The sequence below is a fragment of the Anopheles stephensi genome, chromosome X (assembly GCF_013141755.1).
Source record: "Anopheles stephensi strain Indian chromosome X, UCI_ANSTEP_V1.0, whole genome shotgun sequence".
NCBI lineage: Eukaryota > Metazoa > Arthropoda > Insecta > Diptera > Culicidae > Anopheles > Anopheles stephensi.
The window spans coordinates 2177905-2312088 of NC_050201.1; the positions used below are offsets into that span (position 1 = coordinate 2177905).

At 47.0% G+C, this 134184-nt stretch overlaps 11 protein-coding genes across 22 annotated transcripts; 7 read left to right on the top strand and 4 right to left on the bottom strand.

Annotated features, from left to right (window-relative positions):
* The first annotated feature begins 5369 nt into the window (after positions 1-5369).
* On the top strand, positions 5370-33511 carry LOC118504199. Its single transcript, XM_036038812.1, has 8 exons — positions 5370-5523; positions 7322-7425; positions 22139-23549; positions 23617-25189; positions 25260-25871; positions 29597-30837; positions 30931-32389; positions 32474-33511. The coding sequence occupies exons 3-8, from the start codon at positions 22285-22287 to the stop codon at positions 33005-33007; spliced, it is 6684 nt and encodes a 2227-aa protein (XP_035894705.1). The 5' UTR covers positions 5370-5523; positions 7322-7425; positions 22139-22284; the 3' UTR covers positions 33008-33511.
* Positions 33512-33641: 130 nt separating this feature from the next.
* On the bottom strand, positions 33642-36761 carry LOC118504771 (cation-independent mannose-6-phosphate receptor). The gene is made up of 2 exons (XM_036040115.1): positions 36675-36761; positions 33642-35612 (listed from the first exon to the last, which is right to left on the bottom strand). Exons 1-2 carry the CDS (start codon positions 36759-36761, stop codon positions 33642-33644), a joined length of 2058 nt encoding a protein of 685 aa, XP_035896008.1.
* Positions 36324-38779, top strand: LOC118503405 (ragulator complex protein LAMTOR3 homolog). The gene is made up of 3 exons (XM_036036614.1): positions 36324-36439; positions 36647-38196; positions 38277-38779. The coding sequence occupies exons 2-3, from the start codon at positions 38153-38155 to the stop codon at positions 38605-38607; spliced, it is 375 nt and encodes a 124-aa protein (XP_035892507.1). The 5' UTR covers positions 36324-36439; positions 36647-38152; the 3' UTR covers positions 38608-38779.
* LOC118503353 lies at positions 38640-41064 on the bottom strand. The gene is made up of 3 exons (XM_036036545.1): positions 40672-41064; positions 39261-40598; positions 38640-39192 (listed from the first exon to the last, which is right to left on the bottom strand). The coding sequence occupies exons 1-3, from the start codon at positions 40859-40861 to the stop codon at positions 38819-38821; spliced, it is 1902 nt and encodes a 633-aa protein (XP_035892438.1). The 5' UTR covers positions 40862-41064; the 3' UTR covers positions 38640-38818.
* A 264-nt stretch (positions 41065-41328) lies between these two features.
* Positions 41329-42386, top strand: LOC118503411 (probable 26S proteasome regulatory subunit p27). The gene is made up of 3 exons (XM_036036644.1): positions 41329-41585; positions 41751-42002; positions 42077-42386. Exons 1-3 carry the CDS (start codon positions 41514-41516, stop codon positions 42299-42301), a joined length of 549 nt encoding a protein of 182 aa, XP_035892537.1. The 5' UTR covers positions 41329-41513; the 3' UTR covers positions 42302-42386.
* Positions 42387-43321: 935 nt separating this feature from the next.
* LOC118503476 (26S proteasome non-ATPase regulatory subunit 9-like) lies at positions 43322-44352 on the top strand. The gene is made up of 3 exons (XM_036036779.1): positions 43322-43531; positions 43600-43905; positions 43998-44352. Exons 1-3 carry the CDS (start codon positions 43445-43447, stop codon positions 44214-44216), a joined length of 612 nt encoding a protein of 203 aa, XP_035892672.1. The 5' UTR covers positions 43322-43444; the 3' UTR covers positions 44217-44352.
* A 24-nt stretch (positions 44353-44376) lies between these two features.
* On the top strand, positions 44377-51933 carry LOC118503425 (DDB1- and CUL4-associated factor 10 homolog). 10 transcript variants are annotated; one of them, XM_036036745.1, is made up of 9 exons: positions 44412-44465; positions 44551-44594; positions 46876-47189; positions 49837-49950; positions 50012-50381; positions 50482-50637; positions 50845-50904; positions 51022-51269; positions 51334-51933. In XM_036036745.1, the coding sequence occupies exons 3-9, from the start codon at positions 47002-47004 to the stop codon at positions 51854-51856; spliced, it is 1659 nt and encodes a 552-aa protein (XP_035892638.1). In that variant the 5' UTR covers positions 44412-44465; positions 44551-44594; positions 46876-47001; the 3' UTR covers positions 51857-51933. The 10 variants fall into 10 exon arrangements, with proteins under 10 accessions (XP_035892562.1, XP_035892638.1, XP_035892611.1 ...); XM_036036727.1 differs by lacking the exons at positions 44412-44465; positions 44551-44594 and adding exons at positions 45723-45975; positions 46068-46156; XM_036036669.1 differs by lacking the exon at positions 44551-44594 and having other exon boundaries at positions 44377-44465.
* Positions 51934-52944: 1011 nt separating this feature from the next.
* On the top strand, positions 52945-55908 carry LOC118503466 (5'-3' exonuclease PLD3-like). 2 transcript variants are annotated; one of them, XM_036036758.1, is made up of 4 exons: positions 52945-53052; positions 53259-54311; positions 54782-54921; positions 54987-55897. In XM_036036758.1, the coding sequence occupies exons 2-4, from the start codon at positions 53334-53336 to the stop codon at positions 55402-55404; spliced, it is 1536 nt and encodes a 511-aa protein (XP_035892651.1). In that variant the 5' UTR covers positions 52945-53052; positions 53259-53333; the 3' UTR covers positions 55405-55897. The 2 variants fall into 2 exon arrangements, with proteins under 2 accessions (XP_035892651.1, XP_035892660.1); XM_036036767.1 differs by having other exon boundaries at positions 52947-54311; positions 54987-55908.
* Positions 55909-56478: 570 nt separating this feature from the next.
* Positions 56479-89353, bottom strand: LOC118505348 (mucin-5AC-like). The gene is made up of 13 exons (XM_036041459.1): positions 89153-89353; positions 83824-83934; positions 83536-83730; positions 77280-77535; positions 76664-77178; positions 76125-76576; positions 75728-75999; positions 74511-75621; positions 67910-74441; positions 60805-61330; positions 57986-58585; positions 57617-57915; positions 56479-57526 (listed from the first exon to the last, which is right to left on the bottom strand). Exons 3-13 carry the CDS (start codon positions 83542-83544, stop codon positions 57317-57319), a joined length of 10782 nt encoding a protein of 3593 aa, XP_035897352.1. The 5' UTR covers positions 83545-83730; positions 83824-83934; positions 89153-89353; the 3' UTR covers positions 56479-57316.
* Positions 89354-91934: 2581 nt separating this feature from the next.
* LOC118503417 (zinc finger protein 595-like) lies at positions 91935-95028 on the bottom strand. Its single transcript, XM_036036657.1, has 4 exons — positions 94637-95028; positions 93719-94563; positions 92894-93652; positions 91935-92830 (listed from the first exon to the last, which is right to left on the bottom strand). The coding sequence occupies exons 1-4, from the start codon at positions 94784-94786 to the stop codon at positions 92479-92481; spliced, it is 2106 nt and encodes a 701-aa protein (XP_035892550.1). The 5' UTR covers positions 94787-95028; the 3' UTR covers positions 91935-92478.
* A 491-nt stretch (positions 95029-95519) lies between these two features.
* On the top strand, positions 95520-99216 carry LOC118503485 (platelet-activating factor acetylhydrolase IB subunit beta homolog). 2 transcript variants are annotated; one of them, XM_036036803.1, is made up of 3 exons: positions 95520-96032; positions 96261-96590; positions 97452-99216. In XM_036036803.1, the coding sequence occupies exons 1-3, from the start codon at positions 95967-95969 to the stop codon at positions 97731-97733; spliced, it is 678 nt and encodes a 225-aa protein (XP_035892696.1). In that variant the 5' UTR covers positions 95520-95966; the 3' UTR covers positions 97734-99216. The 2 variants fall into 2 exon arrangements, with proteins under 2 accessions (XP_035892696.1, XP_035892684.1); XM_036036791.1 differs by having other exon boundaries at positions 96007-96159.
* The last annotated feature ends 34968 nt before the right edge of the window (positions 99217-134184 follow it).

Below are 134184 nucleotides of genomic sequence, written 5' to 3' on the forward strand. Positions count from 1 at the left end.
ACTCCACCTCCCTGCTCTACTCCACCTCAACCTACTAAGCTGCCCTTCTGCCTCTCCAGAGAAGTCGTATAGAGCATTAGAACACTCATTCAAACGCAGTAAAACAATGCGAACCAGCTCCCTCCTGGTGCCCAGGGAAAACAATATCTTCATGCCATACTCTCAACTCCCTTCTCTCTCTCTCTCTCTTTCTCTCTCCATTTCATAACTCCCCCTCTTGAGCTGTGAGTTGCTTCCATTTTTAATAGTTTTATTTGTACCCAACGGCAGCGGCAAAAATCGGGGGAAAAACTGAAGAAGCGCAACCCTATCGGCAGAAACAGAGGCAAGCGCATTTTTGCACGCTCTAGCTTCTGCCGTGCGTTTCGGGAATTTGCTAGACGGGCGGCGTGCCGTTCGACGAACGTTACCCTGTTCCCTGGAGCATAATTTCGCATCACAAAGTCATGATGTTCTGTGTGGCGGTTATGTGTACAGAGGGAGAAGTTTTTCTATTTACCGGAGGCAGGAGTCCTTTTTTTTTGTGCTAAGAATTTAAAAAAAATAGGTACTACATATCCCAGGGTTCTCAGGTCTCAGGTCGACAGTAAATCTCGCCTAAAGGCCCAATCGATGATACGTACGCCTGCTCATATGCAAGCAATCGCAAAATCTACCGAGGAAACGGGAATGAAAGGTGTGTGCTAATCAGGACCATTTTCTTCGTTAATCCCACGAGGGCCTTGGGCAACTTGGGATGGGTTGATGGGTAGAACGCACCATCATCGTATCTCCTCGATGTCGGCGCTCTTGCATCATACCGAACCACCTGACGGATGTGTTCCCTGGTACGAGAGTCCATTAAACAATGCCCGGCATCCCAGGTAGAACAGATGAAGACATCTTGAGAGCGAGACCAATGGAAGGTATAGAACTCGCCGACAAAGCCACGCCGGGTTACATTACCGGCCGTAACACGTACGTTTATTACACGAGTGCGTCGAAGGAGTTATGCAGCAACAACCAACTCCTAATTCCTTTTTAATGAGTTAATGGAGACTGAACCACTCCAGAGTAGTGATTTACTCATTTACTGAGTTGTTTATATTTATTTTGGTGTAATAATAGGTGGGTTCCTACCTAAAACAATCACAAATCACACAGATAGCAGAACGTGACGATGCACCTAAAGTTATGTAAACTGCATGGCAACGAGTACTTTTTTCCGTTTACACTTGGGCAAAAGAAAAGTGAATCTTAATTTAAAGAAGAAGAAAAAAAAACAATACCCCAGCAAGTACAAAAGAATCGTTAGAATTGTATCTTAATAAGCAGGCACCATTATGCACTCGACCTACCCACAGGACTGGCTGCCGCAACTACAGCATCACCGAGTATGACAGCGCTGATCATCATTATGGTGATGTTGTGTTTTGTTCTTTTTAAGCAGCAAAGCAACAAATAACCTCCTCCAGCCCCTGACGAAGCACTCGATGGAGAGTCGCAGGGAACGTGAGGTTCGGGACATCCTTTCCACCAAAAAAAAAACGAATCCCGAACACAGCGGAGCAACACGCATGCTGTTGCGCTGCGTTGACATTTTGGTGACGTTCGTCGAGTGGTCCTTATGTAAGGGAGCTCCCGCTTTTGTTGCACATTTGCCATAATTACTCACCGGAGCTGGTAAAAGACGGAAGAAAGTGGAATTCTTGATTGTTTGACGGATCGTTGTACTGTTCGTTTTTCTTGAGACCATCGTTCTACCTTGTGTAGCTATTTTGAGTCCTCAAAGTTTGCTTCACAGCAATCGCAAACTCTGAAGAGTATTGGTGTGTGTGTGTGTGCGCTTTTTTAACAAACACAACAACCAGGCAGCTGCAGTATACCTGTTCCATCCAAGACGGTTAGACGGATGCCTAGACTTGGAGGAAAACCGAAAAAAAGGTCGCCGCGCATCATTCCACATGACTGAAGGAGCAACAACTGCAGCGTCTAAAACCCTCCTATACCTTTTGTTTTCCTATTATTTGTACCTTTTCTTCGGTTAGAGGCCCTCATCATAATTTTCCCTTTTTGCTATCAACACCTAGAAATGCACCATTCTACCGCTGCAGGGTTACTGCACTATAGGGAGTTGGTTGACATAAGGAAGTTGAAATTCTAAACATAACCTCAAATGTATATGGTGCATAAACCGATTTAAGAATAACTTCTTATTTTGTTGTAGACTTTAAGTAAAATTCTTACAGTCAGAAACAGTAATCTTAAAACCCCTGTAAAAAATCGCTCTCATACATTAAGATCTTTCCAATCCCTTTTTTCCAGTTGGCGTCCATGGGAATCCTAGCCTATGATGCAAACGCGATGCCACAGGATACACAACGCTTCTTCCTGCTCTTTACACTTCCAACCCACGGAAAAAAGGTTCTCAGCCACACACACACACACACACACACAAAACACCGAGACGAATGATTTTATTATCGTTATTATTTTTCTGTTTATTTTCATCCTCACCTTTTCCCAATTTCCCTGTCTCTTATTCTTCCCTCCCCCCATATGTACTTCCTCCGTTCGCACCGAATATCGCTTCTTCGGGAAGGACCTCAAGGAACAGACCATGCCGACGCAAACGAGCAGGCCTGCTGCCGCTGCGGCTCGGCTTATGATGAAGTTGTAAAAGCGAAACGACAGAGCAAAGCCTTGCTTACCAGCAGGACACGCTTGTTAGAGCGCCGCCAAGTACCACTCCTCTAAGGGCCGCAAGGGCCACACGGGTTTTTCGAAGGTGCGGTAAGCTTTTGTGTCCCTGGCCGGTAATTACGGCGAATGTGTCTTAATCGTCATTATTGCGCTACGACGCCGGTATACGTTCCTGCCTGGAGAGTTTTCTATTCTCTGGAGCTTGCTGTACGGCTCTGGGCGATTATGACCGTCTTGGGTGGCATTCGTGCGGTGTTCACACCTACCAGAGCGCGTCGCGCAGTAACTCGAAACCACATCCGGTCGCAGCCAGCACCACTTCCGATCGCTGACATATTGTCTAGAATGTGTAGCGTGTCTAGCCGCTGCAGGACTTCATCAATGAGGCTACTTTCTAGAATTCTTGAAGCAAGCGAAAGACAGCTCACAAGTAATATTAGGACAGCTCAGCTAGGTTTCAGGTAAGAAAACCAACAAGCATTTTGTGGCAAGTCAAGACCCAAACAGAACTTCAAACACAAACAATCACTTCCTCCTAGAAAGCTATCTCTGCAAGCGAAAGGTTATCGATGCTGGAAGCACTTCAGATGCACTTCAGACTTTTTTTTACATAATAATGGAGAAGGAAGTATAGACAGGAACAACATGTGTTCTCAACATCTTGCAAATCATGCCAGATGCAGCGCATAATCTCTGTCTCCCTCGCTAGAAGCATCTTCAGCCTACACGCTGAAACAAATGAACAAAACACACTGCCGAGAAAAGACTCGCCGGGCATGGATTTAAAAATAATTTCTCGATTCCCCATCCCCGGGCCAACGAAACCCTTGTGCACGTACAACCCTCGTTGGGATTACAAATTCTTGTTCATTGCACATTGAAGATGCTTGAGTTGCATCTCGGTTGCATTTGTACGAAACACACACGGATGGTGCTATTCGATTCGGTACAGTTCTTCGCCTTCGCATGCTTTCCAGTCTGCCAAGATGAGTGCCTCTCTCATATATATATATGTAAAATCGTGGGTTCGGTATGGAGAGGTACCGCAACGAGAGCCAGGCAGCAACACATCGTGAAGTGCATTCATGTTCGGCTTGGCATGGTTGGAAGTGCTGTTGTTTACGTTTGCCACTTCCAACGCGTTTGGGTCACTCACCGTTTGACGCTGAAGACTCGCGTGAGCCGATCGTTCCAAAAAACCGCTTCGTGGGTACTCACATAGCGTACGGTACGATACATATTCCGCATTGCCAGGCGATTTTTGATGCGTTTACTATTTTTAGTTGCGAAGAGATTTGCACGTGTGTCAACATTATCATCCTGGTACGTGATTCTGGACTGGCATTACGAGGCAGCGTTTTGTTTGGCAATGTCTAGACGTGTCGACGGGCAACTCCAAATTTTATGAGGTCGTTGATTCTGCAGAAACCCTTTCAACTATATAAATCCAGATGGAATTCATTCGCGTGCTACACATGCTGGGCAGGGGGTTATGGAGCATGAACTGAATAGAAGTCATTCATCACATCTCGCGTAGGACGACTTGGCTTGCAATTGTAAAAAACATTACAAGACCATAACGGGGTTCTATTGCCCATCCCACATCATAGTGCGAGGCGTGTTTGGTTAACATCAAACTTATACGCATATAAAAGTTTGTATGTTCGCGTTTGAAGTAATCACAACATTACTTCAATAATACGATCTTTCTATCCGGCCACTGAATTCCTACAGGCCTGCTACTCCCGATGTCTCAAGTAAAAATTTATATGCAGTTCATATTTGTGTTGCACATACTAGGAGTCAGAGGTGCGAGAATTTAGTAGCTAATTTTAACTCACTAAGCAAATCGCACGCAGGACGTATGTCTCACTGATTCTACATTCCAATGATTCTACATTCCGCGTCTCTATTGCTCATGCCCACATGATAGTGGGAAGCGTGGTCGGTCAGGAACGCTATTAAAGTTGGTATGTTCGCGTTCGATATAATCCCAACATTACTCCCATTATACGATCTTCCCTTTCCGGCAAAGTAATACACAAATAATATTTAGTAGATTTGGTATTCATTATTATTTATCTTTTCCAGTACGCCGGCTTGGCACTGTATAGTCAAGAATAGATTCAATAGTAGGTTAGTAGATTTAGTGATACAATTTCTGGCACTGGGACGAGGCGTTAGCCGCGCCTGTCTTCACACGGCGGGACCGGGGTTCTAATTCCATCCAGACCACCTCCGGACGCAGGACTGACTATCCAGCTACAGGTAAAATCAATTCATCGAAGGTTAGAAATGGTAGGCCAAGATTTTTGAAATAGTATAACCAAAGAAGAATTGAAGCATTGTGTTTTTGTTTATCAGTAGTTGGATACTTGAATACCTGAGAATCCGAACCTACATTGTGCTATATTTTTAACCAATCAGATTATAATTTTTGTGACTTGCCAAAAATTATTTGTTTTTCAGAACTAAAACGCTTACTTCATCTCCATTTACTTCCATTTAATTTTTGAATTATTTTTTCAAACATTTATAAAAAATACCACCATCGAAAACATTTGTCACGCACTGTATAAAACTCGTGTCGGCATGATCACGAGCCACGGACACTCACGCAGCAGCAAAATGAGTGACGACCCTGCACCGTTCCACCGAAGAATTGGTCGGTCGGCCTTCCAGTGCCGGTTTCTGGCCGGTGTTGCGTTACTCTGCAGACGTCCGCTTGCCGTGCGGAGGATTTGAGGTGCATCATTCGTTCGGTAGACGCTCACCGTGAAGGATTGTGCGCGTGCAGACAGACAGACAGATAGGGTTGTACACCGAGACCGTACACTGCAGGTTCGTCGTGTTGTGTATCTATCTGTTGCTCTCTTGTTGCGTGGTAACGTTACCCAAGGCAAGTGTCGCCTGCCCCCCCCCAAAACTCTTGCTTAAGTAGTGCAGAAAAATACCAGGAAACTTTTTCCATTTGGGAAATGGTCGGGTGAAAATTGGTGATCCTGTTTCCTTTCGGCGGTGTGCTGTGCCTCGGGATAGTTTTGCTCAGTGTGATCTGTGGATGGTGGATTTAGTGTTGTATGTGTGTGCGATGCTAATTGTTTACACTGGTCACCCGATTGTGCGTTAAATACTGTGTGCGTATGTGTGTGTGTGTCTAAAAGAGTGTCCTTTGAAGGGGTTGGTTGATTGGGTGCAAAAGGGGTTGAAGCACACACCCCCGTAAGAAAAACAAACCGCGTGTGCGTGTCGACGAATACAAACAAATATCCTTTCGCCTTCGCAACGTGTACCGGGCGGTCGGTGCACCTGTACGTTGGAGGTTACAGTTTCAGGTTTGTGTTTGTGTTGCGTGCTCGTTGCCGATAGATAGAGCGTTACCGATTGCATGGGCACAGTGGATGGGAGAGCGGCCAGCAAGTGGCGACGGGCCGCCCAGGACCATCCATCCAATCGAACACCAATCAAACTTCCAAACCTTGGCTATACACCTCGAGTCAACGCACTGACGCCCCTGCTCAACACAACCACATACACACACACACACCAGCTGGGTTGGGGAAGTTTTTCGTGCAGCAAACTCTACATCAGCAAACGCTCGTCAGCACCGGTTTTGTGAGTGTGCAATGAAAAAAGGGCTCCAACGAAACCCAAACAAACACAGCACACGCAGAAAACGATTAAACGAAAACCAAATAATAACAGCAACGAAACAGAAGAACAAAAAACGCACACACACACCACTAGCTGCTTTACCGAACGGTCGAATATTTCCACCCGTTTGTGGAAATCGGAAAGGAAGCAAAAAACCCCCGTCTCAAAACATCAGCAAGTTAAATTAAAATTGACACGCATAAAAGCAACCACAAAACGTCAACAAAAACGACATCATTTTGTTGTTGAAAAGTATAGAAGAAATAAAAAAGGAAATCAAACACTACTCAGAAAAGGTGTGCAGAAAATTGGAAATACAGACCCACGGAGTACTGTAAACGTCTCCAAAAAAAAAAGTCGGTCTCCTTCCTTTAGCCAAGTTGGATTGGATTTGACAGCTCAATTTCCATCACCTTCGATCGCCACATACAGTGGCGGACAATAGACTAGGTCCACTGTTCAAAACTACTGCTTTAGTTTAGTTTCAACCATCTCGGGAGGTCTTGGTCTTGGTCATGGACTGACTATAGGAACGTTTCTCTTCAAATCTTCAACTAACCTTTACGAAATTACAGCCTGACTTACTCTTACGTCCGTCACTGTACGTCCTTTTTGCAAACGGCCATCAACAACACTAATCAAACTAGTGAACCACGCACACCTATAGCCGCAATACGCACGCGATCGGACATCAAAAAATTGACAGCGTTTGCCAAACGTTAGGAAGTAAAAAACCCGAAGCCTAACAATCCGCTGGATAAATACACCGCACATATAAAAAAAAATCGGCGTACGATCGGGTGTAGATTGACCAAAAGAAAAAAAACAAAGTGCATACAGATCAATCACCGGTATGTGCGCGAGTGCGTGTGAGACCAGAAGCATCCACACAGCATCCGCGGCCATCGCCAATATACACAGTGTTGTGTGCGCGCAATCAACCACCATCTTTTTTATCCTCTCTCTCTCTCTCGCTTGTGTTTAGCTGTGTTTTTTTGTTAATGTTTGGTTCGTTTAGCAAAGCTGCCGTATCATCAAACAAACAAAAAGAGTTCTTTCGCACGGGCGAAAATCGATACTAAAACTAAGGTAAGTTTCGATTTGTTTTTTGCTTCTTGTTTCCTTTTTTTGGGTTTTGTTTAACATTCTCTCGCTTTACTATGGTTGTGCGTGTGATGTTGTATCTCCCGGACATACCCGGTGTGGTAGCGCAGCTGGTCATCGAAACCCCCCACCATGGAAGGTATAATTTCGAAAGCAGGACACAAGAATTACTGTGTTTTTTCGAACACTTACCACTTTAGAATGACGGCTTGTGTGGTTGTGTACGCGTGTAGCTCAATCGGTAGAATTACAACACAACCCCCATCAGATGAAGGCATCCATCTGCTCCAAGACCAACAAAACAGGAATGGGCGACAGATGCGCGTCGGATGCTGTGTTAAGGGCTGTTGTTTCAGGTTTTTACCTTCGAGCGCGATTCGCAGCAAAAAAACATCCCTAACCCTGTAAAAGCTTTTTTCCTGTCCCGTGGTGGTAATGACGGTTTGGAATGACGGCTCCGTCCAGAACAACTGCGAGCGTTTTATCTCTTTCGCTCCAGAACTTGGATCGAAAGACCTTTCTTATATGCGCACAAAGCTGTGCGTGTCCGTTCGCGCTTCGTACTCGACCTGCTACGCAATGGTGATACGGGAAGCTTCTAAAGATAGTATGTCTGTATAGGAAAACACGAGCTAACGAGTCACACCGGTACAAATTCTAACATGCCGGGCGGCACCAACACGCTCATCTTAGACATCTGGGTTAGAGGTCAGTCTCTATTCTCTATTCTCCCTCGGTCTCTTGATCTCCTGCACGAGGTGATCGGTTCAACCAGATCTTGATTAAAACGCTACCAGCAGCTAGTCGTTAGTTACGTTCCGTGCGGTGCAGTAACTATACGAAGTGTAGTTATTGGGCTAAAAAAAAATCTATCTTACTGTGTCTTGTAAAACCTTTTGCCCTTCTGCGCCACAAAAAAACTTTGTGGCCACACAGTCTTCTTCCGCCATCTTGTGGGCCCGCGCGCCACGATAATTCGCCAGAAACATCCGGACACACACACACACAGCTGGAATTCTTCGTTGGAAGTTTTCTTAAAGCGCACCGAAGCGCTAATGGGAGAGTGAGAATAACATTAAAAAAATGTAACCACACTCCCTGCCTTAACCACCTTCAAAGGGCAGAGAGAGTCTTTGGAGCCGCCGCTTGGAATGTGTCCGCACAGTGTCCGCCTGCTGCTTCTGCACGCGCTCTTTAGAGGTACTTAACCTTAAAGCCTTCCTTCTCGTGTGCTTTTTACGTTTTGTTTTTACGCTTCCCACTCGCCACACACCCTTCTTCTTCCTGGTATCTTAATCTGATCTCGCTCGACCAGCGCATCTGTCCCGGAGAAGCAACATTCCGGGAGTACAACGAAGAGACTTCAAGAAATTACACCAACACATCACAGTAGGGGCGAGCGAGCGCGCCAGCAGCCACTGCCCAACACGGCATGGGTGAGTCATGGCCGCAAACTCCCATCATTCAGACAGGAATGTTGACCCAAGCAGTATGCAGCGTAAAAGTGCAACCTTGCAGCGGGAGTCTGATGGTGGTCAGGGTGGTCGTGGCGAAACACAAACGGATTACGAACAAGGCGAAAAGTATGAAGCGTTTCTTGCACCAGCTTCTTTCCACTCCTTTGCGGTGCTACATCAAGGACGTCGTTGCACATCGAAGTTTGCGATGTACCGTGGTCACAAAACTTCCTACACCAACGACGGCTTACGGGACGGCTTTTGCTGTGGTGTCCCCGTGTGTGCATCGAAACAAAACTTGCCCGGTAAAACAATGCCCGCGCTCGGGCTTACCCGCCGAGATGCATTCCGAACATGACAGATGTGGAGCACACGGCACAACTGACGCCCTCGGAGGCAACTATTTGCATCGCCCAAATATTGGCGAGGCGAGAAACTTTCGCCAGGGCGCAATGAATGTCAACAGGTGCAAACACTGCCGGTGGACGAAATCCTCTTTATCAAAATCGTTTGGTCCTGTGCTCGGTACACGGTCTAGAACTCCAACTTTCTCGCTCCCTCCCCTCCCCTCCCCCCCTCCCCCTGTCCCCTTTGGAAGCAATTGTATGGAAATGTTCAATGAAATTGTGCCCAGAACATGCCCGGGACAGGCGTCAAGGCACGTCGGGTGTAACCGCATCAGACAACCGCAGCCTTTCCGGGCAATGATTTACTTTCCACCGACATTAGGAGGGTTCGTCCGGTACGTTCGGTTTGCCCGGAACCTAATCGAAAGGAGAGCGATTTCCTCCCACCGGTAAACTATTGTTCGAGCGAGTCGTTTCGAAACCCGGTGGGTACACCAGCCGGGTACACCTTTCCTGTTTTTGGTACGGACGTACCCAATTCGCCCAATGTCCGGATGTTTGTAAATTGATTCCGGCACCGGAGCAGCAACAGCAGTAGGTTACTGCTCGCCCTCACCTGGTTGTTGTGTTAGCCGAAGGTACTCGCCCCCCTCCACGAGTAGGGTTCCGGATGGCTAGAGCCCGGCAAACGTCGAATCGAAGCGAAAGCAGACTGTTGAAATGCTCGTCCGGGCGGAACGTACTAGCGAGAGCACGGACATACTGCTGCTGCTGCTGCAGCCCACACACTCACCGCTCTGCTCTGGTTTGAAGTTGTTCCGGAAGTTGCTGGTCGTACGCTAAGTTTGCTGTATTTTAAGCATCGCCACCGCTAACTTCAACCCACCTTTCTGTGGGCGCCCATATCTAGAGGTGTAGAATTATTTTAAGAGCATCATTTGCTTCGATCAGTGTAAAGCGATTTGCTCTAGAATCAAGCCGTGGTGTACAACATTCCCGACCGGTGATTAACGCACATTTATTGTGGTGTGTCCACACCACACAACGAATGCGACGTGAATGGGAATAATTTTTCTTTCCTGTCCAGCAAAATCCGGCCGCCAGCCTCGGGTTGACACTGCCGCAGCATCGACAACAAACGACGGAAAAAGCGTGTCAGATGGGAGGATTAGCAGTCGCGGCTAACTTAGTGTCTCGCGAAGCGTAAGGGCGAGGGAGGTCGGGAAACCGAACCGTGCGGAAATAGTCGCTTTATCTGTCCCCCGTCTCTGTGCACGTGCTTTTCTACGTGTGAAGGGGTATCACACACACACACACGGGAAAGAAGGAAAAAAACACAACAACAACAACATTTCACAGACAATATGCCTCCCTCGTCGGGAGACAGTCGAGATTTTAAGCTCACTTAATTCGCTCACCATTAGCGTTCTCTGCTGTGGACTTCCTGTTGCATGCGCGCACACGCTACGGAACGCCCAAGAAGCGTGCCTGGAAGAAGGAACAGGCGAAAAAATAAGAAGACTCCGAACCGGGACGCCTTCCGGAATGTCTGCGCGACCTGGCAGCTAATGCTAATGATGCAATCCGAAACCGTCGCACATGGTTAGCAAAGTAATACATTGTTTCCGACACCCGGTCCGGTTCGGGGGGAGGTAGTGGCCTTTTTTTGTCGCTTTTTACTTTGTACTGCATCCACGCAGCATGCAGCTGTGCAGGGTTGTCAAAGTTAGTATTCTCTGGGCGGCTACAACAAAGATGTGAGGATTCTGTTACGGAGGTGATACCGGTCTTTCCAACAGCAGGATAGGTTATCGAATACTATCTAATAAGGGGACTATACAGCTAGATACGTAAAATCTAGTCAAGAGTCTCAGTAATGACAGGTCAGATCATATGGCCACTAGTTCAAGGTCCTATAATAGGTATAGAGGTAATATAGCAGTTGATACTCCTACACGCGAAGGAACCTACTTCGGAAGGTCCAGGAAGCTGGCTTAACTAGTCATGGCTAGGGAATATCTCTCTTATAATTAAAAGAAGCAGTAGTCGCAGGCAAAGACCTCTCGAGGTTGTAGAGCCCAAGGATAAGAACGAGATATACATGGAAACCAGTCGCTCACACTGAAGAGTCCGGACCACTTATACTCAGGAGTGACTATCTAGCTGCAGAGTTTGAACGAAGGAACTCTCGAGTTGCTGCAAAGAACCAGCAGGCAGGTTAAAGTTTCTGCCTCATCAACCAGTGTTCTACACCCCTAAGAAATCACAGCTTCACAATTCGGTATTAATCGTTCGCACGGGAAGAAACCCGTTGCAAAGCGCACACACACACAGCACGCCGTCAAGCAACAGTGCCGAAAAGAGTTAAAATCATCCTGCCACCCACACGTCCACCCCCAACCAAAAACCCTGGGAAAAAAAACTCTGAAATCATGAACATAATGGTAACAACACCAGGCAGGCAAAGGCAGACAGAAAAGGAAAACAAAATAAAGTAAGACAAGTGTGCTTGCGCGAGTCTAGTAAAATTTTAATGGGCTCTCACAACACAACATCACACAAAACCGCTTCATTTTCCATCTCTCCCCGGTGGCTCTCCCCTCATGCAGCTTCTATTCACTCCCAAACAACCACGGAGGTCCACCGGGTGACGACTGTTCCGTTTTTCCGGCACAGTTTTCCTGTAACAAGTCGCGCCGGAGCCCAAAATTTAATTTTAACAACTAAATGGAATCGAGTGCTTTGGTTGGACCCTTCCATTGTATTCTCCGCACTCCTCCTCCCGGTGCTGTTCGCCTTCTCGGTCCATGAGGAACGTTTGACAAGCTGAACGCTCAAGCGCCATCTGCGCCAGTCACTGCCCACTAAAGCTCAACACCTTTGCGAGCTATTGCGAGGTAACCATTTTTCCACCCCCTTTCCCCCGGTTTCCCCCCAGACACTTTCCAGATGTCAGCCACTAATAATGGTGGCTAACCGATTAAGTGTAGTGTCTATGATTGCCACCTAGCGCGCTCAGTAATGTAACCGGGCGGACCAAACGCGCTGACAACGCGACAAACTCCGCTGGAAGGTGGTGTGGTCTGAGTATCGTTAATTAAATTTGGATCAAACACACACACACACAGACCGGTGCTATGATGTAAGGGAGGTGATGGACCCGGCTTACAAATACCACAAACAAAAACCACGCACTGGGAAACAAACTGTCATAATGCACAAAAGGTGAAGCGAACTGGCGGTGTAGATCGGTGATCCAATCTTCGGTACCAGCGCTTTGTTGTTTATGAGAAATTTAAGCTAGTTTGAGACTCATTTTTGTGTTGTGTGTGCGCCTTTTTTGCTATGATTTGGATTAAGATTAATTCGCTCGTTCATCATCATTGCTGCTCGTTCGGGCTAGCCAGCCTTACGGTTAGACCGAGGAGAGTGCGCAGTGATTGTTTGCAACGATCGCATGATCCCTCTCGGGCGCTCAAGAAGAGTGTTTCCCATGTGTTTACCGGTTTCCATGTGCACGCAGCTTCTCATGAAAAAGAAGCCAGCTAGCCAACAATTTTCTCATGGCCTCAGCAAAAGCCTCGCTCTGAAGTACAGTAAACATTGGCAAGTTCGTGATGATGATGGTGAGAAAGGGAGTTGGAGGGGGGTGGAAAGCACATCGAGAGCAGCAGGGGTTGAAACAGAAAACTCAAGAAATGTAGGAGAAGAAAACAGCGGCAAGAGAATTTACACACGAAGCGACCTGTTTTACAGATTGTCTGTTCCATCCTCCTTCTGCGCGAATCGCTTTTCATTGTTGGCGCAATAGCGCAACCACCTGCCGTACCACCACTTCGTTCGCAACAAGCTCCCTCCAAACTCACAATTATGTTTTGCCTTCATCGCTTTGCTGCGTCTCGTTCTTGGCAGCAACTCTCGTGAGGAAGCATCCTCTCAGTTGGACCATTTTGCTTGCACGCGAAAGAAGCGAGCGACCATCGGGAGCGGGTGAGAGGGGGATCACTCCACAGCAGGGGGGGGACAGAGAGTGTATTCACGCCCGGAATGTTCACCGTTAGGGACGAAAAACGCGGCTCGGTAAACCACGTTCAATTTCGCACGTTCGTCGCTTCGGCCGAATGCTTCGCTCAGGTCTCTTGCGGTCTTCGCATGAGGACGGACAGGTATGGCGGAGTGTACCGATGTTCCACCTGACTTTAAATCTTCTGCTCTGCATGATTTTGTGCCTTCGCTTTTCACTTTGCTTCTTCCTCTTTGCTTCCTCCATAAGAATAATGGAATAGAAGAAGAAGAAAAAAATGAGGGTAAATATATCCCACCAAAACCTTTTCCTCTGGCCACATACATTCAGCCAACCCCCCCTTTGAGACGATAGGGTTATTTTAATTATTTTGCTCTACCCTTTGAACGCGTGGCTGAAGGAGTGGTGCGTGTCGAACTGGTGCATTTATTGGCGCCAAATGAATTCTAGACCACAACGCACAGCTTGAGGAGTGGAGGGAGTGGATGTAAGAAGAGATGTAACTTAACCCGAAACAAAACAAGATTAGTTTTTGCTTGGGCCACAATACCGTAGGTGATGTGTGCAGCGAATCCCTACAAGTACTGGTCGTTATGATTGACAACCTGATTTTTGAACAGATTTGAAAAAAAAAAGTCCAAAAGTCCTCAAAGTAAGGAGACAACAACAAAACTATTAGCTGGAGACATCTGAAGGTACTTAAGGCTCTTGGCTATCACCAAGGACCTAGGTCAGGGTGGTGAGTCCATCCGAGACTCCGAAACATCTTCTAGAAGTCAAATATAGAGTCCTAGCACTGGACACCGATAACCTAGACAAAATTCCTCTCAGGACTCTCCTATGCAGAAGGTGAATAGGACCTGATTCACACAGATAGTTGATCATGTCTCTGGAGTAGTGCAAAACATCACCAATCTAGAGTCAAAAGTCAGCATCGACAACAACAAAGATGTTGAGATACGCGCAAGGGTACTTCCAGCCAAAATGTTTGGAAGGGTAATAGAGGAGTCGCCACTATCAGGCTCTTGTCGGCATGTCATGAGATTGGATCCGGAAGACCCAGCACTCTGAAAGTCTTTTTAGGCCATCCACATGGACAGAAGAGCAGTATGACTCTATGAACAGCTACTAATGAAACAAAAACCGACAGGCAAACCACAGCCATTTTGTTTGCGTAATGCCTAAAGCTCAAGCCACCACTCTTGCATAAAACAGCACACTCTGTGACAGTGGACAGTTTACACTTGCAGATAGAGTGCTTAAAAATATGAAAACAAACGCCACTATTTACACCCGAATTTTTCCATCGTTCCATCACTGCGGTTTTCTGCTTTTCACCACCTCCAATGGGGCTCTGCAGAGTGTCGAGACATCGTCAACAAGCAACAATTTTCGCCCGGGCCGCAAAGTGTCCGAATGTGCGAATGGGATTCGTTACCGCAAAAAAAAAACTTAAGAGTGATGCCCAACCTGATACCTTCCTACCTTCGCATTCGTACCATGGTAGCGTAGTTGCTGTATGATTGTGTCTATCATATGAAAGGTAAAGTGTGTGTGAGGGGGGTTGGGATAGAGAAGCGATTTTGGTAAAGGAACCTGCATTTTTTTATTTTACGATCACTTTTCACGATACGATTCGCAGATTTTGGAAGGTGAAGTGGGCAGTGGGAGTGGGGTGAGAGTAAAGAAGGGGGGGGTTGGGAAGAGAAAAAAGAAACCAACCAGACCGTAGCGAATTTTCCACCAGCACCAAACCAAACCAAGCTCGCCAATGGTCTTCTGGTGTGTGCCTCGGTCCGGCGCCTGCTGCGAATCGCCGCTACCGCCCGGTTGTACAGCGATGAAGGTAGCTTACAGCCCCGAAAAAACAAAAGCGTGCACAGCACGGCGTGGTCTTGCATTAGAAATAAGTAAATTATGTCATCATCGTTCGTGGCGCGAGAGCGAACCGCACGGTGATAATTGTTACGCTTTGTAGCCTTCCCGAGTTGCAGTTATAAAACAGAACATAAAAATGGACGCAGCAGCCTTCCACAAAAGCCCCAACCGACGTACATTTGGACGTTTTTAATTCTCCAACAATCACGATCGAACGATATCAGTCCCCACTGCTTTTAGCGTAGCGTTTCCACCCGAGGGAAAATGCACAACAAAGCGAACGACCAGCGGATCGAAATGCTTTTCTTTACCAGCGCGTCTGTATTTCCTTTCCGAAACCGGGGCTTTGATGTGGAAGTTGCATCGCAAATGCTTCACCAATGTTTGCTACGAGAGAGCATAAAAAAGCAGCCGTGAAGATGTGCAACCGGAAAACGCATCCACACACACACACAGACACGTGGTGGATTTTCCACCCAAGCGAAATTACGCACAATTTATTCACGTGCAACAACATTGGTTGCGGCTCACGATGAGATGCATATGAGATGCAATGCATTGGCGGAGGGAGAAATGCTCCAGAGAGCAACATACATTTAGATATTCTGCTTCTGCTTCTGCTTTCCACACGTGCCACACGGGTGCTATTTTAATGAACATTGTTTTAACCTCAATTCTGCGCCGTCCGTTTTCTGTTTTGTTGTAACGGGAGTTTTTGTTTTGTTTAGTGAGATGAAATGAACGTGGAAGTACAGTCGGAAGAAAGGGAAATACGTTTAAAAAGTATTTTTTATCTTCTTTGGAAAAAGTCTATATGTTTCGAAATCTTCCAAAAAATCCAATCTACTGTTGTGTCTCCAAGAAATTCCACTGTCCAAACGAGAATTAAATGTCCTGAACCTGAGACCTGGGAAAGAGTTGAATATTGGGGATCAAGCTATTGCTTCATTGAGGTTATGTTATATTGCATAGCTAAAGAAGTGGTTTTGAGATTACTGCTCACCTAGAACCTAGAACACATCAGAGAAGTTCGCCAGACTTTAAGGATGTCCCTAAGTCTTCATCCTTAGAAACTATAGACGTGAAGGAGAGATCCTTCAAAGAAGAATTCTAGAGTCAGAGTGCAGAGCCTGTAAAAGAAGTACCTCGTACGAAGAAATTGAGTTCATTGAAGCGGAAGGAACTAATTTTATTCTTCGATGGAAAACTCTTTTCAGTTTTGATGCCATCCCGGGGATGTTCTCGAGAAGATAAAGTTGAAGTTTGAAACCTCGAGTGTCGGTTACGTTATGATTGACATTGATGTTACCATGAACAAAGTGCTGGTAGGGAATTTCAGGGACATCGTTACTCCCTGAGTGAAGTTCAACTTTGCTGAAGTTTAAAATGAGGTTCTGAAATGCATTGAATACGTGATGTTTTGATCCAAAGATTTTCTAGGCCTCCTCAAATTCCATATTGAAACACAAGCCTGCGATTCATCCTCAATCTAGTTGGAAGACCCTGAGTTCTACTATAATTCGTAGTCTGGCAGTCGATGTTGGAGGACTACGCTCAAGAGACGTCAGAAGGACCTCAGAAGCACATAATTCCATCCAGATCATATTCGGGATGTGATTCTCATAAAAGAGCCATTAAATGAGCAATTTTACCCCATTACTCCCGCTTCGCTTGCTACTAATAGGGCAATCATGTATCGATCACTACTCGAAATCAATTGACAACTTATTGCTCGATAAATTGTAAGCGTATTAAGTGAGGTTTTGTTTGAATGTTTATCCACCACACACAAAGGAATGGCTCCAATCAAACGAGACACACTCGGGCGGTGAAACATTCCGTTCTCGGGAAGCGCATACATTCGATAAGGTTTCCCAAGGCGTACAAAAAACGGACGAGCGAGCGCGATACAACGTTCTGCTGCTGTCTGCTAAAACTTTTCACTAATTGCTCACCTTCTAGGAATGTTGTGAAAAGTATTTGCTAACGAAGTGTATTTTCAGCCAACGCGTCAGTAGTTCGAGTGAAGAGCAGTATCCGGAGAACGGGCTAGAATCACACTCCGACCGAGCGGAAATATTAATCTGCTGGGTAAGATGGTTTCATGCAAAAATGTGGTCCCATTTTGTTGCGGGAAATAATTTGATACCCAAGTGAACATAAATAATAGCACAATTTCCCATTTGAATGCGTTTTAGTTTTCAAAAAACTAAATTCTCCGAGCGTTGAGCCTTTTTTTGTTAAACCATAATAATTCAAATCGCCATTTGTTTCTGTCCACTGCTTACCCACCGTGATTCGGCGTACTCCACAAAACTGCACACATTTGCGCTTTTGTACCCTCCAGGTCGGTGTTGCAGCAAAAGAGCACTGCAGAAGAAACTAAACCCTTGAAGGTAGAAATTGTACACCGGAACCGGAGCCAGCAGATTAGCGCTGGACGGCTGTCGCTCCACACAAAAGAGTTCCCCACCCTGGCTGCTCTCTCGCTCGCTCTTCCTACCCAGACTAACCTCTACATATGTCCTGAGTCTTGGGACATTGAAGAGATTTGATTTTGCGTGTGTGTTTGTGTGTGTGTTTGTCGACGTCCACTAGCAGGGTATCATATTTTGCGTACCGTGCGTACACCACGTGTCCCCATTCGGATGACATATTGCGCCAGACTTTTATTCAATTCGCTGCCCACCGAACCGAACCTTCCCCGGGGGATCGTCGTGGCTGGCATGTGGAGACAGCGACTCGGCAACTTTATCAAATTTAACGCTCTACCACGGGACATGCCACCGCAGACGGACGGGTAGTTTATCCCAAAACGTCGCGCGACATGATAAACAAGCGCTATCAACAAAAACGGACCTAATCTAAAGAGGGCCTGGGTGTCTCTCAGGACTTCAGGACGCACACTGAGGAACAGCCGGAATCGCTGACTGTACTTGTGAACCTCACACATTGGAACAGGAAGGGAGACCCAATAAAAATAGAGCTAACGAAAATATATTTTGCTCGTTTGCACGTACGTGAGATCAGCCGACATGGTTGGTGCTCACCAACCCAAAGCGGATGATGTTTTGGGGCGAGTCTCATTAGGCAAATTTGTACAATGCTATATAGATAAAAATTGTGCTTTGTTTTTATTGGTGAATTTTTAAATACTTCCCATTGTTTTTTAATTTTCCAAGAAATGATTGTCCAGGACTCTTCCCATCATTGCCTCCGTAGAGAAATCGAACAAAAGATTAACTCAATGAGGTACATCGAGTCACTCGACAGGATCCTGTCTACGACATAGAGATCTAGCCACTTATTTGAGGGTTATTTAGGCCACAATCTATCAGCAATCTGATTTACAATTCAAAAAGACTCTCTAAGAATAGCGTTCCTAAAAGAACTCCTCTTTCCATACAACCTGAAATTTACGTTAGAACTCCAGAGTTATGTAGACGTATACCACGTAACCAGACCAGATGTACTAGTAACGCTTTTTTTTTAAATCACAAAGCCCGCCGCCTTATTCTTCGATATCTGGAACACCTGCTCGGAACCGCGTGCCAATAGCTTGTAGGAAGAAACTGGGATAACTAATCGCGTTCCATTTCCGTTCGGATAAGATGGGGCACAAAGCGCGACCATTTTCACTATTTTACACCTTCCCCACTGATTACTGCTTGCCTTCCCGAAACTCCGCCAAAGAATAAGGACAGCCGGGCTTGGAATTGGTTGAAGCGTACCGATGAAGCAGCACCGGCGATTGGAAAGTTAGTCCCGTGCTCCGGAGGCCTCCCGGAACAGATATCCGGAACAGAACAACCGTGAACACCGTGGAATTATACACATTCGCGCCGGTACAATAATACCAACACGCCAGACGAGAGAGAAACTCTTCATTTTTCCGCCCAAAATATAACCACAACACATGCCAAACAAAAAAAAAATGGCTGGTGTAAAGAAGGTAATGGAAAATGGCAAGAGTGAACAGAGTGGGACGAACATTTCCGTGCTGGAAAATCAATTAGACCACCATCGGTTGGGAAATCGATTGACGGGAGGAAATTGAACCTTATCGGTGCTTTTCTTTTCGATTTTGGGCGTAGCGGGGCGAGCGGCGCGAGTGTTAAGGTTTTGCATGAACAGTTAATTTCGCGCACAGCCAAACACCTGGGCACTGGGCGCGAATATTCGATGAAGTCCGATTTAGCGGATGGAACAACTTCAACAAAAAAAAAAGGCTAGAAAGCTTAAAAATTTAAACTACCTACTAATAGCAACCAACCAACTTAAAAGGTGGAAAACGATTTGGAAATGCATCCATTTTCCGACTCTACCTCATGGGAAAACCTAAAACCCCCGGGAAAATCTCCACACGTTCAATGGGAATGTTGATTTATTTTCTCTCAGTGCTCAGTGCTTCCGATTTCTTTTCCGGCCTTCCGCAGGTTTAATGTTATGCGCCCATGCGAAATTGATAATTGGAGTTTTTGTGTTTTTGTTTTCTTAAAAAGAAGAAGAATTTGCTTCACATAACAAGAAGAAGAAGAGGAAGAGACACAAACAAACTAACTGGAGCCATTTTTCCCAAGCACTCGCTTTCATGGTTGGCGATCAACGTCGAAAGTGATATTTGTACGGGTCACGAACTGATGACGGTTTTGTTGATTATCAATGTCACGTCGTCGAGACACTGGAAGGTTGTCGGAAAGCGAAACTAAGCTCGTAATGGCACCTTTGCCGGAGTGTGAGCGTGTTGGAAGGGTGGCTAGATTTTTTATTCCATTTGGCTTTGGGTTGGCAACTATTAGCCTGCAAGTATGCAATCATGGACATTGTATCTGTTTCGCTGAGATTCTCCGAGATAACTCCAATCCAGAGTTGCTGAAACAGATCTCAGATCCTCAGCAATAAGGTCCTTCTTCTTCTTCTTCCTTGGCACTACAACCTCGAGAGGTCTCGGGGCTGCCATTTCTGGCTTTCTGTGACTTGATTTTTACCCATAGTAAAGTAGTCAGCTCTACGTAAGGGAGGGACGGTCTAGATGGGATTTGAACCCCGGTCCTGACGAGTGAAGACCGGCGCCGTTGTCGCCTCGGCCACTGGCCCGGTCCCCAATAACCGCAATTAGGTTCAACAGTGTCCAAAATTATCTTATTGCATACCTTCAGGCGCATTTTACTCACAAGTGAGAATTAAAATCTAATTAAAAACAAACGTTATAAAGGTATCCTCCCCACACACACACACACACCCGAAAAGATCACGTAGTTGAAAAAAATAATACCCAGCGGAGCATCGTTTCCCACCGTTTGTTGGAACTCTGCAACAAGAGTCAGTGGTTAGCATTGAAAAAAAAAACGAAGTGAGCAAATGGAGAAAAAAGCCCCCGTGTTTTAATAATGGCATTGAATTGAAAGACGGCCCAACCTAACACGAGCTACCCCTCCCCTTCACCCTTTGTTTTGGGTGGCCGTGGAAAACAAATGGAACAAAACTATCGACCCCTTCAGGGTGGTGCACCATTTTTTCGCGCTCGCACAACCTTCCCGCTTTCCCTTTTGTTGCCGTGAAGAGGTCAAGAGAATTGTCGCGGGAAGGGAGGTGGGCGGAGAAGGGGCGAGGGTATAGGTGAATGAAAAGCCGTTCCACTTGCCGTGAGCTGCCGCCCATCTTGCTCTAGCATCTAGTCTGGCTGTCGCTTTCGCTCGGCCCCCAATGCAACCGAAATTCGAGCAGTTTCGGATGCTTCGCCGATCTTGCGGGCGGTGATTATATCACCTCGAAAAGAAAAAGGTTGTAATCAGTCGCAAAGTAATGAGCTAACGAGATAAAACGAGCGGGGAAAGAGAACGACCACAGATCGACCTCGACCAAAGGGTCGATAATAAATTCCCAAATTAAACATGAACCCATCATTCGCCGTTGCTGCGCGGCCACGGTTCGTTGGAGAACGTCTGCAGACACTCCCCGGAACAGGGCCTTATCGGGGTATCACATCATCAGACGCCCAGCTGAGGGTGTGGGATTCGTTTCGGATACTCAATCTTCGGGCCCGGTCGAGTTGAGGTTGCTTCGAAGCCCACCGGAAGTGGACAATGAAAATGGAGAGGCTTTTCCCACCGAACAGCAACCCTCTGCGGAGGTCGTTTGATGCTCGCTTTCTGAAGTATTAGGGTGGGGGGGGAAATTATTGAAACGATTTTCGCTCCACATTTTCACTGCCCTCGAGTGAAAGCCACACGGTGAGAAAATGTATATCGGCATTCGGAAAAGTGATCGCCCATCATAAGCCAGTAGCTGGTGTTTCTATTTACAGATACCGACCATCAGAGGTATCTGGGTAGAATACTTCAGATGTGAGGTCTGTAAAGTATTACGAGACCGGAAACCCTACAACCACGCCACAAACCGGCGGGCAGTTCTTCTGTCCGGGAAGCGACACATCCCACTAAAACCAGTCGTCCGATATTATCCTCACCCTTAAGAATTTTACACCACGCGCATCCAGCTACATGATCGGCGAAACGGAACCGAACATAACATACATGGGGAGGGCGCGATGAAAAACCAGAGGAAAAAAAACCTCGCACACAAAACTCGCTTGACCGTGCACTTACACCACTGTCCACTGTGTAGCGCGCGTCTTCCATCGGTGATGCAAGGGCAAGAACCTGAACGTTGTAAAAGCAACGAGAAATCTCCGTTAGGTGAAGCGCTGCGAATCGAAATCGTACCCAAATAGGAACCACCGGTCCAGTACGCGCGAAGTAAACGGACCAGAACCGCTCGTAACGCAACAAGTGAATGGCGGCCATCGGCGAATGGCTGGTTCTTTGGAGCTAAATAGGTGTAGAATCAAATTTTGACAGCGGACAGTTAGCTGCGGTCAAGTTTTTGCATCCTGGTACATCCAGATATCCATCCCATCTCCAATTACTGTCCGTGGCTCTCGTAATGTACTCTGTTTCATGGATTCTCTATCTTCTCTCTTTCTGTTGCAGATAGCTGAACTAGACACAAGACATCGAGGAAATGTGTCATCGGATGCTGTCACCTACCTAGAGTTATTTATCCTTCAATTACCGGACTATCAAACAACGCTACAAGAAACCAGATATTGAACTACGTTCCAATTCGAACGATCAAAATGAATGCTCCCAAAGGGATGAGGCCTCGCCTTCGGACATGGCCTATGCTGATGTCGGTACTTCTGCTGCAGATACTGCTTCACCCCAGTCAAGCATTTCTCACCAGCTACCGAAGTGGGCTCGGACTCGATGGTTTCGGCATATGTCCGGCGGACGTGCGGAACTGCTCCTGCCGCTCGTATACCGGTGCCGAAACCGAGATCGACTGTCCGGAAGCGGACTCAACCGTGCATCTACGCATCGAACCGCACCAGTATGCAGAGATGCGCTGTCAGCGCAACCGGCGCATTGACTTCGACCAGATACCGCAGCTCTCGATCGGTGACACGAACCGTCTAACGATCGACGATTGCCCATTTCCGCGCCACCAATCCATCCTGCAGCTCGTATCGTTCCTGGGCACCACCCAAGTAAAGGTACTCTGGCTAAAGAACAACGCAAACCACGAACACAGTGTCTCACTAGTGCGGCACCACTTTGCCGGACTGGAGAATCTCGACCGACTAGCCATCAGCAACGCGAAGCTCAGCGATATCGGACCGGACCTGTTCGAGCATCTGCCGAACCTGACCTGGCTCGATATGCGGGACAACATCTTCCGTCTTCCGCCGACCATTTTCGATGCACTGCCGAAACTTCGCATACTCGAGCTGAGCTTCAACAGTCTGGAGGAGCTCGATCCACGATTGCTGCGCCATCTGCCCAACCTACGACTGCTCACACTGTGGCACAACAAGCTGCAAACTATTAGCCGCCAGGTGTTTACCGGTGTACCGGAACTGGAGCGTTTGGATCTGTCCGCGAACCAGCTCGAAACGATACCGGCCGATCTGTTTGCCGATCTGCCTCGGCTGACCGAGCTGGCGATGGGCTTCAATAACTTCCACACCCTGCCAGAGGGATTGTTTCGTGCCAATCGCGAGCTGCGAAAGCTGAAGCTAGCTTCCCAGCGTGTCGAACTCGAAACGTTACCGCGCGATCTGTTGCAAAACCTGCCGGCACTGGAACAGGTTAACCTGGAGCGGGTGGGACTTGCCAGTCTGCCCGGTACGCTGCTGCACGGATCGCCGAACGTCACCCAGGTGAACCTTGCCTTCAACCAACTTCGCCAGTTGCCTGAGGATCTCCTGCGAGATCAGAAAGCATTGTACATACTGCAGCTACAACACAATCAGCTAACCAGTCTCCCAGATGGGTTGCTAAGGAATACCGGTGAATTGCATACTCTCCGGTTGTCACACAATCAGATCGGCGAACTATCCACGTAAGTACACTCGATCACACATCCGTTCTATCAGGTTGAATAAAACCCGTTCTCTTCTTCATCGTAGCGACGTACTGAAGGCATTGGGCAAGCTAGAGGAACTTTATCTGGACCACAATCAGCTACACACGATCGAACTGCACGCGTTCCGATACACTACCGCCTTACACACGCTCCATCTGCAATCAAATCAGCTAGCGTTCGAAACACTCAACACCCTCCCTGGAGCTGTCTGGAATGCGAACGACGAGGAACCGAGCGAGATCCCGGCACCGGACGAGTTCGGTATGTTCGTACAGGACGGTACACCCTTCCAGCATTTACATCAGTTGCGGGATCTCGACCTCTCCTCCAACTGGCTGACAACGGTACCAAGAGATCTACTCCTCAACACACACGAACTTCAGCGACTCAATCTAACGCGCAACAACATTACCAGCCTTACGTACGCGAACCTCCAGTTTCTGGCACCCTCCATCACGGTCGATTTGCGCCACAACAGCATCATCGAGATCAATCTCGCCGATATGGAGCGTTTGGTTCTGCTAGAACGCCGCAGCTTCGAAGAGCAAACTGGACGGGCACGCATACTGCTAAACGATAACCCGCTCAACTGCAACTGTATCGTGTACGCATTTGCACAGTACATACAGAACAAGCTGGCCACCGCTGTGTACGATCGGCTGGACCTGGTGGCGGATGCTCTGTACTGCCAGGGTCCCGAACATCTGCAGGGAATGTTGATCAAGGACGTACCGACGCGTGAGCTGCTGTGCGATCTAGACACACCGTCAACCCAGATACGCCACTGTCCGGCTGCATGCCGGTGTTACATACGCCCCGAAGATATGGGTGTAATCGTGGACTGTAGCGGGCAGGGTTTGTCCGAGGTGCCACAGCTTCCCCGTCCAACCACCTTTGGCTATCGCTTCATCGAGTTGCACCTCGAGAACAACAACATTAGCTTGCTGCCCGATATGGCACGAATGGTACCCGGTGGATGGAGTGAGGTGCGTGAGCTGTACGCATCCAACAACACGATCGGCACACTGGAAGCGGACCAGCTGCCGAGCGGTTTACGTCTTCTGGATCTCACCCGCAACAAACTCAGCGAACTGAACCCGCTCGTTGCGGAAGAGCTGACAGCTAGTACGGCACTGACCACGATGCGGCTGGCCCACAATGATTGGACCTGCGAGTGTGAGGCAGCACAGTTCATGACGTTCGCTCACAAGAACCAACGACGCATAGAGGACTTTGCACGACTGCGATGCTCGGACGGCCGGCAACTGGAGCAGACCACGCTCAACGATCTATGCCAGGACCGTACGCACACGATCGTGCTAGTGTGTGTCATCGTATCGATAATCGCTTGCCTCGCCGCCCTACTCTCCTTCGTTTACTACACTTATAAGCTCGAGCTGAAGGTATGGCTGTTCAAGCACAGCATCTGTCTCTGGCTCGTGGCGGAGGAAGAACTGGACAAGGATAAGCTGTACGATGCGTTCGTGTCCTACTCGCACAAAGACGAAGCGTTCATTACCGAGCATCTGGTGCCAACGCTCGAGCGTGAACCGATGAACTTCAAGCTCTGCTGGCACGTGCGTGACTGGACGCCGGGTGAAATGATCTCCTCTCAGGTGAGTTTCTGTCTGTAACACCCTTCTCAGTAGACTTTCCTCGATATTTACACTCCACTTCCGCTTTCAGATATCAAGCTCCGTGGAGCAATCGCGACGCACCATCATCGTACTTTCCAGCAGCTTCCTGGAGTCTCTCTGGGGTCAGCTAGAGTTCCGTACGGCACATCTTCAGTCCATGGCCGAACGACGCAACCGTCTAATTATCGTGATTTACGGCGACATTGGTAACATTGATGATCTCGAGCCAGAACTCCGAGCCTACCTGCACACCAACACGTACGTGCGTTGGGGCGATCCATGGTTCTGGGATAAGGTGCGCTTTGCCATGCCCCATCCACCGAAGGTGCGCGGTGGCAGTGGTGCTGGAACCGCTGTCAAGGCCGGCGTCAGTACTGCCGGCGGTCTTTTCATGAAGCAGATACAAGGTACCCCGGTGGATGACAAAATGGAGCTTATCAAACCGCAGACAGCGCCTGCCACACCGCCCATCCTCACTACACCCCCGACCGAACCTACCCTGGCACCCGCTTCAGGCCCATTCATCATTAGTGGCAACGGTACGGCAAATGGTGGCGTTACTCCGCCCGTATACTATCACCAACCGATCAATCCGTACCGCGCCAATGGACACATTAACGGTGCGTTCGTCATCAACAGCAATGCAAAGCAGAGTGACGTATAGGCCGGAGCCGGTAGATGGTACTTGAACCAAAACCAAAAAAAAAGGAACAGCGAACGAAATTAGACAAAAAAAAAACAAAGCGTGACTGACACGAGAATAGGCATCAACCAAATAGACTGAGCAATGTAGTAAATTGATTGAGCACTAGACAAACACCGTTGTGCACGAGGCACTCCTATCAGAGGAGTGCACCTTTCATAGCTCCGTTGGCCTTCAACCCCAAGAAACGAATCAACCCAAGCGGCATTAGTATTTCTATTCGCGTATTTAACGATTGTGAAGATGTTTTCTGCGCGTACAAACTTAATTTGTGTTTTAGGACCTGTTTGGCTCTATTTTCCCGGTAGGACTTTTACTTTGACTAACCGATCCTGCCAAACTCAATTTCTACCGAACATCCAAAGGCTCTGTTAGCGTTAGGAAATACCGATCAAAGAAACCGACCGACGGTTTAGCAAGTAGTAGTACTTTATTTTTAAATGGCATTTTTCTCCTAAACAAACCCCGATCCTATCGCTTCCCCCCACGGTGGGTCTTCTTACCAATAGATCTGATGTAGGTGTGTTTTACATACGTTTTATTGCCAAAAACAACAACAAAAAAACAAACATGTAAAAGATCGCAAGGGGAAATCCCCGGAAGCGTGACCGTGTGTGAGTGTGTGTTTAATAACTTAAGTTAAGTCTTTGATCGAAGACATCATTGTTACCCTGTCAAAGGCACGTCTGTCGATGTCTGTTTCCGTGCGACCGGTCATTATCTTGCACCATCATTTTTTTATACGTTCTGTGCAACATCTCCGCGCTATCCCTGGAGCCTACCGGCTTTTATAAATCTCTATTCGGCATCTGGCATCGTTTCGCTAGATTTATGCATGTGAATAACAACTAGAGTTAATGTGTATGTGTAAGACTATAAGCAAACCGTGTTGTGCACTTCGGTGGCATAAATAAACGACAATGAAATGAAATCCTCTGGCGAATTCTACAAATTTCTACCTAGTTTGATGCGGGGCAGTTTTCGGATAGGATGCAGAGTTTGATGACGGAAAACCCCATGGTGTTAGTACACAGAACTACCTCAAGAGGGATAACCCTTTACCCCGTACAAATATCAGAGGTAGGCTCATCCAGAGTTAGTCGTAATTTTCGGACTGGGTTATTCCGGAACGCAGGGTACCGAGTTCCTGTACCACATTACAGAAATAGAGCTAGATTGCAATAGCGTTCCTGAAACAAAAGCATTGATTTAGCGGACAGATCACTGTTGCGAATAGCGGTTTCATCTCGCATCAGCTTCAAAGTACAGTGCTGTCGATTCATTACTTCGTTTAATATTCAACAAGACATAAAAAAAACATTCTGATCAAGCGATGTACCAGGAAATGGTTAAACTCGTGCTGTTTTCTCATGGGTTAAACCCATCGTTTGAAGAGGTTCCCGGTTTGTTAACGTTACTCTCTAACAGGAGTCTGATACTTTTGAGCCTGAAAGATTAAAGTCGTTAATCAACACATTTCACCATGAATATCGCTTCTTTCTCTACCTGTTAGGCACTATAACTTTCGGGAGGAGTTTTACTGACTTAATGGAATAAAACTACCCCAATTCAAACAAGTAAGTCAGTGGTATGGACCAGCGTATCGGGAAACGGTTCAGATAAAGTTTAAAAATGGCCCCGCTCGTGCTGGAATCTGAGCGCCATAACAACTAAATCGCAAGCTGATATTAATTTGCACAGCCATCAAACGTGCCTGCAAGGGAGCGCACAAGAACCGGCACAAAAAAGAGAAAAAAAATCAATAAACAACACACAACCCGGTTTAGAGCCATCGGAGTGCACTCGGTTGTCCAGTAAATGAGTCATCGGTAATGAATGCCCTTGCATAGGTACGACAGGGGACTCGCAATTGCAATTGCGCTGCATTTAAGCAGTAGGGGCAAGGGTTTTATGCTCTGGATTCTTCAAGGGCGGTAGGTTTAATTTATTTTCGAGGATTGCTGCTAATGCTGAAGATATTCCGAAGATATTCTTTGACAGCTGTTAGGTTCCAGATGTTGGGGTTAAAAACGCTTAACCAACTTTACAACATGTCTGGCCCTCTCTTGACTATCTTATACCCGTAGTTGGATAGTCTTGGTTCTTGAGAATAGTGATCTGGAGTCCCGTCTCGGCTACTTCGGCTTTCATCTACGTTACTCTGACTACTTCTCGATATCTGAAGTGTAGATATAGAAAAAAAAATCAAACTGCTTGGTCAGATTCGGCAATGGAACGGCAGCTTGCAGCTTTATCTCCCAACATACGATCCTATGTACGCAAAGTGGACAGCGAGATTTGTACATACATAACCATTATGTTCTACGAATCCCACGTAGCCCAGGCGATGCGGAACATTGGCTTTAGTCGCGGGTAAAACCCTGCTGTTTTGTTTTAAAAGATTGACCGTGAGAGTCGCGAGTTCGGTCGACTCTCTACACTCCGTACAGCTCCAGTACGCTCTCGACAGCTCGCAGTGTCAGACGTGTCACGTTGACTCAGAGCATCAAAACAACCGCATTAGCAACCTACCCGAAGCTTTCATGCTACAGTCCAACAGTGAACAGTGAATGGTGCAAGTGTATGGGTGCGTGTGTCCGCGTTCATCCACCATGCTATACGATGCCAGTAGCGCCAGTGTACGTCCGAAACAGCTAAACTACCCATGCGCTGCGTTACGGTGCGTGTGCAACGAGTGACGGGAAAAACCCCGCCAAAGTGAAAATCCGAAACGGAAGCCGCATTTCAAACGTGGTTGTCGCGTAGTGCGTAATTGACACTCGGAACCGCGTAAAAGGTAAGTTTAAGACGTATAACGACACAGTGCGAACAGTGTTGACTCTGGTCGGACAAGGGAATTCGTCTAGCGATCAGCAACAACAACAGCTAGAGGAGTTGATTTCAGCTTCGTGCGCCATCAACATAACCGGTTTCGGACAGCATCAACATCAACGCAGCACACCACTGAGTGATAAGCGTGCCAGTGTGTGCGAAAATCGTGCACGATCATCTCGTATGTAAACATGGAGTAAATACGCACCCTGCCTTCATCTGATCAATCGAACCAGTCTCACCAACCAAACCCTCGTCGCCACAACTACAAACACACACACACACAAGATGCTCGCATGTATACACGGCTCTTGGCGGAACTTCCAGAGACTGTGTAGATTTGCGTCTTGTACTTTAGAAAGGTCGGCAGGAATCATCCATTTTATAGGCATCGTCAGCCATTGCTGAAGCACCATGTCAGCAGATCAGTTTCCGACAATGCTGGCTCTTTCGTCTATTGGAAAGATTTGAAGAGCTCTCGTCTCCATTGAAACTCTTCTGTATGTTGAGTAAACAAATAAAACAAAGGCTTAGAGCGCTGACGGTGAGGATGTAACGTTAAACCTCGCAACAAGTGCAAATTAGAGAAAGCTTGCTATTCGCGTAAGATCGCCACCGTCACGTACACGGTTCCGACTCGCGATCGATTACAAACAGTTCGCTAGAAAATTCTAAATATTTATAGGCACATTATCGGCTATCTATGAGTCACGGTACTGTTAGGCACGGTTTGCTGTGCTAATGAAATGAGCAAGCTAATAATGTCTTCCCGAATCAGCTTAGGGGAATTACCAAACCTTTGTCTACAACACACATCTCTCAATATTTTTGTTTCTATCACTCTTCCACAGGTACTCTTCTCCCCATCTCGAGGCAAGCACCGTGACACGGTCTCTTCGATGGTCCCTGTTTGGGTGAGCGGGTTTCTGGTCGTGTTGGTCCTGCTACTACCACTCACAAATGGCCAGGAATGCTTCACGAAAAATCTCACTGCCACCGAATGGCGTCTACAGTGTCCAGGATTCCACGTCATCCTGTCGATGCGCAAATCCTCAAAGCAGCTGCGAGTCCTGTGCCCAATGAAGCCCGACTTCGAGCTGCTTCGAACAGTACGCAATGTGCCGAAGCTTGCGTTCGAACAGCTAGACTACTCCTACTGCCCGTTACCGACCGGGAACCGGTCGCTTGTCGACACGCTGGCAGGATTTCTCGACCGCGACCAGTTAAGCTCGATCACATACCTATTCTTCGTGGAGAATGCTAATAACAGTGAGAATGTAACGCTGGAACCGCAACTATTTGCCGGTCTGAACGCACTGCAAGTGCTCTCGATGAAGGCATCCGCCGCGATGCCACTGGACAATCCGGCACTGTTTTCGCACCTGACCACACTGAAGTGGCTCGATTTGCGCGAAGGTGACGGTGGGTCTCTGGTAGCCAGCACCATACTACGCCCACTAACCAACCTCAGCACACTGGAGCTGATGGAGAACGGATTATCGCAGCTGCCGGACGGGTTAGTGTCCAACATACCGACGCTCGTTACGCTCAATCTGCACCGCAACCAACTCGAGCGGCTAGATAAGTTCGTCGGACTGCCAACGCTGAGCGATATCGATCTCTCGTACAATCGGCTTACCGAGCTACCGGAGGATGTGTTTGCTGAGCTGCCGGAACTATCGAACCTGTCGCTGAGAAGTAATAGCATTACCCGGCTGCCGGCCAATTTGCTGAAGAACAATACCAAGCTGACCAAGTTCCTGGCGCAAGATCAGCAAACTACGGAACTCGTGCTGGAGGACGGACTGTTTGCCGGTTTGCAGCAGCTAGAGCACGTTTCGCTGACCAGTTGTCACATTGCAGAGCTTCCGGAAGGTTTGTTTGCCGGTGCTATCGGACTGAGGAAGCTCGAGCTAGGCCAAAACAGGCTTGAAGCCCTGCCGGAAAAGCTGCTGCGCGATTTGTTCAACCTGGAGGAGTTGAAATTGCAACATAATGCGCTGATGAATATGTTGCCCAACACACTGTTCCAGGATACCCGTCCACTGCGTATACTGGATCTTTCCCACAACAACTTAAAGAGCTTGAACGAGTAAGTGAACACGAGCGAATTTAGCTATTCTGACATCCTAGCAAGAGTTGTTAATGTTTGTTTTTTCTTCTGGTTTCTCCTTCCTCCTTGCAGACAATTGTTCAAACCGATAGCAATGCTGAGAGAGCTAAATCTTGATAACAATCAACTGCGTATAATCGATGTGGACGCGTTCCAGAAGCAGTCACATTTCTTGACCAAGCTTACGCTCAGCCACAACCAGATGTCGTTTTACGAGAACGGCAGACCTGTGTTTTACAAGAACGGTGAACCCTGGGTGTTGGATCGATCTCCGTTCAAACCTCTGAACAGCCTGCAAACACTGGACCTGTCCCACAACGAGATCGTCACCCTGTTTAAAGACTTCAAGCATTACTTGCCAAAGCTGACGAATCTCGATCTATCGCACAACTTGATTGCGTACATAAGCGACACCGACTTCCCGTTCAATGCAAGAGACATCGCAACCGTCGATCTGCGTTTCAACAAAATTACAGCGCTCGATTTTCGAACGGTGAAAGACGTACCATTGCCGCAGGTGGTGCTGCTCGATGGTAATCCACTAAACTGCGACTGTCTGGTGTATCCGATCGTACATTATATCGCTACAAACGCAACACCCTTCCCGCTGAAGGGTGCGGAGTGTGCCAGTCCACCCGAGTTGTCTAGGTACACGCTGTTCGATGTACCAAGCACGGAGCTGATCTGCGAACTGGACCAACCGAATGCTTTCTGTCCCAGCGAGTGCACATGCTACAGACGTCCGGCCAATCGTGTTGCGGTTGTGAACTGCACTGGTCAGAAACTGGTGGACGTACCGGCCATTCCGGACCCTGCCCTCGTCGACTGTGGTTCCATCGAGCTGCACCTCACGAACAATCTGCTGCGCGAGCTGCCGATATCGTTCGGCGCAGGTTGGAATGCTGTGCAGTGGCTGTATGTGGCCAACAATAATATACGCGAGGTACGATACGACAGTTTGCCGCAACGAATCGAAGTACTCGACGTCCGCCAGAACCAGATAGCTTCACTCGACGAGCGGCTCGTCCAGCAACTGGCGAATCGAAGCGCACTGTACCAGATCAACCTGTCGGCGAATCCTTGGCGGTGTGATTGTACCGAACCATTGCTAGAGTTCGTAAGCGAAAACGTGAAGCACATTCCTGACTTCCACCTGCTCCGGTGCGTCGATGGTCAACCGATAAGCACCAGCACCCAGTCGACACTCTGCCGCCGGCGGACAATGCTGTACGTGCAGTGGAGCGTCGCCTTCGTCATCATGGCGCTGATTGCGCTGCTGGGCGGATACATCTACATGCGGTACGAGCATGAGATAAAGGTGTGGCTGTTCAAGCAGGATATGCTACGGTGGTTAGTCGCCGAAGAGCAGATCGATCAAAACAAGCAGTACGACGCGTTCATTTCGTACTCGCACAAGGATGAAGCGTTTATCGTCGATACGCTGATGCCCACGCTTGAGCGCGAACCGATGAGCTTTAAGATTTGCTGGCACGTGCGCGATTTTATGCCGGGAGAGCTGATTTCCACCCAGGTAAGACTAGCGCAACCTCGGCAAACGTAGCCGGAGACCACATTCTAAACGACGTCTGTTTTCTTCTACAAACCTCATCCACAGATCACGAAAGCGGTGGAAGATTCACGACGCACCATCATCGTCCTGTCACCCAACTATCTCGAGTCGGTTTGGGGCCAGATGGAGTTTAACACCGCGTACCTGCAGTCGGTAGCGGACAAGCGCAACCGTGTCATACCGATCATCTACGAGGACATCGGCGATGTCGAGACGCTCGATCCGGAGCTGCGTGCGTACCTGAAAACCAACACGTACGTCCGGTGGGGCGATCCATGGTTCTGGGACAAGTTACGGTACGCCATGCCCCACACCCGTCGGCCAAAGGGCGTACAGGCGTCCAACAACATACGGATGGCGTCGGTTGACAAGCTCAATCTATTGCCCACGAACGCCAACCAAACGTCAACGCCATCGCTTGAAAGCACACCACCTATCGAACATCTACCGTCCGGGAAAGGCATCCCAAACGGTGAACCGTTAGCGAACTTTTGCGATCCAGCCAAACTCCCGTCGCTACCACCACCCTATACCATCAGTGACGGCAAGCTAGACCCAATAACGACTGCGGCCAAATAGTACCGAATAGATCTGTCGCTCCTGCACGCATTCGTCATTTCAATCTCTCTTACCATCAATCTCTCTTTTTTGCGACAAAACACGACGGCCTGGCCGCGTCTTGCTAATACGAATCTCTTGACACTCTATTCCTACACCTGACATTAGGATCACTAGGATCAAACAAACTATTACGCTAGGAATGTGTATGTGTGCTTGCGTCAAAAGACAGGGCAATTACGTATGTATATAAAAAATGATATTTCAATTGGAATTAAAAAAAAACAATCTTCTTCTTCTTTCTTGGCACTACAACCTCGAGAGGTCTCGGTCTGCCATTTCTGACCCGTAGCAAAGTAGTCAGCCCTGCGTACGGGGAGGCGGTCTGGATGGGATTTGAACCCCGGCTCTGCCGTGTGAAAACCGCCTCCCCGAAAAAAACAATACCTCAACGCAAATGTTGGCGTCGGCAAATGTAAATCACATACCATTTGTCAAATAAAATAATACAATTGTGTTAAAACACTTACCGCTGTTCGATCGAGTGGACTTTCCGGGGCACATACAACGGTGACGTTATAGCTTTTCACGCCTGAAATTGTTTAAAAAGGGAGAGAAAAAAGACGTTAGACAGATGCAGTATGTCCTGTGCGCTCTACATTCCCCGCTTCAGGATGGGGACCTGCACCCGCTTACCATTCGTGCTGCTGCAGTTGATCGAATCCTTTTCATTGTAGTGGATGACGAGAGATCCGGTGCGATAGTCAACGGAGGCGACGGGTTGTTTGTCACACAGCGACAGCTCTCCCAGTACGCCATTCACCGCCATCCAGCTCGCTGTCGCCGGATTGTGGAAGCTACAGTTGCTCGCCTCGAACGGTACGGTCAGTTCGGGTGGGCAGATAACGGCGGTAGCCCAGTCGAACCGATAGTGACAACCGTGCTCGATCTCGACCAGCACCGGCGTACCCCGACCGGCCGTTGCCAGACAGTGGAACGTCACGGTGGTAGATAGGTTTGTGACCGGATCCTGAGGACACGGATCGCCACGCAGATACTTCATCAGTACGGTATCGCCCGCCACGACGAGCGATACATCCGGGAAGCCGAGAGTGGTTTCGTTGCGTGCCGTTACACCGTCAAAGATAGCTTCACAGGCTGCTGCGCCGCCTCGACAGCTAAGCCCGTACTGGGGTACCAGCGGTCGGCAGACGTTAAGAAAATAGCGCAGGTCTTTGTTTGCTCCGCTGGCGCGTGCCTCGTAATTTCGCGTCGAGTCCATAAGCGGCGACAGGTCCACGTACTGATCGATGGTCGATTCGTTGTAAGCACCGCATGCCATCAGCGCCGGTTCGCAGACGAGCACCGTCTCGAAGTGTACCACCAGCTGACACTCCCCATTTTCAACAACGATCGGCGGCACAATCGTACCGGTACGGCCACCCCCGACTGGGTCAGTCTCGCAGATAAATTCTAGCCGAGTTTCCCACCGGCGGCCACTAGCCGCATCACAGACAGCTCCCGAACGGTACAGCAGGTACGGTGCGCCGGTCGTTTCATACTGCAGCTCGTCGGATATCACCCCGAGTCCGACGGACTGCTTCGGGGAGACTTCACATGCACCCGCATCTAGCGGACAGTGGCTGGACGCGGGAATGTGGCACACACCCACCTCATACGTACGATTGTCTCGCGAGGTTAGCGTGTAGGTGCGGTTTGCGAGTAGGCTCAGATCGTACTGCGTGCCCGTAATCGGATTGCTCACCGAGCAGGGTCGCGTGTCCCGGCAGGCGAGTGACGTACGCCAGACAAACTCGTGCGTACAATTATCCTTCCGGCCACGGTAGACCGGTCCCGTCTCTACGCCTTCCTCCTTGCCACACTCGAACACAATCAAGGAGTTCGGACACGGTCCCGACTTTGATCGCATCTCCATCACCAGCCGACCGGACGCATCAATCTTCGGATCCGATACAGCCTGACCGTAGTCCAGGTAATTGGTACCGTTTACCAAACAAACGCCAACCCCTGGCGGGCACATCGTCAGATGTCCGTAGCGTACCGGCTTGCACACGGACACCACAAACCGGGCACCATCCGGCAGCGGTACCTCATGGTTGGCGCTACCCAACGGCAGCAGATTGTACAGGTGGCGATTGGTACCGTCCCGTACCGTGCATCGGTTTGTCTCGAGCGCGGTCGGCAACGGCTGACAGGCGAGTGGCGTATCCCAGAAAATGAAGTACCGACATTGGTCCGGTGTGTGCGGAATAACCCGCAAAGCATCCGGCGTCCGTTCGTAGCTGCAAAGCAGTATGATGTCCAGCGTGTAGTGGCTACCGTTGCCGCACGGTTCACCCACGAACGAAAACTGCATCCGTCCGTTATCCAGTTGAAGGTGTGGCTCGTACCCGAGCGTAATCTTTGTGCCGTGGCGCATCAGGTATGCCCGCGGGTCCGTCCGGTTATCCTTCGCCGGCTGATCCTTGTCGCACACGTTGAAGAAGAAACGTTCGCCATTCTCCTCGGACGTTACGTGGTGGTTAAGGTCCGAGCTGAGGGCATTAAAATCGAACGTCACGTTGTAGAGTGGCTCACGGATGGTACAGTCGGTGCCATTCAGCAACTACAAGTAGAGGGACAGTTGATGCCGATTAGAACAAGAAGTTACAAATATATGTGAAAGCTGTAAAAATTAAGAATAAAATATTTAAATAAACTTAAATAAACATTCCATTCCAGGGCCGTCGACTCGACCTGAGTCAATAGTGGTTTCAGGGCGATACTTCTCGAGGGTACCAAGGAGCACGAGACTACTGATAAAATAAAACCAGTACCCTATTAAATTAATTCTCCTGTCGCTTAGAGATGATATTTGAAACCGATATTAGCGATCGTCAGGACAATCCAAGGCTGCTATTACAAATGCTGCAATATTATGACTATAAATATAAGAGCCATAATCCAATTGATGGTTTCAGAGTGGATTTCAAGAAGTCAGAGCTCAGGGTTTCGACTCACGACGCAGACTAGCTGTGCGATACTCTTCTTCGTCTTCTTTGGCAGCATACAATCTCGATAGGTCTCGGCCTACCATTTCTGTCTTCCTATGACTTGGAGCACGTCCTTTGCGGGATTTGATCTCCGCTAATGCATCTACCATTGGATCTTCCAAAACGGTGCGTTACTGCATCCAACATATAGTATGGGATCACAAGCCTTCAACAGTGGAGAAGTGCATCGGACGACCATGCATCCAACAAGTGTTTTCTTTGTTTGTCTAGCTATATTGCGCACCGTTTGGTTGGCTTATATATAAACGGCGTGGTACAGTGTAGCGAACGCTTATCGGAGATATGATACCACACAGCCAATCTACACCGTGGGGGCTGCTGTGCTGTCGTCAAAGCAAACCAGCAACCCCCGGATGACGAAGCGATACGGTATCGCAAGGTAAGCCAAACCAGAGAAGATCCTCGCTTCATCCTCAAGCAACCAACCAATCGAATCAAATCGCTTCATTCTAAAATATACGAAAAGATAAAAACTCGTTTTACGTTCAAAATCCTAACGTTCGTTCTCGGCTGCCAATTTCCAAATATAGTTACAGCTAAACTGGACCATGCAGTTGATTGTGGATTTTTGTTTTTTTGAATGAAGGGTTCCCCTCGATTGAGTCACCACCTACCAGCTTTGATTGTGCAGCCGTTGCCAGCAGCGTGAGCACCACCATACAAATCGATAGCCGCCGGCCGATGGGGCAGCGGGACGCCATGCCGTGTGTGTTTTTCCGCCTACTCGCCAGCCGAAGAAAAGTCGTTAACAGTACTACGGATTCCTTCGGTTGTGGTTTTCCTGTTTGGCCGGGAGCGCGCGCGCTATGATGACTCACAACAGGCAAACAGCACACACTTGCCGTTTGTAGTACCTTTGTTGAAACGTTGGCGGATTTGTAACTATTTTAGGTCAGAGTGTGCAGAGTGCAGCAATGCATTTCTTCACAATGTATTTCCTTTTTTTTTCTCTGCTTCAGTGCTGTGCCCACACGATAATGAGCAATTGCGAGACCGCTGGTTGGTAAGCACACGCGCAAACACTCGCACACACACCCAGGTGAATGTTCTATCAGTTGGCCGATAATAATATTTTCTTATCACCCCAACCACAACCACACGCACATAGGGCACACGGGCGTTTAGCACCTGTTCGAACACGCAATATGTGGGACACACAACCCGTGTCCGATTTCCGACCTGCCAACGACGCGCAGTTAGAGCAAAATAATGCTGGTTCCGTCCACCCAAGGTGACAACCAAAACAAAATTCGTCGCAGAAATTGCTTTGCTGGTCCTTGTTTTGCTCCTTGTTTTCTTTTGCCTGCTGCCTTTACTCACGCACACGCACACGCTCCTTTGTCCTTGTCCGGCTGTGTAAAACGCAACCACTAAAGGGGGTGGGGGGGGGGTGTCCTTTTTAGTACCACCAACAACAATAACGACAACGCTTGTCCTTTCTCTCGGTCCGCAGCACGCAACGGTCGAGTTAAGAGTTCAGCAACAACACAAACGATCCAGCATTGTTGTGCGCCGGTGTTGAAGATAAAAACACGCACACATGCACGCGCTCGTTCGCTTTTCCACGTCAAGTCAGCTGGACGCGCGGTACGCGAAGTAAACAGTTCCGTCCGTCCCGCATCCGTCCACCGGCTCACCGGGAACACAGTGGCGCAAATGACGCAGCAAGCTTTGAACCGTCCGCAACAATTAACGTCACGCGAGGAAAATGGGTTGAAAATTCGCTCCAAGTGGTGCCCGATTTTCCCGACCACCAAAAACACACCAATGTTTACGTTTTTATTCCCTGTTCTTCTCTCAGCGAGTGTGTGTGTGAGAGAGAGAGAGACAGCGCGCTTGACGAACTGTCAAAACGGGGTCAAAAGCAATATGGTGGAATGGTTGCGATGAACTGACCTTCTCTCTCATTCTGTCACTGGTGGTGCACCTTATCAAAACAATCGGTGACGGTTGAAGCTAGGGAAACAAAAAGAAAAACAATTTGTGCATTAAACACAATATCACACATTCCCGATAGCGCGTTTTCAACTGTTTCGATCGGCTAAAGCACCAGAGCACTGCAGAGCCCACGGAGCAAGGCGCTTCCAGCACGATGACGGACGATGTGAAACGGTTCTTCCACAACATCCAGACACGGTACGGGTAGCAATACACGGTAGGGTTATCCTACCAAGGATCTATCGACACCGTACGCCTTTGTTTTCTCTCTCCCGCAGTGTGGCCGGGCTGAACTGTATCATCATCACGGATCGGGACGGTGTGCCGCTGATGAAGGTCGGCGACGACAAATCGCTCGGCATGATCATGAAACCATCGTTCCACACCACCTTCACGATGGCGACGGAACAGTCGAACAAGCTCGGGCTCGGCCGGAACCGGAACATCATCTCCATCTACACCGGCTACCAGGTGGTGCAGATGAACAAGCTCCCGCTGCTCGTTACCTTCATCGGGACGGAAAGCTGCAACATTGGCCACATACTGGCACTCGACCAGCAAATCGAGCTGGTGCTGGATGAGGTAAAGGTTGCCGTTACCGAAACGTGAGCGTAAGGAGGTTTGAAATTTGCAACCTATGGTTTGCTTGGCAGAGGAGCGTGTGGTTTACAGTTTTATTAAAGTGCTTTTAATGTAAAATTGAATCGAAACCCGATCGTGCCGCGTTAATACGATGATGGAAAAAGGAAGGGGAATATAAAGTATGTGTATATGAACAGTAGCAATAATCTTGTGGTCGATTTTTTTTTCTTCTTTTAGCTTAGACTACGTGCAGAAGAGGAGGCTGTTGCTGGGTGCGCTTTAGCTCCTCTTCGGCGATAATACGATCGAGCGCTTTCTCGATCTGTTGCGTGGAGCGCGCGAGCTCCGTATTGTCACTGTACGAATCGTCCACGATTTCTCGCACCTTGAGCAGAAGATCCCGGAAGTTGGCCATCTGTGTGTCCATCTTTAGCCGATCAATACGGCACGACAGGTCGTCGCTTTTTGCGTTCGTTTTCTCTTCCGTCGTTTCGGCCGGAACGTTTGTCTCGCCTGTTTGCTGCACGCGTTCCAAATCCATATGGAACCAGGTGCTTATGTCCCGCACGGACAGTTCCGTCTTCTCCATGAGTCGCGACCGTCCCACAGATTCTGCAAACGAAAGCGAAAAAGTCGTTAGAAAATAGCGTCCATAATCGTAGAACGAATCCAAATCTTACTTTCTTTTGTAGCCTCACTCGAACAGTCGGATGTAAGAGCGGCTGCCTGACGGTAAGGTGTGCTGGAGCATTGTGGCAACCCTTGGCCCAACTGTGTCCCGAGATCCTTTAGCTGTGCCAATCCTTCACCAATCTGCGTTACGAAATTTTCGCACAGCGCGCGCATTTCGTCCGTTTGCGGTGTGGAACATTCGGCCAGCCGCTTCCGTGTTGCTTCGTGCTGTTCCTCGAGCGTTTCCACCAGTGCGGCCAGCTTGGCGAGCAGATTCTTTTGCTGCGTGTTGTTAAACACACCGTACTCGACGCTGCTGAACAGGCTGATGTTGCGCTTGAGCGTACCGTTAACCATCGATTCCCGGCGCTGTGTGCTTTTGCGATCAGCCTCTCCACTCTCGACCACCGCGACTTCCTCGCTCTGCATCAAATCGACCGCCTTCGTATCGAGCAGCTTAGCTTCCAGATTATCGTAGGTGGATGGGGAGGTAGTTAAACCGTCGGTTTGGCACGCATCGTTGCTTGTCGCCTTTAGCCATCGCCACACCTTCCCCAGCCAGGCGTTACAGCGTGAACCCGCCTCCGTATCGCTGCTGCTAATTTCGTACATCTTGTGGGCCATGTTGTGCCGCTTGTTGCTGTACCCGGTCGTGAAGCAATCGATGCAAAGGGACACATTTCGGCAGCGCTGACACTTGAAGCGCAGCCCACGGATCGTGATCCGGCACCCGTAGCACACCATACCGTGGGTAACGTGCTCGGTATCGCGAAGCCGTTTGCACAGCGACACCACGTTGGCGTAGTAGGAAAACAGCGACGAAAGCTTCCACAGGCAGGAAAATTGATACTCGGTCAACCCTACCAGTCCCGGATAGTTGGCGAAACATTCACCCGTGATCTGCTGTACCATGGACGGTTTCAGGTGGTCCGGTTCGCCGAGAAAGGTAAGCACTTTCGACAGTACCGTAAGCATCGATTCAAAACGATGCCTCGACACGCACAGATTGTGGTCGCTGGTAAGCCGGAAATGTTCCCACACCAGCTGCCCGTGGCTGGTGTGATCGCACAGCAATAGAAACGTTTGGCGCAGCTCCAGCACCGAAACCGGGGTGGTGCGCTTCGGATCAAACACGGCCCAAAAGAACCCGGCCAGTATCGCGCAGATTGCATCGAGATTGGGGCGTGCCGGTAGCTCGTCGAAATAGCCCATCCGAGTGGCGGCGAAGTAAATGTCGTGCACGACGCTGGTCAGCTGGGACGGTTTTATCGACGGTGCGCTGTCGATCAGGTTCAGCTGGTGACGGTTCAGGATCGAGTGAACCATATCGAACGGAATGTACGATGCTTTGGATAGAATGGAGTTCATATTAACACATCATCTCTGTTGGGAGGAAACTCAAAACGAGCGGATACTTACTGTAGAGCGCTTTCTGCAGCGCGTGCAGCTTTCCGGCACACCGATAGGTGCTGTAGCGGGAACCGGCATACTTTTCGTTGATTGTCAGCAGGATAAACAGCAAGTTTGGGTTGTCCTGTTCGGTTTTGCCGTTGTAACGATTGCGGTACAACAAATAGCCCCTCTCATCGCACTGTTGATCGTACATCATCGAGCGTTTCTTTCTTGGTGGTGATTTAATGTTCGCAGCTGATACTTTTCAAGCAAGCAACACATTCACTCAGAAGATCTTATTTACTCTCGAAGGCGAAAGGAAAATATGGAAAAACGAAAAACCTAATCAAGTGGACGGAAGAACGCTTTGAAACGCAGTTGCTTCCCTAGCCAAGGCAACGCTGTCAAAACAAATCACTTTTCAGTTGAGTTTCGGATTTAAAACAAATCTTATGCGTCGCGCCATCTGGTGGACGCTCCGGGAACCTCTTACTCGTGTGCGCTGGTTACATGTAAACAACTGTTTTTACATTTCGTTTTGTGGCGCTTGTTTTCTCTTTACGATCCTGCTTCGGAAAAAAGGACTTATTAAAAGAAAATGAATAATTATTTTCACGATGAGCATTCCCTGTTTAAACAATCATTTTCTTTTATAATATTGAACTCGAGTAATGTGAGCTCGAATCATGTAAGTCCGTTTCGAGCAGCGTTGTAACACGAATAATCGGGATAGCTCGAAAACCCTTTATTTTCAAATTCAAATTCATGCTCAGTGCAATAGTGCAGTGCGCTGTGAGGAATTGAGTTAATTCGTTCTGTATTACTAACTCTACACGCTAGCATTATTCTTAATCCGTTTGTAAAAGAAAATGTCAGTGTACGAGCTCCTGAGCAACCAACTGGAGAGTCTCATTAATCATTTTAATGGGATTCTCGAGAAGGTATGGACGAAAACTGGGCGACTAGCAGAAAACCTTTTTTTCAATTAGAACAAATCTCTGTTTTCTGGCATCTGGAAACCTTATCCTGTTCGTCCCATCTCATTCCGCTTGCTCGGAAACCCGGCAAGGACCTTACGACAACTTCCTTTGTATGTTCGTTCGCAGAATAACGTCGGCATGTATGAGCCGTTGGAAAATGATGATGGCACCCCGCTCGCTGAGGTAGATGTTCCTATGGTACAATTGGCGCGTAAGCTAATCGCATCCTTCAGGCAGGATCACAAGTTGACAAAAAAACAGATCGAGCTCGAAGAAAATCATTCGATGCAGGAAGGTGATCCGCATCTCGTGCTGTCGTCCGTGAAACCGCCCGTAGACGAAACGGTGGAGTTGCAGTTTGAATCTTTGGAAGAACCGGTAAGATAACGAAAAACACCTTCTTTGCCATCTGAAGCTGTCTGGTTAATGTGAGTATACCCCTTATATTTTAGATTTCCAAGTACAGCTTTTTAAAAGGCGATGAAATCATTCAAATTGTCCCATTATACCCCAATAACCTCGAGTTGCCGGAAGAAATAGGCAACGTTTTATACGATGTCGTAACAAATGAAGTCATTTGTGTGTTTCACAAACAAAGCACCGATGAGCACATGGTGTTTGAAATTTTACCTGATACCGATGGGTACCGCTTATTCCACCATGTTCCGAATTACTAGACAATTGAGATAAATAGTGGTTTTCTTAACGAGCTCTGAGATATAAAGTACAAGTTTTAAAGATGTCATGTGATGTGACCAGTGATCAACACTGGTAAACTAAAGAAATATTTTAACAATATTTATTTATTTTCAATTGAATAAACTTTGAGTAGGCACAACGATGCAACGTCGGAATACTCTTTCTATAGACTAGAGGGGGAAGGGGAGGGGGTGCGATGAGGAGGAAGGGTCATAGGTGATTATGATGTTAAAGGTGCAATAAAAATAAAAATTTATTACCCATCAACAAATGTGTAAAACCATTCGATTGCAATTATTTTTGTAATGGTTACATGATAAACGTGAGCTTAAATGCAACAAGTAGTAAAATGCCGTTAAATTTGAAATCAAATGTGAAGTCTAAAAAAAGCTTCAATAAGCATCGCATGGAAAATTCCAACGCCTCCACAAAGCGAAATAATTGGTGCGGGGTGATACAACATACAGCAAAGCACGAGCTCGTAGACTTATTTTGCAATTACAAATTTTATTTTTATTTTCAATGCCTGATGGCCTATCAGTGTTTAACGATTGGAGAGGTAAAGTGAGCGTATGCCGATTGTTTATTGTTGCTTTAGGTCAAGACAAAACAAGATTTTGGCTAATTGGGACGTCATAATGATAGCTAGCCCGATAGCTGCACGTGGTGGTACATTTTGCGGAGGATTGAAGCGTACAGGTAGAGATGAGAGAAAAAAGAACAAAAAAGTCATCACTTTCTGGAACCATTAATGGTAAACTATGTGCTGAAATGATTATCTAACAATGAATCATACGTGCCATCCCGGAAAACACATTCTGGGCACATAAATCTGACGATTTAACTTCGGACCAGCGCAAATAGAGAATATTGGCGCAAACATGTGCTCGCTGCTTGTTATAACGGGCTCATACAATTTTAAATTCGCCACGGATAATCGATTAGCACGGTTTGACAGCAGTGTAGCAAACGTCAAACTAGCCGGCTGTGTTCATTGTCAACAAATCAAAACAATGGAAAGTTGTTGATTCACGGAATACGTTGCGCGCTTGTTCTGTTTGCCCTAGGAATAGTTTATTTTACGAAATTAAATCAAGTATCCAGCCTCTAGTTGACACAAAATGTCTCATGAAACGTTACTTTCCCTGTTGAATCGTAAGGAAGAGCTGGAGAAGCAGATCGAACAGCACGGAATGGTGTTGAAAGCGGTTAGTATGGGTTATCGGAAGCGTGGTGCCACAGCATCCTAACTTTCATACCATTTGTGCGTTTGCAGAACAAAATCGGAATGAACGAACCGCTGATTGATGGGGAAGAATTCCCACTTCCGAACATTGACATCGTATCCGTCCGTAAAGCACGCCGTGCAATCAATTATCTGCAAAACGATCGAGCTGTGCTTTTGAAGGAGATTGAAAAGGAAATGGCTCTCCTTTTCGAGAAGGGACGGAGTACGGTGTCATCCGAGGTGCCAGCTTGCCAGCCGATGGAGGTGGACAATAGTAATGATGCCGTGTCGCCTTCCTTGGAACCGTTCGCAGTGGTAGAAAGGGTAGAGCCAGGCCAGCTCGCAGATCGAATGGTAATCCATATATCCTTGTTATTTTCATAAAATTGATTATCTATTGCACCGGTTGTATCCTTTTTAACGTTCGTTTCTTCACCTCTTTCTAGGGCGTACAAATCCGGGACAAGATTTTACAGATCGGAACCCTCACATCACAGAACTTCAAAGCCCTGAATCAAATACAAACCGTAATTAGCAATTCGCAGGGTCGAATGCTTCGGTTTGTGATACGCAAAGCGAGCACGGGTAAAGATGTCACGTTGGACATGGATTTCAGTGCAGAAGGGACCCGATTGGGCATATTCGCAAAACCACTCAATACCTGAAGCCCGCCACAAATCCACAAATGAATAGTTTTTAAGGGCAGCCTTGTTTGGGGCACAAGAAGACGTTGATGTTAACGTGAGTGCGTTAAAATCTAAGTGTTTATTAAAAAAACGAATAAATGTCGAGATACAACTAGGTGCAGTTGACAATAATTTGAGCTGGAAAAAAATACGTGGTCCTTGCTGACATCCACCATAACTCCAACAGACGGCAGCGATGCTCTAGAAGACTGGTCAACGTGAATGCAAGTAAGTGAAGCTCTTATCACACACTTTATAAGCCGTACTAATAGCTAAATCATTGTTGTATCCGTTAACATAACTCCATCGAAAGCTTTGCTAGTAAAGAACGGCGCAAGACTTGTACAAACTTAATAGGTAAGTAGGTTCTTAAAAATTACTTACATTAACGGTAGCTTTTTCCTCCAATCTTACTACCTACAACTCCCTACATTGCTAACAGCTGCATAGCAGTCTAGGCTGACATCAGAAATTCTTAATGTCGCTAACAGTTTAGCACCATCTTGGTAAATTGCCATCCTGGCTTATCTGTCTGATGCACTATCAACACTATCACACTGCTTCTCAATTTGATCCTCTACAGAGATCTGATTGATCTGATTCAGATTATCTGACTCATATAGTTCTCCTGGCTATATGACGGTTTGGTCAGGGAGTCCAGCTTTCTGGATGTCCTCTGATACTAGTCCGCATTTGTGATGTACGATCTATGCGACCCATAGTCCTCTCTGTTAGGGCTGGGGTTCAAATCCCATCCGAACCCCCGTAATGAGAACTGACAATCCAACTACGTGGCATCATTAAGTCTAGTAAGCCAGAAATGGCAGGCATGACCATGACCTAAGAGGTCATTAGGCCAAGAAGAGAGAGAGAGAGAGAGTCCTCTCTGTAATATTCGGACTGGCAAGTGGAGCCCTATTTAAGCCCTGTTCATATTAAGCCCTCTATGTAAGCTAGCTTTTAATCTCAACTATTGAGGATTACTGGACACAGTTTGAAATCAGACATCATGAAACCACCAGCTCATTGCTATGTAGTTACTGTGCCCTTAATAGCCAAGAAACTGTACTTTGTTTTTGCAATTCCAAAGCTCAAAGCTTTTTCCCTGTTAGAATTTCAAAACCACTAGAACTAGCAGCCAAGAACATCATCTTTGCGACGCGCCATCAGCATTATCATACATCCCTTAGCCAGGTGATCGATTGCATCTGCAGATCTGAGATCACCACCGGCGCACAATGTAAGGGCAAAACCACTCACACACGCACACACAAACACGTGCACAAACAGTCTGAACGCCCCACAACCACCTCGATCCCGGTATACGCACGCGTCATCTCGAATGACCGAACCACCTTGCGCTGGCCCGCGACTTTGCACCTGTGTTGGTAAATCTTGAACTCTTAAGAGTCTTGACGGGGTTTGCGTCCCCACCAGCGCACCCTGCAGGGTGCGTGCCTGCCGACGGTTCCACAACAATATCAGCGCTCGGTTCGGCTGTGATCCAACAGTGCGTAACTCCGCTTGCCAGACTGGCGCACACCAGTAGCAACTGTTGGTTTCGCACAGTACAGTGAACGGTGGTAGAGTGTAGACGTCTCTGCGCGAACGCTCGCAACGGTACGAGGGTTTTTGGTCGATCGCGCCGCGTGTTGACACTGATTATGTTCGAACTGCTCGTGTGAAGGGAAACGGTGGTCGTTGTTGTTTTAGCTCGGGTTTGCTTACCTATCTGTTTGTACGTATCTTCCTGCCACCATTTTTTTTTTTTCGTTTTTCGTTGTTGTGCGTGAACCTCTGCAACTTAAACATTTTTGGTTCCGGTTTAAGGTCGAAGGTAGTTTCCGCGTACCTCTCGGGTGGTGTGGCATCTGTGCAATGTGTCTTTTTGTCGTCGCGGTGTAATACGCGAGCTATACGTACGTAAGCATGTAAAGTGAATGGGATCCGGTGCTGCTGCTGGGCCGGCATATTGTGTGTGCGTGTACAGTGGTGTAACCCTTTTCGGAAGATAAAGCTGTTCTAGCCTTCAGATCAACGGGGGGGTGCTTTTATGTGATGAGAAACGGCTTTAGAGATTATTATAGCTTTAAATTTGGATTCTACGCAGATCGATTCTTAGGGTGACAGCAGCTAACTGACGCTAATTCGGACAGATCGGATAATGCTGTCCTTGCGGATCACGTTCGCAGGAATTTGGGTCAAATATTGTTGTTGTCCGTGCGGAGCGGAGTACATGTGTTGGTGATTAATTACACACCGTACCACGATCAGGTTTCATGTTCAAGTTCAGTGTGAGCCCTGGGCGGCTGGCTGGGCTGACTTCATATCCGTGCGCGCGCGTACAGGCTAGCGCGTGATAGTGGTTTGACCCCAAAAGCAGAACCTCAGATTATGAGTCACATCAGCAACAGAGACGAACATCTCCACCCCCCGATCAATCGCATCAATCAAAAACCTCACGGGCCGCAAAAGCTCTAAAAGCGCCCTTCTCAAAGATTTTTGACCGAGGAAATAACGATACTTAAAAACTTAACATTAGCATACAATATCCGTCTATCACTTCCTACCCTTTTATTTTTTGTTGCGGCATTCAAATTAGCTGGAGTATCTTCTGTTGTTGTTGTTGTCGTCGTAGCTAATAATATCTGCAGCCTTGCCGATCTACTGCTACGGAAGCAGCAGCATCATCCATCCATCCCTTGAACGCGCATTACCCGAATGTGTTGGGCCCTTAAGTGTGTATAGCCGTGACATTGAAAGCATGTCTCTGCACGAATGGTACCGCAGGCGGGAGCGGGGCTTACCACCCCGGATCGGCGACACCGACATGATCCACCGTACGCTCTTCCGGTCGCTGCAGCCAAAGGTGCTACCGAACGAATTTCCACCACCGTACCGATCCGGCCAGGACGGTGGTGCTATCTGCAACCTGGAGTTTTCACCTGACGGGTAAGTGCGAACCACGATGTCCCACGTTATGCAATCGTCTCCATACATTCGGATCAAAAGATCCAGACATCTGCGATGACGTCCGATGAGAATCGTCAATTCTTTCTCACTGGAACGTTAGAGATATTGAGGACCCTTACCTTGAGTAGGGGAACTCTCGAGAGAGTCATGGAGATTCCAGATGAGAATCTTTCTTCCCGGAGCTTTTACGACTTTGGGGAGATTCTTACCTTGAGGTAGGGAGGCTCTCGATCGACTATCCAGACAGTCGTCGAGATTCCTGATGAGAATCTTGCTTCCTGGAACGATGAAGACATCGAGGGCTCTTACTTAGGGTAGGAGGACTCTCAAAGCTCATCTGTGAAGCAAGTCGGTTAGGCGATTACTTGAGTTTGATGATCCGATTATAAAATTGTGATATAACTCCTGATCGCTCCAAATCAGAGACCACCAAATTAAATTCCACCCAGAGGGTCTCTTACGCAACACCGAACCCCTTTATGTCACCGGCAGCGACATCGTCCAGCTTTCGGCCACTGTGACTTCAAACACTTCCAGCCGTCCTTCAAAACGTTGCTTCTGGTTTCAATTTGAGCCACCGGATCGCCGCGACTATATAGACTCACTTCCCATACTTGGCGATTATTTACTCTACATTTATTAACGGAAGGGCCCACCCGAAGAATGGCGACCCGCAATGGGCATTTTCTTCGTCACCCGTACCCACTTCCTGCCGTAATTGATTGATCGATTCCACTGTGGTTTTAGACGCGAGAGGGGCTTTTTTTTTTGTCTGCGTCTTTGCTTCTTTGCAGTTCGCGCGGTTCACAGTCGGACGCCCGGTGGTGGGTGAGTTGAAGTTTATGGCCGTTCGTTTTTCGGGTTTGCTCGATGCGAGGTTAGTCGACCGTTGTTCCGTTCCGGTGGCAGATCCAACCATAATATCCGGCTTCCGCGTTTTCTCCGTCACCAGCGGCTGACCGATTGATACGCCGGTTAGCCAGTAGCGTAGCCTGTTGCGAATTCGTTCCGGAGACAATAATCTCCGTTTTCGTATCCGCATACTGTGTTGGCAGCAACAAAAAACGCCACCACGGAGAACTTTAAATCTACGATACGGGAACGCATTAAGGAAGGGGAGGGGAGTGGGGGGGGTTCTGGCTAATGTTTCGCTTATGGACGCGACGAGTGTTTTAATGATGGCAATCAGTATTGTAAACCACCAATCGAGGCGAGCTTTTTCTGTTTTGGGCATTACAAGTTTGGAGCAGTAAACTTAGTAATAACCGAAGATGTCGCTCTGCTTTGGAAGCATTTCCCAACATTGTTTGGCTAACTTCCGCATAAGTGAATATACTAGAATCGATCATCGAGCAGAGAAGCATCGTAAAAAGGCAGCCATTAATGTGCCAAATAACGAGTTAAGCTAGTTAATTGTGGCGTTCGTGGTGTTGCGGCAAAACAGGTCCGTATCGTAGTACGGAATAGGGCTCAATATATCCAGCCTGCAAAGGCACGGGTAGACAACATCAGCTTCGTTTGTTTGCTGTCGTCAGCGTATCTCACTGCAGGTGATTTGATAGTCTGGCCATCTAGTTTGACCTTAAGAGTGTTAAATTTCCTGGGAATTTACAAGCACCCGGCACCGGCAGCTGGCCTTCGGAGCGGGCTGCAAACAAGTTTTACGAAGGTAAACACCAACGGTTTTGCCATCAACACCTTCTCCTATGTTGAAAGATAACGCTCAGAACATGCCGCCACCAGCCGAGCTGGCTGGCGGGCGGTTTTGCAGAATGGTTCGTGTGAAAGAACATGTACGCTAACATCGTGTAACAATTTAATTGATCGGTAACCTCTACCGGTATGCAGCAGAGTGAACCATTCTGACGAGCAGCATTCGCCCCCTCTCCCCCCTCGCACCAGACGAATGTAAATGATTGATAAAAGGAGTAGCGGCGTACGTCTATCAGCCGTCTGCCCATCACGATACCGCGAAACTGAATGCTCGGGGTGCACCGTTACCCTTTTTCAAGGTGTGCTTCTTCATGCATCACTCTGACCATGACCATAACCCACACGGTGCGCGGGTCTAGGGACCTCCAGACATCGTCGCCGAATGGCGGCGGCGGCAACGGCTTCGACTCGCTGCAAAGCGTTACTACCCAGCATAACCAGCTTACCGTGAATTACTTCCGAGTTTGTCGATAACTGATCGCACGGTGTGATTGGATTACTGATGATGGTGGGTTAGATTTTGCACGAAATCTTTGAGCGAACGAAGTTGTTTGATGTGCTGCGGGAAACTAATCTCCATATGTGATCTCTATTTTTGTTTGTACATCTTTTCTTCCGTTTTTGGAGGAAGAAGACGAAAACGTCCATTAGGCAATCAGTAGTTCTCAGTAGTCGTTGTCGGTTTCTGCTTCACACAGCTGTTGCCTGGTTGGTAGTTATTAGCTTCCTATGAGACCTACTAATCTCTCTCCAGAAATCAGATGTTGCGAGACCTCCGGATCGCCTATGAACGGTCACCAGGACCCTTCTCCAGGATTTCTGACTTCGCTCCACAATATCTTCGACAGAAGTACCTCGCCTTTAACTACCAACTCAACTAATTATGTCGAATCTCTTTCCTGACTTCCTGCAGGACGGTTCTGGCTGCCGCGTGTGAGCATAAATCAATCGTGTTGTTCGATCCACTCACAGAAAAGCAAGTGTGCACGGTCGATAACGCCCACGACGGAAGTGTGAACTGCATCAGGTAAGTAGTAGGCGCAACAGCCGCTCGCCAGTACTGCTGCTTAACGTTTGCAACATTGTAGGTTCGTGGACAACCGTACCTTTGCCAGCTGCTCGGACGACACCACGGTTGCGCTGTGGGATTCGCGAAACATGTCCACAAAGCTGCGCACCCTTAACGGGCACAGTGGATGGGTGAAGAACATCGAGTACGCGAAACATGCCGGCGTGCTCATTTCATCCGGGCTGGACGGTGTTGTGTACGGTTGGGAGCTGAACAACAGTACGGAGCAGGGCTGTACGTACCAACGGTTGCTGCACGTGCCGGGACTGATGCGATGCCGGCTGGTACCGGATGAGACGCGCCTAGTGCTCTGTACGACCAGCGGTTACCTAATGCTTGTGCACGATCTTAACCTTGCCAGCATCGCCGGAGATCTCGTCAACTTTCGCGTAAGTTTTGGGGCGTTGGCGTTGAGCAGGTTCGGTTCCAGTGTTGCTATCTCACACCCTTACCCTGTTTGTGCTTGGGTTTTGTTTTGTTTTTCGGCAGCCAAACATTCACCGACTGAGCCTAATGCGCAAACAACGGATCACGTTCGCTTCACGTAAGAGTCCCACGATCTCCCACAAACGAAGGAGAAATCGCGTCGAGTTTGTGAGCGATTTTCCTACCGGCGACGATGCGGAAATGATTAGCGGTTTAACGGTATGTAGGCCGCCCTTCTCCCCCTTCCCCCATACGAATGTGCTGGCGAAGCAATCATGGGAGAAGGTGTACCGAGTGAAGGATAGTAGGAAGCGGTTTTTCTTTCCAGCTACTTCGAATGTTACTTTCGCTTATTAGAAGAGACATATTGCTTTTGCAAAGATCAATATTTTTATACTACTCACTCGTCTTTTTATACTGTTTTAGATACATCCTCAGGGCTGGTGTGCTCTTAGTAGAAATATTTCATACGATGAAACAACAGAGGTAGGACCACCAATCTGTATTAGCTCTATAGTTCGTCTAGAGTACTTCAATTGAGCCTCAAAAAGTTATCTAATTTATAATTATAATTGATACCTGTTTGTATTCTGTATCTTGCAGTGGTCTGTAGTGCATGATATTCAAAGCTGGACTGAAGATGATGATGACCCCAGTATGGATCAAGAGAACGTAGACTCAGAAAGGGAAGATGAATCTGAAGCAGAGCCAGAACCTCAACCAGTCCGAAGCAATCCTCTCAGGTTAACGAACGTCTATGTAGGTGAACATAAGAGAGGAACCAATGGAACTATTCTCCACGAACCGACATGGTGCAATAGTAACACCGCACAGCGGAATGTGATCAATAAGTACGTTACCATGTTTTTTAATCGTATCTAAACGAGAATTCCTAACACTATTGCTTTGTTGTAGCGTTTTTCCGACTCATTCGGGAGCTTCATGCCCAAACCTCGCCCACACACCACACTTAAGACTGCTGCCAACCGGCGAACCCAATGCGAAGGGATGCGATGACGCGACCACCATCAGCAACGACGAGAAGGTTGTGTGGCCACGGGACATGACCGTAGGAAGGAACCGTACGGCCAAAAACCTACCAGCCAACAGTTCCCGGTTGCTGTACTACATGCAGGAATCGAAAAAGGTGGAGGGTTATATGCGTGAGGCGTGCTTTTCGCCCGATGGGCGGGTCATCTGTTCACCGCACGATGACTGTGGCGTACGGTTGCTAGCGTTTAACGAGCATTGCAATGAGATGCATTACGCCCGACAGTACGGTAGTAACGGGAGCGGGCCGGAGATGCTGCGAGAGCTAGAGTACAAGCCGTGCCATCCGCACGTGGTCATCAGCAGCCAGTTTAGCCCACGGTTTCCACTGCTGGTTACCGGTTGTCTGCTGGGTAATGTTGTTTGGAATCTACCGGTGTTAAGTTGAAGCGTTCTGATGAATGCAAATGTTGAACTACAAGTATACGAGACGTGTAGGATGGGGGGAGGGCGGGGGGGGGGGATTGAAACCAGCAAAATAAACTATATAAAACATGATAAAAAGTGTATTAATTTGCTATCGGATAAGTGTCGAATCTCCTCGATCCCTAGCATCAGAGCCAATCGTTACGGGGTGTTATATCAGATTCGGTATCGGCAACGGTCTTCACAGACCAGGACTGGATATCGAATCTCAACAGGATCGTCTTCTCGTACACAGGACCTGCTATCTAGGAAACACTATTCTGGTATCTAGACCTCTCGAAATTGAAGAGTCTTGATCTTTAATTCTTGAGGACTCCCTCAAAAAGCTCTCAAGACTGTAGTCCTCCTGGATATCGTTATCTTTACGATCGACCGTTGCCCTTGAAGTTTTACTTACCTCGTGAATCAAGCTCAATTTTAGTCCCGAATAGTCTAGGATCTCTTTCAAGGAACATTACAAGGAACTGAGGACACTCTGTTCTTGTCGTTTGACCGATTGTTACTAATGAAGCTCCACGAAGATATTTCCACCTGGCAAGAATAAAACTGCGGTAACTATCCTTCGTAGTAACATCAAATGATATAAAAAATTTGCTATTTGGTAATAAATAAATGAAAGCTAAACCATACCAGGCAAACAAAACTAAACAACGCGTGCAGTAGTGTGCGTGCGCATAGAACATAAAAGAGTCGCGTTGCTTTTGATCTTTTTTTTTCGACGCCCTTCTCCAGAACTTGACATTGACCTACCTTCCTAGCAAATGCGTTGAGGTTTTCGGTGTGATTCTAATTTCCCGACGACAGGTTGTCGTACGACAACAATCACTGCTCAGTAATATATGTCTAGTCGCATAATCTGTCGTTCAATTAAACCGTCATCCGACCTCTTTCGTTAAGCCTAATGCAAAGTTCGTACGACTTAGCAGTTTTTCCAGCCTTACCCACACAAACTCACACAAAGAAGCAATGAAATTCATTCATGTTCATCGGTGGTTCATTTCTCGAACGACAATCAACCGAACGCAGCCCGCAATAGGGACAGCTCGCTTGACAGTTCAGCTCCGACCAAAACAAACGCTAGTCGAGAAAATTAGAGCTGGCTTGTTTCTATATAGGTTCTGCGGAGAATTTCAAACCCAAACCCGAACGAGCCATATGGTGTGTTAAAAATTGTTTTTCTTTTTGCAAACATAAGTAAATTTGTGACCACCGTGGCTGTGGACAAATGCGCCGCTGGTGAATAAGTTAACGCGTGTGCCAGCTGTGCAAACCTCTCGGACGCCCGCTATCAGCAACCAAGCATCTATCAACCCGTATCTTTTTTTGGTTTCGTTTGCCTTAACCTTCTCCGTTTCAATGAGCAGCAGTTCGTAGCCCTCGAATTTTGCGTCCGATTGGCTGTGCCTTTACTTGCCCGGTGCCAGTGAAGAGGTACAGCAATGAAATTGCAGCTTACGATGGGCCGCAGCCAAAGTCCGGTAATGGACAAGGAGCCGGAAGCGGTGAAAGGCGGTGGGTATGAGGCAACGTCGGTGAACGGACCGGAGGACGACTTTGAGCTGTGGGACCAGAGCAAAGCGCTGCGTTCCGAGTACCGGGACAATCGGTGGAGCCAGAACGGATGGTCCTCCTGCATTCCGATAACCATCATACTAGTGCTGATTGTGCTGGTGGTGCTGCTTCCGCTGATGGACCATAGCGATCGTGTAGGGGACGAACCGGCCAGGGCCGGCATGGGCCGATTCGGGCAACCGGCCTGTCCGGACAAATGTTCGATCGAGCTGGTGGAAAGCATACCGGAGGGTATGACCTACCCGGACGGTAGCCCATCATTCCGAACCACCTTCCAGGCCTGGATGACGTTGCTCGAGCTGGCACAGACGACGGTCGAGATTGGGTCGTTCTACTGGACGCTGAAGGGCGCGGACGTTTACAACCATTCGTCCGCCCGCGAAGGTGAGATGATATTTCGCAAACTGTTCGAGGCGGGTACGGTGCGGAAGCTGCAGGTGAAAATTGCTCAAAGTGCACCGACGTCCGCCTCGCCGAATCTGGACACGGATCTGCTGGCCAAGCAGGGTGCCGCCCTGGTACGGTCGGTCGACTTTCCTCGGCTGGTCGGGGGCGGCGTGCTGCACACGAAGGTGTGGATTGTAGACCGGCAGCACTTCTATCTCGGCAGTGCCAACATGGACTGGCGGTCGCTAACGCAGGTGAAAGAGCTGGGCGTGCTGGGCACCAACTGCTCCTGTCTGGTGGCCGATCTAGCGAAGATATTCGACGTGTACTGGGATATGGGTGCTTCCGATGCCCGGTTGCCACCGAAGTGGCCGAAAGAGTATGCCGCCAGCTTCAACTATTCTGCGCCCGCCCATGTAGAATTCAATGGACAACCGGCAATGGACACTTACTTCTCGGTAAGTATGGGATTTTTTTCTTAATATCTTGATTTTATATATATATATATATATATATTTCTCGTACTATTGATAGAATGTTGAACATTCGCGTGTTTAGCACCTCCTCGGTATAGGATGAGACTACCTAGTCTCCATACATTTTGGGCTGTGCTTGACAATTTGATCCTGAAAATGTAATCTAGCCACCGTAGACTCAATGCAATCACCGACGACTAGCCTCAAAGCCTATATAGCTACAAATAAAATAGAAGGGAATAACAGGGGACCCTGTAAAGGCAGGCCAAACCCTCATGAGGTTGTAGAGCCAAATAGGGACAAGAGTGTCGGTCATCGATGCTATCGGACACACGAAGCTAGGGTGTTGATTTTCGTTGGGATAATTTAGTCACTATTTGCGGAAGTTATATTGTAATGGTATTATCTCAGCGTCATTAAACCCCAAAAACTGTATCTGTATGTCCCTTTAGAGCTCACCACCAATGATGTCACCGGCAGGGCGCACGGACGATCTCTTTGCAATCATAGACGTTATCAATAAGGCAAACCGTTTCGTGCACATCTCGGTGATGGATTATTTCCCCCTAACGCTTTACACGCGCATCACGCAGTAAGTATGCGCCTTCACAGCAAATCAGCACCATATCGGGTAACTGGCTGACTTTATCCCTTCAGCTACTGGCCTTACATTGATGATGCGCTGCGTAAGGCGGCTATCGAGCGCAAGATCTCGCTGCGGCTGCTCATCTCGCTCTGGGACCATTCGCGACCCTCGGAAGAATACTTTCTGCACTCGCTCGAAGCACTGTCGAACGCGCTGAACGGTGTTGACATACAGATACGCCGGTTTATCGTGCCCGCGTCCGACGACCAGAAGAAGATACCGTTCGGCCGGGTCAACCACAACAAGTACATGGTAACGGACAACACGGCGTACATCGGCACCTCGAACTGGTCCGGCGATTATTTCATCGATACGGCTGGCATCGGCATGGTGATCTCGTCGTTCGATACCAATGGCACCATCATACAGGAGCTGCAGTCCGTGTTCGAGCGCGACTGGAACAGCAAGTATGCGGTACGCTTAAGCTAGGTTGTAGCGGGCCAGCCACCATTCTACTGTGACTACGTTCACAAGCTCAACATTGAACACGCTGCTAGCTTTCGCCTGTAGCTGATTATTGTAAGCTGCGCTTCTGAGAGCACGTTGTAAATGGATGCCTTACAAAAAAAAAAAACACGAGTTTCATGTGCCTTAATGCGATCGGTCGGTTAGTGAAAAATTTTAGCGCAAAAAGTAAACATGCTACATATTTCGGTGCACCGTAAATCTAAGCCGTAACGATGGTAGTGAAATCTTTTTGATTGTTATATAATTTTCTCAATTTTGTCGATTATGCTCAATTATTTGTCTAAGATGTTTTCGGTAGAGTGTAGCCGTAGCATTTGGCGCGATTAGATATGTGGTAACAAGTTTTCAAAATTTAAATGTAGTTTGACGTTTGTATCTCTTCCCTCTAGTCAGTATATTGAACGATATGCGTGACGTGTAGCTAATGCTATTTTGTAATAAATTACATATCATTGCCCGTACGTAGAGATGTCATTTTCATGTATGTAATATTAATTTGTGTGAAGTTGTAGACATTCCGCATGACTATGATGACCAAGGGTAGATCAGGTACTCTGGATGACAAGGTCTCTTGGATGAGACCTTTTCAATCAACAGGTCCCTTAGTAGATACAGTTTAGATAATGAGCATTCTTGCAATACGAGTTCTCTTCATAGGTCTACATAAGTATATAAGGCGAGATGTCTTGCTGGATGAAGTTTTGACGAGGTCCCAACCTTCGACTTCGAAGTCTCTTGATAGTGGAGGCCTCCCTAAGACAACGATGTCCCTTGGTAGACGAGGGCCTTCGACTTCGAAGTTTCTTGATCCTCTTGGTGGAGTCCCCCTAGGACGACGAGAACTCTTGGTTATCTAGGCTCCTAGTGCGACGGATTCTCACTCACGACGGACATAACTTTAATGTATTTGGAAGATGAGGTCAATTAGATGACCAGGCACTACAGGTAAGCTTCAAACATCCGAAATCAATTTTTCCACAGTATTGTAAGCTAGGAGGACATTTCTTAATGGACACCACCACACACTTCATCAGATTTTTCTTTGTATGTCTATTTATTACAAAATGGAGTAAATTAACATTAACAGTGTGTTCGTATGTGTGTGTGTGTTTTTATCGCTACATCTCTACGGATGAGTTTTGTTCCTGCAAAAAATATTAAACCTTTTTTTTGCAATTTTAATGTAATGATGCATGAAATAAGAATCAGTTCTTGTCGAAGATCAAACAAACAGGTAGAAAACAAAAGTGCGAAGGGCAATCCATCCTTAATGTTTCGGTGCATATTTATCGAACAAATGAAACTACTAAAAGGGATTGGAGGATAGTCAATATACCCAACGTCAAAAACAAAGACACATCATTCGAAAAAGAAAATCCTCAATCTTCTGATTTTGTTTGATAAAAGAGAAGTAATGCTGGTATAAACACTGGGAAAGCTGTTGGAGAAATCTATCAAGACTTTATCACAAAAAAGAAGGATTGTAATATCGTGTTAAGAATAGTAAGAGGATGCCCAACATTTCACACAACAACTAGTGGGTAAACTAAATGACAAAAAAAAAAATCCTTAACACTACCTCGCTCCGGAAGTTTGCCTCCAGCATGGAATCGTGATTGCTAATTCTAAAGTCTGATCGTCCGGCTTTGGCTCAATCGATCGCTAGCCCGGGATACGCGCCCTGCTAGGAGGAATGTAGCTACAACACATGTTAACGATGCTATAAAATGCTAGCCCAAAAGGTAGAGAGCAGACACCAGTCTTAATAATGAGTTGCTAGATTTAACTACAGACACACACGCGGCAGGACGGGATGTACACGCTTAAAGTAATTGAGTAAGGTCGGGGCCGGTGGTGATGGTCCGCTCACGCTTCATTCGTTGCAACCCAACCCGGCGGACCAGTTGCAGATGCCGCCGACCGGATCGTAACTGAGACCCTTCGGGCAGGTATACTCCCAACCGATGACGCCTCCGATCTCCATTTTGGCACACGAGATGAACTTTTTGCATGACAGCGGATGTGGAAAGTTGCCCTGATCGAGACACTCTATAATGCCTGGTCCGTGCATAATCACTTTAACCTGGCGGAAAACAGCGATGTCGTTAGCGGAAACCAATCAAAGATGGCGGCCAGCAGTTAATCGAAAGCCTGGGGGGGAGGGATAATTTACCTGCGAACTGGATTTCCCAACCTTGCGAGTATCTCCATCATCGTAGTAATCGTAATCGATTGGCGCAGGACGATAGGTACGTCCGGTAATGTCATCCTTTTGCTTTCTTCTGCCACTGCTCGGTTGCCGTTCGTAGTGTGCCGGTTGATGGTTACGCGGGAACTGCGCCAGGACGGTTGTGTCCTGCCGTGGACTGATGGTAGCTGTTGCGATCGGTGAGTTGTAGATGAGTCCCGGTGTCGTCTGCTGGTAGTAGTACTCGGAGTGCGTTGCGATACGGGGTCGCTGGATAGGTGTCTCTGTGGATGGGAAGGAAATGGTGTAAGCGTTCGGCTGATGTTGGTCCAAATCCTCAAGCTCCCTTCTTACGCAATTTGTGCGTTGACGTCGCCTGTGCTGGGACGCTGTATCCGAGCGCGTTAGGATAGTCGTGTGTGACGTTGTACTTGTGCGTGGTCGCTCGTCCATTCACTTCCGCCACAAACGGGGCCTGCTTCTGCTGTTGGCTTGCCCACTCCTTGTCCACCACACCGTCGTACCCGTTGCGTACGGTAGTGGTGCTGACGATAGGCAGTGGAGCACGGGATAGTGTCGTGAGCGCATCGAGCAGCTCCTGCTCGATCGGCTCACCATCGTCATGCTCACCGATCTGCTGATAGCGATTCTTCGCATTGTACAGCTTGCTGTTCTGTCTTATGCTGGGTTCAATGTTTTGATCCACACCGGACGGATCTAGTGTCTGCAGGGCTGGTGGCACTGTTGGCTGCTCGTTGACATTGCTACGTTCGACGGTTGGTCCGGCGCCGGGCGCACCGATGCGGTACTTATTTTTCTTGAAGAACTTACTGCTAACCGGGGCTCCGGTTGACGATGGGTTCGCTTCCAGCGGGGTCGGTGTTGTGGTGCGCGTCAGCGGAGAACCATTGTTTCGCCGTTTAAACAATGAGTTTACCGGTCGAGTGGATACCTCTGCGCGTCACGTTGCGATGTTGGGTGGCGAGAAATATACGAACACAAACATTCAATTAGCACAAAGCAATCTGCCGATCGAGCGAAAACATCATTTTGCAGTTGCAAAATGGCTACCCATCGCGCCATGGCCCCGTCAAGATGGGGCACGACATTTGCTTCATCGCTATAATGGCAGCTTTTTTTGTCCTTAGTTCTAAGCCTCACTACACAGAATCCACATCCTGCTTCTTTACGATCGATGAGATGTGGGAGCTGTTTAATGTGTACAAATAATCAAGAACTTTAGCCTCCATTTTGCATATCTGGTTTCTGCCGAGGCGCAAAGTAAAGTTTCATCATTTTATGCAAAAATTATCGACAAACATCGTTCAGAGTTAGAGTCTGGCAGACGCTTATTTGCATACTCAGCGAGTGTGTTTATGTGATGCTTGCACTACGCAAAGTTCCGTCTTCCCATACTAAAGTCCCACAATTGAGAAAGATGCCTCCCTCGCGAGGGAGTTGAGCAGTTTTGATTTGCCAACCAGACCAACCGCCGGAAAAATCCGGCTCCTGCTGGGTGATTTCAAATTCAAATGCAAGGCATGCAAGGCATACCGGAGCAACGTTTGAACAGTCCGAAATTGTCGTCTCGATCACCTTGAAACACACGCGTCAAATCCCGATCCGAGCAGCCGCGCAGTTTGAAAGTGGGAGTAAATATTTGTCGAAATACCCGCCAGGCTAGATGGCGGCATGCAGGGAATGCTGTGGCCACCTTTTGCGCACGAAGTTGGGGGTTGGCTACGAAAGCATTAACTAATCGTGGCGTAGATCGTGGTGTGGAGGATTAATGCGTGATTTGTTTTTCGGCACGCAGTGCAGGATCTCGATTGCGAGATATTGCGATGTATTTAAAAGTGTTGGAGCTCGTCATGAAGCTCATGAGCTGTTGATATAAATCAAATCAGATCTTGGAGACCCACGCGGATATTGTTGAGTCACTGATTTGTAAGAGGATTCCTGCAGGGAGTTGCTAGGAGCAATTCATGTTCAGAGCTATTGTCAATGTCTACAAATCAAAACTTGCAGCACAACCTGAGCATACTCTGAATGACATTGATTGTACGATTTGTTTGGAACGCTTTCCAGATCCAGACAAACTCATTAGTTGTGGATAGCTGAAAACATCAACTAAAAGAGCAAAATCTTATTCTTTTGGAAATGATACGGCATACCAGCTGGAATGTTTCTATCCATGAATAATCTTACAGCTAAATAAAGTCAAAAAGTTCCAGATAATAAGGGACCTCAAAGGACCTCAAAGATATTCAAATAAAGCGATTGTTGGGAATACTGGGCAGATAGAACTTCAAAACTGGTTGAAATAAAGCAAGTAGATCTTGGAGATCCTTACTGATGTTGAGTCACCTATTTACAAGAGGATTCCCGCTGGAGAAATAATTTGCTGGATCGTCATCCAAGATTATTGGAGCATTCATGTCCAGAGTTATTGTCTACGCATTATGCATGTTGCATCTAAATGATGTCATAAAGTTCCAGATAATGAGGGACCTTAAACAAATGAAATTTGATGTTTGAAATGAGCTTAGGAGTTGAGAATACTTCAGAGCCAGCATTTCAAAACAATCATTTTTCAAAGCGTTTTACAAACGATGAAACTCCAAGATAAATTACTCCCACCCCAAACGAACTTAAACGATGTGTCAACGGCTTGTTGAGGGCACAGAAAGCTAGGCTGATGATCACATCGTAAATCTTCCCTGTCCGAAATACGAGCTGGACGTGGTAAAAGAACACCACAACTTTCCATCACGAACGGGAAAAAAAAGAAAATCCAAAAAACCCGCCCGCCCACCCGTCCGGTCCCAGCGCGTGCTTTTGGGTGCCAGATTTACATGTTGCGTTGCCTGACGAGCGCCCGTGTGTCCCCGGAACGTGGCTCCCCGTGTGCCGAAACGAATTGGCTGCTAATCATGAGAGCGAGAAAACGCGTCTACACTATTTGCATGACCGAGCGTGGATGCTGTGGCGTCGTGTTGTATAAGCAGATCATCACAGCCGGACTCGTTTCCATGCGACCTTCGCCCGCGCGAGTGCTCTCCGGACGGGAGAGTCCCTGCCTGTCCCGAAACCTTTGCATTAGGCGAGCGGGCAGGGTGACACACTATTTTCGCTTTCATCTGCACGTATACACCGGGGTTGCTTCATCTTACCTGCACCTGGGCTCGCCTCGCTGCTAGCGTTGGGGATGGTGGCGGTGGTGCTCTCGCTGCCCGCACCGGCCGCCGTGCTGCCAGTGTAACCGGTTCTATTAGCGGGTCCATATTTGCGCCGTAAGCTGTTGTTGGTGAGGTTCGGACGGCTGCTGACTCGGTTGCTTTGCGACACCTCGGACCTGGTGATGGTGGTGGTGGTGGTGGTGGTTTCCTCCGTCGATGACATCACAGTGCCCGGCCGCTGTCGGTTCGCAATTTTGGCCAGATAGCTCGAGGCGGTGGTGGGACGGCGACGGCGTACCAGCAGTGACGGGGCCGGCGTTGTCGTCGGCTGCTGCTGATCGGAGGTCGCCTGCTCGATGCTGGCAGAGGGCACTTCAGAGCGTCGCGTGCTCTTAGTGCGTTCGGTCGTGGTGTCTGGCTGCTGCTGCTGCTCTCTGGAGGACGTGCTTGGCTTACCGCTGCCGGATGGACGTCTCAAACTCGGACGGTACTGTGGACGCACCTGTGGACGCCGGTAAACGAAGAAACAGGCCCGAATCGGGGAATAGGGGTAGGGAGAGAGAGAGAACAGGGTTGTTGTGAATTAGCGAGACGCATTAAAAAGAGGCTTTGTATTATTAAAAAAAAAACAGTGAGCGCTAGTGTCATTATAGATGTAGATTGACAAATAGAGCAGTTGTACTAGGCTTTGGCGGTAAAATCAGTGTCGTGTCTCATCGGTGGTGTTGTGTAGCTGTTGCACAATGGTAGATTTACATAAGGGTTAGGACTCTTTTTTATCTAACTTCGGTACATTGTAATGTTCCAATTCTATTGTGTGTGTGTACGTGTGTGTACGTGAGTGTATATTCTTCGAGTGTTGTGCGACAAAACATGCTGTTGCTACTAGATAGATCTGAACAGTTTCTAGCAACTGGTAGATAGTTACGGATGCAAAGTAGATAGAACCGAAGGCCTCACAATCGCTCCGGAACAAAGATACAGAAGGGTAGCCAGGACAAGTGGTAGCCTATATGCGTGATAGTAGTTAACATTGTAGGGGTAAACATTATGCCAAACAACATTCCAGCCTGGTCAGTTCAGCGCCGGTTTAATGTGGAACGGTTGCGTGTTTGTAGCAGCTGAAACCATGTGCTAGATATATCAGAATAGCTAATCATGCAAGTGAAGGTATATTATCCGTACCAGTCACAATGCCCGATGGAGCGGGCACAGAATGACTCCAAGTGAGCATTGCGTTGGGCGGCATTGCGTACGCAACAAGTATTGCGTTACGGTACGATTTACAATTTGTCACACCCACGTTGATGGTTTGTGGCCGTTAATTACTAGAGCCGCGATCTTGCCTCACACTTTGTTGGGGATTAGCTGGCAGCTGGCACTGTACCACGCTGGTGGCAAATATTTTAGCATTATTGATTGTCAAGACTGTCTGCGGCACTGCTAATGGCCAGGCACTGCATGTCGTTGCTTCGTAGGTCAGCAAGAGTTGTAGCGGTCCAAGGTTGCGTGCACATTTTCTATGATTCATTTCTTGTTTGAAGTCACGTCTCGCGGTTATGGTGGGGTTTTCTGACGGCGGTATCTGACTAAGAGTATGCCGCACCAAGTATCAAGAATATAGATGTTGAGTTAAGTGTCTTTGTTGGGAATTGAAGGATAGATATTGCTTATCCGTTTACTTATTCAAAAGTCAGTAGATGTATAGAGTCTTTGCTGTAGATTTCTAGAGTCTTCGTTTGTAGATCTCTAGAGTTTTCGAAGTAGATCTCTAGAGACTTCGTTTGTAGATCTCTAGAGTCTTTGCAGTAGATCTCTAGAGTCTTCGAAGTAGATCTCTAGAGTCTTTGCAGTAGATATCTAGAGTCTTCATAGTAGATCTCTAGAGTATTTGTAGTAGATCTTTAGAGTAGAGTAGTTTGGGAACTTACAAAATTCTATCACTCTTTCTTACTATACTTTTCTCTCTATATAGTGTAATGTGTGTTAATATAAACAAAGCATTACATAACCTCACACGGTAACGCAGCGGGTTTGATGCTGTTGTTGTCCCCGTTTGTCGTCGTCCGGGGGGATTGATTGATTTTTCATCAAACCGGTTAGCATTCCTGGCACCGTAATCAACCATGGGTGAAAGTTGGTAATGGGGTCCGCTATTTCCAATTTTACTTTTGTTCAGCAAAAAGGGCAAAAGCAGCAGGAATGCACAACACACAGAGCACCAACGGGAGAAAGTTACGTGTATATCTAAAGTCAATGTGTTCACGTAAATCGCTGTTTTTGCTTCTTCGTCTTCTTGTGTGCTCTCTCGCTCCCTATTTCAATCTCTACGCGACGCGGTCCTGAGATCTTTCATTTGAAATTGAAAGTTTTCTCCAGTTTAGTCTGCCCAATCATGCCTGCCGTAACGATCAAGATCGAACGTTTCGCGTCGCACAGGCCGAGGGACAGCGGACCTAACGTCCGCCTGCTAAACACGCTGCTTAGCCACAACCAGCCATGCAAAGCATTGTCAACATTGTCCGCGTGCTTCACGCAAACGCTAAACGGTCGATTTAAATCTGTTTGTTGTTTTTTTTCTGTTTTGTTGGGAGGTCTCGAATCTTCTCACTCAACAGGAAGCAAGATATTATTGTCATCGCTTTACGTAACCCTGCACTCTCGCAAGATTGGTCCAGCGATGGTGAAAGGCCAAATCAAGATATATCGAGTTTGTCTGTGGCTTCGGCGAAGGTGAAAGAAGGTGCTAAATTTATTTTCTTCCTGTTACATGGTGCGTTCCCTTTCATTATCATCTGCCGACGGTGCCTTTCGAAAGTTTGGTCGGCAGAGTTGAACAAAAAAAAAAAGGCGCTTAAGGCAATTATCTGCTGAGCTGAGATGCTGCGCGAGGCAACATGCAACACATGTTACAAAAACAGACTGGACAGGAACAACAAAAAACACAATTTCCTGCTTACATCAAGCGAGAGAAGCTGTTCCATTTTAGGGGATTGGACATCAGGTCTTCAGCATCTTCATCTCCTTTTATGTAATTCCCTGCTGATGCACCTCAAACTCTGAAGCTAGTGGTCGTAAACTATCTGAGCTGAATAAATGCGTTAACTACTGTACATATGTAGGTTTGTAAGAGCACAAGGAACGGACCAGGTAAGTTTGATGGCGCGAGACTCTCGCAACTGGCCTTGTACCGTCTGAAGCAACCGAAAACGGCCTATTAATATCACAAGGACCATATGTATTGGGCGTACGTGCCTTTCGGGGTACTTTCAACTACCGCAATTACGGCTCATATTCGGACGGGGTGTACGTCCATTACAACAAACTAGAGCCCGGGTGATGTAAATGCGCGCGCACTGTCCATTTTGTAAAGGTGTTTTAATGGCGGTTGTCCCTGAATTCATAATTGCTACCGAATAGGCATAGCAAGACCGGATCAACCAAACAAACAAACGGCGCACGTGTTAGCGGAGCAAAAGCACTCGCACTAGACCCACGCCAAGAGCAAACGCTACTTCAAACGGCTCAATGGATTGATTTGTTCGGGTACGCCGTACGCTTTGGAAGCTTGGATTGGGGGTTTGACCATGCTTCGCTGAAGATTAATTACCGCGTCATACTAGAATGATTCTCATTATTGGAATGGAATGGACCGATGAAGCGTCCAGACACTGTACAAGACGGACAAGAGCTAAGCTCCAGCCCGTCTTCTTACATCACGACTCTGGCAAAACGGTTTCTCCGGACAACCCATATTGTGTTCCAAAACAAAGCAAATCACGTGTGTAGACGAAACGTGGGGTCTCTGGGGGGGTTTCAAAAGTGGGACACGGATCTACATGAAAAGACTAATAAAGCGATTCAATAACCAATGGTACGCAACGTGTGTGTTGGGAAGTTGCGTCATCTTAAGAAACGGAGGTTCATTACACGTCTCTGCTCAGAAAGAAACCAATATGTCCGCATGCTCTTAGAACTCTTGCCAATCTCTGGTCTTCTGGCAAATTGAAGCTTCTCTTCCTAACATCTGTAAAGTGCCACGACAGTACGTTTTATCAACTTATCGATAGTATATTTTCTAGCCTGTGTGATTAGTCAACGACAAATATCTGAAAGCACCCCAAAAGGGAGTACGGCACTTAACGGGCATATGGGTGCCACTAGCGTTAGTATTTGTCTACTGTTTCACTCCATTACCTAACAGACTATTGTACATTCACTTTCATTATTACTACACATTGCCACATTTTGCATGACATGGTATAATATCAAAGTGCCACATTCCTTTGCGCGTCACATTCTTTTCTACATCGCTTGCCGCGCCGCTCGCTAACGTCAATCAAAACCGCTAGGTGATAATCGTAGGACGTAGAATACTAATGACAGTGTTCACTACTCCAATACCGGTTTCGTTTTTTTTTGCTGTTTGTTTTGTCTCTCGTGTTGTGGTGATCGGTACGTGTGCGAGCAAGGGTGAACCGGTGGTAATTACTATCACTGGTGGTGGTGAGCATCCGCGTTGTGCAGGTGTTTGTGATGTCCACTGAGTACTTAGTGTTATCCGACCGTCATCCTGTTGTTTACGATTTCGAAAGTAAAAGTGCAACCTCTCGATATGCGGTCGACTTTCTCGCCGAGAACTGTCACGCTCGGCAAGACCGTTCTCCCTGCACATCTGATCGCACCGGTAATAAGTGGGAAACTGTCTCGATTGGTATGGGAGTAAATTTTATAACTGTTTACTTTTACAATACTTTTCTTTGTTTTTTTCGGATTGCTGCCCTTAAGAAATCGTTCCGTTAGTAGTTTCTAGTTTGGAAGGTGTCTAGCTATGTGTACTCCGTCCTGTATCGTGTTGGTTTGAGTAATGCGTACTATACATACATCTAGCTCACTTGACACTTCTGCTTAGTTTAAGGTAACGTTGGGGTTGAAGGTTCGAAGCATGCAACCTTCTTGAAGATGAAACAAAAAAACACTTCGTAACAGACTTTGTCGGCGTGTTAACGTTCCTATGTGGCGTGTCAAACTGTGTCGTAAAAACTTTATCTGGAACCGTGGAACGTACACGCAGTTAAAATAAAACTTGGCCTTACTCTTCCAAACCACTGTCTTCGAGCGCGACAAGCATCCGTCGGACTATCATTTTTCTACCGTTTTTCCTGCACTTTTGGGCCCTTGCTTAGCTTGCGATTAAAAAGACGTTACATGCATCGTCTGGATTAACGGAAAACTCATGCCCCATGCCAACGAATGAAATAAAAAATAATAAAATAAAATTGTTGGCATGCATGCTGGTTAAAAACAAAAACGTTATAAAACTTACATTGAAATTTTTGTTTTATGCAATAATAAAAAACTGATTCAACTTGCTATACCTAATTTAAAATGGTACTATAAAATAGGTATATACTAAGGGCAGGTATTTTTTTCCTTACTGAGTTACGGTACTCAATTTTAATCGGATTGTCTCCAATAAAAAAAACACTCACACACACCTATGTGTTACATGCTTTAAGTGTGAGGAAGCGTTCCATGCATGCACATCCGCTACAAAACAAGTTCAGTCCAACCGTCAATATTCGACTGAGAATACTATCAAATCGTTTAGGGTAAAAAGACTAGCGTATGACAGCTGGGACCAATATTTGGCTTTGCAGGGAAGATGTCACAGTGATTTTTGTTCAACAATATGCAAGTGATAAGGCTTCGTAACGCTTTCCACTTTAGCGCATGCTGCGAAGAGGTCGGTAAAAGATGTTGCAAATAAACGTGGAATAAATAATATAGGACAGTGGTAGATGCTTCTGTCCGTCCTTGCTGACACACGCACAGGTACGGGATAATACGGGTGGTTGTACTGGTGGTTGCGATACTTGTTCGATGTATTTACTGTGACCTACAACATCGCGAGAAACCAATTGTTCGTACACAGTTTGGCTTAAATGTCGGTAGTAGAAAGGAGGTAAGCTTAAGTATTTGCTGTTGTGACAGGAGACCACTTGTCACATACACCAACAATGCCAGTTGCATGGGTGTTTGTTACACTTCCAGTGTGATAATGGAAAGTGTAGCAAACATTGACATCTGCACAGTCCGTTTTGCGACCGGTTACTACTCCAGCTGGTAGTAGTTGCCCGCAGCTAATGCAGAGTGTCGGTCGACCAACGAGCAGACACATATTAGGTAACGAAAAAAGAGAAAACCACACATGGAATGCAATTAAACCAAACCGACTTGAAGTTAGAATGTCAAACAGGCAACAAACAGGAAACAACAACAATGGTTAGTAAATAATAAATCAATTACTAAGTAAAAGAACACGAAAGAGAAAAAAAGTACTATCACTGACAGGCAGCAACTGATGAATGACACAGAAAATTGGGCAGCGTAACCGTAATGAGGTTTACGTTTGTTTCTTAACAGAATGTAATTCACACTAAACACCGGGTAGGGTTTTTCTGCAACTTTTTTTTTTTTTTGGTTCTGTACAATAGTTTCTACCTCTTGGCGGTCCTATGGCAACATTGATTAGTCATTTCGCTGCACAATGGTAAAAGGGATATGCGTATGGATGTTAGTGAAACACGGTGGTAAAAGAAAACAAAAACAAAAGTTTGTGCAGATTTGATTAGATTGTAAGGGAAAGAATGTATGAAAATCGAAATAAAAAACAGGGTAACACACAGACACTCGTAAACACACACACAATTGCTTAAAATTCCCTAATCCGCCATTTTGATTCTCGCTGTGGTTAATCGGTTTTGGCTTACCCAAGGGAAGGGATGGGTTATGTGACACGTTGTATTAGATGTTTCCGCATTCCGACACTCAAAATTTGTCTCACATACACTCACACATACACACACTCATACATACGCACATACACCTATATGACCTACACAAATGTAAAACAGTGTGATACCCGCTTAGAGTGTGCACAACCGTTCGTGAGTATATATAGATAGATAAAGAGTATATAACTGCAAACGTTTCGCGCGCTTTTCGTTACGACCATCTTTGACCATCTTCGAACCGGGTGTTGGTGTACGGTGTTACGGCGGTCCGCTCTCGTCGTACCCGCCCGTCCTTAACTAACCTCGGCCGTACGGCGCAAGAAGTATGCCGCGGACGACGGTATACTATGGCTGACGAGCTGTTCTGCCGTACCGCTGTCAAGCGATGCGCCACTCTCCGCCGACTGTCTACCGTCACCGTCGCCAAGTATTTCGCGGTCCAGATGTTCCGCCTCGAGTGCGACCGGATCGGCGTCGCTGGTCAGTTGGCGCGTCAGCTCATCGTTATCCAGCTCGGGCCGGTAGACGGGCGAAAACTGACGATCCTGCCGTTCGCCGGATATTTCGCGCGTGATAAAATCTGGCCTCAGTATCGGTGACAGCGGTATGCTGTACTTGTCATTCTTGCTTTCGATCTTGAGCTCGTGCGAGTTAGCGTCCGGCAGGTTGACCGGCAGCACGTACTTGATGTTGAAGTCGATCTTAGTGATTGGTGCGGGCGTGGTCGTCGTTGTCGTCGTGGTCGTCGTAGTCGTCGATTCGGTAGTAGTGGGTACGCGTTGCGTAGCCGACTTTGAGCTGATCACCTTCGGTAGCGGTACCACGGGAATGTCTTTCGACTTCCTGTACGATGGACCACCACCACCAACGTTCTGGGTAGCTTCCGGTGTGCTAAAGTTAGGCCGCAGCGATAGCGACGACACGTACTTGCGATTGTTTGTGTAGTGGCGTGTGTTGGTGGCTTTAGTCGTGGTGGCTGGGGCCGGTTCGGTCATGAACAGTGGTTCGGTAGTCGCTATCACCCGCTCATTGTCAGCTTCGGCGGAACTGTCCCTGCTGTACGCAAAGTCGGATACCCGCGACGCAGTAAGGACCGATTCCGGGCGCTTGGTGTACTTTTTCTTGCTCTCCTTGCTTGGCAACACCAGCGACTGTACGCGATCGACCACCGTACTACTGCCGGACGGTAGGTCCGCCACCGTGGTCGTCAGTACTTCCGGAGCTGATGATGAGCTGGTGGTGGTGGTGGTGGTTGTGGTGGTGGCTGGTGTCGTGGTTGTCTTCGTGGTGGTCGTTTCGCTGGACGGCTCTTGGAAAGAGAACTCGGCCGGCAGTGTGTACTTGTGCACGATTTCGCGCTGAGTCGAGGACGATACCACTACCGGTGTGGTGCGGGTCGTACTCATCGTCACGCTTTTGAAGGTGGTTTCTTCCGGTTCTGCCGCTACCGTTGCCGTCGTGGTTAGTTCATCGGCCGGGGCAAGGTAGTAGTCAGTGGTCTGTGGTTTGTACCCGTTGCCCTGCTGCTGTCTGTCATCGTTGCTCGACTCCGTATCCGTATCGTCTGTCAAGTCCGGCCGCAAGCTAGTTACCTGCACGTAGCGATCGGTCTCTGCAGCAAGCTGCGTCACTGCCGGCAGTTCGTCGTCCTGTTCCAGCGGGCTGGCACCTGTTGCCGAGCTAAAGTCTACGCTCGAAATGCGCTCAATTTCTGGATGCGGAGCCACGGTTGGCACGTCCTGTTCGCTATCTGCCTGCGGTGGCATGTCAGTGGTCGGGTATCCGACACCCTTCTCCGGATCAAACAAACCTTCGAGAGGAATGGTGGACGTCTCCACCGTGAACACACTGTTCGACGACAGGACGACGGTGCGACCTCGCCCATTATCCGTATCCTCATCGTCGGCACGCTCCGTTACCGGAGCACCGCTACCGAGCGTGGTCGTGGTGTAGCTGCTGCTGCTGGTGCCGCTCGTGGTGCGATTGTTGGCCCGGTTCGGTTCTACCAGCCGTATGATAATCTTGCGATTGATCTCACCAAGCTTCTGCATGACGGGCAGCTCGTCCGGATTGCTTGTGTTCTTCGTGTAGATTTCGACCACCCGGTGTATCTTGACCAGCTTGTCCGTTCGGTTGGCCGCCGGCAGCTCGATCTCTTGCTCCTCGGTGCGATAAATCTCGGTGGAGGATGGGACCGATTCGTTCTCCTTATCGATCGAGAACACGTGGTACAGCGTGGTGGGCTTGACGGTGGTCGTCGACGTTCTACTACGGTCCTGCAATACATTGACATCATCAATATCGATATTATCATTAATCGTGTAGATCGTGTCAGCCGTATTCAGTGTGGTGTAGTGAGTCTCATCAGATGCGGTGTAGTATTCGGTGGTGGTTCTGAATGTGTTGACTGTATCCTCGTACGAGGTAGTGTTTTCGGCCCCGTTTACTGTCTCCAGAAGCCAGGGCGATGTGGTGGTGGTGGTGGTGGTAGTTGTTGTTGTTGGTGTTAGCTCATCCGTAGCGATAGGCGAAACGACGGTAAAAGCGGTCGTTGAATCGTGAGGCTGTTTTGTATCGTCGGTTGGAAACTCGGCCGCAGATAGCGTTGTCTCCTTGTACGTTTGTGATGGTGTCGTCTGTTGTATGCCCTCTGCCGTATCTTTCGTTGTTAGTAAGAACACCGCCGGCAGTGTTACGTTCTGTCCCGCGCGCGTACCATTGTAAAAACTGCCCACACCACTACCCACCGACGTTACCGGTACGCTAACGGAGGTAAAGTTACGTCGGCTGGTTGGTTTACGTGGCTGGTAGCGTCGCGTGGCGAAACCTGCACCCTGCTCCAGATCGTTCAGTGTCGAGGCGACTACCACACGCTCACCATCCGTGCCTGCGTCCGGTTTACTCGCCAGCGAGGCAGTGGTGGACCGTAGTCGACCGAATGTGGGACGCGTACGCGTCGTTGGAGTAAACCGTGGTCTCGGTGTAGTGACACTACCTGCAACCGGTGCTCCAGAGTCACCGCTCAGTACGGTACCATTTTGTGCCGTTGGTTTGTATCCTCCAACATTGCCGAACGGACGTCTAGTGCGAGTTGTAAATGTGCGTTGCGTGGTCACAGATGCGGAACCGTCCGCAGTACCTGTTGCAGCTGGTTGGTTGTTCTTGAAAATGAACCTATTACTGCCAGAGTTCGGCTGAACACGGGCCGGTGTCGGACCGACGCGAGATCCCGGTCTTCGCACTCCACCGTACGTAGGTTCTGGGCGTGGTTTTTCTGTGTCGACTTCTTGCGGGACCAAGCTATTGCTGGCATCACTACCCAGCTGCCCAAACAGTCTCTTACCCTGACGTTGAATTTCATTGTCTCCCTCATTCTCCTCACCACTGTAGCGCTGTTCTTCCGAGGACGTGAATCTGTCCTCCAGCGTCGTTCTGTCCGAATCGTCCGCTTCCAACGGTGCGGCAGTTGTCGTGCTGGTGGTGGTAGTAGTACGTGCGAATAGATTCGGTCGCTTCGGTAGCAGTACCGAGGTGCGATTGATCGACTTTTGCTCAACTGGCTTTGACGTTACCGTTGCTTTGTCGAACGAATTCTCAAACGCTTGTGGTCTTGCCGGACGGTTCAGTGAGTAGGCCGGACGACGCCTTGTTGGACGTGCGGACGGTTGGACCGAATCTTCACCGTTCGCATTCTCATTCACCGGTGCTGCCGTAGTGGATGTGCGGCTACCGAGCTGCAGTGGCTTACGTTTACGCGATGGTACGAACGGTGCCGGACCGCCTGAAACGTTACCGTCTGCGTCTGCGGTAGTAGCGACAATCGCACTGTCTTCCGTAGTGGTCGACAGTCGGCTATTACGGGCTAGCGAGAATGAGGGGCGGTTTCGGCGCGTCGGCACAAACTTCTTTATCGGTTCCGTCGGTTCCGGTGCCTCTGTCGTGACAAACTTTCCGGTAAACTTACGTCTGGTCGCACCACCACCGAATACTCTCGTCGAGCTACGGCTTGGGATAGATTCGGACTCAATCTGTTGACTATCGTTAATACGCGTACCATCAGAGCTGGTTAGCTTCTGAGGCTTCGTTTGCTGCGATAGACTGCCCGAAACCAAATTGGAGCTCGGATTCGCTTCAGTAACAGCCACGGCTAGCGTGGACAGCGTTTCGGTAGCGTCTTCCTCGTCAATGTCTTCATTGGTGCGAAGATTTGGTAGGTTGAGCAAGTTGTCGCTGTTAAGCAAATCATATCCCGAAGCAATTTCGTTAGACGTGTCGGTGATCACGGTGGTAAAGTCCGAGTTAGCCACATTACTGTCCGGGAACGTGGGTTCCGCCGTGAACGCTTCCGTAGAAGTCGGCGTAGAGGCGGTCTTCAAAAACCGGTTGCCTGGCAATCGCTGTCGGCGTTGATCGGTGTTGAAAGCGTTACGTCCGCGTGTGACAGAACTTGCGTCAGCTGCAGTAGTGCCGGTAGTAGGTGCCGCCGTGGTAGTGGTACGACGACGGTTTACACGTTGCCGTTTGGTCGTTGAAATACCCGTCGCCCGTTCCGTCACATCGTTACCGAACGATTCTTCCGGTGGCGAGAAACGTGACGCACTGACAGCGTCAGGTTGCTTTCTTGCGATAAACGGTCTACGCGATGGTGATCTGGTTGCTTCCTGCTCGCTCGCGGTCGATCCTGTGCTAGCATCTAATGTCGTACGGAGCCGAGACGGGCGTGTTGGACGTGTGCGGCCCGGGATGAACGTTTTGTTCGTATTGACTTCGGAAACTACCACGTTTAGTGTGGTATCGACGGCTTCCGTTGTACTGCTGGCAGTGTACCGATCTCTTAAGCTGGACGACACGAGTTTTCTCGGCTGTGGAGTAGTTGTGTCGACTTCAGCCGCGTTCACATTGTACACCGTTGTTAGCTCGCTTAGTAATCGACCGTCAGGTGTGGCAGTGTCTTCAAAGAACGCCAGATTTGCCTGTTCCGTTGACATGTCGTTTAAGTTTTCGGCCAACCCATTATTTTCCATGTTGTCCACATTTTCGCGCCCAAACGGACGACCCTTGAAGGTGGAACGGGCCGGACCTGGTGTGCTTGAAAACTCTTGCACCGGTTGCGTCGGGAAGGTGGGACTTGGTGTGCCACTGGTCAGCTCATTACGGCTGCTAAAACCGTACCGTAGCGCGGTACCGAGCGTAAGCAGTATGCGTTCCTGCGCCATGAACGGATCCTCTGCGACGCGTGTGTACGATTTAATCTCTGCCGGTGTCACGCTGTCGTACGATTCCGTCTCTATGCGTGGTTCTTCGGTGGACGATGTGGACACCGGTTCGCTCGTCCGACGTCCACTGTACAGGCTAAAGTTAACGCGACGTAACGAGCCACGGTCGGAGACGGTTGTCAACGGTTCGGCTGTCGGTGTGCTCGCCGTGGAGCTGACCGTCGTAGTACGCCCGATGGCGAAACGATTGGTGGCTAGTTCTCCGGTAGATGGTCTCGAGCGGCGACGCGTAGTTTGAGTGGTTGTGCTAGCAAACTTGTTCGAAGATCTAGTGCTTTGCGAATCATCGCTAGAGAGTGGTGCGGAGGTGGCGACCGATGGCTCGGCCACAGTACGGAATCGCACCCGGCCACGGTTACCACGCACGGTGGCGCGTGTCGCGGGCTGCTCATTACTCTGTCTACCATCTAACACTTCGCTACTTTCGGGCGTAGCGGTACCGACTCTACGCTGCCGGCTTGCTGAAAGATCAAATCTCTGGGCATTGGAAAAACTCACCTTTACCGATCGGAGTGTCGTCGACTCTTGCTCTGGCGCGGCAGTGGTAGCTAAGCTGTTCGCAGTGTCTGGCAGGCGCGTCGGACGTGTGCGACGTGCGCCTGCTGCGAATGGGCGTGGGGCTGCCTTTATCGAAGCAACACCACTTCCCGGGGGAACTTTCCGACTAGGGTTAGTGACAGGTTCTAGTGTAGCGGTGGTGGTGGTGGTAATCGATGGTTTCCTAGTTCTTGTGAATTTGAAAACTGAGTTAGAAGTAGCATCGTTAGTGAGGGAACTAGCCGTCGCTGGGACCGCCGTGGTCGACGGCACCGACGGTGCACTGGTCGTCGTGGTGGTGGTAACGATCGCCTCGTAGTCGGTGAACCCTTTCTCACCACCATCGTACAGTGGCTCGAAGCTCTTATCGTTATTAGCAAATGTATCACTACCCTCCAAACCAGCGTCCAGACTGCTAACACTACTACCAGTAACGCTTTCACCTGTGTTTAGTATGGTGGTTACCTCTAGCATCGATTCACCGAGCGGTGCGTTTGCACCGTCACCGTTAATACCATCGTCCGTTCTGTGCAAGGTAGAAACAATTGGCACAGTGGTGTCAGTCACCTCCGAAGAAGGCTGGTACTCGACATTCGACAGCACCTGCACCTGCTCCGGCTCTTCAGCACTGTCGCCGGCCGGGGCACTGGTTGCGCTTGCGAATGCTAAATTGGTCGGTTTGGCGGCAGCAGTATCGCTGCCAGTACTACTATCGCTATCGTTACTACTATTACTACTACTACTTTCGCTATTGCCGCTGCGGTCGTTGTCGTTGCTAATGGTGTTGCTGTTAACGCGCTCAACACTACTATACTGTCGTGTGCTGTAAGGTATCAAGTTTGGTTCTGAAGATTGTGATGGATCGATCGTGGTGGTGGAAGCTGTAGTGTATATGGTTTGGAAGTCTGTAGATGGTACCAAAAGAGAAGAATCTGTGCCTACATCATCACGTTCGGCATCCTGCAGCCGACTGCTGGTGTACGGTATGCTGGTCGTCCGTCTACGATCGATGGTGTTGTAGCTGTTGTGCAAAGGAAATGAGTCAGAAATCGGACTAGCAAATAGGAATTGGAATTGCAAGAGAACCTACCGATTTGGAGACGAACGCTCCGGTTCACTTTCCGCCACATTCGATGCCTCTGTCGGCCTGCGGTTCCAGTTACGATTCACCGTATTGTACTGCGCACCACCTGCAGAAGCTTTCTCCGGCTCACGATCTTCGTCCTGTGCCGCATCATCACTGTCTAGCTCACTGTCCTGCTCGGCAACCGTTGTCGGACGCTGACGTCTGATACTGACGTACTTCGGAACGGAGGTCGGTTTGCTCGTTGTGAACGTAGACGGTTGATTCTCTTCCTCGTCTATATCCTCATCGTCATCGTACCGATCCTCGATCGAAGTTGCCTTAGTCGGACGCACTCGTTGCAACGTGACGTACTTAGGCTTCTCGCGGAACACACCCTCAAATTCGGGCAACTGGTCGAGTCCTTCATTTTGCGGTCCTACGCGACTGTTCGTGTACGAGTTGCGCACCACCGATGAGTATTTGTTCTCCGGCAGCGAACCCGTCTTATCCTGCTGGGTGAAGGTGATGGCCGGGCGGAACTTCTGTCCCACCGTTCCAGTACGGCTCAGTACACGTTCGTACAGCGATTTGCTAATGGTTGGTGCTGTCGTCGATATTTGATCCGAGGCCGCATCTTTCAACAGTATGGACCCATCTTCCTGCGCCTGGAGCTGCTTCTCCAGCTCCTCAATGCCGCCAACCTTTTTGATCAGTGCAATCAGCTCCTTGATCACCTTCGGGTCCTCCTCTGGCTGCGTTTCGGTGTTATCCTCGTCGGAGTAGTCTACCTCCACGGTCGGTTCCGTGGTGGTCGTGGTGGTAAACGTTCCACGGTTGAAGAAGTTATTGCGATTGGTGGGAATTGTGAGGCGCGGTCGCGGTGTGGTTGATGTGGTGGGTGTTGCCACCGTTGTGGTGGTGCTCGTCGTGCTTGTGGTTGAAGTCGTTGCGACGGTCTTGGAGCAGATCACATTACGAGCGTAATCGCACGAATCGGCCAGCTTGTTAAACACCAGCCCCGATGGGCAGGTAAACTGATGCGCCACCAGACCGAGGCTGGGACTATCCAAACACCAGAAGTATTTTTTGCAATCGCGTGGATGCGGGAAGAAACCTTCATCTTCGCATTTGAAATCTGCACATAAGCAAGATCAACGAACAACAAAACGAAAAACATTAGCTGGATGTGATTATCCGCCTCCGTTCTCCGCACACGGGGCGGACTGAGAAGCGACATTTACCTGCGCCTGGATCAGGAGTAGTTGGCGGCTGCGGTGTTGTGGTTCTTCCGCCAATGTACAAAGAATCTTCCGTCGTGGTCGTGGTGGTGGTGCTGGTCGTTGTAACACGTACCGGCCGCGCTACCTTACGCCCTGGAGATGTTTTGAACGATGCCTTAATTTCGTTATTGTTGTCAGTATTCACACGGTTGCGCGTTGCTGAACCAGGGCGACTGCGCGAACGGTTCGGTTTCCGCGGTCGGCCCGATGAAGCAACATCGTTTATGCCCACTCTGTAGGATGGTTGATGAAACAAAACACAATTAGTGAGCCGGTTGCGCAACGGAACGCTCCCGCACGTGGGGTGTTCTGGCCGATTTTCGTTCAGCATGATCGGTGTGTGTTGGGCGATACTTACTCTGTGCTGGCCAGCAGTGCTTCCTTGGCTGCTTCAATGATAGGGTACGGTTTGCCGTGACAGGTTCCCCTAAAGTCATCGTTATCGATCGACCAGAACATGATACCACCGAGCCCGTTCTCGGCGACGTACTTTGCCTTGCGGCGTGCGATTGCCTCATCGTCGTAGCCGACCCACTGGTTACCCTTGTACGCGTACGGACCCATTGCTTTCGGATTGGGCTGGACCACCGTCCAGTCGGAGCTGTCCTTAAGGTTGGAGCAAATTTCGTAGTACGCTAGGTAGCCTTTTTCGCGCGTTGCATCACCCTGCTCTCCGGGACCGTCGGCCGGCGCACCAATGTCGGTAGCGTCCGGGTTGTACAGCGTGTACGAGCGACCGTACGTTGGAATACCAAGCACAAGCTTGTCACGATCTGCACCAGCTTTCAGGTAGAACTTCACACTATAATCCTATCAAATGATGGTGCCATGGTGATGAAACAAGAAACATATAAGACTCCCAAACACAAAGAGAAGAGCACGCGAACAGCAACTTACAATGTTGAGCTCCGAGTCGAAGTTATACTCGGACGCCTCCTCCAGCGAAAACAACGGCGAATGATGATTGACTGCCGGTTCGTACGCACTATGATAATCGTACGACAGTAGATTGAACCAATCCAGATACTTGTTCAGCTTCGGCACATCGTAACCCTTCTCGACGTACTCGATACCGGCCGGTACAGCCATCGTCAGCAGCAACCTTGGACGGCCCGTCTTCGACGCCTCACGCTCAAACTCCTCGCGCAACTCCTGCACCAGCTGGGCATAGTTCTCCCGATCCTTCGGCTTCGAACCATCCCGGAACGCCGGATACTCCCAGTCCAGGTCGAGCCCATCGAAATGATTTTGGCGCAAAAATTTGATCGTATTCTTTACGAACTGGTTGCGTCGTTCGGCGTCCGCCACCAGCGGTGAGAAACGCGACGAACCCTCATTCCAGCCACCGATTGCCAGCAACGTTTTCAGATTTTTGTTGTACGTCTTCAGCCCGGTAAACTTGGCAAATCCACCTGCATTGCGAACCGGGAAGTGAAACGACATTTGATCGCAAAAGCGTGCGGTGCGTGAGATGTGTGCGGTGCGGTTGCAGCAATACGGTGGTTTCACTTACCTTGCTCGATATCCTGGTACTTGTCGTACGGTTTCAACGTGTTTTCCTTCGTAAAGCCACCGAACGAGTAGATCAGATGGGTGCAGAGATACGGGTTGATGTTTTGCGGTGTGAACTTGGCGGTGCCCGGTCGGTAGACGGACCAGTTTGTGTAGTAGCACACGACGCGCTGGTTGCTGTCGGCTGCCAGTGATTCATTGCCGCTCCATAATGCTAGTATCGCTATTGCCAAGAATAGCTCCGCTCCTTTGTGAAGCTGTGCAGTGAGAATGAGAACACCGGCGCAATTAGCATCTCCATTTTCTTGGTTGTCCATATTCCATTCTAAAGTCTATTATACTCTTGTTCCCGTCCAAAGATTGGTAGCAAAGTTCGCCGTGGAGATAGCGATCTTCTCCCATCAAATGTATCGAACTTCAAAGGCATGTCAGCGAGCCATATAAAGGCACAGATAGACACTAACTCCATTAACATGTCCAAAAGCCGAATGAATTCATTCCGTCATAGCTCTCTGGCAATCACTCTGAATCTGCCGAATGCGTGATGCTTGAAGACCTCCAAGAATAGACAACCTACGCAAATAATTGTGAATGAGGCTTAGAATAAAGAGTCCCCTTTGTCGGTCCAAGTTCGCCATTATAATGTCTTCCAACGACCAAGCCTAAGAAGAAACTGTTTCTGATGTCGAGATGTCTATCGGTACATCGGTGGTCTGCTTTATCTAAGATGTCTGTAAACCTTGTAAGAGGCCAGAAGAAGTCAGCGATTCGCTAAAAAATCTATTTGAAATTTGGCGAACGTATCTCATGTTACTCGTCGCCATTCCTGTTCTGATGGACAACATCAAACCGCAGATGGCACGGAACAGTTGCCTGAACACTTCAGATTGATGTAAACGATAGCAAAACATTCTTCCTCTCCAACTTCAAGGGTCAATAAATTCCGAGATCTCTCTCTCTCTCTCTCTCTCTCTCTCTCTGTTCTCTGGAATAAATGTGAGGAAACCTTCACGGTTGCTTGTAAGAAAAAAAAAACTTCCACACGCACCATCTAAAGCTCACGTGCGGATGGTTGTCCACCGACCGATGACTTCTGGCACGGCGTTCTCTCTTTTGGTGCTAGAAAAAAAAACGTATCTGTACACCGCGGACAGGTATTACGAAACACTTCATCGGGCAGAAGAAGCGGGCGAAAGAAACTACGACAAGTCGATCCTTTCCCGGATCCAAAAGTGCTTCGGCCTGCTGCTGCTGCCGGTCCACCTCAATCTCCCTGACCATCCGCCGAACCACCGCCGTATGTGGGAAACTAAACGGCTTATGCCATTGTGTGGTGGTGATGGTGGTGTGTTGTTTTGATTGCCATTACGAAAGCAACAACAACCGTACGGCAGCGCTAAGTGAAAGTTGTAGTCGAATCTTCGTAACGCCAGTAACCCGCCGTCACCGTCGTTGATATGGTGATGGGCGAGCGCGCAATACCCACCAAGAGCTCCCTGTGCGAGGGGGGTTCCGAGCTGGAGAAAGATCGGTGGACAAAAATCGAATCACACACAATTTGTGTGATGGTGAGGTGACCGGTGAAAACTGATTGGTTCATGAGTATCATGGACCCCCACCGGCGGTTAAGGTGTGTCATCCGGAAATTCCATCTCACGCGCTGGATGGAGCCGTGGTGGCAAAGGCGGAGGGTTTTTTAAATTTATCGCCCCGCTCGTTTGGGCCCGCTCCCAAATGGTTGGCCCGGATTTTTCGTGTTTTTTTCGTTCCTTCTTTCCAGATGATGCTGGGCCTGCTGTAAACTTTCCTTTTTATGCGCAACGATCAGGTTGCATTTTTCGGCCGTTTTTTTTTTATTTTGGGATGGTGAAAACACAGAAATTCTTCTTTGGTGCTTTGGGTTGGTCGTTGCTTTTTTTGTTGTTGTTGTTACGGGACATAACCACACCTTTTCAAATGTGACATTTGGTCATCCATCTTGAACCTGGGGATGTAACCTGTCCGAACATCCGGTAGATTGTGGTCTGCTACTACCAGACACAAAAAAGCAGAACGCACTCTCGATCGAACATTGATTATCGAAAGGAGAGCAACATTCACCGTGGAAGATAAAGTAAAAGTACTTTTATGCTTATTACAACAAGTGAAAAAACGACTCCAAAATGGCCTTCCCAAAATGGCAACCTGTTCTGTGTTGCTTCAGGTTGTGTAAATTTTTTGTGCGTATGCTTTGTTTTCGCACAGTTTGGAATTCGAATTATCAGTTTTTCAACAGTGTGTGTGTATCAGTGAGGCTAATCATCACCCAGTCTTGCAATCAGGTTGCTTAATGTACTAGCCCTCCTTCTCTCGCTTTCTCTCACTCTCTCTCTCTCTCTCTCTCTCTCTCACGCTCGCTATCTTTTTCGCTCAATCCTGCAATCCAGCAACCAGAAGCGGCCTGAAACCGGTACCCTACAAGAGAGCTAAAGGTGATATTATTGCTCAAAACGGTTGCGTAATGCCCCACTGTTTTTGAGTGTTGTGCTACAGCTACAACAGGGTTGGAAAAGACGATTGGCGAGGCGAGACACGATAAAAACGAAATAAAAAAAAAACAAAAGTCAAAGAAAGAAGCACCAACAAAACCTGTTCCATCCACACACTCTAGCAGGATGTTTCGGGTGCGTGTTGGCTAATAGCGTAATGTTTTCCACAAAAATGCGGACACCAAACATAATGCCTCTCCCCCCGGAGGGAGGAGACCCGAAAATCCATAACGAGAAATGCGATGCGTATGGCCGATTTTCCGATTCGAGCAAAGCCGATATGTGCGCACCTCAATATCTGTCGAGGCCTTAATCGGTGCCTTATTCGGGGGACATTCATCATGGCGGAAGACATGTTGTTTGGAATGTAGTGGCGCGTGGTGTTAGAATCACGCTTGGACGAGAATATCGCAACTGAGTCAAAATTCGTCCATGCTAAACTGATGCGTTTAGTGGCGAGATTGTGTAATGGGGGTTTGCCGGATTTAATACCGGTTCTCCTCTTAGTAGACACCCAACCGCGAATATATGTCGCGTGACATCACAGCAACCGTTCGCCCAATTTCACAAGGTTGCACATACCACGGGACCAAATGGGAAGATAAAATACCTAAGGCTGTGGTGATTTTTTTTTCGATAACCCTAGTTCCGTCTTCTGCATTACGATTATGAAGGCTATTAAATCATAATCTCGGCCCAGTGAGGTTTACTAATTAGCGGGACGCAAACAGACAGTCTTCTGTTGACTTTTCGGCAGTGCTACACAGCGAAACAGCGAAAGTGACACTTCTTACCGCACTATGCAAATGAAATGTGTACATAGAAAAGTGAAATTGTTTGATTCCACACCGTTTGAAGCTCGGCTAGGAGGTTGTGGACTCACACAACACACACACACACGGTAGCGTTGAATTTGTTTGCTCGAATTTCGATAAATCATAGTACAAAGTTTGCACCCCAACATTGCTACCGTTGGTGGACGGCTTTCGCAATCACATTCGCTTGCAGCTCTTGGCATTTCTTTGATTCGATTGCTCACTTGTCGCGCGCGTTGAACCGTTTCGGCAGCAGTGATAGTAATTACTCACACCGTAATTGGTAGTTCGAAAATTCATTACCTTAAGGTCAAACCACTATGATGACCTTCTGTACGTGTATGTGTGTGTGGAAAAAAACAAACACAGCAAAGCAAACATTTTCAGCCACCATACGCCGGAAACTAGTTAGAGGCACCATCGACACTTTGTCAGTGAAGTCTGAACACAGTCAACACTGTTGTAACGAGCTGAGTTCGTTACCAAATATTTTAGTTGTTATTCGAATAACTACTTGGTGATACCACTCTGTTTGTCCGGATGACGCTTTCGAACATAGAAGATATAGTATCTGAGGATCCTACAGGATAGAGGATATAGTATCCAAGAATCCTACAGGATGTAGTATATAGTATCTGAGGATCGTACAAGATATAGAATATAGTGTCCAGGAATCCTACAATATAAAAAATATAATATCCAAAGCTCCTAGGGACTGCAGGATCTAATATCCAAAGCTCCTATTGGATGTAGGATATAGTATCCAAGAATCCTACATGATATACGATTTATTATCCAAGGATTGATAGATGTAGATGTAAGATAGTCAGTCCTGGCGTTCATGAGAACGCTCTGGATGAGATTCGAAACCGGGACTTGTTGTGGGCAAAAACCATAGGTCATCTTCCGAATATCTTTCCACCTAAGGTTTGACCATATTCAGAATATCTTTTTATCAAGATTTACATTTCATAGGTTCAAGGTTTGTCAAGATGAACTAGTAATGATCAAGTATTTTGCTGGACGCTACTCAACTTATAGGTCAACTTATACATCACGGTTTGGAAAAGGAGTTCAGCAGCTTGTGCTCTTGGATACTAGGCCTCGACTATGATACACGATCTGTAATCCTCTCTCTTAGTGAAAATAGTGAAGGCCACATATTCTCCACTTCATCATCAATGATGTCCAGATATAGCTCTGGAATCTTGCTCGTTCATCTCGGAAATCCTGTATATGCCAGCATGGGTACTAAAAACTAAAACAATGCGCTACGTTCCATCAGGGTATAATTAAATAATTTAACCTCATTACTAATCATCTTCCACCCATCTTGGAAAGCATTAGACAAAACAAACGAGTCCCCCAAAGATAAACATATCACACCCAGTGTGAACGATAATCGATCAACCCCTGCGTGGTTGTATACACAAGTCATGCAATTGTTATAATACGTAATGTCTTCTTTTTTTTGTAGGAAGAGGAAACGCATCTTCACTACACGCGATCATCAACAATCCGCGCAAAAACAAAAACGGCAATCTATATGAGAAACTCTTGACTTGAGTGACTGGGTTACGAGGCCACCAGTAGTGTTATTTTTTTTTTCTTCTTCTGCGCTCTTTAAAAAGGCTTCATTATCTTCAGCGTGCGTTCGCTACCTATCGGGGGGGTGCACGCATGGCTGCACAAATCTGAAGACAACACATCTCATCTCATCAGACTTCACACCGTCACACCGACGGTGGTCTGGCACGGGGCCCCGTTCGATTGTAGTCTAATTACTGCTTGTGAGAAGTTTTCACGTTTTGCAGCTAGCACGCAACCACAGCCGATCGCATCCAAACCGGCCTAATGCGAGTTGGATAACATTTGTCCAAAGTTTGTTGCTTTTAATTGTAATTCTATTAAATTACGGTGCTGGTGAGATGTGTTTTACACCGTCGAAAAACTACCAGCACTACCTGATGTTTGTCGGGTAATTTGTAGTAATGTCTTTTTTTGTTGTTTTTTGGTTGGCCTCTTCTAATAACCTACCACGGTTACGGAAATGTTGCGTGAATAAATATTTAACCGCGCGGAGAAGTCGCTGAAAAACAAATACCATGCATCATTTACCGAATAAATATTTCTGACATGACCAATCATCAAGGGTAAGCGCGAAAAGGTTAAAACAGAGAGACGAAACAGACTAACCTACCAGGAGGGAGCAAAAAACACAAGTAATCCCAAACCGAGGGTGATGAAACGTTGCGCGGGTTAGAAATGAACTCACTCACGGCCCGGGCACTCGGCGGGGGCAATGGACAGCGCTTGCGACAACCGTTGACTGGGAAAGGCCATTACGGTGAGTGGTGTCCCAGCATGAATTTAAATTCGACCCGAAAGCTGTAAATTCACCGCGGACTCGCGGAGATCTGAATGATGATCACGCACAAAAGCGCGTGACTCACCTGGGTAGGAGGTTCTCGGCTATTACCACATACACACACACACACACACACATCATTCTATTCCCGCTATTACTCGCTCTTTAATGGAAGGTCCCTGGCGTGGTAGGGGTAGAGAACGCTTACCCCAAAACCTGGCGAGGCTTTGGACCCGACCATTAATGAATCACGCGCTTTGTAAGCGTAAGTAAAAAATGGTCGTAAGACACAGCACAATGCCAGAAGCGAACGGGTCGGGCGGAAAATGCAACCCATTTAGGATGTACCTGGTCAGAATGCACAACCTACTCGACGCCGAAAACAGGCGTACGAGGTATCGCCCGCAATGCTGCGCTACCACATATAGCAGCTACTACACCTTCTGGCCGGTAACGGTATCCGCTTGGCGGGTGCAGCGGAAGGAGGCCCACCCCGAAACACAATGCACCTATAAGTGGAGGTCTGTGACGGGTTTGCCGACTTACCGGAAACATGGTTGTGCTCGTTCGCCTCCGATTTTGCTTCTGCTGCGCTTCCCTGGCGGCCCAGAACAGCCAAAAAACGCCCGCACCCCGTCAACGACTCCCAGTGGGGGGGTTGTTTGTGTGGCTTCGGTTGCTTCTTGAGGACGCTAGACCTTCGTCTCCGTTCTGATGCTTCCTTCGGCGATCCTCCAACGGCTGTAGATAGAGTTCGAAGAAGAACACAAACAACAACGACGGACTTTGTTAGTTGGCTATTGGATATATGATCGGTGGCGTTGAATGACGTACCGTGTACTGCTTGCCTTGTTTTACGGTAGTCTCGTGTATGTGGAGGAGTTCGTGTTCGTCAACTGTTTCGTTCCTACCGATTAGTGCATCACCTCATCCTAAAAGAAAACCCTAGATGGATTGGAAAGAAAGAATTCGAGTTTAGAGATCTGAGAGTTGAGATGCTTTTGAGCTGCAATATATCGAACGGTCCGGTTGAGTACCACGAGTACCTGCCACCAGGAATGTGGTACGAACGACGCGTTCAGAGCAACAGATACACTGCAGGTGCACAGCGAAAACTAGTAGCTGACCTCCGGGACAGCAACTTTCATGGTGCGACTCGTGCGACAGATCTCGGCGATTGCGCTTGCGGCACAACAGTAAGCCAACAGCGGCGAACGGTTGCCAACTTCAATATTCTTGGTAAACGGGAGATAACAAAACCAGAGCAAGTTGCGTGAAAGCATGTACGAGTACCATAACGCGCCGTGTGTCTTAAGACCTTGCAATGTTGTCTGGTATTTGCGGCGTTTCTATCATCAGCACTGCCTGCAGACATCTGCTGGGTGACCCAGTCCGCGAAAGAAAACTTTCCTGTCCCTTCGCCCAGCAGAGAAGGAACATGATTCCGACAACATGCATTTGCTCCACTTGGCGGTACCTACCGGTGGTCTACTTATTACGCTCCGTAGAACATATAGGGACGGTTTTACCAATCGGACAACCATTTTAGCGATCCGTCCTCATTATCGCGAAACCTCCAACCATCCAGCACACATCCCCGCCGGGTCCGGCAGTTGGAAAATCCGCCCTAATCAAACGCTGTACGAACATCAGCCATCCTAGCGCACGCCGCCATCCACCAATCGTGCAGCTAAATACGGCACGGCTCATGCAAAAAGGGAAAACGTGGCAAACACGGTTGGAAGAAAGCGCGAAATGATGCAATTAACATAGACATTTCAAAATGCAGCCCACAGCACACGCGATCGACGACCAAAGATTTTCCCGAACCCCGGCCAACCAAAGACTTGCAGCGATAAATGTACCGATAGGTATCGATACTGGCGAACGAACAGAAGAAGAAAAAAATGGCCGAAAGACGTATTACCGCCGGAAGCGGTAAAAAGCTTCGACTATATTGTGCGTGCACGGGCAGCGCATGCATTTACGAGCGCTGAAACTACATTGCAATTCTACACTCGGCACAGGTCTTCCAAAGGCAAATCTGACGGGGTGTTTTTTTTTTTTTGCTGTGTGTGTGGACGAAAAAGAGAAAAGAAACCCGGCCAACTAGCGTACGCGCGATTGTTTGCCGTGGCCAGGGAGTACCAGGGAGTCCGTGTTTTTTTTTTTGTGTGCCCTCCTCCACTTCAAACATCGACAACTCTCGCGGTTTGTTTCCTGTTCGCGAATTCAATGAAAGTACTTGTAGAAACGTGGGGAAAATATGAGCTTCACTGGTTTGAAATCACCCGGAACCACTAGCTTACAACGTTGGAGCTTGGCTAAGGTGGAGTTCGATTAGGCAAACACGCGCGCGCGCTCCTAAAAACGTGGATTAAGACAACCTTTACTTTAAGGGCTGAGACTTAAATAACTATAACGATAGTGGCAACGTGAACCGTACATACACTACCGGAACAGTTCGGTGGAAACAATGAGCCACGATCGCTGCTCTTCTGGGTAAGGGAATGCATTACATACCGACATTGTGATGGATTAAGGCGGCGGCATTGCCACAACGGCTGTTGTGCAGTGCTACAGGTTCAGGGAATGTAGTGTGTTTCAAGAACCAACCTCCAATTGCACAGTCAATGCCTGCGCTCTACTTCTTCTGCTACCCAAGCTCGGAAGATCTCGACCCACCAATAGCTGGTTTCCTTGACTTCAACTTCAGCCAGCGCCATGTCTACTCTTAGACATCAGTATGGCAAGCCGTAACCCACCTCGAACATCGAACATGAATAGTCTTTGATTCTAAGAACAAGATGAACTTATCCGCAGTGCACACTAATGGCAACTCACGACTCGCGGCGGATCATCTCGACCGTCCGACCTATAACATGACAGATTGCCACGATTTATGTGGCTCTAGCTGGAAGCCAGGAAGGTCTACGAGACGCTTTTGTTTAGCTGGTTAGAATATCAGCTTTCAAGTACGAAATGCGTTCGCGCCATTTCCTTTTCCTGACAACTTGAGTTAGGTGCTACGTTAGGAGCTATTGTTACTAATGATTTTCCTTGGTTGGAAGTATCTCCGGACATTAGCAGTTCCTGTGGTTGAAGGTCTGGCTAGTGAACGCTACCGGATTTTGGACTACTCAATTTGCTGTCCCCAAAACAATAGACAGTTCAAGGTGCTCGATGTTAAAAGTTCAGAGGTGGTGTATAAATTAAACAACAAAATGGCCGATCCGGCAGCTGTTCGCTGTTCAATCAGACTGCACCACCGAAGCAATATTCTTACATGCTTCATCTGGAATGCATAACCACGCACCAACCGAACAGAACCCACTCGAAACCTAGGCACCATATACCGCAACGAAATGCGTGTAACAAAAATTGATCTTTCAATATCCAACAGCTTACATTCCGCCAACCTTTTACACCAGTTCCGAAACATAATGGACAATGCATGTGTCGTCATTCGCTGGTTTGTTTCACTGTTCGACGTTTTTGTTTTCCTAGCCCACATCCACATTTTAGGCTGTCCGCTACTGGGCGACCATTGTGGTACTTCGCCCAGAAGTAGGTGGCGAGACAGAGACGGAGGAGACCCGCTGGCTTTAGGCGAGACAATAGAACTACCTCCTGAATATTGGCTGCTGTGTTGTTGGTTTTCCCATGAGATGGAGAAATGTAAGAGTGCGCAATCGCACCTCTACTTGGTTTGAGATGGAGAGAAAAAAAAATGCATTCATATTACCCCAGATTGCTTCATAAGAAACACCAACTGCTGGCCACTATTATGCGTCAGAGGTGTTAGCTGACCATTGCAAACTAGCCAGTACGAGCGTGACTACATTCCAATCGCTTGGGACGCGAGTAGTGTCACGCCGTAGTCAATATCAAAGTTGACGTCGTGATCCCGTACTATCAATGTGGCCAGAGTACATCGTCTTCGGTCAGTATTATAATTACATAATAAAAACGCAAAAAACCACACACACCTGCTTACATAACCAAACCATACATGACAGATGAGATAATTGGGGAGACGCTCGGTGAAGCGACACATCAGCCACCACACGCACAGGAATGTTGTGCGTCCGCTGCCCGATACGACCCGCTACGAGACCTTTCCGGTGACTTCTGGTGACATCTTGAAGTGTCGTCCAGCGTCGGGTAGGGGAGTCATATCCCAAAAGCTTCCGGATGAAAGTTGAGCCTATTCACAACATCTTCCATGTCATTGCTGATCCTATTACATTACGTAGCGTAGGGATCCACAAGGGTAGAGGCGGCTACAGCAATTGTAGTTCGCCTAACTTAAATTTTGGGTAGACTTCGCAACAGCTCTCCTCCACTTAACGATCGAACCCATCTTTAGCTACTACGGCGATGTGCAATAAATAGTTGAGCGAAACTGTAAAAGGAAGCAGCAACTTCGGCCGCTTCTCGAACCTGTGCCATCCATGTCAGCAGATTCCTCCGCAGCGCTACGTCAACGGATACGCGTTCCTTTCGTTCGCTCTCTCGCTTCTCCTTAGACTAGTTTTGTTTCTTCTCTTCCTTCTTCTTCTCCTCTTCAGTCGATCCGTTCCGTTGCAACTCGTTACCGGTTGCGGCTCTCTGACACACCGGTGCACTTAACACTCCGCTCCAAAAGAAAGGGAAAACTACTTGCTCTACACTACGAACTAGCGTGGCTGGCAACTAAGCCCCTAGGTATACTGACGACAAAATGTGAAGGACACCGATATCTACATGGTCCAACCGCGAACGGATCGATGATCACTGGGCTGTCTGTGTGTGTGTGTGTGTGTTCACAGTAGGCACAGGTAAAGTGAAGGTTACACCACTAGCTATCACTGTAGCCCCAACGCGAGACCTGTCTCTACCAGGAAGCGTGTGGTTGGCGATCACACGTCAAAAGCGAACTAGAACACTGGATGAAGGAATTTTTAGACACACACACACACACACACTGAATGTCTCCATTGATAGGACGCGTCCCTTCACGAGACGTTGCGTTGGTTGATTGAAGCATATTGGTGGTGATGAAGGTGGCAACATGACAAGCATTCCAAAACCCACCGAAACAAAATGGTTGATCCAAAGAGCGGGCCTTATCTGGACCAGAAAAGTTTCTGTGGGCAAAACTCCTCAGGACCCGCTAGGCTTACCTTGTCGTGTGTCTGATTCGCATAGCCAGAGGCACCGTTGAGCGAATGTTTTTGGGGGGCAAACTATTTGGATGTTTGTTTGCTTGCTTGCGATTTAGAAGGTATGCCGACGGACGCAAGAAACATTCACTTATCCTTCGCGGTGGGGAGGACACACTTGAGATACGAGATAATGTTATACAGCGCGAGAAGCTTAACAGGCCGCAACTCTGTCTGTCTGACGATTCACACGCGGTTTTTCTGGTCAGTGAGCAGTAGTGGTTAACTATTTTTTTTTTTAATTTCGTGTTAGACAATTCTTCTGCAATATGGCGTCCTTGCGGTGATTGGACGTTGGTGGAAATTTCGATGGGTTTTCTTTTTCTGTCTATTACACGAACAGCACCAACAGGGGTAGTAGTCGCCCAGTATCTGTTCGCGGTCACACTTGAAGCACCCGTTCACGCCCTAAAGCATCCCTCGCGAGATGTTCATTTTGCGCAAAAACAACTACGAGATCCCTTGAAGTAGGCCAAACTAGCGAGAAAAACAATTACACCCGTCTGCCAGGCGCCTAGCCAAAACGACACTCGCAGCCTCCGAGCTGCATGCGACTTTAGCAGCTGGGGCCTGATCTTACGGCAGCATGCGTTTCAACTTCCAGCGCGAAGTCTCTCTCGTTTTGGGGTGGTTTGTGTTGATTGTGATGCTGTCGTGCGAACGGGCGGCTGTTCGGTCGCGTTTGTTCGAAACTAATAGTAACTAGACGAATCACACACAGCGGAGACACACTTCAGCAATGGACAACGTGACTCCGTCACCGCCGCCACGGTACCAGATCTGGTTTAAGACACCCCCCCCCCCCCCCCTTGGAACGGTGGGAGGTAACTTGCTCAACCCGTCGGAACCCTTCTATGCACACACGTTTTGCAAGACGTTTTTTCTGCCTCCTCTGTTTTCTAACCTTTCTGTAGTGAAACGGGCAACACAAAAAAATCGACAACACCACCGGTGCTTACCGTATGCAGCAGCAGTAGGAGAGCTTTTTTCGAGTGACTGTTTATGGCTCGAACGATCACGTCCGTACGACCGTTTCCGAAGTAGACAGCAAACTACTCTTGAGCGCAGTCGGCGGCTTACTGAACGTTGCGTCGTCCGTATGGTAGCGAGCCAGCTCTGGCCCCGGGAAAAAAAGGCCAAGTAGCGCCGCAGATTCCATTCGCACCGTCACACGACGTCTTGGTGGAGGTGGTGAATGCATTCCTAAAACCGGTACCGCCAGCCAACGGCCCACGGCAAAGGGTGGGCAATGGGTGGGACGACGGCTGGGGGAAGGGGGATGGTTGTTGGGCCGACGGGCCCACAACGGTGTGCACGATGCCTGGAGAAGCCGAATGATATCGCCGAAGAGGAGGACGTGGAGACAACCGAGAGTGTGTGTGTGTGTGTGTGTGTGGGGATGTTGTTGGTGAGTAGGTACCATTAGCGTTTCACTTTCAATACTCGTTGGAGCGTCCGGATTCGGCGTCGAAGTCGGCACGCCAGTGAAGTTACCCAAGCGAGCTTTGCTGAGGCTCCATCACTGCGCCGAAGTCTCGCGCTCATCTCGGTACCTCCGCCATCGGCTGCTGCTTGGCCAGAGCTCTTCCACGTCTGTCGCCCATTTCCATGTGCACTGTTCGCACTTTTTTTTTTTGTTTCGCTTCTTGCGTACCTCGTCTAATATCTCTTCTTCGTGCTCGTGTGCATCTCCACACATTTGCCTTCCCCCACACGATATGGGGCGCCTCTTGCATTATTTGATCAAGCCTATTCTTGTAGGATTATTGCTGAGAGTACACACTTCATTGATTGTCGTTTCTTGCTGTTGGTTCGCTGTTATCATTACTCCGCTTCTTGTTTCGTTGGTTGGAAGATTACCTTCCCTTAAAGTAAAGGTGAGGGGAGCTTCTCCTTCTCCTTACATCTCATCTCCGCGGACGTGCATAATATCTCTGAATGACTTGTGTGTTATGTTTTCCCTCGTCGAGGAAGCTTTTGTGGATCAATTTTATTGTTTTTTCACTGGATTCCATTCATGGTGCGCTACCGCAAACCCCGCCACGCACCACTCCGATGATGACGATGAATATTTTAATCCGAGCGCTGGCGCGCGCGCGCGTTCGCGTCTGGATCGATGTCAATGTTGTTATGTGGCCTAAATGCTATTCATCGATAGACGTTCGATTGTTGGAGACGGCAACGGACACCAACAACAACAAACTATGTAACATAATCTATGGAGAGAGAAGAGGTATGCTTATAAAATCCTGAGTTGACATAACTGAGCAACGAGACGTTCGAATAGTAATCGCTTTCATTGAGGTTTACCCAGCTCTAGAGCCCAGCCTCAGAGTTTCTTCGGATTTCTGATTGCGGGGTTTGTTTTGTTTACATGGAAGACATCGAGGAGAACGAAACTTTACTATCTGATCAGGCAGTATCAGACCGAGGCCGTGATTCCTTCCTTAACATAGAAGAAAGTAATGATACTCTTGATACAGAAAGACGGTGAAGATGTGACTTAATCAGCTTAAGATTCCGTCCCTTTGTTCGCGACCCTACATGAATGAGAAGAGCATAAGCTGGGTAGTTCCTTTCTCCATCAATATGTCTTTAGTCTGAAAATAGAAAGTATAATCGTAATGATGCAGACTAACATCAAGGAACGTTATTTGAAGCGAACCTTCTCTTTAACTCTAGAACTCCTGATACACTATTGCTTGATCTGATCTGTAACTAGCCTGTACTCCATTTGCAACCGTAATCAGATGATGTTGGTTAATCTCTGCACCTGCCGGAAGTCTTCGCTACTGATGCTTGTTCGACGCTTCTTCCTGCTCTGCAAAACCAGCAAAGGGCATAATGCTCTATCTGTTGCGTGCAGTGTGAACACCATAACACCCTACGCTAAGCACAATCGGGATTCTACAGCGGTAACAGTTTTCACACAGAAAAACTCTACCCCATGTGAGTGGGGTCGATCAAGAGTTCCCTGCAGCGATGTGATATCACACTAGCTTAAGTAATAGATGAATACGTTTGCATTTATGATTGTTTGGCTCCATGTTTGTTTTTCTCGCGCTTGTAATCTCTTCTGCGGAAGTTGTAGGTAGTCTAGGTAATCCACCGACGGATGCCTAAGCGGTGGCTTTTCTGTTCATAATCGAGGATTCCGGTTTCAAATACCTTGGCTAACCTAAGAAAGGCACATTATATCTCAATCAGTGAAACATCCAACTATGTCCAGTTGGTCAACCGTATTCAATTTACTGGGCTCCAAGTTCTGTTGGATTTGGAGTACTTTGGGTATCATTACGATCCCTACAACGCACCGTTACAGCTTCACTCTACTAGCTGCCAGCTGCTGGATCTCCAAGTCCTCGAAGCAAAGCGGAAGTCGTCAGCCTCAATCAAATGAGTCTACCTCTCGGTGTCACCGCGCTCTCCTCTAATCCCTCTCGATGTTCCCACCTGATCCATAGGGAAGCGATGTACCACGCCATGCTTGTTTTAGGCGGTGTAATGTGTTAGTTTCACCCCGCGTTATCACATCCTTCTTAAGGTATCTGTCCTGTATCTTCCCATCGGTCTTAACTTCCTTGTCTGTCCAAATAAGGTTGGTTAGTAATAGAATGTAACTTTGTGTAACCTATTAAGCAAAATAAATTGGCTATGAACAAATAGTAGAATAGGTATGAAATATAAAAAAGTATGAAGTGAACTCTATTATTACTTTGAATTGAGTTAAAAATTGAGCAGCTGTATTAACTAATTTATTTTATTTCATTGTTTATGGAGTTTTTATGGCAGTATCCCTTGAAAATTTTGCGCTATTTCAAACACTATATTGCTTGTATTTCTTCGGACGGATACACCACTAAGTGTTCGTGTAAGAAGTATATCCGGATACCTGTATGAAGACGAAAACTATAAAGAATCACTTTGTCTCGATTAATGCAAAGTCTAATGATTAGAAAACTAATGATAACGATCCTTCTTTAACATTATTAAAGAAATGAGACAGGATTTTAACTCTGTACATGATGCGTTGACTTCAATCTACCATAAGTTCCATCTTGGTGTATGAGCCTTATCGCGTCACGGAAGCAGTGCTTGTTGCAAACCCGTAGGGATCTCTATCAATCCTTCATCTTCTTTGACACTACAGCCTGGAGAGGTTTTCTGACTTTCTTGGACTTGTTTGACTCTATCAAACCCATCTGGTAAATGAAGTCCAGAAAGACAGATATGGCAGATCAAGCCCTTCTGCAGGAAGTGTAATGCCAAAAAGCCGAGGACGAAATCATCGCTCACCGAACCGTTTCTTCACCGAAGCGGCCCACTCCAGCGGATGGCCCGCCTTTTTATGCTTGTACATGTTCGAACCGCAGGCAAAGGTACGCGGACACCACGGACACCGGTATAGTATCGTACCCGTGTGCGTGGCCTCATGTTCCTTTAATCGCAGTGCCGTCTTGAAGCTTTTGTTGCAAAGCGTGCACGGATATTCGGGTCGCGATGCGTGATGCAGATGGATGTGCGACTTCAGTGCACTCGCATTGACGGATTCTTTGCCGCAGAATTTACACGTCACCGGACCATCGCTCGTGTGGCACCGTATGCGATGCTGCTGGTAGGATTTTTTATTTCGTAACCTGTAAACGAAAGAGACTGTCAGGTTTTAAGGTCTTCAAAAGCAAAAAGCTAGTGATACGTACCATTTTTTGCACTGCTCGCACTGATGCTTCAGCTGCGACTTTCCTTCGACCGAGTGGGTTAACCGGTGATTTTCAAACAGCGCCCGACTGTTGAACCCTTTCGCACAGATATCACAGATCCAGTTAAATCCACCACCGTGAAACGTCTGCTGGTGGCATTTGAGCACCGTCGCCGTCGTGAACGACCGTTCACACTCGTTACAGTGGTTAAGCTTTTTGTGCTTTGCCAAATGGTGTATCAAATGCTGCTTTAGCAGATAATCCTTCACGAACGTTTCGCCGCACACGTCACAGCAAAATGGACGCTCGGCCGCTGGCGTATGTATGCGCCATTTGTGATTCTGCAGACTGCGACTGCTCGAGTAGCTTTTCCCACACACATCGCACCGGAAGCAGTCGGGATTTTCGTGTACCAAGCAGTGTTCGTAAAGCGATTGGCGTTTACTGTACGTACGGTCGCAGCACACGACATCACAGCTTCGTTGGCTGTGCACCTGTACCGCGTGCTGCTTCAGGTTGGTGAAGCTTTCCGCAAAGTAGTCACATTTGCTGCAGTTTAGCAAACAGTGGCGTTTGATGAGTTCTTCCTGTTCGGTGATTTCGGTGGCCGAAATGCGCGTACGATATTGGGACGATACTAGCCGGTCTTCGGTGGGTTCCGTGCTGCTGCTGTTACCGGATGTGAAGATCGCTTCGGTGGTTTCCGGTGCTGGGTGATGTAGGGCACGATGCTTTTCCAGCGACGGCTGACTGGTGAAACTGTAAAAAAGAACAAAAAAAAAAGTTGTAATTATAAGCAAAAAGTCAAAGCTAAGCACCACTTACTATATATTGCAAATCTTGCAGCTGATATTCTTATTGGCCACATTTTCATGCCACGATCCGTGCGACTTTAGCAGATGTTCGGTTGCGAACGATTTATCACACTTGTCACATTTGAACCGCTTTTCCTCCTCCGCCGTGTGGATCAGCAGATTGTGCTCGTCCAACGATTCTTGTTTGCGAAACTTAATGCCACAGGGAATGCATCGATACACAACCGTACGACCGTGGGACAGCAGGTGCATCTTTAGCGATCTTCGGCGCGTATACTTCCGGCTGCAGCAAACCGCATAACCGTTCTTGTTGTGCTCCTTCCGAAAGTGTTTCAGCAGTGCGGCAAACGTGAAGCGGGCTTGGGACACGTCTTGCGGACCCTTTCCGGCCTGCCGAAAACAGTCGTAACACATAAGCTCGAGCGTACTTCCCTTAATACGGCACAAGGACAGTCCCACGCCGGAATAGGGAGATGGTCTGTCGGCTGGCACATTGTCTTGCTCGAGCGATTCGCTGCGCTTAATTTTGTTTCTTCCTTCCTTAAGCATCGAGAGAGGAATGTTTGAATCGCTGTCCGATTCCGATTCCCGATCAACGGCAGCGATGGAATCAACGAGCGCTGACGATTCATCGTCACTGTCCGTGCAGTTTCCCTTCACGTAGATTTCATTGGCAAACGGTGTGTTCTCTTCCTGCAGCCATTCCGGTTTTTGCTCGGTGCCAGTTTGTTCCTGCTTAACCTGTGGTGTAAGTTGCACCGCATGCAGCCGTTCTATTTGGATGTAGAACTGGTGAAAGGAGTATGTTATGTCCCAACAGGTGGCGCAGATGTATCGTTCGTTGCTGGCGGTTTCCTGTTCGGTAGGCATACATGAACATCAAGCCGAGGAATCATTTCGAGGGCGAGAGACAGAAATCATCACTTACCGACAACCAGAAATGCTTGCCAATAACGTCTTCAATTGACTCGTTGCTGATTTCTACCCGTTCGGATAGGAAGTGCCGATCGTTGCCGTATAACTGACACAGCAAGCAACCCTCATCCCTTGCCGGCTGCCGATCGGAATGATCGTCCATTGCTGGCTTAACATTTAACTGCTCAGCTACGGGTTGTGTGAAATTCCATTTTCCGGCTATTTTGGTAGCGTATTTCAAGTGCCAAGCCTTCTCACGACAATCCGATACCTTTTGCCATCGTTTATGCTGTTCGATTTCTGAGAAAGCTGGCTCCGGATTCGTTTAGAAAAAACATTTGCAATACCAAAACAGAAGAAGGTTGTCCACAAGGAGTTCCAAAACAAATGACGGCCATTTTCAAAAGACAGCTGACACTGGTTTTTAATAGCGCGTATATACGCGATGGAAAAAAATACAGTTGTATAGCAAACTTCCTCATGAAAACGGCCTGATAAAAAAAGGAAAAAAGTATTCGGAAAAATATTGTGTAATGCTTTCTCCCAGATTCTTGTTTTACTTCAATGCTGTACATTTAAAATGTGAACGTTTTCGTGACCGCATGGAGTGCACACTGTGCAGCCTTTGCGATGTGTGCTGCGTTTTGCATACCATCAGGGGTATATCGATGATTGAGGAAAAATTAAGTTAAAAACTCACTCAAAGAGGTGTTTTATGGTTCTTAATTGTATAAAATAAATTCAAAATAATTTTTGGCATGAAATTCGACACCGAATAGCGGATTGATTTTGTAGCATCGACCGCTGTCATCCAGTACGCGAGCAGTTGAGCTGTCAAAAGAAAAGACCGACGTGCGTATGTGTGCGTGGGTATGGCCCGTCTGCGGGAGAAGTGTGCTTTCATGTGTACGCACACACGTACCCACACATCCGCACGCACGGTAGACTGCAATTAGCAAAGAAAAAGTGAAGCCTGCAAAAAGAAAAAAGAAAGTGGAACTTACTGCCAACGGACAATACTCGCACTTTCGTATCATTTTGGTTATATCGTGTCTGGCAGGGCAGTTTCAGCTGTCCCATTATAGCTCTCGGCCTTAGCTAACCAACAATTACTCTTTGCCCACGTTTCGGAAAACGCACCACGAAGAGACGCGCGGCCAGATCGCGGTAGTTTTTGTACGGAAAATTACGGTTTTGTTTATTAACCCTGCGCCGCGGACGTGTGTGTGGTGTGTTGAATTGGTTCGGTTCTTTGAAGACGTCCGACGTTGGTAGTTTCTAGAGCGCTTTGTTGCCATTTTGTTTCGCCAAGAGAAACCGAACGATAGCGCGAAACATTAACCATGAACGTGACAACACTGCCTGCCATTTGCAAAGACCTGGACGGTGATGACCGATGGCTGAGTATCGTAAGTAGCATCCGATGATCCGATGGACCCGGTACCGTCATCGTCATCAACTCCTGCACTCTACCATCAAACAACCCTTATCAACCGTGAACGTCCGCGTCACAATCTTGCCCGGACGCCTGGGAAGGTGCTTTCCCTGGAGCTTGACTTCGTTTCCCTCGAGCCGGCAAAATGGTACTCAAGCTCACTCAAACGTTTGTCTGGTATTTGCTTTGTTTTTTGTTTTAGCACAAACGATTCGTGGCCGAGTGTAAGGAGAAGGACCCGGACGTCATGTTTATCGGGGACTGCATACTGGAATCGCTGCAGTTTACCGACTACTGGAACCAACAGTTCGTACCGATGCATTGCCTTAACTTTAGCATACGCTCCGACCGCACGCAGAACATCCTCTGGCGGCTACAGAACGGCGAGCTGGAGAATGTGCGCCCGAAAGCGATTGTGCTGCATGCCGGCACGAACAACATCGGCGATACGGCCGAGGAGGTGACCGAAGGCATCCTGGAGCTGGTGCGAACGATTCGCCAGAAGCTGCCCGATGTGTACATTATACTTCCGGTAAGTTGTGCGGGTGGGGGTTGTTTTAAGGTTTAAGCCCATTAAGATGGTCGGATATCCGGAAACGGCGTCTAGAAGCTTACTAAGGATAGCTAAGGACAAATTAAATCAAGAAAGTCAGTAATAGCCATGCCAAGTACTCTTCAGGCTTTCAGGAAGAGCCAAAAAGAAGAAATAGAAGGCTCAAGAAGCCTTGTCTGGGTGGTACATCTACCTTCCCTTCATGCACAAATACAAAGGCTAGGTTAATGTTCGGTAAATTTAAACTGAAACTAAAAAGAGGTTAGAAAAGGAGATTCTCTCTCACCAAGAAGCGACCTCTCAGGTCATGCTTGTCATTTCTGGCTTACTAGACTTAATGATACCATGTAGTTGGATTGTCAGTTCTCATTACGGAGAATGATAAGGAGATTAAAGGGAAGTAGGTCTACGGAGATCGGCATGAACTCCAAAAGGACTCCAAAACTCGTATTTGGCAGCGCACTTCTCAAGAAGGTAGTTAGGTCTATCTGAGACCCAAGGCCCCAAAGGCCTGAAAGCCGATCCTTGAAGTGCATCCCTGAGCTTGAGCTTTATTAGAGGTCTAGAGCATTGAGGAGGACCCCATAGAAAGAGGACTGATTATCCAACTACGTAGTTTGAATAAGTCTAGTAAGCCATTAGATGGCCGGTATGATCTAGTAGGTCGTTAAGCCAGATAACAGATAGGCAACCAGGCTAATCGTTACGGCTCAGTTATGCCCGGCGTTAGCTTACTATTACTTATTTAATATGGAACTTTTCAAAAAATGGCCCAAAACCTCCTGGAAAATCTTACTGATCCACTTTTTTATGATTATTGTATCGCTTCTCTTTACACAGACCTTACTGCCCCGCGGTCAGCAACCGAACGAGCTGCGAGATAAGAACGGGCAGGTGAACCGGTTGCTGCGCGAACGCTGCTTCGGCATCAACAAGGTGCAGATCGTCACCGTCGACAATGGGCTGATACAGAGCGACGGCACGATCAGCCATCACGATATGTTCGACTATCTAAATCTGACGAACGTCGGCTGCAAAAAGGTGTTCGAGCCGGTGTGCGATCTGCTGCATCAAATTCTCACCGAAAACGAGCGGGAACGTGATCTGACGCCTTCGGAATAGTTGCTACTGGTAGCATCCGGAGCAAACTTACGCCTTACAAACTAATCCTTACCATTGCTCATCAATTGAAGGCCACATTAGAACCAACCCGCGGCTAGAGCGGACTCATTTGCCTGCCCTTTGAGCACGCGTTGTGGTTTCTTGGTTAGTTTTTGGGTTTCATGCATCGTTTCATACTATAACAAAAATCATGTTTCGTATTATACTATTAAGTTTTGTTTTCTCATTCTTAACATACAAAAAAAAACAGCAAATGAAAACCGATTACTCAAAGTACGGGAAGTGAAGTTATCCAAATGTTATGTTAAAGAATTAGCCTCGTTTTGTTTTCGCGCTTGACGCGAATCCTCTCCATTGATTTCATTTTGTTAGCGAAGGAAGATAAACATGCTGGTAGATTGTCTATAATATCGTTTCTCACGCATCAAATATTGTGCTAGGTCTTATTATCGTGCTTATTTGCATCATTATAAACTTTTTTTTATTTTATTTTATCGTGATCCATCATTTTTAAAATTATTTTTGTGATATTTGCTACATTGGTCATTCCCGAAGCAGCTGTGGTTAGTTGGCTTAGCCTTTTCTTTTTACATAAATGGAGAACAAAACAAAAACGAAATAAGTGTACCAAAAAATGGAATGCCTAAAGATTAAAAATTGTTTAACAATATCCAGAAACATTACACTGTACCGCACCAAATCAAACCAAATCAAATGAAAAAGCAAAATCGAGTGCGGTTTGCAGGGAAAAGCATTTAGCAAAACTTAATTCTTCTTCTCCACCCTCAATTATATTTAATTGATTTAACGAACTTATGATTTATAGATTGCAAACGATTAGTTTTACGCTTATTTTCTTATAAAAACCGTTTTCTTCTGTGTGTCTTTTTAATGTAATATGTATATAAAAAACTGATTAGGTATCTTCTTTATAAGGCGAATTCCAAAACAAGGATCATTAAACGATCGCACGTGTGAAATGACCCGCAAATGCAGCGATGCATTAGAGCTAACGTAATGATCTCATCTTACGCAAAACATTTAAGTATGCTTTGATATAATGCTACTAATTTAACGCTAGCCTTTTGAACGCTTGAATTGAAATGGAAGGTATATCGTGTTTTGTTTTCTTGGTTAGCTCTGTTAACAATCGAACAGTACGAACAGCGAACCTTCTAGGACCGTTTTCTATTACGCTGTCCAGCTAAGGAATTGGAACTTTCATAAATCTACAATTTGTACTTTATGTTCCTTAAAACGGTTAGAAAGAAGGTAGCTATGATTTCGCGATATTCCGTTGGGGGAGCTCATTCAACCATCTTGCTGACCCCCAGCGGAAAGCAAAATGGCGACAGCGATTGTTAAAAAAAAAGCAATAAAGAAATGAATTTACCTTCACTGAATTGTGGTAAGCTTGGTAAAAATGCTTGGTATGCTTGTGTGGAACAAAAATGGTTTGAAGAAATATAAAATGTAAATACTATCTCGCGTTTACCGCTCCATCATCCACAGTACAGATAATGAGTTGAAATATGTATAGGTGACAGGTGACCAGCTCTTTTTTTTTGTCTTCATTTAAATTTTCTCTATAAATTGTTTAAATCGTGAAAACTGAACTGTTCGCCTTTTTTTATATGATGACGTACGATGATCACGGGTTTCGGTTGAAGTTTCACGGCTGCTAGCTGCATTTGACAGGTGTGTTGTGTGTGAAATCAATTGGCGTGTTCTTATCGACGCAATCTAGTGGCGTATCCCGAGCTAGTACGACCCGATACACCCTTCAGTTGGGAGGGGGGTGGGTGGTGCACTCATACCCAGTGCCGCGTGTCATCTGCCGGTGACACACAGGTCCGGTCCCGCCATCATAAATGTTGGGAGGGTCTTTTTAGACCGAAATCAATACAAGTGTGCCGGGGCGGGGGGCGATACTTGTGGACGTCAGCGAGTTTTATCTGGAGGCAAGTATCATCATCGGCGTACATTCCTGGCGAGCGCTTCTGGTTGTCTGGAGCAGCTTATGGATTGCTTTCGGTAGAATGTGTGAACTTTGGGGCTATTGATTGATCTCAGCTGGCTGCATGATATGTTTGTTTGGTGTATTAAGTAATTTCTGAGATCGACAACTGGTCACTCGGGAATGGAGAGAGTAGAGTTTTTTTTGGGATAATTAAGATTTTAAATTCTGAAGAATATCCGAGTGTTTCTCGTAGGACTCTAAGTCACCAGAATGTTTTGAATCCGGAACTGACTTGCAGGTCTTCAATATCTTTAGGTGGTCTTGGTCACCATTTCTGGCATCCTTGACTTGATTTTACCCGTAACTGGATAAGATAGCCCAAGGAGTGGAATTAAATATCCAGCTCTGGGTAAACGTCTCCAATCAAGGAATCCAGAAATAAGGCAGACTCGAAACAACGCCGCTCTAACCTGTGTAGAGCCATCCGGTGAAAACCTCCGGATGTCTGTATTTCTTCACTTCGCCAGTTAATTCCTACCCAGACAGTACTGACGCTGGACCGTGAGTTTTTAAATGGCTTTAAAATTGACAAGCTGAGCAAAAGTTTCCCTGTGGAGGAAGCGGATGCTTTAACGAAGCGAAGAAGCTGGTTATGGTCCCCACCATTTACAAGTTGACAGTGACAAACGAACTGAATAATGAATATTATAATTTGATTTGGATTCAAAATGGGAAGCACTCAGAATGTTGCAATTGACAGCCTTTTCTTTTCAGCACACTATCGCCTCCGTGTCTTATTTTTTTTCTCTTTCGCTTACTGCCACTCCCACATCATAAACTAGCCGAGTCCAACAAAACCGGATAAACATCCCGCCGCCGTGAAGGCTGCAATGCGAGAAGTTTTCGTTCGTTTTAGTTAATAATCTGCTGCAACAGACGCAAACGTTCCGGGGTCCGGATGTCCAGTGGCATTAGTGGCCGGCTTGCGGCACCGGGGTGGAAGAATTCGCGCCGGCACAACTTCTCACTATTGAAGGATACGCAGCAACTTTTTTAATTAGAAGATTGCAGGAATCTTAAATTAATTTCCGTCGAAATCCCGTTTTCGCTTTGCTGCTGCCAATTCAACCAACCGAGGCGCTTAACCTTCGGGGCGATGCATCGCTCTATATATATACGCTTCGGGGCGTTCGCTACGGTCGGTCTCCTGTTGCTTCGGGCTTATCTGCTGAATTGCTCCTGATGACTTCTAGGTGCATCGCAAACTTTAATTTTGCACCGTGTTTTTTTTGTCTGTTGCCCCAGTGCCTTCCGGGAGTTGTTTAGTTTTGTGATGAAACGGAACGGACAGCAAAACGAGATGTTGATTTTGCAAAACAACTGGTGTTACCTTCGCAATATTAACCGCTAAAAATTGAAATGTGTTCCCAGGGGTTTCGCCACTGAAGAGAGGGACGGTAGGACCCGCCTGGTTAGTCTCCAGCTAAGGTAAGTCAAAGAAGCCTGAAATGGGATGCTCGGACAGAAGTCCACTTGCAGAAGTGTCAGTGTCTAAGAAGAAGGTTAAGCTATTTAGAGAATAAGATTGGCTTTTGAGCTTCAATGGATAAGACAGTCGAGGATTTGAAGCTGAGCTTATCTTAGAGTGAAGATGACTCGAGCTCATCTGGATAGTGGATTAGAGCTTTGCAAGATCTTCGCATTATTGGAGAAATAAAAGAGACCGGTCTCCTTGTTGGCTTGTATGTCCGTAAAGTGCATCAGGAACTGTCGAGAAATTGCGAAGCTTTCTCGTCTAAGCCACAAGTCATTGTTGAAGCTTGAAGGTCTAGGGGTAAGAACACTCGGCCAAATAGTTGAGGTTATCCTGGACAAGAAGAGGATTGGGATCCGTCGTCCATTTCTGAGGTAAAGTCAGAATATGCGTCTAGTATCACGCTTACAAATTTGCTATTGATGGCGAGAGTGGCGAGGACCAATAGAATTTATTGGGGAATCCTCGGATGACTTCCGATGCATCTTCCGACCATCCGATGTGATGTTTCTGAAATTAGCCGAGAGCTTTAGCTAAATCTCCAGGATGATCTGATCGGCCATTTCTGGTCTCCATGACCTGGATTTTCCCATATTTGTATCAGTTCGTCCTACGCACTTGGAAACGTGTTGAGATTGAGATTCGATATCCCAACCTACCGAATGAAAAACTGGTCTCGCTTTCCCAGAATAAGTGTAGTTTTTAAGCACAACGCGAGATCACTTACGATCGTGCTCGGTTGCTTCCGTGAGCTGTGAGTGTGCCACCGAGACAAGAGAGAGAGAGAGAGAGCGAAACAAAAAACAACAGCTTCACAAAAAGATTCAAAGGGAACTAACATAAAACCAAAGGGATTACAGCGCATGCATCGCTATCGGGGGCGAGTACACTTTAAAGATCTTCCTCCCAGTTCCTCGGACATCCGCCCGTAAGGTCTTCGGGGCGGGCTTCTTCCAGCACAGCGGGTTCCTTCCGCCTGTGTGCGAGCGGTACGAATGTTTCTAGTGCTTCTCCGATAATCCGATTTATGGTTTTTGAGTGACAAAGCACGCTATGCAAATTAATGTGTGCAAATGTGTGCCAGCGGGTGGCTGACTGTGCCGGCGTGCGGAGTGTGAACATACTACATAAAGAAAGCAGGTCGTACAGGACCGCCGAGCGATTGTCATCCGAAACGTGAGTATGCATAGGGCGAGTTTTCCATGCACGGGAAAACAAACAGACACACACACACACACGGAGACACTTACACATGCACACTATCATGCTTGCCGGGCGCTAAACACTTCGGTCGGATCAGGACTTGCAGAATGGGACATTGTTTTCGACAACCTTTTTAGTGTGGCTATGGGTGGTGGGTAGTAAGGCGTCGCTGAAATCGGAACTGCTGGAGCTGAATGGAGCACCATGAAGAAGGAAATAAAATGTTTAATCCCTATAAATGCAAGATAACGATGCTTTGGCGCCTTTACTTAACTTGTTTAAGGCAACCCGACCGAACCGTTTACGGGGGAGTGATTTGGTCAGCTTTAACGCATCCACTCGGCACTATCCAGTCCGCACTATGGGGCAGGCTGGATTGTTGGAATATTTTTTTTTGCTGTTGCTTTTCCCTGTTCATTCATGCGTTCATGTTTATTAAAGTGGTCTAAGGCTACTGCTAATGCAATAATTGGTAAAAGACTCGAGAAGGCCCCCCCCTGACAAAATTTGTTAGGCGCTGTAGGATTTACGCCTAAAGGTATGCAATCCGCAGTACACGTTGCGAGAGCTTCACAGTGAGCTTTCAGTGTGCTTTCAGTGTGGTCAAAATTGGTTGAAGAAAGTCGAATAAAATATTGTTATTATTTGATTAAAACCCCCTCTCCGCTAACCCTACCATTCATTTTGGCTTACAAAGGCCTCGTACTAGTTTTCGGTCGCACTTGGGGTGAATAATCAGGCCTAAAACATGCACGGCGTTCTCGAACGGTAACGGAACAGTAATTCGATGAATACTTGTTACCTTGCATTGATATTTAGCAAAGGAGGAAGCATAAGAATATCATAATCTCAAACCACTTGTTACAATGTATTTTATCAAGTTCTACTCGCTGTCTATTAACAGTATTAAGGAACAATGCACAATGATTACATCAAATGGGTTTTGACCATACAGAAATCCCACCGTACAACAAAAATGACAGGCCACAGTGCTGCACACAAAAGATTCTAGGGGGGGCCTTCTCGAGTCTTTTACCCAATAATTAGCTAACAATTAACGAATGGTCTAATAATCTGATGGATATTTAAAAGACTGTAGGCTTCAAGAAGATAGCCGAAAACTGACCGTAACTGGAGAGATTAAAACTAGTAAAGAAGTTGAACATTTGAAGTGGCTGATACAAATGAGAGTTTGATCAGCGGCGGAGAAAAATAAATCCAGGAACCTAGATATTCGGCAGGCCGAACCCTCTTAGGAACCAACGGATCACGGATTCGAACATCTCAGGGGCTAATGGTAAGAAATACGACTTGTGATTTATTACACAGCTTGTCTAGCGTAGAGTACAATCTTGTCTAAACTCCAGATTTGGCAACGATTGTCTTGGGATCCGAAGCGGAACTCTGGAGTGGAACTCCCAGCCGTTGAACAAAGATTTTCTTGAAACATCCCTAAAAAACTTAACATTGAGAGTCTAATAGCAATCCATAGTAATCTCAAGGTAACGATGAAGTAAAGAATGATTAAGAGCAATAATGGACTTTACTGAGCTGAAATTTTCGAGACATACAGATAGGAAGTTATCAGAACTCTTGTCTAATAGAGAACGGGCCCAGAAGTGCTTGGAGTATCTAATTACTGAGCATTTTTCGGGACACAGAGAAATACTTAGATCCACGTCGGCTAGGATCTCCTCCAATTATTATGATTTAAAGGTCATCTCCATATAGAAGACGACAGGCAGGACATTTATCAATGTTTGATGAATACTGTTACAATTCACCAAAGAGCACAATCTGTCCACTGCTCGCCCCATAGTGCGTTGTTGCCCGTCGCAAAGCATGTAACAAAGAGCTCGTGAAATGTATAAATAAAGCTGTAGTTTTGTTGAATCGAGGTTCGTCCGGCGGTCGAAAAAAAAAAAAACAGCAACAATATTCCGCCGCTGCATTGTTTTTATAATTTATTCACCAGATAGCTATTGTCTACCGAGTTGTGGGACGTCCTTTTACGCGATCGTAATTGGCTATTCTTTGGAGAACATATTATTTTTAAACAACAAAATGCATAATAAGCTGAATATCTTCTGGTGAGCTTTATGTTTTAGGATAGCCAAAGTATACGCAAAAGGTTTACAACGATTGCTACAAATCTGGTGACTCGGCGCACGATGTCCTTGGTTTACAGCACTTGGAGTTTCTAGAGTATATAGCAAAAGGTTAACTCCTATTTCCTATCTTGATGGCAGTATTGAAGTCTGAGGAACGAAATTTACCTTACAAAAAATCATTTTTTTGCTGAGTTGATCTACAAAACATATAAAATAAAAATCCAACACTGTTCCAAGCCCATTGAGAACCTCTCAAGCATTGAAGGCTTTCATTCATCAACCTGGCAGCGTTGCGAGTTCATAAATTTTATGAAGTTAATTCATATTCAATTAACTGTCATCCCGGGTATCAATAGTTCTCGACACGAACCATGACCGGTGGTGGTGGTGGTGGTGGTGGTGGTGATGGCGATGTTGTGACCTTTATTAACCCTCCCTGTACTGTACACCGGTGCCATCACGTTTCCTTATCTGAACTGTTCGATATGATATATTTCTGTGGCAATTGGTGTCCCGTGTATACCATCCTGTCTGCACCTTCCATTATCTGGCGGCCGTTTGTGTATGTTTTTTTGTTGTTCCGTTGCGAGTTGCGTATTATCTCTTTTATGAGTATGAAAATCTCCTGACACGTTGTTTGCTACCGAATACCGCTGAAATGGCTGCACTGATTTATATAAAATTTTCGGTATGAAAGTTGGGTTTGGAGGTGCTTGTTTCAAGCTGCCTCAGGTGCTCAGGACTCTCCCGTGTGACGAGTTTTTGGAGCACGGACTAAGGATTGTCCATCCAGGTACGTCAAGGAAGCTATCAAGGGCAGGTCTAGCCATCAGGAGATTCTAGCGGCGAAGATGAGGTTGAAGTTGAATATCTTATGCCTCAAATTTCCTAGAATATGGACCTTTTGCAAGCATCCAATGTATGTGATGTTTAAATAAGATTAGAATTGGATGTATCAGAAAACTAGGTCCTCAGAGCTAAGATCAGAGTATCGTATCAATTACTTTACTTGGAATTAGATTCTTGGCCTCCTGCTAGTGTTGTGTAGTACAAGTTTTGCTGTTAAAAATTATGCTATCCCATACTCTCGCCCTGCGGTGTAACATCTCACAGCCGGGTTGACTTTTATCTAACCGCCGGATGGAGCGCCCTACTGATCATAGGTACCGTGTTGATGTGTAAAGTGTTAGGGTTGTGGCGTTGGGCGAGTGTAGTTGAGCGTTAAACTCTGCTTTTTCAAGATCAAACTTACCGAGAGCCAACATCAACTTCCAGCCACCAAGGGCTGGTGGCTGGAAATTTAAACTGATTCCCTGAACATTTCCTGAAAGCTGGCTCCTTGTGGCACTGACCACAAAGGGTGTGACGGTGGTATAGGATGGGAGCAAACACACATGCACCCCGGGTACGGCATGCAGCCACAATCGATATTTTTTTCTTCTCCCGTGCCGGCCACGAAAGCAGACCATGGGTTGGATCTCGAAGTTGTTGTTGCTGACTCGAGAGTGGTGTCAAACGGTGACCCCCGGGTGAGTTGGGTTCGGGGAAACAAATTGTGGGCAGTAAGCTGCAAATGAAAAATAAATAAATCCAGCGAGACTGATTTCATCATACCCAAGGCAGAGGCAGAGCTAAGGTACGCCTTCGATAACTTCACCGCCACCGCCGTCGTCCAGAGGTTTTAAAGTAAGCAGCGTTTTGTTTGCTGGCTTTCTTCTTGTTGTTGGTGGTGCTGTTCGCATATATTGCCCTATCCAGCAAGTCACCGTATCCGTACCGAGCCTGGACCATCGCAGCATCCATTTGAATTTAAAATGTGCTGCCCGGAAGAGTCGCGCCTCATGGACTCGTCCGGGGTGTTTCATTACTCGCGTGGCACCGAGTTATTGCCCGTGAAGCGCTCGCACCGCTGCACGGCCGCTGGTGATGGTGCTACACACAGCCGGTGCAGCTGGCCGGTCAGGTAATCGGTTTCGTTAGCACCCGCAAGATGTAGTCCCCGGAGCAATGTTTATGACTTTTTAATTTGCCTGATAGAACCACCCGGTACTGCTCCACGTTGCCAGCGTCCTCGTGTCCGTCTCGCAGTGGGTCGCGTTCGACCGTACTATTTGCCGACGGGCAAGTCCTTGGCAAGTTTCAGGAAATGGTGGTAATATGGCGACGTGCAGCGAGGTGTAGGGCTCGATCGGACGGTTGGAGCTGGTGGGACTTCTCGGTATTTTGAAATTTGAAAACAGCAAACGAGAAGCAAAAAAAAAAAGGGACTACTTCTACGGCGGTGTCCAGTCAATAGCTTACGTTCGGTGTGCTTGGTAGTAGGGTCTGTTAGATATTGCTGGAGCACATTTGCAGCGTTACTCCTAGCATCCTACCACACACGGAGCGATAGAGAGGGAGGGAGTTTATCATAACTCATGAAGCTATTTTAACACGATTTAATAATAATGGAAGGTATTCGTGTGAGCGACCTTCTTTATAGGAGCGTCATCAGAGATATGTAACAGGAACATTGAGTCATTAGACTTCATTCATCTCTAACCAGGGAATCATTTTTCTCAGTCCCAGAGACGAGTGATGCCTCGCAGGGAAAGGGAAATATTTACATCTCCGTTTTTTTTCTTCTCTACTTGCCTTCTTTTGTTGAAAACTTGCTCTCCACTGCCAGCTTTGGAGCTTTGGAACGTCAGCTAGGTCAGCTTTATTTAATGCAAGTACGTAAAGGAATGCTACAAAATATTCATTCACCATTCGCTGGGATGATGTCATTCTAATGAACTCTATCAGCTTTATCAAAAAGCGGGGGCAGAAAAATGGCAAACCAGAGGGCCAGTGCAGTGAGCTGATGTCACTCGAAAGCGGGACCGGGTTTATTATCGTCCTGCTTGGGAACGGGGTTTAGTTTTTGAACCTTGCCGCCCGAGAACCACCTTGCCTTGCAATGCCCAAAATAATATTATAAGACGATTCTAACTGTGAGGAGAAAAATTTATTATTTCTAATTTATCACCGGACGGCAAACGCTTTGTCTTGCGCGTTTTCGGATGCCGGTGCTCGTATTCATCAACCGTTCGCTAGCTCGTTCGTCCATAACACCGTCAGAGTGACTGCGATGCCTGGGTTCGCATTTGTCTGTCGTCTCTTTGTTTTTGGTGCTGCTTCCTTTCCTTTATTTGCTCATTACTTTTTTTTTATTATATCTGTTTTTGCAACAATTCTCTGGTGAAAAGGGCGAACGTAATACCATTATTGGCTGGTGGCTTCGGGTTTTGGTGGGTGTCCACAAACCATTAAGTGTTTTGCGGTTTGATTTCGCATTCGGAGATTCGGTATTTTTCACGGCATTAGTTCACGTTGAAGTTGGGAAGGTTTTTTGAGTTTCTGGAGGCGGAAGTGTAATGATAGCGACTATTTGTTAAGTTGTGGTCGTTTAAGATCGATAATTTGCAACGGAGGTCTGGGGAGGTCTGGTGGCGAATGGGATAGCAGCGTCGGTCTTCACACCGGGCGGGACCGGGGATCGAATCCCATCCGCACTGTTGTTTCGTAGTGAGCGGATGAGGACTTTAGCTACTCAACTACGTAGAGTCTAGAGTCGAGTCTATAGATACTCGGTATGAGCTGACAGTTCCAAGAGTTTAAGCAAAAAAAGAAGAAGCAAATAGCTAAAACCTGGTTAATCCTAGCCTCTGAGCATATAAAGCCTTAGCTGCATTTCCGTACTACGGAAGGAGATACCTTCCAAGTTCGTATACTCAGAGGATGCAGACTAACTTGAGCATTTTCCTAAGAACTGCAAGATTCTTATCACAAGTGGAGCTTCTTTATTGAATGCTGAAACGGAATGTTTGCCCTTTTTTGGCTTTCGCTGTTAAGTGACAATAGCAGCATTACTTGACGTCCAAAGATCCGACAGAGAAATCATAGACATTATTTGTCGCAATTACCCTAGAGCCTGATTATCGGCACTGTTTCTTCTACGTAGATTTTCCTAAACAAAAACAAAACAAAAATTAAACTTCTCATTTTGCTTGCCCACCCAGAACATAGCTTACAATTTATTCCCGCCAGCACTTGACGGTCGGTGAAGTACGGCTCCACGTAGGCTTAGCTACGTGTAGAACGAGAGCATCATCTTTTGCGTTGTTTGATGGACAGAACAAACACGCTCATTACGGAGGATAGCGTTTTTACTCCACGTTGCCGAGCGCTCGGGAATAACTGGTCGAGCACTCGGTGCCGTTGCTACGGTACCAGACATTGGGGAAGCTCTCCAGAAGGCCGTGTGAGTGAGGAGTTGTTTACTCCACATTAGATACTTGCCGCTCGGTAGGCCTACTCGGCCGGGAGTGAAGTTGGTGGGATCAGGTTTGTTAAGGATACTGCTCTTTTAGCCTGTTTCTTGAACACATCTTTGTTCACACAGTTGCAAACACACACACATGTGGCTGGCCGTGCACACCATAAACGAACAGCGGCTGGAGTACCGTTTTAAGCGCCCACCGCACCATGCAAACTCAATTCAGAAAGTCAACATTAAACAGCATTTTATTTGCACCCCGCAAACAAGGCTCAGGATCGGAATATGCCATTCGCTCTATGCTGGTCTAAATGCAGCTACCGGGCAGATGCATGGGAGCAAGGTGGGGTTTTTTTTTCTGTTGGATTCCCGGGGCGTGTCTTGTGAGGAGTGTGCGCTGCGGTTGTTCAGCAATGGCTGGAGAATGAATTACTTAATTAACGGGATGTCACCTGGAGAGTGCTCGAAAATGAACTGGACTTCAGTTGTCCACCGATGTTAGGTTGGGCGTTATTAGCATTAGACAAAAAATAGGCACACTGGAACTTCTTCGCCGGACAAGCGTCCTATTTTTCTGCCACACGCATTATATCCCGGGGAAGTGCTCGGTTGATTTATTATTAATGATGTCTCCAGCGGTTTCTTTGATTACAAGCAATGGACAGACAATGAGGGCAACTGGTTATTAGTTTGCAAGTCCTTATTTGATAGTATCTACGTACAAGTCTAGCATGTGCTAGCAAGATTCTATAAAAGTTGAAAGAGACCATAGGATTCTCATAAATTATGTGGGAAGTCATAGAAGAAGCATGGTATTAGAATGATAGGAGTTGTGAGGTCATAGAGTCTTCTGATCAAGAATGGTGATGCACCACTCGATGCCTTGTGATAGGAATCTTGGTATAGGTTGCTAAGCTAGAATATAGCAACTACATGAGTATATCGGAGATGATTGTTCAAGGAATTCTTCGTGGTAGTAGAGAGTAGGACAGAAGAGATAGTAGGGTATTCTATCAAACAGGATTCCAAAACGGAACGTCGAACATTGATTAGAATATGTGAGAAAATCTTGAAGTAGGTGGATCTAGTGGGCTGGTCATGATGTCATGAGAATGACACTGAAGAACCCAACCTGTGAGGTTGAGATGGAGTGATAGCGTCCTCTAGATAGTTCGGGATATTGGGATTGGTAGAAGAGGCTCGATCGTTAACGATATCGAGGAGTTCTGTAGTTCGCCATATCACATTCACTTCATATTTGAAGTTTGGCGATTCCAGGAGTGGACTTCAAATGTCGGTTGCTACCAGAACTTGTAACATCTAGCAATTTCGCGTCTGTCAGTTGTTAGTAGTTGTCTGGATTTTAAGAAAGATTTACACCCCAGAAGCCTCAGCAAAATCAAAACTCATTGCTGTCAGTAGTAAAACAGAGAGAACAGCAGCTTGAGCACCATACTTCGCCGTATAATGATCTGTTCTTGTGATAGTTTCGTGCCGTGTTTTGCTCGTGCCGTGTCGATAAATTCTAATAAATTAGCTCCTATGCGTCTGCGAGCAGTACGCCGTGTGCCAAAGTCTTAAAATTAATCGTCTAATCAAATTTGATCCGAATCCGGCGAAGGATTTAACCTTCGTCTGCAAAATCGAAAAGTCCAACCGCCTCCACGATGGTGTGTGGAGGCTGCCACAAAACGTGCGTCAGGTAAAGGCAGCAGCTAGAATGAACTGATGATTATCGGCAAAGGGATATTTTGGGGATGAAAATGCGCTCTCAAAACTGACAAAACCTAATCAATTAGTCATCCCGTGTCAGAAAGTTGGCAAATCGGAGACCTTTTCCCTTTGCCCTTCCCCCCACCCTACACGCTCCCTCGTGCCATCCTTCCTCTTAATTTGAAGAGAGTAACCTGTTCCGCTCAACCCTATGCGTGTGTGTGTGTGTCTGTCGGTAAGACGGCCGAAAAGTTGAGAATTGTCCACTAGGCAATATCGACAAGGGGATTCACTCATCAACCGTCGGTAGCTCCGAATGGATCATTTGCTGAAGTTCGCAAAGGTTTTTGGAAGGTTTTGTCAGGATCGTTTTTATAATTAGCGGGAGGGGTTTGTGGGTCCTTGATTTGATGGGTCCGGAAATCTAATTACTTAGAAAACTTTTGTTTGCCTTTACAATTCGTCACCTTCACATATCGAAGGTTTGGCGAGATGCTGAATGTAAAACGGAAATTTCCTTGTTCTCCTAGCCTCTTGTTGTTTCGTACCTGGAAACAGACGTCCGGAGCATAGAATTTACCTGTGTAGATAATTAGCCATTGAAGGTAAAAGCAGTCCATATTTTTGTCTTAGGATTTGAATAGCGAGGACAATATTGCAGGAAGGATGTTTCAAACAGTGGCCAGGATATTGAATTGGCAGAAGATGGCGCTGGACTTCTGTAACAGACCAAGACCGCCAAATATTGAGGACTTCGAATTGGGACACCAAAGTTCTAAGCGATCTCTTATGAGACTCTAAAGCACTGGCACTGGAATATATGTCTGGACAATCTCACTGCTTGTTTAGAATATCTAGCATAGCATTGCAATATCTAATCGACCGTTCCTCGGTGGATAATTGTTATCTCCAGAACAACAACATATTGACGATCCTGTCACAGATGGCTAAGAACTCTTTATTGATCGTTTGTAGACAAATGTAAAAAAGCAAACTTCCAAGGTCCACAAAATAACCCTCAATTCCACTAAGCGTAAATGCATGAACCGATGCCTGATGCCTAATCCTACCGATCACGACCAATTCGTGTTTAATACCTAACGTATCTCTTCCTCCCACCGACGGGCGTTTTCAAACCAGTGAAAGTCAGCAGTATCCGAGTTCTGGAGCGTCACATTTCTTCCACTGTCTTTCTGGACGGTTTCGTAAAACCCTTTGTCGTCGGCGTCTTGTGTCATCTCATCCCGAAGTACCCCGTTACTAGTGCCGCCGGGCAGCACGCAAAACCCACGCTCCTAGCTAAGTTTGATGATGAGGCAAACGTAAACATGAAACGATGTCACGTCTACCCCGGGAACGACTTCATTGGTGAGGCAACGTCAAACTTTAGCCTGGGTGACTTAATAAAATCCCCCTCCTGGCCACCTGTTCTCGCCCGCTTCCTTTTCTTGGTTCGGGGCTAGCTTCCTGTCCCGGCTTTCGGCAAGATGAAGATACTGCTTTACGCACGTAACCGTTTTGCAGGGTCCTGCTGTCGAAAAGTTTTCCCATATCCTGGCCGCCTTTCAACCATACATCGACGAGGCGCATCGACACATACAGGGATCGGGCCAACCTTGCCGAAAACAATCAGTTCAGCCGGGTGAACCGTTCTGCCGGCAACGGTCCCGGCCTGGTGACTTGCAAGCGGTGATGTCAGTAATATACTACCGGGTAAGTAATGGTTTGCGGCCGGGCAGGGTAAAATTTATGAGGACGGGATTTCCTTTGATCAGACAGACATTCGGAAATGTGGTGTGGTATGGGATGGAGGGTTTTTTTTCGCCCACCCCCCCACCTTGGTGGAGATGTGGCGGCCAACAGTCGCGCGACAAAATTTTGGAACCATTCTGTTCCGAAGATTCGTCCCACACACACACACACTGGAAAGCGGATGCATCAACCTCGGGATAGCCGGGATCATTTTCTTCACCGACACAAAGCTATTGGTAAAATTTGTCACCTCCGCGCTTCAGTGGACCACTGGGAAATTGGAGGTTTTCTTCGTGCCTGGGGACTCCACTGAAGGTCGCCGTACGCAGTCATTAGGCTAGCCGAGACTAGCAATGGCAGGAATGCAGGACTGGTACGGTTGACAGTGATGAGGCTACCATATATAACCGATTATGTCGGGCCGTCGTCTTAGGACATGCTTATCGTGTCGTTGCTGACGTTTAATCGAAATGCGTGATACCATCCCCTGGTGTACTTGGGCAGGGGGTATCATTTTGTAACAAGACTTGAATAATTGAATTATCTGTGAGCATTTTTTATTTCGCTCGCTCTCTCGTGCTTCTGGTCTGAAGAGGAAAATAAGGGTAGAACGTCACGTCGTCCGGATGCTGTCACGACTCTCATCTGTTGAACCTTTTTCGGTTTAGTGTGTGTGTGTGTGTGGGAAGGAGGAGGGGAGAAAAAATAAAATGAAACCCCTTTCGCCTGCCGAAATGGTGTGTTGAAACCCTTTTCGAATTAGAGCTGCAAATGAAGCTATTTATTATTGATACACTTGTCTCATGCTGATTGAACGCTACGCCGTGCTAGGCCGTTTCCGATGGCCGTTGTTCGGTGTGGAATGTTGCGGGCTGGTAAGTCCCGGTGGACTGCCATCTTCCTTCTTGGTGGTCGGGGGGTTTTTTTTTTAATGCCGCTCTGTTTTGTTTCCATTATCTACATGGAATGACTAATTAAAAGTAAGTTAAACAAGTAAGAGTTTGAAATTTTTAACCCGAAAGAAGTATAAATTCTTCGCCATTGGGGTGGCGGTTTTTTTTTTTGTTTCGGCCGAGAAACTCCCCGGTCCCTCCGGCGGATAAATGAGTCAATAAAATGAAAGGTAAATACGAAAGCGGATTACAAACAGAGCGAGTGCGCATCTGTACCTTCCCGAAACGGATACATTAGACCGGTAGTAGTAGTTGCTGCAATTTCGCTAATTACCGACAAAATAGAAACAATTTTCCGAAACACGCGCCACGCACTGTTTCGGTGCCCCACTCTTTCCGTAGCGTTTGTGTAAAGAAAAAGCCGGATGCTGATGGCAAACGGCGAGCAGTGGGCGGACGTGTTTTCCTACCGGCCATGATGATGAATAAACAGACACAAACAAATGAACAAAATAACGCCATTGTTGGACGCTCCCAGGACGACTGGGACTGAGGAGCTAGCGGGGCGAGGCGGACGTAAAACTTCGTTAGAGACGCTCATCTCATCATGTACGTTAGCAGGTAGTTTTGTGTTTTTGTTTTGGTGTCTGTTTTCCCCTTCTTTAGTTTCGGTTTTGTTTGGGCTGGGTTTTTTTTTGGTTGCTTCCTTTCCTCGTCGGACTTCAGAGTTTCGACAGATGCCTCGAAAGTCGACAAAAGTTTGACTAAAAACTACAACAGATTTTGCCGGTTCCGATTCGGGAAGCCCTGCAGTGTACGGCGGTGTTAAGGTGTGCCGAGACTCTCGCCAATCGCAAAACCATCGCCATCCCCGTGCTGTGTTTGGTCGAATTTGGAGTAAGTTTTTGTTTTTATTTAAAAAAAAGTTTACGTTGTTGTTTTATATCTTCTGCCACCCTACCTCGTTCTCTCGGTGTTTAAGTTCGGCGAAGGAAGCGCAGTGTTTGTGCGATAGTTACTTCCCAGGCAATAATCTTGCTGTGCAATTTCTAGCCATTAAATGGTTCAAATTTCTTTCACTTTGGACTAAGTTTCATATAATGTATTACATTTGCTAGAATTTTTGCAACTAATGGTCGATGTAACTAATATCCAACTTCGGTTTTGTTTTTAGTGCCATACACACCTGTGTGGGCGAGGCTAATGAATGGTAATAGTAATCAACTGAATCAGCTTGTGACGTTTATTGAAGGATAGAGTATATGTTGATGGGGCGGCTCGATGGTAGAGGCGACAACGGCACCGGTCTTCATATGGTAGGTTCGGGGTACAAATCCCATCCGGACCGATCTCCCGTAGTGAGGACAGACTATTCAACTACGTGGTATCATTAAGTCTAGTAAGCCAGAAATGGCAGGCATGATCTATAAGAGGTCGTTAGACTAAAGAAGAAGAAGTAAATGTTGATTCCAGGAAGATCTGCCTTCTCTGATGTTATTCCAATTATGAAGAATTTACCTCCGGTTATTCTCAGATCCAATCGAAATGTAAGGTACTTCAACTCTTTCATCACGAGCGATACTAGCCGTCTCCATAGCCCCTCAAGTCCTTTCAATTAACTGGGAACTTTCCTGCAGGCTCTCCAGAGTACATTTTGACACCTGTTCTTCTCTTCCTTTGGCTCTACATCTTCAAGAGTCCTTGCGTTACGGGTTTTCTTAACTTAACTGACCTGAAACTGGACATAGATCCCACATTTGATCATCTTCAGCGCTTGAGACCCATTTCTGAAGGTAAAGGATACAGACGAGGTGTAGTAAGTTGCAGGACTGTATGGCTGTGCATCTAGTACTTGGCTCACCAATAAGTAAATTGACACCTTTGATCGGTATATAACTCCAGAAGCTTCAGAGTCATGCAAAGTTTGGTGAGCAAAGTCTAAGTGGCCAACCATAACCTCACATATAGCTTCGTTCATTCAAGCTCGATGGCTGGATCAAGGCCAAAGGGAGATCGAATAAAATCGAGGATGGAGGAGTGCAGCCATGGACCGTGTTTCCTGGAGATGGATTAGAAGCCATGCCATGTCTTTTAGATGCGCTTAGTTAAGTTATTAAAAGGTTCCTGTCGACAATGTCCAGCGATTCATTGCTGCTCCATAATTTCTTGATGAAGAGTGAATCTGGTCAATTTTTATTAACACAGAAGAGATGAAAATAGCACGCGCTTACATGTTCAAGGGCAATGAATATTAAATTCTTCTTCTTCTCCTGATTCTATCACATCAAGGGTTCTTGATACGTCATGACTGATTTCCTTGACTTCGTTTACCCGTTGCTGGATAGTTAGCCCTGACTACATGAATATTAATTACATGCTTTATAGTCTTCCGGCTCTAATATAACTTCAACATTCGCTTAAGATTTTAGAGCCAAAGAAGAAGTATCAGTGGAGCTGATAAAAACCCCTATCGATACCTTGTGTGAATTTGAATTCTACTTAACCTTGAAGGAGGTAACTGCTTTTCAACTATCTGACAATATTAATCCTCAACTATTTTTACGCCTCAGATGACATCCGCACGACTTCTTGTGTGCTCTGACTAATGTTTGTTAAATTAACAAAGTTTCATGCAAACGGTCATCAAGCCACCTGTTGTGCGCTTGGCAGAAAGCTGCACACGATCTTTCCAGCACACTAAAAGGCTTCATCAAAGGTAAGGGCGCAACTTCAAACAGACGGACACTTCAAACGTGTACGGTGAGCAGCATCGGCCCTGGTTGGCCATCGCACCGAGACCATCGCATTTCGCAACGTTGCATATGCAGATCAAACACGGACACGCATGGAATTGGAAGTGGCAACGGACAGACTCGTCGGTAACCGTGCGCTCGTTACTGTCCCCTCCCCCTGTTCCCCGCTATGCATTAGCCGGAACGTCACCGAACGTGAGTCTGTGGGATGGTTCATGCGTACCTTTGTTATGCGTACCAATCGCCGGCAGCACCCGGTCTGTTGGAATCTTACGAACGGATCTTCCACCGGTACGAGTAGAAGGAATTTCTGAATCGCAATCTGGCTCGCAGCTAATGGCCAGGGTGCTATCGGTCGCCCGAGCTGGCGAAGAAGCCAAAACGCGCCAGGAAACGGTCGCTCTGATCGAATGTGGCAACTTGTGCTTCTGTGCGTCAGTGCGTCGATCGGATCGGCATCCCGTAGGAGCAGATGTCGCAGTGACACCTCTTAAAGTGTCCGCTTCCAGGAAGGTTTACGGGAAGTGCAGCTTAAGCTCATCAGCATTGTGATGCATCGAGGGTTGATGGAATTTAATATTGGCATATCCCTAACATAAAATATGAAATGCTTCTTGAAGTTTTTCGTCTAGAAATCATATATACTGAATGATTGCCTTGCATTGCTAAAGCTAACAGAGCTTAGAGTAACATTAAGGGAACAATATTTGGGTGTATTTTTGTTGGTGGAAGTGGAAACGTATTACACCGTATTGATTGGATGTACCGCGAACAAAAGTGTGACGAGGCGCAAAAAATGTTCCCGCTAATTTCCTGGACACTTAGTAGAGCAAAAGTATTACGGAGGACTCATCCTCCCTCTACCGAGCATCAGCCGTGGACGGGAGCGAAAATCAAATACTTCCATATTCACTACACGTTTCCTCCATCCAGGATGTGGGAATAATGGTAATCCGCATCGTTCTACCCGCCGGCCATTTCTACCCGAGAATCCTTCCCAGCAGACTCTCGCCATCGACTCTCGGTGACGTATCATCTGCACCGCCGAACATGTAACATGGTCGTGCCGGAGCACGGAGAAGCGGATGAAGGATGTGGCACGCAGGAGAAAGAAAGTTTTGTACGGATACAAAGATTGACTTGTTTTTTGGGGTGCGCTGTGCCCGGTTGGTGGCACTGGAGAGCGCCGGACCGGTCGGTGGAGACGGAATGGATAATAATCTGTCCCTTAGTGTAAATTACAACTGTTCTTCTTTCGGCGAGATTTCCGAGAGCGACTCCACGAACGGCGGGAAGCATGGAAGCAAACTAGCAAATACCAAGACATCAAGCTCAGCTCTGGCCAACCTATCCACCACAGCACCGTGGGACCTTCCTGCAGCTCGACAAACACAAACAGTTGTCCACTAGCAGCTGACCTTTTGCATGCAGCGCCGTTCGGCTGACGTACTGCAGTGTGGAGCGAATGCATAAACAACAATATTGCTGTCGTACGTGTTGCACGGTTTAATGTGTAACAGTAGATTTGAAGCATCTCCGCACGTCGCTTACCCACCACCTTCGGCAGCTTTCAAAATGGTACAAAATGAGAATCCTTCCCCGTGAGTTGCCAGCATCCAGCAGCAGTAGGCGGGGGGGGGCATAAACGAAATAACGTAAGAAAACCGAGAACGGACCGAAAGTGCAGTGAAAGTTTCAAATTTCCCCTGGGAAGTGTTACCCTTTTGCTGGTAGCCCGCTCGGCACCGGCACAACCGCAAAGAAATATGTCCCACCGAGGACACCGTGAAAGTCGGAGCATCGTATAACCCCTTTTCCAGGAACGTGTTCGCCGCGTACAGTCGTCAGGCTCTCCACCCCGTAACCGTTCTCGATCGGTGAATTGTTCGACTTTTTAACTTTACCGCAAAACAGCAGACAGAACTTTTCGGTGCGAATCTCCGCTCCGATTACTCCGTGTGTCCTTCGTGTTGTTGGGCAGCAACAAAAAGAAAATGAGGGAATTGAGATGTGAGATGCAGTTATGAAGCTCTATTGCGTGCGAAGCATTATGGCGATTATTTCCTTGGTTATAGTTACTTGGGCTTATAATTACTTAACAAACAACGAATGGCAAGGACCAATTTGGAAACACCACAACTGAGACTTGTCTAGAATCTAGAACATTTGTACTGTGAAAGTGAATCTGAGGACCGAATTGGAATCATCTTTGTATTGTTCCCTTGGAATATCCCATAAAACAAAGACACCAACAACTTCATTGGGAATTCTCTTCCTATTGTTTGACACATGTTCTGACATCTCCAAAGGTGTTGGCGTGCCATTTCTCCTTTTGGAGGAATCTCTTGGAAAAATCTTGGAGCCTCCATAACATCAGGAGATTGGTCCTCGGACGGGATTTAGATACTCTAGAACTTTTTCAAGCTAGAAACTGGCTACGGGCTACCAGTCGTATCGAATCATCTATGTGGACGATATACCTACCGATACTACCGATCAAGCTCGTCCGGGACGACACATCCGGCCAGTAAAATCCACCCCAAACAATCCTTAATGGTGAATATCATTTAAATTTATTTACACTGCCCCTGCTAACCGAACACCACGGTCACGAACGGTGTGAAGCTGTTGCAAAGCAAAACGAAAAGGGAGGAACCATTCTCCCCAAAGCATTTGCGTGTGTGTGATATATTTTGTCAGGAAGCAAAACGAAACATGCCAAAAGAAAATAAGGATACACCGTAACGGATTGCTTTTCCTTCGTATTGGGGACAATTGTAAAACGGACTCGCGTTTAACGAACAAGAAAAAAAAAACCCAACCCCGTTCGCAAGTGGGGAAGAAAAAATCTTGTACACGGTGGGCAATGCCTCAGAGTTGTTGATTTAGGATCCAGTGGAGACCGGTACAATGGCACATGTGAGGATAAACCATATTATGGTTACTTCGGACTGGAACCCGGGTTCGTAAATTGCTTTTTACATGCCAGAGTACATGGAAACGGGGGAAAAATCTTCACGGCAGTCGAGTTGGCCACGGTTGGAATGAACCACGGGAACACAGGTTTCGTGGTGAAACAACTACGAGAAAGTGCATCTTTAAGTCCCAAACACCCTAACATTGTGATTGCTAGCGAATGAAGAATTCGAGGAGTTCTTTATTATTCATCATAACTAGTCATCTTGATGTATTGGCCTTATACTTTATTACTTGAGTTCATAAGAACACCTCATCAACTTAGGTGGCGCTAAAATCGATTCTCAGAAATTGAGTTTGCTCCATCGTCTAATATCCCGCCCTTTCATGAGGACTTATCGATGTCTTCAGCTCCATGTATGTCATGGCTGGGTCGTCGGGCGCCATTCTCATGACATCTTATTGGAGCTTGTCACCCTCCAGGCATACGGGATCCTAAGATTGTAGCGAGCATCTGAAGAGCTCAGAGGAATTCTTCACCTTTGAACAGAGTCTATGTGTCAGGGATTTACATGAGCCTTAAAGACCTTCTGAGTCTTGTGGTCCTTATAGAGGTTCTGGACTGATAGAGGATGGTCCCTTAGGTTTGAAACTTCGAGGTTCTGATGTAGTGTCTTGCTGTAGGAAAAACATCATCTGCTAGGGCTCTATGACATCCTCTTGATAATCTCTATCTTCCTGGCCTAAGGACCTCTTAAGTCCTCGATGATACCTCGTAGTTGGATCAGTCAGTCCTCACTACCGTATACCGTACTCCTGCCGTATGAAGGCCGGTGCCTTTGTCGCCTCTACCTCTTGACATTATTGGCTATATTTCTGGAGAAGACTGGTGCCTTGTCGTTCCATGTCTCCCGTATACTATGTAGCAGTAGCATGAGATTCTAGCTGATCAACTGAGCGTTTAATAATTCTTCGAAATACTGCACAACTCCACAACTCCTGAGGCGTATCTTGAGCCCCTGCCCATGCTAATATTGACCTGTGAAAGCTTATTTCAAAAGAAATAAATATAGGAACGTTATTGGAAGTGATTTTCTTCTACCCGTCAACCGTCACAGCCATGTGGTCGCGGCTGTTTGAACAATAATTACGCTCAAGTAAACACGTAACCATTTGAAGATACATCGACCGGTGGCAGGTAAATGGGAATGTAATAATATATGCGGGGAGCAAAAAAAAAAATCCTGGCAAAAAAATGTAGCTCTACACGTGTGCGAAGCTACTTTGCAAACGAACCAACCGTAAAGGAAGAACGGAGAAGACGATTCGTCAACCCATGCGAACGATATGAAGGTTTGCAAGGGGGGTGGGGCGTCTAGGCGAATCAACGCAACCCAACCCGGTAGCATATTTAGTGGCTCTTAATCCCCATCTCGAGCGATGCGTTTCCACGCTGAAGCCGATTGCTTTTCGCCTGAAGGGCAATACACGAGGGTAGGAGAGCATCAAGAGTGCGTACCGAATGTTGGAGAGCATTTTTCAAGAGCTGCCGTTCACGTGAATCGATTCGGCGCGGTGAGTGGGTGGGATAGGGGTTTTTTTTTCTCGTCTGCTTCTTTTTCTGCCTCTGCCATACCATCGGGTGGAAAACTAGTGTGCCAGGTAGAGGGACGCACATCATCTTTGCTGGGAAACGCTTGAACGGGCGACACCGTGGAGGGTAAGTAAATTGGGTATTCGGCTTCGGCCGTGTGAGCAAGTCGGCGTGTGTCAAGATGTCTCGGCAGGTCCCGGAAGAACGTTAACCATATGCAAACAAATTGATTTTCATCCCCCCCCTTCCCCTCCCCCTCCATCGCCAAAGGCCTTGCTTCACCGGATTTTAAGGAAGCTCACTCAAGCGCATATCAATGCCTGGTGCGCCTGGTGAACTACACGGGGGCCGTACTGCTCTGTCTGGTTGTTTTACGCCCGGCCAGGATGATGAGGTTTGTTGCTGTGAGAGATAGCTTGGTGAGCTATTGCTGTCAAGCACCTCGAGCTTTTCACCTTTCACCTCGAGATCGGTAGCTCCACCAGGCTTTGTAGCAAGGCTTGGTGGAGGCCGAAAACCAAAAAAAAAGTTGGAAAAATTGTTTGCGTACTGGTTGGAACTATTGGAAGAGAGCAACAAAAAAGAAGCATGAGACAATTTTGTTAGCAAGAGTACGGTTTTGCACGGTAAACGTACGCTCTTGACTCACACTCGAAATGAAGGACACGGCAGGAGACACGCGAACACGCGTTTAAAAACTCGTAAACGAGGACATCAGATACATCTGCAGGCAGCAACGAACGAAAAGGGGCCCTGTAATTTATTTATCTTTTTCTTCACCACTTTTTGTTGTTGTTGTTGCTTCTTCTCCGTTTGGTTGTTGTATTTTTGCCGCAACGAAAACATGGGGAGGTGAAAGTAAAAAAAGAAGAGGAAGAAGGAGAGGACGCAAATAGCTATAAGCTGAAGCATATGCGACTCATTGCGCTCTCATCTCGAAAGCCAATTTAGCGGAAAAAGAAATATGTTATTGAATTTAGTGCTGGCAATATACAAATTTCAATTTTGCGTTATGAGTCTCGGCTTTTTTCTTCTTCTTCTCTCTCCCTCCTTCGACGGCCGTGTGAGGTCCTCCAAGGTGTTGAACTTTGTTGGTTCGAATATCTCTCTTTCGACCTTCCTTGTACGAAATGGGTTTGTCTCTGTCCGGCTAAGAACAGTTGTTGGAGGACTCGCCTTTTTTGTGGCTGTTGGCAAAAAATCTTAACCGAACTAGCAATCCGCGAGACGCAAGGGCATTAGCGAGGACGCACACTTACGCTGCCAGTGAACCGTTTTACGGTGTTGAATCTTATTAGCCTGCCGCAGCGCACTGTTCACTGCCGTTCGGGTGGTTTCGCTATCGACTCATTGCAAAATTATGACTCGTTCGTGCCATCCCGCTCATCCTATTTAGCTCTATTTAGGTTGTAGTTACCTTTGGCGGAGTTGCGTACGTTGGTAGGAGGTGCAAAGTTAAGATACCAACAGCAGCAATTTGCGAGGGTGCCGGGTGTATTCACGCTGGAAAGCTTTCCCACCCCAGAGGTCTTTCAACATCTCAACTCGGGGTCGGGTTCATGGTTGACAGAGAGAGAGAGAGAAAAAGAGAGAAAAATGGTCGCAAAAGCGACATAAAAATTGGCAGTAATTTAATGTGGAAATCTATAGGCGTTTAACCGCAGAAACGATGGAATGGTGGGGCACGATCCTTTACGGAAAATGGAAGCGGAAAAGCCCCAATAATCTGACCACATATTTTTGGTTACAGTGTAAAGTGGTTACCTAATTATGATGGGCGGCGGTCTGGGGGGCGGGGGAAAAAGGCTCACCGGAGGGCACGGGGTGTGTGTGTGCAGAACGGAACGAACGAAATTATAAATTATTGTATTACACTTTCGACAGAAGTTACGTGGCCCGGGGACCATTCTGAATGCGAACAGAATAAAAACCGCGTACAAGAGCCAAGTAACGTTTTTAAGTTTATAGTTATTGATACAATATTGATATCAATAGGACTTATTTATGATATAGTTCTGTTGAGACTAGGCGGACTCAGACTAAAGAATGCTGCTAATACTAGATCTTACAATCATTTCCGATAACAGTCGATCCGATTGTCTAGAGGTCCCGCTACGAAGGATATATGAACAGCGTTCTCAGATCAAGGAGTACACAAAGTTCCTTGTAATTGACAAATTGAGCGAATTTCCGCTATAGTGTTCTTTCGTGCATCTCTGACTTATTCTACTAAGGGTAAATGAAGTCTCAAGAAAGTTAGAAAACATCGGAGGGAAACATCTCTTAAGGCTTCAGTGTCGAAGATCTCTTGTAATCCTTGGACCTCCCATGATTTATCCATCGCTATCTATAAACAGACTTTGCCATAGGCTGTATAGACCTTCGCGATGGAGGCGCCTGGTGGCCGATGCTATAAGGGCGCTGGTCTTCACGCGGCAGGTTTGGAGTTCAAATCCCATCCAGACCGCCTCCCCGTACGTAGTATTTTACTACGGATAAAACTAAGTCACATAAAGCTAGAAATGGCAGGCCGAGACCTCTTGAGGTTGTAGTGCCAAGGAAGAGGATGAATGGAGGCGCCCAGTACTTCTGATGCTGTACAACTTGCAGGTTTCGTTGTTGCGTGATATTCCTTAGAATGATATCAAAAATTAATTTTATTCTTGTTTAAAGTTGAATTTTGTATCTTTCCTCCCACTTAGTGTCCCCAGTGCAATGGCCTATATTCACAGTCATCGTAACTAAGTACAGGATAAATATATAATTTATCCACAAGGACACAGTGGAACAATTATCGCCTGTTTGGATAGGGATTTCATTGTATCTTAAGTCACTTTTTAACATTTCCTTTTATCTAAAAAATAATACCACTCTATGATACGGTGCTGAAGGTGAAGAGCAACTGTGATAATTAGAACGATAAACCAAGGTGGGCTAAAGTGACAACCGTTGGGCATGAAGCAATACCGCACGAGATGAATGGCCATGCATGCTTTCCGAATAAAAACAGTAGGAAACTGCACACATATCGTCGACATTGAATGGTAACGAGTGGTTTTGCTTGTTAAGATAGCCTGCTAGAGAGAGAGACAAAGAGAGCAACCCAACAATAGTAAATGACTGCAAATGCTTTGCGTTGTAAACTAAGCATAAGCAAACCTTCCCATAGCAGAGGCCACAAAAAAGCCCAACAGCTTCCCCTATTCGCATTACGAAGCACATTGTTTTTCACGCCTTGTTAGGCTAGTCTGGTGGAAAATAGCAACGCTACAAAAAACAAACTAAACGAATGCAGAGAGAAGTTTAGTTTCCATTCCCGTCTTGTGCGGAGTAAAAGTAAAAATCGCAACCAAAAACCAAAAACAAAACGAAGAAAAAAAAATCCTCCATAAAATAATGGCTTGGGAAACAAAGCGTAAGCCCACAAGGGGGGGGGGGGGGGGGATTGCTAAAAACGCATGCTACACGAACCTAACCTAACAAACAAAAGGTCGCAAAAGAAAAATAATCAAAACACTGTTTACGAAAGACAATCGCTGCGCTCTGCAGGGGTGGTCCGTTTTGCCTGTTTTGCCCGTTTTGCGTATTTGTCCCCTATCTGGCAGCACCTCCGGCAGGGGACCATCACCAACTTTAAGCCTAAGCGTTGGTATTTTCTGGTGTGTTATTTAATAAAGGCAAACATTTTGTTGTCGTTACTCATCGTTTGGATTTGGTTATTGTGGAACTTTTTGTTTGTGTGTGTGTCGGTGTGGTGCAAATATAGTAGCTATTGGCAAGCTAATGGTATGCCGGCATTGGCGTGGGATTAGTACCCCGTACTGCGTGAATATTTTCGTTTGCAAATATATGACTTAAACACTTTTTAATATAAGAAGTTAGTGAACGTTTTTTCCTAGGGGGAGCTAGAGTTAATTGTTGCAATTGGAGAGTTTTTGAGAGAAAATTGCAGATGACGCTCTTTGGAGATGTAGGTGAGTCCAAGCGAAGCGTGTAGTGAATGCGTAGGAACCAGGAGTTATCTGAACAACAGACCAAACTCTTCCAGAACAATCTATCAGGACTGCTATCTCAGTCTGGGTAAATTTGACTGCAACATGAATCAGTTTCACTCGCATGAATATCTGAAGATCACCTTTAAGGTCCCGTCTCGAAAAATACAATGAAGACTTGAGCCTCATGAGGTATACTCTCCAGAAATTCTGAGATCTCCATGCACCACTTCATATCTATTACGGACTCTACTAACTCCAGCGAACCAGAAGCCTCCAGGAACACACGAAATACTCGAGTCTATGCTGACAGAGGACGCTATTACATTCTCCATTTTCAGATATCCTGACCGCCAGAAGAATTCCAGGGTAAACCTCAAATAGAGCATACTTTCCAATTTCCCAGACTTGTAGCTTGATTGAAATAAAATGTATATTGAATGCAGGGTATCATAATAATGTTTCCATGCAGCTGTTAATCCATCCCACCGGCATGCGATGAGATAAACCAATACCTCGGCTAACGTTTTATGTCCCGTCTATTCTTAAAAGTTAATCGAGGTTGAAGGTTATACAGGAAACAGTGTCAACAGGAAGAACGACAACATAACCAACGCTTAAATATCATGTACGTAGCGTAGCGATGAAAGCCTCCTCCCTGTTCATTGGGATTGGCCACACACACAGCACAAGACCGGCAAAACGGTGCAGCGGCCGGAATGAGCTGGCAAATGGTGACGTAGGGCGGAATTGGCGATACAAGCATAATGAAATTCTCCCGTAGTGCACTGTTTGCGATCTTTGATTTATTTTATTTGCTTGCTTTGATTGGTTACTGATTCGCACAGACGAGGGTACGGTGCGTCGGCATTAAAGCGATTATAGCGAAAGTTGAAGTGAACGCAACATGTAGAAAAATCAATAAATGTTAAAAAATGAAGTACTGTTTGTTATTGTAATTGGAATTAATTATGGTCAATGCAGATGGGAAAAAAACCCTGTTAGCCAAGGAAAAAAAAAACAAATGCATCACAAAACAGACGCATATTAATGCAGAACAGGATTAGGTACGGTACGAAAGGATTGTCATGAATATTGATGCTTAGGGACGCAATACATAATGTCATTTTGTTTGCAATTAGAGGCCGAGATCTAAGGCCGACTTTCACGATCCCATTCAAATGTGTCGAACGAAGATATCCAGAACCCTAACTTGGTTGGAGGACAATTTGAGTTGGTTCTTATTGCAAACGAAATCTATATTACCGGACCTCTTCAATTTCTCTCTCTCTCTCTCTCTCCGTTGTTCCAGAATCTGTCTTTCACGTCACGTCCGCAGATGAGGTGCTTTGGAAGGCGACAAAAGATCAGAAGGACCCGAGTTACACTGAGGCTTCGTCTGCTGGCTCCGCTTGATAAGTCACAAACTCACCAACAAAGCTCAGATAATTGACCCTTTTACTTCAGAGTATATGTGAAAGTAAGAAGTACAATACAAAACAGACGATTACAGAATCATTTCATTTGTTCTGAGGGTATTCAATGGAAGTTGCTTGGTGGAAAGATTCTCGATTTTCGCTATGTGATGTTCCATGTGATGCCATGTGATGAACGTGTGTCTTGGATGATAAGGTTAGTCTGGACATAGTATTTGAAGTTGTGTGTGGTGGAAGAGAATAGGACAGAAGAAATCTTGAGAGCTGGAGAGATGTTTTCTAGACCTGGCGAGACTTAGATCTCTTACAAGGAAGTCCTCCCATACGCATGACTGACATCAGGGAATCTAGACCTCTGGGCCTGAGAGAGGTTATGGTAGATTTACGGAATCTAAAGAGCTTTAAGTATTCAAGAAAATCTCAACCAAGGTCACCACGACTAAGAAATACTGACAATCAGAGCATCAATAAAGGTCTATTCAAAAAGTTTTTCTTATTGGTTGAAAAGGTTTTCTGATAATTGTACAGGAATCAAGGGGATAAATCAAGGGGGGAAAAGTAAAAACCATAATCGAACACCCGACTAACTTCAGCAAAGCAAACCAGCACACCCATAGTTTGATAGTTTGCGCCACTGAGCACAAGAAAGCCACTGTCCTACATCGCCTATATGCATCTTGATTATGGTTCATCGCTTTATCGGTGAAACTCCGGCCCCCGGAAACCTGTGGTGCGATTTGTCCTTGGTGAGTGTTTTATATTCTCTATCACTTCGGGAGTTTTTCGTCGAAAAGGTTTTCCCTTTTTTTGTTGTTGCAAAAATCGTATCTTTGTGTATACGGTGCCACCGGGGCTAGGACAAACGGCGATGGTACGGCACACTCGGTGCAGTATTTATGCGCGACTTCTTTGGCAAATTTGATATAAATATTCATGATTAAAGCCCCGTGACATCGTGCACATTATAGTTCGAGCAGTGGAGTGTCTCGCTCCGGCTGAGGATCTTCGGTCGATAGTGCAGTAAAGTAATGGTTGCTTTGCAGGTGTTGGGTGTAGCTGTATGTTGTGCTACGTCAGCAAGCAACCAGGAAGCCTTACCTCAAACCTTACAGCATTGGTGGAAGCAAAGCGTCTCTATTTACACTGACCCTGCTTCGTCCAGACCAGAACCAGCATGAAACCGGCCGAAGCTGTCCGTCCGTGAGTCAAGTACGGGGATGGTCGAATACAGAGAAAATGGTTCCGGCACGGAAACAAAAAGGAAACAGATGTTCCTTTCCATTTTTGCGCCCTTATTTATACCTCACCATATATCCTTCCCGAAAAACGAATAGACGAGTTTTGATTCAAAGAATGGCTTGAAGCATTTTACAGTTTTACGTGAAAATCTTCGCCCGGACCGCGCAAAGACTTCATAAGTGAAACTAGGTAGACTCATCCATCTTCTTTTTCTTCATTATAACCCGTTATGGCGTGGACACCTACGCCTGGAAAAGCTGAGAACTCCCGGTCGGTTAAGCTTCCCCGTAGGAGGAAAGGTTTAAAGAAGGTTAGATACAGAGCGTCCTTGTCCGTAAGTTTTGTTATTCCCTCTGTTTCTACCCCCAGCAACTTACAGCTACGTTCTTGGCTTTTACCTTGTCTGGAGCGGGTTTCAGTTATACTCGGGGAGTAAAGTTTGAAGCTTTACGGTGACGTGTTGGGAAGATCTCCGCAATGCCCTTGAAGCTCCAGCAGCAATATCCAGCTGCATGTTTACCGGTTTTCTATGGTGATAATTTTTCACACTTTCGCGGTTATTGTTTGGAGGTACTTTCTTGTTCGATGAACACTTTCTTGCACCAGGGCGTGTTGTGAGGGTGTGCGTGAATAAATTTAAATTAATGTTTGTAAATTACATAATGAATGTTGCATTAAAGCATTATGGGGCGCTAGTGTTGGGTGCTGTGGAGGGGTGGGCTTTAAGAATTTTTCCGGTACGGCAATCGCTTCCTTCACCGCTTGGAGCTGTAAAGTTAGCAACCAGCTGTTTTGCACATCATGTGGCCAAGGTTCACTTCAAGTGAATGCTATTCTCCTATTAAGTGAAAGTAAGTCTTTTTTGTATCTCCTAGTAAGTCTTTTTTGTATCATTGACACACATTGTTGGAGAAATTGTAGGCTCTTTGCTTCCAGAAGTCTATAGGTATGAAGAGATTCTGATCAACTTCAAGCTCAAAATCCAATATCTCAACCATTCTGGTGGAAGCATCAATGTCATGACTTTATCTCAAGTTGGGCTAACAACGTATCCTCTGTTAATGTAGACGGCTTAAACAGACTTTATGGGCTGCTATTCTTCAGACCCAGCAAAAATCAACGGAGAATAGCTATTAGAGCTCATCGTTGTAGCGACTCTCCCATTGCCCATTCACAACTGTGGGGCCAAAAATCCTACTGAGCATTTTCGACTTCCATACGGACATTTTATCCAGGAGCAACCAGCGTCCATATTTCAAAGGTTTATATGGAAAGGCTTATAGGCCTTGGTCATCTGGTCCTCTTGAGACCCTATGGAGCCCAAAGGAAAGTAGCTCTTAAAGCTCGTCATTATAGCTGCACTCCGACTGTCCATTCACAGATGTGGGTCCAAAAACCTTACCGACCATCTTGCTCTCGAATGCGGACATCGTCAAGACATCATCGTCTTGATTTGCTATTTGCTCCATTTGCTAAACTGATGGAGTATGGTCCTCAAAGTCCTTCTACCTCCTAGAGTCACGGACATCCCTCACGAGCACCCTGTCTGAAGAGAAGAGCAATATGTGTGTCCTAAAATTGACTAATGTTGTCATGTAGCCAAAACTTGCTTATTACGCCCCAAGTTGCGGTATCTGCAACAAATCAGCAATATATATTTTTAGCTTCCCGTAGCTCTGATTTGACGTACGAGCCTTTGACCGACTTACTAGTGAGTTCGTTCGTTGCATTGTGCTACGGTGTCACCGATACGGCGAGCCATGAATATGCACGGTTTGTCAAAAAGATAGATGAAAATCTGCTCTAGAGTAATACAAATGTAAATGCTAAAGCATTCAGGCGCGTGGTTCATCTTAAGCGGTTCGAGACAAACCAGCCGCCCTATATCCCGTTCTTGCTAAATAACACACGCTCGCAAAAAAAACAGATTCGGCAAGCCGGCCGTTTCAAAGCGAGAAAATTGATGGAAGAGGTGATGTGCTGGGTGAGCGTTCGGGACAAGAAACAAAGCAACGGGGAAAGAATTCGTAGGGATCCGGCTATCGAGCCGGAAATGGGGAACCATGTCGTGGGTTAAAGACACACCATTGAAGACCGGCTCGCTGCTAGCACACCAGTCCCTGCAAGCAGTTCAACCCCTCCGGTGGCGTGGTTCTTCTAGCGTGGGAAATATATATGTAGATTCCGCATGAAGGGGTGGTGTGAGGCGCGCGCACACACACACAGGCACAAACAGTGTGGCAAAAAGATTAGCGAAACAATATGTAAATTTATGTTGTTCTGTTTGTTTGTTTTCAGTCGGGGGTTTGCTTCTTATTCAAATCTCTGAACTTCTCGAGCGTTCGTTTGAACGTGCAAGTGATTTGAATTCCTGCAGGCTCAAGTCGTGGCTGGAGGATACACGGATGTTTAGGGCGAAAGGGAGAGGGAGAGAGAGAGAGAGAGCAGGAGAAAACTCTTTTCTTGCCAAGAAGAACGGCTGTTTGGGTTCGACATTTTCTGTTCAACCAACCTGGCCGACTTTGAGTAGTGAAGCTAGAGGTAAAAGAACTATTTCTGCTGTTTTCTTTGGAGTCTTGCAAACAGATCGAAGTGTTAGGATCATTCACAATCTGCTTCGTGGAGTAGATATCGTAGATCTTCACGATAATGAGCTGCATTAGACGAGAATTCTTGAAGAACTCTCGTCTAATACAGCTCAGATTTCTTGAACGTCCATGATAGGATATATCTCCTTCCTTTTTTCCCGTCTGTTCGAAAGAATAAGTGATAACAATAATACTGCAAAATAATACCTCCTAAAACTATGGGCGAACACGAAACCGCAGTTTTTATTCCTCCAATGTTCCTGCTTTACTACCCATTTCCTTCATTCATAGCAAACCATGCCGTCTCACAGGTAGCAAAACCCAGCGTTCCTTTAACAAACCCGAACACGAACGTACCTCGCTGATGTGTGCACAACATGGCAACGCTTCCCGTTGCTGTAACGGTGAGTCGAAAGGGGGAAAAAAAATCCCGGGGAAAAGGAAAACACATTTTTTGCACCAGTAATGGAGAATGAATGAGGTGCCTTCTATGCTATTTTCTCTCCATGAAGTTTATCATTTCACGCTATTCCTGACGAAATGTGCCTAAAACGCGCGAACGGTTGTACGTTTGTTGCTGTTGTTGTTGCCGGCAAGGGGTTTCAGTTCGGTTGGCACTGTGGTTACCACTGTTGTGGACGCAGTGAGAGCACGTGCTTACGATTTGGTTCTATGGCGTTTGGCTGGTACTGCTGCTGGGACAGGGAAAATGAGTGAAATGGAAATTTGATGAGGTGGGAAAAAGATGTAAGTAGGTAGAGAGATGGCTGTTACTACGGTTAGGATGGCTTTATTAGATAGTGAGGCGAAGGTTGGAATAGTTTAAATGAAGTTTTATAATCATCTCTTGAGCGATGAGAAAGTTGTGTTCTGGTTGGTATCCTTAATATGCCCATGTGGCCTAGGTCTTTCTAATTTATTGGGTTATCCGGATCGGGATGAATCGGGCATGTGTCGCTCATGCCTTCTTCTTCTTCTCCTTTTTTTTGGTGACTACTACTTCAAGAGATCTCGACCTGTGATGTTTGGATATCGTGACGTGATAAAACCCGTTGTTGGATATCTGGTGATGTCTGATGATGTGATGGTAGATCCCAGGTTACCTCTGATGATGTCATGTGATAGACCCAGGTCATCTGAGTAGATAGATAGACCCAGGCAGATTCATCAGAACTGTTGGTTTAATACCTCCAATAATCCTCACTATCCTTGGAGACATTCTAGGTTCAATCTAAGCCTATTGAGAAACTACAAATATGTATGACCTCCGCTGATCAAATAGTTCAGATATGCCTTACTAAACTAGATATTTATTACAAAGCTTAGAAACTTTAGATAATCGCCTCAAAAACCCTAAGGAAATGTTTATTGGTAAATAGATATTTGTCCTTGTGCTAGCGATATTGAAATACTATTTACAAATGAAACTTCATCTACGAAGGTAACGCCCTTCATTTTGCTTTACTGTTTCCCCCCCCAAAAAAGAATATAAAATTTATGAACCTTCCCTTTTGTGTGTTTGTCTACCGCGTACGACTGATCGGCCCCGGACGATGGTCACGCAGTGCTCGAAAGATCAAAGTTGCCCCCGTTTTGGCAAGTTAGCAGGTGAAAGATTACAGTACGGCAACATTTTCTGGTCACGTGGTCACGTGGTATCCTTGGTAGCCGGGTAAAACGTGATTTTGGCTGCATAAAATTCACACTCTACGTGCTGCATGACGCGTTTGTATGGGAGAAAAGAGGAATAGATTTATAGTTTTTGCTTTTTTTGTTGTGGCTATAATAATTTTTTAATTAATTTTGTGTGTTTTGTGAGTCTCGGGCTCTCGGGTTTTCTATGTGTGAACGCTGAGCGGACATAATATAATAAAGATAATCCGTGTTTGTTGGACCGTTTTACAGCCTGTGCTCGTTCACCAGCGTTTCGGTTGTGTTCGTATAGCTCTGGCAGGACTGCAAGATGAAGTTGAGAAGCGAAATAAAATCAAAATAAATGTCGCAGATCGAGCATTATCGGATCGGATGTGAGTAATGCCCAATATTTATGCACCTTAAACGATTGCATCGCCGAATCGCATCGGTGTTTGATGTAGCAGCAATGGTGAGGAGATTAAGGAAACAACAGCAGAAAAGAAAGGAAAACTGTAGGCGCACTTACCCTCTATACATATAGATAGAGCCGCCGACACGTTGCTGGGAAAAGTTTTCCGACTCGATGCGGAACTCAGAGTGTGGCGCATACCAAGCAGGCGTTCTGCCACCCTTTGAGCTGCAGTGAAGCTTCCGTTTTGCAGCCTTCTCCCCTTCGTCAACCCTTACTCCCCCCCCCCCTCACCCTTCCTCCTCTTCCCCCATCCGACGCCTGCTTTGACGACGCCAAAAGGGCGAAGCGCAATAATAATGAGCCGAAATTATTCATCACCATAAATAATTCTGCCACGCGACGTCCAAAGTGAGTTGTTTGTCGAGACCAAGGGTCTGCGGTACCGCGATCATCCCCGCGTGCATTATTCAACCTGCATCATCTTTTTTGCCACCCTCATCCCCCCACCCCCCGTTCCCCACTCTTTATCCTTCCCAAGGTTTCCATCCGTCTGGATCAGGCCATGAATGAGGAACGGGTGGTGGTGGAGGCGCCTGGTGGTCTTCTATTGAAATGGAGGCGCCTGGTGGAGTACTACGCATCAATGGTTTGCTTCGCGTTTTGAAACCGCAAGAGTCGATCATAAAGCAGAGCGAGAGAGAGAGAGGGATAGAATGAAAGGGAAAGACAGAGAGAGAGAGCGAGGAAGGGAAAGCGTAGTTTGAAAAGAGAGTGTTAGCTGTTGTCACGTTGGGCTGCGCTGGTATTGCTGTCTTCCATTTTCATTTTGATGTTTTCCCCCCTTGTCCGGTGCAGGACAGAAATCAATTCGTGGCCGATTGTGAGTCAATGATTGGTAAACAATCGTCGGACGTTTGTCGCCCGTTTGCGGAAAAGTTATGTTAATGCGATTTATCTGGTAGGCACGCTTTGTGTTGCCGGTCGCGGAAGGCACGGTACGCGGCCGAGTGGTACAGTGTGACTAGTTTGAAGTTAGTTTTAGACAAAAAGTCTTGCTTGTACCTACAGCATCGATTGATTGGTAGTATTAAACGAGAATAGGTTTGCGTTGATGCGCCTAGCATTGTCATATCAGACATATGATAAATGTATGCTATAAATTCGAAGCTCAAAAGCTACACGAAAGGACATTCTGAGGAGGAAGCTCAAGAGGTCTTAGTCAACTATTGGTGGCTATCACTGAACATAACTATACTCCCAGCTCCACAGTGAACTTCATTACTGGCTTCTTGGAGTTTATAGAAGTCCTCCTTCTATTGCTTTGACTCTCCAACCCCAGGAGGAGGGTTCCTCGCGGACTTCATTACATCCCTGGGTGCATAGTGGACTTCATTTCTGGCTTCCTGGAGTTTATTGAAGTCTCGCTTCTTCTTATATGACTCACCCACTTCAAGAGGTCTGAGCAGCTGATTTTTAGCTTCACAGATCTTCTGATAACCCTATCTGGGTAGTGGACTTCATTGAAGTCTTTTTTCGTATTCTTTAATTCTAAAACTTCCAGAGAACCTCAACTTGCCCTGCAAATATCTGGACTTCATTATACCTCTATCTGTACAACCTCAAGATATACTGGCGTGCAATTTCTGGCTTCCGGGACTTCATAATACCCTTAGCTCGATTAGAAGTCCTGCGTATATGGAGACAGTCTAGAAGAGATTCGATATCTGTTTCTGTCTTATGAAGCTACCTACCTCGTTCGACGAAACTCCAATTATACAAGCAAATGCATTATTATTTAATAAATGTGCCAAAGGTATGTAGCGCATCTAATATGGATACAAACTGATACAAGAGCGATAGAACGTTTCCGATGGTTATTGCCGTACAATTTGCACCCGTCGGAATTGACACATTCTAGCCATCTGTCACAACCGTACCACGGCTACTCGGTGGCCTGCGGGCTAAAATGTCGCAACTTGATCCGTCCCTACCACCACCCGGCCCCCACCGTCATCGTAGGCTGAAATTGGCAAGCTGTTAAAATTAATCAGTATTTAAGAAACTAATTACCCTAATCAATACAAGCAAAACAAACACGCAGCAAGATGGGAAGCCAGCCAGAAGTTTGTTTTCCATCACCGACACCGATTTGCTTAGGCGCGCTCGAAGGATAATTCACCCTCGTCGTCGTTGTCGTCATCGTCGTCAGCGCAGCTGGATCACTTTCAGCGGTTGTCAAACCTTCCGGCTATGAGCGTACCGAGCGCGAGCGGCGGTACAATCGTGCACACTTGGTACTCGGGCGGCGGAAAACCGCACCGTACCGCATCTCCCACCCACGGGATGTGGCCGGTGACCGGCGAGTCGAGGTTGAATCAATTCGTCTCAAGTTTATTTACATAATAATGAGTGTCGCTGAA

Coding starts and splice junctions, on each gene's coding strand:
- LOC118503425 (XM_036036669.1), top strand. Junction 47,190..49,836: donor CTGGAGTTTTCACCTGACGG/GTAAGTGCGAAC, acceptor GACTTCCTGCAG/GACGGTTCTGGCTGCCGCGT. Junction 50,638..50,844: donor AAATGATTAGCGGTTTAACG/GTATGTAGGCCG, acceptor ATACTGTTTTAG/ATACATCCTCAGGGCTGGTG.
- LOC118503466 (XM_036036758.1), top strand. CDS start 53,334: ATGAAATTGCAGCTTACGATGGGCCGCAGCCAAAGTCCGGTAATGGAC. Junction 54,312..54,781: donor CAATGGACACTTACTTCTCG/GTAAGTATGGGA, acceptor ATGTCCCTTTAG/AGCTCACCACCAATGATGTC. Junction 54,922..54,986: donor CTTTACACGCGCATCACGCA/GTAAGTATGCGC, acceptor TTATCCCTTCAG/CTACTGGCCTTACATTGATG.
- LOC118503411 (XM_036036644.1), top strand. CDS start 41,514: ATGTCAGTGTACGAGCTCCTGAGCAACCAACTGGAGAGTCTCATTAAT. Junction 41,586..41,750: donor TTAATGGGATTCTCGAGAAG/GTATGGACGAAA, acceptor GTTCGTTCGCAG/AATAACGTCGGCATGTATGA. Junction 42,003..42,076: donor TTGAATCTTTGGAAGAACCG/GTAAGATAACGA, acceptor CTTATATTTTAG/ATTTCCAAGTACAGCTTTTT.
- LOC118504199 (XM_036038812.1), top strand. CDS start 22,285: ATGAATGCTCCCAAAGGGATGAGGCCTCGCCTTCGGACATGGCCTATG. Junction 25,190..25,259: donor GTGAAATGATCTCCTCTCAG/GTGAGTTTCTGT, acceptor TTCCGCTTTCAG/ATATCAAGCTCCGTGGAGCA. Junction 25,872..29,596: donor ATGCAAAGCAGAGTGACGTA/TAGGCCGGAGCC, acceptor ACTCTTCCACAG/GTACTCTTCTCCCCATCTCG.
- LOC118503476 (XM_036036779.1), top strand. CDS start 43,445: ATGTCTCATGAAACGTTACTTTCCCTGTTGAATCGTAAGGAAGAGCTG. Junction 43,532..43,599: donor ACGGAATGGTGTTGAAAGCG/GTTAGTATGGGT, acceptor GTGCGTTTGCAG/AACAAAATCGGAATGAACGA. Junction 43,906..43,997: donor GCCAGCTCGCAGATCGAATG/GTAATCCATATA, acceptor ACCTCTTTCTAG/GGCGTACAAATCCGGGACAA.
- LOC118503485 (XM_036036791.1), top strand. CDS start 96,055: ATGGACCCGGTACCGTCATCGTCATCAACTCCTGCACTCTACCATCAA. Junction 96,160..96,260: donor TTGCCCGGACGCCTGGGAAG/GTGCTTTCCCTG, acceptor TTTTTGTTTTAG/CACAAACGATTCGTGGCCGA. Junction 96,591..97,451: donor ATGTGTACATTATACTTCCG/GTAAGTTGTGCG, acceptor CTCTTTACACAG/ACCTTACTGCCCCGCGGTCA.
- LOC118503417 (XM_036036657.1), bottom strand. CDS start 94,786: ATGGACGATCATTCCGATCGGCAGCCGGCAAGGGATGAGGGTTGCTTG. Junction 93,653..93,718: donor TGCAAGATTTGCAATATATA/GTAAGTGGTGCT, acceptor TCTTTTTTACAG/TTTCACCAGTCAGCCGTCGC. Junction 92,831..92,893: donor TGCGAGCAGTGCAAAAAATG/GTACGTATCACT, acceptor TTTCGTTTACAG/GTTACGAAATAAAAAATCCT.
- LOC118505348 (XM_036041459.1), bottom strand. Junction 76,000..76,124: donor GCACTGCTGGCCAGCACAGA/GTAAGTATCGCC, acceptor ACCATCCTACAG/AGTGGGCATAAACGATGTTG. Junction 75,622..75,727: donor TACTCCTGATCCAGGCGCAG/GTAAATGTCGCT, acceptor GCTTATGTGCAG/ATTTCAAATGCGAAGATGAA.
- LOC118504771 (XM_036040115.1), bottom strand. CDS start 36,761: ATGGCGTCCCGCTGCCCCATCGGCCGGCGGCTATCGATTTGTATGGTG. Junction 35,613..36,674: donor CGGCTGCACAATCAAAGCTG/GTAGGTGGTGAC, acceptor CTCTACTTGTAG/TTGCTGAATGGCACCGACTG.
- LOC118503405 (XM_036036614.1), top strand. CDS start 38,153: ATGACGGACGATGTGAAACGGTTCTTCCACAACATCCAGACACG. Junction 38,197..38,276: donor TTCCACAACATCCAGACACG/GTACGGGTAGCA, acceptor TCTCTCCCGCAG/TGTGGCCGGGCTGAACTGTA.
- LOC118503353 (XM_036036545.1), bottom strand. CDS start 40,861: ATGATGTACGATCAACAGTGCGATGAGAGGGGCTATTTGTTGTACCGC. Junction 40,599..40,671: donor GCTGCAGAAAGCGCTCTACA/GTAAGTATCCGC, acceptor TTCTATCCAAAG/CATCGTACATTCCGTTCGAT. Junction 39,193..39,260: donor GAGTGAGGCTACAAAAGAAA/GTAAGATTTGGA, acceptor TTTCGTTTGCAG/AATCTGTGGGACGGTCGCGA.